Below are 121,896 nucleotides of genomic sequence, written 5' to 3'. Positions count from 1 at the left end.
ATGACTCCTTGCTGTCCCCAGTCCACCTGGTCGTGCTGCTGCTCCAGTTTCAACTGTTCTGTCTGCGGCTATAGAACCCTGACCTGTTCACCGGACATGCTACCTTGTCCCAGACCTGCTGTTTTCAACTCTCTAGAGACAGCAGGTGCAGTAGAAATACTCTGAATGATCGGCTGTGAAAAGCCAACAGACATTTACTCCTGAAGGTGCTGACCTGTTGCGCCCTCTACAACCACTGTGATTATTATTATCTGACCTTGCTGGTCATCTTTGAACATTTGAACAGGACTGGCCGCCCCTCATAGCCTGGTTCCTCTCTAGGTTTTTTCCTAGGTTCTGTTTTTTCTAGGGAGTTTTTCCTATCCACCGTGCTTCTACACCTGCATTGCTTGCTGTTTGGGGTTTTAGGCTGGGTTTCTGTACAGAACTTTGTGACATCGGCTGATGTAAGAAGGGCTTTATAAATACATTTGATTGATCACTTAAATAACCGAACTGACCTCAAAAACACTAATCACTCAGCACTAATAACTAAACACATGCCAGGCTGGGAGTAGCACAGGGTCAAGGGCACATTAGTAGGTGGCACCTGAGATATTGATGCCAACTACCCTGGCATACTTTGGGTAGCTAAAGTTGCTGTGTCCCATTCAGTTGTAAAGTAATCATCTGCCATAGCCTGTGTCTGCATATCACTACTCAGTCATGGTATACAATTTTAAGAACCATGGGAAAGAAATGGCAGCTGGGTTGATAATATATCAGGCATATACAGTATATTGACAGGTTTGACACTCACACAAACTCGGACTACTGACAAGAGCCCTGCTTACATTGTGTCCTTTAAACAAATTTAGCTCATAACCTTTCAGAGCCAAGGATGCACTGTAGGTCGACCAAGTATATGCAACTCAATCCCACATCTCGTGACATTTCTGCGCACGCACCCCCATCATTACGTAAAAACATACGTCAACAGTTTTAGTGTGTGACGGATATCTCATTTGACCAATGAAAACTCTTACTAATTAACTATTGTCCAATCATAGTGCCCGTTTACAGAAGGCGCATCGCCGAGAGAGGCTGGCAATTCTGGTGACGTAGCTTTCATGCCTTGCAGCTGAGAAGAGATCATCGCAGTGATTATGGCGAGAGGGAGCCGGGGACTGAGGAAAGCGGTAGAATGTATAAAACAATTGCCGGTTACAACCAGCCGAGAAACACCTACAAGGAATGGATTGAGGTAACTGTTGTTCAAGTTTAAAGTACAATTGTAAAACATGAACGTTTAAGCTTGCATTAGCATAGCTACACTTAGCTAATAGTTTTTCTCGATGCGTTCTAACTACTATAACTTGTTTGATTTTTCTCAGTTGCTTTGTCAATCCGCCGGTAAAACCTTTTTCTGTCTAGTTAGGTAACTTTAGCAGACTGCTAACTGCTAGACTGTCGCTAAAAGTACATGTTTATTTGGCTAACTGTTTTGGCAGCTAGGTAGGCCTGTTGGATTGCTTAACAAGCTAACGGCAGCTAGCTAACTAAAATGGCAATGACTCAATCATGTCTTTTCCCCACCTGAATGTGACCGACAGGTGTTCGTTCTTGAAGGCCGTGGAGGTTTACTACAGTTTGTACAAGTTGTAATGACTGTTATGGAATGTTGGCTTTTGAAAGGGTAGTTGGCTACTGTAGTGTGTTACTACTACCTCAGTTGTATCAGTCAATGGCTGTCTGGCTGAAATAGTTAACATGCCAAAGACATCTGTCAAGGCATTCATCCAGTTAGCAAACTGTAACTAAGTGACTGAAGTTATTAGAGAAGTCTGGACAACTTTTTCCACGTCTCTAACTACCTGTGTTACGCAATCAGTCTTTGCACATTTGTCTGGGTCTTAAAGGGCCACGGGGTTTCTTTGCTTGCTTGGCTCTCACTAACGTTAGCCGAATAAACTCAGATCTGGGGTGAAGGAAGTTTCGAATGAACTCCAACTGAGTTGAGCAGAGACCAGGCGTTGTGGAATTCAGCTCCAACTACATCGATTCGTCCAAGGTCAATACTTGAAAGTGATTCAACTTCTCGTACCTATGTTTGTCCTCTGTAGTTTGCGAAAATCTGTATTTAAACAAACCATTCATTTTTATTTATTTCAAATACACTGGTCGATACACTTCAAATGTCTGGTCAAAAAGAGTGACATTGTTGATGCCCGTAGCATTGAATGCCAAGGAAGCCAGCGAGCATTTGGCCTCCCTTAATAAACATGAAAGAGAAATCTGCACACTGCTCTTGCTAGTATCACTGTTCTTTAAGCTTTACGTATCGGCTACTCCAGCCACAAATTCATACATTGTGCACCTGGCCTGAGAGGATGGAAGTTCAACATGTATCTAGATGTAGTATGCTAATGTTAACTAGCTGGATTGGCGCATGTTGCCCATGAAAGGAAGTTAGGCTAGCAAGCAAGCATTTTAGCCAGGTAGCCAAGAACAACAAACTAAAAGCGTTTACTGTATGAACGTCAGACTGTTTAGGCAACATGAAAGAGGATGGCATCAACATTTCTCTACAAGTAGGGTGGGTCAATGTGTTTCTTCTACATTCGCGTGCACACAATCACTACCATGGACAGGAACATAATATTTTGATTGCATTGATTGGACTAAATCCTTTTTGCTATCTTTTAGTTGTCACTGTATTAGACTAAGCATAGGTGATTTAGATGTTGAAATGGTGCTGTAATAGTGGAGGCAGCTCCTGTTTTCTTTGCTACTTGCGGTAACTCTGGTTCTAAATCAATAGTTTAGTAGTCCGAAATGTCGGAAACATTACCTTGCTTGACAATGCTGTAGATCATGTGACTGTTTGTTACATCACTGGACCGATGTTGCTCTTTTTTTTAATGAAACAAACGTGTGGTAAATTGTCTTGGCCTTAGGCCTATAGATCTCCATTTATCACGGTGCATTCGGAAAGTATTCAGACCCCTTGACTTTTCCCACATTTACAGCTTTATTCTAAAATGTAAAAAAAAAAAGTTTAATCATCAATCTACGCACACTACCCCATAATGACAAAGCCAATCCACTTATCCTACCTCATTTGCACATGCTGTATATAGATTTTTCTACTGTATTATTGATTGTATGTTTGTTTATTCCATGTGTAACTCTGTGTTGTATGTGTCGAACTGCTTTGCTTTATCTTGGCCAGGTCGCAGTTGCAAATGAGAACTTGTTCTCAACTAGCTTACCTGGTTATATAAGTTAAGAGCAAAAATAAGGTTTTTATAAATTTAACTAAAACGATCACATTTACGTAAGTATTCAGACCCTTTACTTAGTACTTTGTTGAAGCACCATTCATCTTTCCCCCGATCCTGACTTGTCTCCCGGTCCTTGCCGCTGGAAAAACATCCCCCACCGCATGATGCTGCCACCACCATGCTTCACCGTAGGGATGGGGCCAGGTTTCCTCCAGATGTGACACATGGCATTCAGGCCAAATAGTTCAATCTTGGTTTCATCAGACCAGAGAATCTTGTTTCTCATGGTTAGAGTCCTTTAGGTGCCTTTAGGGAAACTCCAAGCGGGCTGTCATGTCCTTTTTACTGGGGTGCTTCCATCTGGCCACTCTACCATAAAGGCCTGATTGGTGGAGTGCTGCAAAGATGGTAGTCCTTCTGGAAGGTTCTCCCATCTCCACAGAGGAGCTCTGGAGTGCTGTCGGTGACCATCATGTTCTTGGTCACTTCTTTGACCAAGGCCCTTCTCCCCGATTTGCTCCATTTGGCTGGGCGGTCAGCTCTAGGGAGTGTCTTGGTGGTTCCAAACTTCTTCCATTTAAGAATGTAGCCCACTATATTTTTGGGGACCTACAATTCTGCAGACTTTTTTTTGTACCCTTCCCCAGATCTGTGCCTCGACACAATCCTGTCTCGTAGCTCTACGGACAATTCCTTCGACCTCATGGCTTGGCTTTTGCTCTGACATGCACTGTCAACTGTGGGACCTTTATGTAGACAGGTGGGTGCCATTCCAAATCATATCCAATCAATTGAATTTACTACAGGTGGACTCCATTCAAGTTGTAGAAACATGTCAAGGATGATCAATGGAAACAGGATACACCTGAGCTCAATTTCGAGTCTCATAGCAAAGAGTCTGAATACTAATGTAAATAAGGTATTTCTTTAAAAAAAAATACATAATACATTTGTAAAAATTTCTAAATCTGTTTTTGCTTTGTCATGGGATATTGTGTGTAGATTGAGGAAACATTTTAATTGCACCACTTTTAGAATAAGGCTGTAATGTAACAATTTGGAAGAAGTGAAGGGGTCTGAATTACTTTCCTAATGCGCTGTAGCTTAACTATATGGTGGTATTAAATCTGAGGTTTGTCAATAAATGCAAACGGATATTTAGCTAGGTAGCTAACTAGCCAACATAATGTAGGTACTGTTAGCTTGCTTGTACAAAGTCTGTCAGCTAGTCTCTGTAGCTAGTTAACACCAGTCTGCTGAAAGCCTAGCTAGCTAACAAACAGACCAAGGAAGCTTGGCCAGAAAATGTGGTTGTTTTGATTAGCGAGGTAGCTTGCTAGCTAACAAAATGTTATACCAGTTATATGAGCGCTAACGTTGGTTAGATAGCAAACCAACAAACAAGGAAAGCTAGCTAGCTATATTTTTCCAAGTAAGGTTTTTCACAAGGCTGAAGTCGTGTAAACTGCTGATCTAGATACTTGCGTGTAATCTGAGCACAAACAAATATGTACAAATAAACTAGTGAATGTCCTTGGCTGCTATGACAGCTAGCTAAAAGTTAATTGGCTAAGTAATCTTAGCTAAAATTACAGTTTTATGTTGGCTAACGTGTATTGCCAGTTCATACACCACAATAGCTCATACTTTCTTTCCCAAGGTTTGATGGTTATAAGCTTTAACTGCCACGCTACTCACATTAATTTGCATTGCACAGACCAAGCTACAGTAAAATTAGGGAGCCAGATTTGAGACAGGACGAAACTGCACTTAGTTACGCTACTTTTCCTCAAAGAACAACCAAGACCACACAAACCATAGCTGAGGGGGGGAAATTGTTTTGTTAAGAAGAGTAAGCTAGTTATGAACCACACAGGAAATGGTTGAACCGCAAATGCACATGTATACAGAACCTCAGTTGTGCATGCTGGCTAGCATCAATTTACCAGACTCAACTGACAGCATTGCTGTTTCAAACGTGTAGAATTAATTTCAGGTTGAGTGTTCTAATCTCATCATGGACTACTTTCACATGTTTAGCAAATTACCAACTTTGCAACTATGTGCTACTTTGCAACACTTAGCATGTTAGCTAACCTAAACCCTAACCTCTACCCTTTTAGCATAACTCTTAATTAACACTAACCTTAACTGTAAACCCTAGCCTAGTTAACTTTAGCAACAACAACAAAATAGAATTCATAACATATCATACATATTGGAAATGTGTAACCTATTGCTATGATTTGCAATGTATCTTATGAATTGCAAAATGGATTATGGACATCCACAAATGTAATGCATACCATAGAATAATACAATGCAATGATCAGGTTGCAGGCCCCGAGCAAGCAGCGTGCAGTCAAAAAAGGAAATGCTGGTTAACTACTTGATTTAAATGGGTCTGTTTTTCAGCAGTTTTAGACTTATATTTTCAGTAAGCAAGACATTTTAAATAGTCAATCTTTTTAAGAATAGGATTTGTAGTGTAATGGTTAGAGTTCCCGCCTGTGGATCAGAATATTGCTGTTTTACCTATTTGACGTAAAGTCCCCTGTTTGGTGGACCTGCGCGGTTCTGGTACAAGTTCCGACCAACATTTTCAATTCTAAATCAATCTGTGGATACCGTACTCTCCTTCTTGGCTTTTTAATCCACTTGTGCTGACCAATAGTGCCAACTAACAACTCTGCCATATGTTGGATATTTTTCTACTCTGCTGTGCACACCAGTTAGCCACAATAGTGGAATTTGGAAGCACCTCTAAGTATATGAATTTGGTTGTTTTTAAGGTTTGAATCCTAAACAACCTGCCTATACATAGTTTGAAGTACAATACCAAACATAGCTACTGTAGTAGGTCATAGCTGTGTTTTGGAAAACCTTGGTAGAGCATGGGTGGAATAGGCATTGTGGTGCTCATGAATTTACATTTTTTTGGCTTCAGACAAATGCTTATTCTCACTTAAAACAGTCTTCGTTTTTAATAGGTTCATATAATCGAGTTAGGGTAAACTCCTACTTGGCTATGCATTTAACCTATGATGGGAATTCTACATTTAATCCCACCCACATGTGAAAATGTATATCCAAAAATGATACATGTTATTTTTTTCAAAAACAAATGGATTCACAAACGAATAAACATGCCGTTTTCATGTTCCCAATAGCTCTATTTTAACTCGGGAAAACAAACGGTCAAAACGTACACAGACTGAAATGTTACCACAAATCTTGACATTATATTGTCTGTGACAGGCTAATTATCTTGACTGCTGTGACATGAACACACATGTTCTGTCAATTCTCCAGATCAACATTCATTCCTGGTGTGCAGTATCACACCAGCTCTTTATCACTTGACTGTCATTTTTTAAAACATTTAAAAAAAAGAAATGAAACCTTTTTAACTAGGCAAGTCAGTGAAGAACAAATTCTTATTTTCAGTGACGGCCTAGGAATGGTGGGTTAACTGCTTGTTCAGGGGCAGAATGACAGATTTGTACCTTGTCAGCTCGAGGATTTGAAATCGCGACCTTTCGGTTACTAGTCCAACACTCTAACCACTAGGCACATCAATTATTATGCATAATTATTGAAGAACCCTGGTAATGACAGTATCAATCTTTTTTTTTTTGTGGGGGCGGGGGGTTGAATCCTCTTGATAAGGTTACTCTGTTAGAAGCATTCGAATTAGCAATCCATGCATTACTTTGGATGCATGTGCCCATAAATTATTTTCACACGTAACATGAGATATTCCGAGCTCTCCATACAAAGTGTACAATATCCAGGCATGTTACAGGATCAAGTTCAATATGTACACTGCTCAAAAAAAGTAAGGGAACACTAAAATAACACATCCTAGATCTGAATTAATGAAATATTCTTATTAAATACTTTTTTCTTTACATAGTTGAATGTGCTGACAACAATCACACACAAATGATCAATGGAAATCAAATTTATCAACCCATGGAGGTCTGGATTTGGAGTCACATTCAAAATTAAAGTGGAAAACCACACTACAGGCTAATCCAACTTTGATGTAATGTCCTTAAAATAAGTCAAAATGAGGCTCAGTAGTGTGTGTGGCCTCCACGTGCCTGTATGACCTCCCTACAACAGCTGGGCATGCTCCTGATGAGGTGGCGGATGGTCTTCTGAGGGATCTCCTCCCAGACCTGGACTAAAGCATCTGCCAACTCCTGGACAGTCTGTGGTGCAACGTGGCGTTGGTGGATGGAGCGAGACATGATGTCCCAGATGTGCTCAATTGGATTCAGGTCTGGGACCGGGCGGGCCAGTCCATAGCATCAATGCCTTCCTCTTGCAGGAACTGCTGACACACTCCAGCCACATGAGGTCTAGCATTGTCTTGCATTAGGAGGAACCCAGGGCCAACCGCACCAGCATATGGTCTCACAAGGGGTCTGAGGATCTCATCTCGGTACCTAATGGCAGTCAGGCTACGTCTGGCGAGCACATGGATGATGCCATGCCACGCCACCCCACACCATGACTGACCCACCGCCAAACCGGTCATGCTGGAGGATGTTGTAGGCAGCAGAACGTTCTCCACGGCGTCTCCAGACTATCACGTCTGTCACGTGCTCAGTGTGAACCTGCTTTCATCTGTGAAGAGCACAGGGCGCCAGTGGCGAATTTGCCAATCTTGGTGTTCTCTGGCAAATGCCAAACGTCCTGCACGGTGTTGGGCTGTAAGCACAACCCCCACCTGTGGACGTCGGGCCGTCATACCACCCTCATGGAGTCTAAGACCGTTTGAGCAGACACATGCACATTTGTGGCCTGCTGGAGGTAATTTTGCAGGGCTCTGGCAGTGCTCCTCCTTGCACAAAGGCGGAGGTAGCGGTCCTGCTGCTGGGTTGTTGCCCTCCTACGGCCTCCTCCACGTCTCCTGATGTACTGGCCTGTCTCCTGGTAGCGCCTTCATGCTCTGGACACTACGCTGACAGACACAGCAAACCTTCTTGCCACAGCTCGCATTGATGTGCCATCCTGGATGAGCTGCACTACCTGAGCCACTTGTGTGGGTTATAGACTCCGTCTCATGCTACCACTAGAGTGAAAACACCTCCAGCATTCAAAAACGACAAACATCAGCCAGGAAGCATAGGAACTGAGAAGTGGTCTGTGGACACCACCTGCAGAACCACTCCTTTATTGGGGGTGTCTTGCTAATTGCCTATAATTTCCACCTGTTGTCTATTCCATTTGCACAACAGCATGTGAAATGTATTGTCAATCAGTGTTGCTTCCTAAGTGGACAGTTTGATTTCACAGAAGTGTGATTGACTTGGAGTTACAATGTGTTGTTTAAGTGTTCCCTTTATTTTTTTGAGCAGTGTATGTCATTTTCTTAGTATGTTATATAATGCGAAACAGCAGTGTCAGAAATGTAGTTTTGTCACAATTACATTTTTTTTCTACTTTAATACCCCTTTTTCTCCCCAATTTCGTGATATCCAATTGGTAGTTAATCTTTTCCCATTGCTGCAACTCCCGTACGGGCTCGGGAGAGGCGACGGTCGAGAGCCATGCGTCCTCTGAAACAACCCAGCCAAGCTGCACTGCTTCTTGACACACTACTCGCTTAACCCAGAAGCCAGCCGCACCAATGTGTCGGAGGGAACACCGTACAACTGGCAACCAAAATCAGCGTGCATGCGCCCGGACCGCCACAAGGAGTTGCTAGAGCGTGATGGGAGAAGGACGTCCCAGACGACGCTGGGCCAATTGTGCACTGGCTCATGGGTCTCCCGGCTGTGACACAGCCTGGGATCAAACACGGGTATGTAGTGACATCTCTAGCAGTGCCTTAGACCGCTGTGCCACTCTGGAGGCCTGTCACATGATTTTTTTCCTTTTTGCCAAATCTATAAAGACTTCAAGCATGAGAAAGGGTTTAAACAACATTAGGTTTTGATTCAACTCGTGAATTATATTGAATGTATCAATGTTCCCCAGTTATGTCTTAATGTATCATGTGGAGAAAAAAAGGCAAATTATGATTACTTTGTAACAGCTCCAAACAGAAAATGCTCACTGGTACCCTAGTTTATAGAAAGATCCATGTGTATTGGTGTCTCTGGAATTAAACCACTGTTTGAATAGTCCTAATTGTGCGTTGATAGGTTCCCTGTTGCACACCAGCTCTGACAGAGATTCCCTCGGTCAAAGATTTTTCAACCACATTAGTTTGGAGTGATCAAGCAAGCTATGTGTGTCATTGGGGCAGGTGTGCTCACCAACCATAATTCGTTATTCTCACTCACTGACCCAGAACTGAGAATGTGACAGACCTGGAGTACCCGGTCTGTCTTTCTGTTTCAAGCCCCTTTCATTAGGCTAGTCACATAGCATGCTTTCTAATGTCAGCAATGTTGTATTGGAAAAGTCCAAGGGCAAAGGATAGGGACTTGATGTTGTCATGAACAGAGTTTTCTAATTAAACAATGTGATGAAGCGCCAGACACGCTGCCAATTTCACTTGTCATAGCTACCCCATTGGAATGCCAGTTGTTGGAACTGCATGTGTAGGCTGCAGCTTCCCAGGCCAGAAGATTGTGTTCTAGTTTAACAGTGCAGAATTCCTCATGCATTGCCACGCAATGTAGTGGTTGACTTTGCATTAGTGTGTACTCATATATATATATATATATATATATGATATTTACTGTTTGGTGTATACGTCAGCAGTGTCAACATGAGCTTGGAGACCTTTTGAGGTTCTAATGAACCATTGGCCACTTACATTATTGACCACTTGCGTCGTACATTGATCTTGGCATTGATTCAGCTTTGATCTAACTTTTTTTGAAAGAGCACCCTGCAGGCTCTGACACCCAGCAGCAGTAAAGGGAGCAGCGCAGTGTAAAGTAGGGAATCCTGTACATGCGCAGAAGGTTCGGTCCTTCAGCTATCGGGAAGGGCGTCCAGAGAATTTGGCCACTCTAACTGGCAAATTTCAATGTACAAATGGATGTGACGATTTGTGGGTGGTAAATAATAGGCCCTTGTGTTTTGCTCTGACTCACACTTCTCGCTCCTTGTTTTGGAACAGATATCTCTCCTCATGTAGGATCCTAATGATGAGGATTCCTCCCCTTCTGGGGACCAGGCCCAGAGTCATCGTGGCCCCCACCCGCTCCTTCTTCAACCTAGCTGACGCCTTCAACAAGAGGAAGGAGTACTCTGAGAGACGCATCATGGGGTCAGTCACGGTGCCTCATTTGAAATCCGACCGGCCTGGGTTCAAATACTATTTTGAAGTCTTTCAAATCATTTGAGCATCTGCTGTAGCCTGACTGGAGTGCCAGGTGCTCATGGTTTGCACTTTTATATTTGTTCCATTGCAACAGGCAAGTTTTTAATGAAGCACAAAATATTTTAAATGATTTCAAATAGTATTTGAATCCTCCTAGAAATGTATAAATACTCTGGTTTCTCTATGTACGTCTGACCTGCTCCTGCCAATGACGCTGTTGTGTATCCAGTGAAGGTCATAATCACTAGGAAATTGTAACTTATTAATAGCGACACTGTGTCCCGGACATGTTGCCAGGCTGTTATGTAAATGCAGGGACAGCAGTGGTTGCAATGGTCTGACTCGCTGAGTTAGTCACCGGGCCAGTTAAGAAATGGGCACAGAGACTATTAGGTTATATGGGACTCTTTCAACCTCGCCTTCTCCTTGACAATCGGTCTGTTGACTGGTCACAGCTTGAGGAATAATCAGCAGGTAACTTGTGTGTTAATAAGTATTTCCAGTCACTTACTGAGACGGGTATTCAAATTCCAGTTTTAATCAGAGGTGAATCTCAAACGTCCTTGAGGAGGAACCTCCGCTCTTCTCTGTGCCTCGAAGGAGATACGGAGGAAATACTTATAAGATTCACCCATGAAATGAGATGTTGACCCGCGCCGCCTCTCTCTCAGGTACTCTATGTTGGAGATGTATGAAGTGGTAGCTGGGGTGGAGAACTACCTTCACTTCGTTCCCTGGTGTAAGAAGTCTGATGTGGTGTTCCGGCGCTCGGGGTTCTGCAAGGCCAAACTGACCGTTGGCTTCCCCCCCGTAGTGGAGAACTACACCTCGCTGGTCACCACAGTGCGCCCCCACCTGGTCAAGGTAAGGCACTGTAGCAGCCGCTGCTATCTCCCACCACTACTGTATCTGCAGTGAAGGTACCCGGCTAATATAAGATGAGCAGCTGTGATATAGATGGACACTGGGTGTGCTGCAGCTTGTCTTAGTTGTGGTTGTGTATGAAGTGTTTCAACATCTCCGGAACCACATAAATATTATATAGCAGTCCCATGAGATTCTTGGTATGCTTGTAATAAAGACAACCTGGAACTCAGCCACTGTGGTTATATCATCAGCGTCAGTCTGACTGGCTGTTTTGACCCCCAGGCTGCCTGTTCAGACGGTAAGCTCTTCAACCACCTGGAGACTGTGTGGCGCTTCAGCCCTGGCCTCCCTGGCTATCCTCGCACCTGCACCGTCGACTTCTCTGTAAGTACAGCGACACACTGTCAGTGTGTCCGTGTATGCGTCTGTCTGCGAACAAGGTAGCTAGCTTGCCATGTATCTCTCTAAGACAGACACAAAATGTGCCAGTTTGTCTGTGATGAGCTACCTATGCAAGAAAGGCATTTCACTGTACTTGTGCACGTGACATGAATAACTTTAAACAATATCTCTGGCACATTTTCAGTATTATCTCATCACTTTTTCACCTGAACTCTCTCTCTCCAGATCTCCTTTGAGTTCCGCTCTCTTCTGCACTCCCAGCTGGCCACGGTGTTCTTTGACGAGGTGGTGAAGCAGAACGTGTCTGCGTTTGAGAGGCGGGCCGGGAAACTGTACGGAGCGCAGACCATGATCCCCCAAGAGCTCATGTTTCACGAGGTCCACCACACGTAGCGCGCCCAGATGGGGCTTCTCTTTACACACATACACACGCGCACAGCCATGGCATGAAGAGGGAGGGGGATGAGAGAAGTTATGTGCCTGAACACTGCAGTGCCTTATCATAACATAACCAATGATTTTATTCCCAACGGCCTGCAGCTGGATTCTGTCTTGAACATTATCCCCTCCCTACCCCAAATAATCCCCCTCTGTCCCCTATCCCCCTCTCAAACATACATCACTCCTCCTCCTCCTATGCCACCATTGTCCCCTCCTGGCGCCCCTTCTCCCCAAAGAAACCATCAGCACCCCTGGCCAAGAGTAGGCACACCCCAGAGCTTTGTGCTGTCCCCATGGGGTGGGCCTAGGTCAGGACAGGGCTCATAATGCCCCTCTTATGATAACACTTCTGCTAAGGCTCAAATAAAAATCAGTTGATAGTACCTTACACACAGCCTTTTACTATGGTAGGGAGCTCAAGGGAAAGGGTGTGGGGGTTCTCATGTCCTGATCAGTCCAAGCTTGGATGGGCCTTCACAACCTCTATCTGGATTAGGTTTGTTACAATAACATATAACACAACATACAGTAACCTAATGCTAGGTCGTCATGTGGATAAGATGGCGTATCAAAGGATCAGGGTGAACGTTTAGAATTTTTAAAAATGGAAAAGCTGGTTTGTCACTGTCCTTGTGAATGAAGTGTGGGGACAGTGAGCACTTGAAGATGTTTCCTAAAAGAATGTAACACTGCAGAGCAGGGGTGTGTTCATTATGCTGATTCTGTTGCAAAATGTTTTGTGAACTGAACAAAACTGGGAGGGACCAACCTGAATTTGTTCAACCGCTTCAAAACCGTTCGGGCTAATGATTACACCCCAGATGTACATACACACTGCCATGCCTACCTACGTACATACACTTGTTCCAAGAGGTGCTGTGTTACAATAATATCGCTGGGGGCATTTCTGTGCCCCCCCCCCCATATTGCACCTTGCTCTCTAACCCCCATGGGAGCAATGTTTTATAGCAGAGTTTAGTTTTTAGAGTCTGCAATATCAAAATGCATTTGATTTTAAATGCAGCAAATTTTTCGCCAGCAATATTTAAAAATGGGACCAGATGGGTTAGGCTGGGGACAGGGTCATCCCCTGTGTCCTAGTTGGCACCCTATTCCCTACGTTGTGCACTACTTTTGAACAGAACCCTGTGGGGCCTGGTCAAAAATAGTGCTCTATATAATGGGGAATAGGGTGCAGTTTTGGATGCATGCTATCACAGTGAGGCATCTTAACACCCTAGAACTTTTTCACCCAGTGTCCTTTTGACCTGGTCCTATTGGCATCTTTTATTGTATATCATTATGCATTATACGAGTACAAATATATTTATTAAGATTCATGTGAGAACACATGTACATATTGTTTTAAGACCACAGATGAGAAGAGTGCACATTGAACTTGCTGGCATAACAGAACTGATTTGTTTTGGGGATTGGATTTTATAGTGCAAATGGAGGTGTTTCAATGTGTCAAATGGGTGAAGATGTATCGACTGCATGGTTAACTATTTTTGCATAAAAAAAATTACTCAAGCCAAGTCTGGGTGTTTTTTTTTTTTGTGTGTTTTGGCGTTCATTGTCTCGGTCCACAGGATTAAATCGGCTGCGTTGTGGGTCCATTGTGATTGACGGTTGATTTACAAATACTGTGAAGTTATTAATTATGTAAGGTGATTTGTAGTTGTCAGTCTTGATTCACCTGCAATGTCAAACAAGCCCATTCTTAGTCAACATCTTGTTGGTTTTGTGAAGTAACAATAGAATTGACATTTTATGGGAGTTATGACTCCTGCTGGACAAATACACAATATGAACCACTTGTCCTAAGCCAAGGGCAGAAATCCTATAACTAAATACTATAGACAGGTGTATTTTGAGTTACTGGACTAAAGCCAAATGGCCCTTGCCTTGCGCTAAGATACTATTACAATCCTAGTACATGTGTCAATTAGCCTTGCGGTTAACAATGTTGGGCCAGTGAACGAAAGGTTGCCGGTTCTAGCTGACTAAATAAGGTGACTAAATCGGTCTGCCCTAGAGGGGGCCAGAGGGCTGACCCTATAAGAAAAATGCTCTCTGTGACTTTAAAAAAATACACTGCTCAAAAAAAATAAAGGGAACACTTAAACAACGCAATGTAACTCGAAGTCAATCACACTTCTGTGAAATCAAACTGTCCACTTAGGAAGCAACACTGATTGACAAATTTCACATGCTGTTGTGCAAATGGAATAGACAACAGGTGGAAATTATAGGCAATTAGCAAGACACCCCCAATAAAGGAGTGGTTCTGCAGGTGGGGACCACAGACCACTTCTCAGTTCCTATGCTTCCTGGTTGATGTTTTGGTCACTTTTGAATGCTGGTGGTGCTTTCACTCTAGTGGTAGCATGAGATGGAGTCTACAACCCACACAAGTGGCTCAGGTAGTGCAGCTCATCCAGGATGGCACATCAATGCGAGCTGTGGCAAGAAGGTTTGCTGTGTCTGTCAGCGTAGTGTCCAGAGCATGGAGGCGCTATCAGGAGACAGGCCAGTACATCAGGAGACGTGGAGGAGGCCGTAGGAGGGCAACAACCCAGCAGCAGGACCGCTACCTCTGCCTTTGTGCAAGGAGGAGCAGGAGGAGCACTGCCAGAGCCCTGCAAAATTACCTCCAGCAGGCCACAAATGTGCATGTGTCTGCTCAAACGGTCAGACTCCATGAGGGTGGTATGAGGGCCCGATGTCCACAGGTGGGGGTTGTGCTTACAGCCCAACACCGTGCAGGACGTTTTTCATTTGCCAGAGAACACCAAGATTGGCAAATTCGCCACTGGCACCCTGTGCTCTTCACAGATGAAAGCAGGTTCACACTGAGCACATGTGACAGACGTGACAGTCTGGAGACGCCGTGGAGAACGTTCTGCTGCCTGCAACATCCTCCAGCATGACCGGTTTGGCGGTGGGTCAGTCATGGTGTGGCGTGGCATTTCTTTGGGGGGCCGCACAGCCCTCCATGTGCTCGCCAGAGGTAGCCTGACTGCCATTAGGTACCGAGATGAGATCCTCAGACCCCTTGTGAGACCATATGCTGGTGCGGTTGGCCCTGGGTTCCTCCTAATGCGAGACAATGCTAGACCTCATATGGCTGGAGTGTGTCAGCAGTTCCTGCAAGAGGAAGGCATTGATGCTATGGACTGGCCCGCCCGGTCCCCAGACCTGAATCCAATTGAGCACATCTGGGACACCATGTCTCGCTCCATCCACCAACGCCACGTTGCACCACAGACTGTCCAGGAGTTGGCGGATGCTTTAGTCCAGGTCTGGGAGGAGATCCCTCAGGAGACCACCCACCACCTCCTCAGGAGCATGCCCAGGCGTTGTAGGGAGGTCATACAGGCACGTGGAGGCCACACACACTACTGAGCCTCATTTAGGTGCAGGCCAAATAGGGTGCAGGCCAGGCAGCAGGCTGTTAGCCAGCCTGCCAGCATAGTGGAGTCTGCCACTAGCACAGTCAGTGTAGTCAGCTCAGCTATCACCATTGAGACCGTGTCTGTGCCTCGACCTAGGTTGGGCAAAACTAAACATGGCGGTATTCGCCTTAGCAATCTCACTAGGATAAAGACCACCTCCATTCCTGTCATTATTGAAAGAGATCATGATACCTCACATCTCAAAATAGGGCTACTTAATGTTAGATCCCTTACTTCAAAGGCAATTATAGTCAATGAATTAATCACTGATCATAATCTTGATGTGATTGGCCTGACTGAAACATGGCTTAAGCCTGATGAATTTACTGTGTTAAATGAGGCCTCACCTCCTGGCTACACTAGTGACCATATCCCCCGTGCATCCCGCAAAGGCGGAGGTGTTGCTAACATTTACGATAGCAAATTTCAATTTACAAAAAAAAAAATGATGACGTTTTCGTCTTTTGAGCTTCTAGTCATGAAATCTATGCAGCCTACTCAGTCACTTTTTATAGCTACTGTTTACAGGCCTCCTGGGCCATATACAGCGTTCCTCACTGAGTTCCCTGAATTCCTATCGGACCTTGTAGTCATAGCAGATAATATTCTAATCTTTGGTGACTTTAATATTCACATGGAAAAGTCCACAGACCCACTCCAAAAGGCTTTCGGAGCCATCATCGACTCAGTGGGTTTTGTCCAACATGTCTCTGGACCCACTCACTGTCACAGTCATACGCTGGACCTAGTTTTGTACCATGGAATAAATGTTGTGGATCTTAATGTTTTTCCTCATAATCCTGGACTATCGGACCACCATTTTATTACGTTTGCAATTGCAACAAATAATCTGCTCAGACCCCAACCAAGGATCATCAAAAGTCGTGCTATAAATTCACAGACTAACACAAAGATTCCTTGATGTCCTTCCAGATTCCCCCTGTCTACCCAAGGACGCCAGAGGACAAAAATCAGTTAACCACCTAACTGAGGAACTCAATTTAACCTTGCGCAATACCCTAGATGCAGTTGCACCCCTAAAAACTAAAAACATTTCTCATAAGAAACTAGCTCACTGGTACACAGAAAATATCCGAGCTCTGAAGCAAGCTTCCAGGAAATTGGAACGGAAATGGCGCCACACCAAACTGGAAGTCTTCCGACTAGCTTGGAAAGACAGTACTGTGCAGTACCGAAGAGCCCTTACTGCTGCTCGATCATCCTATTTTTCTAACTTAATTGAGGAAAATAAGAACAATCAGAAATTCCTTTTTGATACTGTCGCAAAGCTAACTAAAAAGCAGCATTCCCCAAGAGAGGATGACTTTCACTATAGCAGTGATAAATTCATGAACTTCTTTGAGGAAAAGATTATGATTATTAGCAAGCAAATTATGGACTCCTCCTTAAATCTGCGTATTCCTTCAAAGCTCAGTTGTCCTGAGTCTGCACAACTCTGCCAGGACCTAGGATCAAGAGAGACGCTCAAGTGTTTTAGTACTATATCTCTTGACACAATGATGAAAATAATCATGGCTTCTAAACCTTCGAGCTGCATACTGGACCCTATTCCAACTAAACTACTGAAAGAGCTGCTTCCTGTGCTTGGCCCTCCTATGTTGAACATAATAAACGGCTCTCTATCCACCGGATGTGTACCAAACTCACTAAAAGTGGCAGTAATAAAGCCTCTCTTGAAAAAGCCAAACCTTGACCCAGAAAATATAAAAAACTATCGGCCTATATCGAATCTTCCATTCCTCTCAAAAATGTTAGAAAAGGCTGTTGCGCAACAACTCACTGCCTTCCTGAAGACAAACAATGTATACGAAATGCTTCAGTCTGGTTTTAGACCCCATCATAGCACTGAGACGGCACTTGTGAAGGTGGTAAATTACATTTTAATGGCATCGGACCGAGGCTCTGCATCTGTCCTCGTGCTCCTAAACCTTAGTGCTGCCTTTGATACCATCGATCACCACATTCTTTTGGAGAGATTGGAAACCCAAATTGGTCTACATGGACAAGTTCTGGCCTGGTTTAGATCTTATCTGTCGGAAAGATATCAGTTTGTCTCTGTGAATGGTTTGTCCTCTGACAAATCAACTGTAAATTTCGGTGTTCCTCAAGGTTCCGTTTTGGGACCACTATTGTTTTCACTATATATTTTACCTCTTGGGGATGTTATTCGAAAACATAATGTTAACTTTCACTGCTATGCGGATGACACACAGCTGTACATTTCAATGAAACATGGTGAAGCCCCAAAATTGCCCTTGCTAGAAGCATGTGTTTCAGACATAAGGAAGTGGATGGCTGCAAACTTTCTACTTTTAAACTCAGACAAAAACAGAGATGCTTGTTCTAGGTCCCAAGAAACAAAGAGATCTTCTGTTGAATCTGACAATTAATCTTAATGGTTGTACAGTCGTCTCAAATAAAACTGTGAAGGACCTCGGCGTTACTCTGGACCCTGATCTCTCTTTTGAAGAACATATCAAGACCATTTCAAGGACAGCTTTTTTCCATCTACGTAACATTGCAAAAATCAGAAACTTTCTATCCAAAAATGATGCAGAAAAATTAATCCATGCTTTTGTCACTTCTAGGTTAGACTACTGCAATGCTCTACTTTCCAGCTACCCGGATAAAGCACTAAATAAACTTCAGTTAGTGCTAAATACGGCTGCTAGAATCCTGACTAGAACCAAAAAATTTGATCATATTACTCCAGTGCTAGCCTCTCTACACTGGCTTCCTGTCAAAGCAAGGGCTGATTTCAAGGTTTTACTGCTAACCTACAAAGCATTACATGGGCTTGCTCCTACCTATCTCTCTGATTTGGTCCTGCCGTACATACCTATACGTACGCTACGGTCACAAGACGCAGGCCTCCTAATTGTCCCTAGAATTTCTAAGCAAACAGCTGGAGGCAGGGCTTTCTCCTATAGAGCTCCATTTTTATGGAACGGTCTGCCTACCCATGTCAGAGACGCAAACTCGGTCTCAACCTTCAAGTCTCTACTGAAGACTCATCTCTTCAGTGGGTCATATGATTGAGTGTAGTCTGGCCCAGGAGTGGGAGGGTGAACGGAAAGGCTCTGGAGCAACGAACCACCCTTGCTGTCTCTGCCTGGCCGGTTCCCCTCTTTCCACTGGGATTCTCTGCCTCTAACCCTATTACAGGGGCTGAGTCACTGGCTTACTGGGGCTCTCTCATGCCGTCCCTGGAGGGGGTGCGTCACCTGAGTGGGTTGATTCACTGATGTGGTCATCCTGTCTGGGTTGCCCCCCCCCCCTTGGGTTGTGCCGTGGCTGAGGTCTTTGTGGGCTATACTCAGCCTTGTCTCAGGATGGTAAGTTGGTGGTTGAAGATATCCCTCTAGTGGTGTGGGGGCTGTGCTTTGGCAAAGTGGGTGGGGTTATATCCTTCCTGTTTGGCCCTGTCCGGGGGTGTCCTCGGATGGGGCCACAGTGTCTCCTGACCCATCCTGTCTCAGCCTCCAGTATTTATGCTGCAGTAGTTTATGTGTCGGGGGGCTAGGGTCAGTTTGTTATATCTGGAGTACTTCTCCTGTCCTATTCGGTGTCCTGTGTGAATCTAAGTGTGCGTTCTCTAATTCTCTCCTTCTCTCTTTCTCTCTCTCGGAGGACCTGAGCCCTAGGACCATGCCCCAGGAATACCTGACATGATGACTCCTTGCTGTCCCCAGTCCACTTGACTGTGCTGCTGCTCCAGTTTCAACTGTTCTGCCTTATTATTATTCGACCATGCTGGTCATTTATGAACATTTGAACATCTTGGCCATGTTCTGTTATAATCTCCACCTGGCACAGCCAGAAGAGGACTGGCCACCCCACATAGCCTGGTTCCTCTCTAGGTTTCTTCCTAGGTTTTGGCCTTTCTAGGGAGTTTTTCCTAGCCACCGTGCTTCTACACCTGCATTGCTTGCTGTTTGGGGTTTTAGGCTGGGTTTCTGTACAGCACGTTGAGATATCAGCTGATGTACGAAGGGCTATATAAATGAATTTGATTTGATTTGATTTTGACTTGTTTTAAGGACATTACATCAAAGTTGGATCAGCCTGTAGTGTGGTTTTCCACTTTAATTTTGAGTGTGACTCCAAATCCAGACCTCCATGGGTTGATAAATTTGATTTCCATTGATCATTTTTGTGTGATTTTGTTGTGAGCACATTCAACTATGTAAAGAAAAAAGTATTTAATAAGAATATTTCATTCATTCAGATCTAGGATGTGTTATTTTAGTGTTCCCTTTATTTTTTTGAGCAGTTTATATACACAGAACAATTAATTATACCAACAAGGAGACAGATATTTAACCAGATGTATAGATTTTGGATGACGTTCTAATTTTCTCATGGATGAAACATCTCGGTACAGTTTTCTTTTTCCAAAACTACAATCTGTTACGAACAGGGTGGACTGTGTTTTGTCTACTTTACCATTTAACAACGTTATTTAAAAAAAAAAAAATGTGTTTGGAGTTATTGCACACGTGCACTTCAGAGTAGGCGTTCCCTAACGGAAATATGCAAATACATGCTTGAACGCACCAATAGGCTTATCGCTAGCTCATGCTTAGCTCTGCCTACCTTTCTTGTCCTGCTCACTAGGATTTGTTTGCTCCCATTGGAAACAATAGGCTGTGGTATACATTGGGTTACTTGTAAAAATCTTTGCTACATACACTACATAGCCTAGTGGTTAGAGCGTTGGACTAGTAAAAAAAAGGTCCCCCCTTTGCGGCTATAACAGCCTCCACTCTTCTGGGAATGTTAGAAAATTGCTGTGTGGGCTTCCATTCAGCCACGAGCATTAGTGAGGTTGAGCGATTAGGCCTGGCTTGTAGTTGGCATTCCAATTCATCCCAAAAGTGTTAGATAAGGTTCTCAGGGCTCTGTGCAGGTCAGTCAAGTTCTTCCACACTGATCTCAACAAACCATTTCTGTACGGGGGATTGTCACGCTGAAACAGGAAAGGGGCTTCCCCAAACTGTTGCCTCAAAGTTGGAAGCACAGAATCATCTAGAATGTATGCTGTAGTGTTAAGATTTCCCTTCACTGGAATGAAGGGGCCTTCCATGACAATTATTCCTCCACCAAACTTGTTGGCACTATGCATTTGGGCAGGTAGCGTTCTGCCATGGAAACTCATTAAGAAGCTCCAGCCGAACAGTTATTGTGCTGGTGTTGCTTCCAGAGGCAGCTTGGACCTGAGTGATTGTTGCAACAGAGAAGACTATTTTTACTTGCTATATGCTGCAGCACTCAGCGGTTCCGTTCTGTGAGCTTGTGTGGCCTACCACTTTGTGGCTCAGCCATTGATGCTCCTAGACGTTTCCACGTTACAAAATCACTTGCAGTTGACCAGGACACGCTAGCAGGCAGGGCTTTGACAAACTGGGTGACATCCTATGATGGTGTCATGTCACTGAGCTCTTCAGTATGGGCCATTCTACTGCCGGTGTTTGCATGGTTGTGTACCCAATTTTATACACCTGTCAGCAATAGGTGTGGCTGAAATAGCATAATTTTGTCAATGTAGTGTAGATTCAGCGAAATGACACTGCCACGAGCAGCAACGCAGAAATTGAGATGACCGCGATGCAAGACTTCGCTCAGTCACAGTATATGCACGAGTTCGCTTCACGCGGTTACAGCGTGGTAGCCACAATACTAAAACAGCGGAGAAGTTGCGCCTTGGACTTCAATGCTCTTAGTGGTTGCGGGAATGTACTCACTACGCGGTTTAATTTAAGGTAGACTTAATATTTTTTTTTAATATCTTGTATTTTTTGTTAGAATTCTAGTTCAGTGTATCATACTTTGAAAGCAGCAGATATTCTGAAGTGGTATGTTTGGTCATAAAATAACATAAAAAAAAAAAAAAATCACAATGCACTTGTTCCTTCAGAACATTTGATTTTATTAAATACATAAAAAAAAAAAAAATCACAAAATGTCTACATTGTACAAAACACGTTGAATGATCAGTTGTTTGCAAAGAAATAACGTACGGGGAGGGGGGGGGATAGTAGAGTAGCAGTTTAACACATGCTTACACGCGCGCATGGTAGTTTGTGGCTCCTATTGAACACACATCAAATAAAATGTAGGCTAAATGTCATGAGCAGTAAGTACAAATCAGGTCATGAGGACACCAAATGGGTTTAACATTAAAACTTGTGGCTTAGACCGTCACTGGCCCAAACTGCTACACCTACCTACCCAATCAACCTCTGCAAACTGCGCCCTCCCTTTGCCAGATGTCCATTAAAATCAGCTAAATGCCTATTTAGCCTTCCCCTCCGCTAAATTACTAGTAAACGAGGCACTCTTAACCAATCATAAGGTCATGTTTCTTAGTAAAATGTATCGAATTATTCTTTCAGTTCTAAAGTTACAGAATATTTTAGTATTAAATCAGGTCAGAGATGAAGAAAAAAAACTCATGCTCAGCAATAATTGTTTAATTAACTTAACCCTTTCAGTTATGGTTCCTTCCAACATTGTTCATTTCAGTTTTCCTGGTTCACCCACAAAGTTACAAAAAAAACAAAAAAAACTCTGTAAATCAATATTGAGTTACATCTATACTGTGTTTGACCATTTTATGTCAGCCTTCTCGTTTGAACTTCTGTAGTGCACACAAACAGGCTTCATTACTTCCATTTGATATTAAATGACAATTTATCAAGAACAGCATTGGATTATTCTCACTGGTGAGTATCTTTCATAATTGACAGGGAATATTCTGCACGATATTCAAGACTATTCTGCATGTTGAGGATGGATGATGAGACTGCCATGTTTATGAGGTAAACTGTGTGGGCGGGGGGGGGGGGGATCATCGGTGCAGACTGGAGTCGGTCAGAGCCTCAGTCAGGTGTGGGTAGAGGGACGGAGTAAGGCTGGGGAGGCTGGTCCGTTCTTACCGGATGGTGGAGGGGAGACAATCAGCAGAAGTAGTTGGGTTCATCCATTTGCAGCACCAATAAACTTATGGCCAGTCTGTCTGGGGTTGGAGGGATAATTTGCCCCCTAGCCTCATTCTGCCATTAAGTCTAAACAGCACTTTGAGGTGAGCCTTAGAACATGCCACCTCCCATGCCCCCCATACCTCCCATACCACCCATGCCCCCTGGCATGCCAGCCTCCTTTTCATCCTTGGGCAGTTCTGTGACCACACACTCGGCGGTGGAGAGCAGAGAAGCAACACCTGCAGCGTCCATCAGTGCCGTTCTTACCACCTGTAGGGGGAGACACTCAAGTCATTGCTGTAATAGAGACACCGGCAAAGGGAGCAAAATCGTCAAGACAACCTGTGATACCACCATCAGTCAACTTTTGTCTGTGCTATGTCAGTCTAACCAAAGATTACATCATAACGGGAGTAGAAAAAAAACTAAGTTGATGGGTTTGTCTATGTGCTTCTACACCTACATTTCTTGCTGTTTGGGGTTTTAGGCTGGGTTTCTATACAGCACTTTGAGATATCAGCTGATGTAAGGGCTTTATAAATACATTTTATTATTTAGCAACTATGGGGCAAAACAGAAAGGGTTGGCTTAGATTTGACAACATGTAAACTATATATTTAGTCTCCAACTGTTTATTCAAAACACATACATTTGCACAATGAGCACTTGAATTAAAATCACTAGAAAAATTAACCTGTCTTTATATTTTTTATACGCTGGGTGAACGACAGTGTAGTGCCAAGCTGAAGCATCCATACCTTGGTTGGGTCGATGATGCCCTTCTCTACCATGTTGACGTACTCTCCCTCCATGGCATCGTATCCTATCTCCCCCGCGGCCTGAAGGATCTTCTCCACCACTAGAGAGCCCTCCACACCAGCGTTCTTCGCAATGGTCATGGCTGGCACACGCAGGGCTCGTCTGATGATGTCAATTCCTATGGAGACAGGAAGTGATACACCAAGTTAAGCTACAATACTTATCTGTCCAGAAGTTGGAAAGAAAAATCAACTTTACAGCCAAAATTAAAAACCTATTGGCATGTTAGGTTAAGATCCAGAGCAGGAACTCTACTTACCAATCTTCTGGTCAGTGTTAATGGGCACGAGGGCATCAAGGGCAGGGATGGAGCGCAGCAGGGCACAGCCACCTCCGGGCACAATGCCCTCCTCCACAGCGGCCCTGGTGGCATTCAGGGCGTCGGTCACACGGTCCTTCTTCTCGTTCACCTCCACATCACTCGTTCCTCCTACCTGGAACAGAACAGTCAGCGACACTTTTGCTTTCTCTGCCATGCAAGGCAGATACAGAAGCAACTCATTAACAATTGTAAATCTTGTGTCAGAGCAGGAATCTCCTAATTTTAACATCCTACCTAATAATATGACAATATTCAGGGACATTAAAAGGACAAAAAGTAATCAAATCCTACTGCTACCCATCTCTCTACACTCTTAAGACTTTCACTCTGCGATCGTATGTCCCCCTCCAAGTTTTATTTAACTAGGCAAGTCAGTTAAGAACACATTCTTATTTACAATGATGGCATACACCGGCCAAACCCGGACAGCGCTGGGCCAATTGTGCGCCATCCTATGGGACTCCCCAACACGGCTGGTTGTGATACAGCCTGGATTCAAACTAGGGTGTTTGTAGTGATGCCTCTAGCACTGAGATGCAGTGCCTTAGACCACTGCGCCATTCAGGAGCCCAGCTGACCCCTTCCCCTCTGACCCACTCCCCCTTAACCCCTGCCCTGTGACTGACCTTGAGCACAGCCACTCCGTCAGACAGCTTGGCCAGCCTCTCGTTGAGCTTCTCCTTCTCATAGTCGCTAGTGGTGTTCTCCAGCTGCTCAACGATTTCTGCCTGGCGCTTCTCGATGGCCGCAGTGTCTCCCTTCCCCTTCAGCAGCATGGTGTCGTCCTTGGTGACAGACACCTCGCCAACCTTACCAAAGTCATGGGCCTGGATGTCCTCCAGAGCAATGCCCACCGCCTCATCACCAAACACCTAAAGAGAAGGAAGAGGGAAAGGGATGGATGTCAGTAAAGGACAGGATTTGAACAGGTATACATTGGCCCTAATTGAACATCATTCTCAGAGAGGCATGGAGGGTGCACTTTCCATTATTAGAACAGGTCCAAGTTAAAGCCTCAGCCATGGGATAAGCATGACTACGCAAACTCTATACATTGATTGGCAAATCATACCAGTGCAGAAGTGTCAGACCAAGTGTCCCTGCCTGGCATGGGATGTAGTCAGACAAGGATAGTAGGAGACATGTTTCTGTGTGAAACGACAGAACAGCACTGCACAAGCCGCACTAACTTATCTTGCTTTACAATTTGATTTCTCAAATCAAAATGGACTGATGCAAGTATGTGGTGGTTGGTGTCAAAGTGTTCTTACAGTAATTATAGATCAATGTGACCATGGGGTGGTTGTATTGTAAAAGTGATCTTACAGTGCCCCCGGTGGCAACGGCCATGTCATGCAGCTGGGCCTTCCTGTTGTCTCCAAAGCCTGGGGCCTTGACTGCCACCACTTGCAGTCCCACCTTCAGCCTAAAGAAAGAAAGAGTAGAGGTTAATATAATACAGGCTCTCAAAGTGGGATCAGTTTAGAGTGTGTAATAAAATATTGTGAATCTATACCATTTCTTAACCCTGTGCAACATGGGACTGGGAGCCTTACAGGGATATTGGTATCCAGAATACTCCACCAATTATATATGTTTCAATACTTCTTGTATTCCCCCAAAATGTGTATACATAAATGCACTGTAATTTAAACTTTAAAACTGCAAAGTTCTCTGCCTCATGGCAAAATGTGTAGTATTGCAGAAAATTAGTTTAAACTGCAAAAATGTATCCAATGCCAAGAGGTGGGCCTTTAAAAATGTTCCTTCCCAGTGCCCGAGATTTGGTTTGTTTGGCCATGCACTGCTGAAGTCATAGTAAAACTCCTTGTATCATATTTTTATCTCACTCAAGTTGTGTTTGGATTAATAAGACGTTTTGTCCTGGAGACAGAACTGAGCGAGTTCCCCTTAAGCCAGCTGCAAAGTGAAAATTTACTATATTGTAAAAAATCATATAAACAAAATTTAAGGTCAGGCATTAGGGTTAGCAGTGTGGATAAGGTTAGGTTTAAAATCATATTTTATGACTCTGGGTGTGCCAGCTAGTGACCTCTCTGCAGAGTTCCCTCCAGAACAAGATGAATTACAAAAAACTAACCTGCAATGAATGCTATCACAAAAGGGATCCCTGACCCCCAAAAGTTTGAGAACCCCTGATAACACACCCAACACCCTCCAGCATCTAAGTCTACACAGACAGTCCAACACTGATATTTTTCCCAATTATTGGCCAAAGAGCTGATTGGTCAATAAAACAATTATTGGCCAAAGATCAGAAATGAGCTGCCTGTGTAAATGCAGCCATTATAGAGGTTAATATAACACACCCCCAAACTGACTGACCACCTACATCTACACACATTCCTCTACCCATAAAGAGAGGGCAGGAATTGTGAAAGGGTCGACAGCTTAATTGAAGTTGACTCTTCAGTCATAAATGAATACCTAGAGCGGAATGATGTTGGTGATATAGATAAGACCTTTATATTATTGTCTGTGAGCTGGTTGTGTCCCTTTGGCCCAAGCAGTCAGTCAGTGTTAATGTGAAGGCGAAAGCAAAAACAGGTCCTTAAGGGTGTTTACTGGTTAAATAAAGGACACCGACTGAGTACAAGGGCCTGTATTCACAAAGCATCTCATTTGGACTCTTTACCTAGGATCAGGTCCCCCGTGCTTATAATTATGATCTAAAAGCAAAAACTGATCCCAGATCAGAACTGCTTCTCTGAGACACAGGGTGCTAAATGGACAGGGAACTGACCTGTTGAGGACCAGGGTGCTGAGGGCCTCTCCGTCCACATCCTCGGCCACTATGACCAGAGGTTTGCGGTGCTGGTTGGCCAATTCCAGGGCAGGGACGATGCTCTGGACAGAAGAGATTTTCTTCTCACTCAGCAACACATAGGCATCCTGGAACTCACACTTCTGGCCTGAGGGGCAGAGATGAGGGTTGATGTAAAAGCTCAACAACAAAAAAATGGCCAAATGTGGAGCATGAAGATCATAAGAATCAATTAAATCTGTAGAGCATCAAGATCACCAGTGTGCTGGAGTTTCTCTTAATTGTAAAGCCCCAAAATAGCAGAAGATGGGCTTGGTGGTGGGGTCATGGCAGACAGGGGACCTTACCTTTGGCTGTGTTGATGAAGTAAGGGGAGATGTATCCGCGGTCGAACTTCAGCCCCTCAATGATCTCAAGCTCATCATAAAGGGTTTTGCCATCCTTGACAGTGATGACTCCCTTGCGGCCCACTTTCTTCATGGCGTTGGAGATGATGGTGCCGATCTCTACGTCTCCATTAGCAGAGATGGTGGCCACCTAGCAGACAGAACAGAAAGCATTGAAAACGTTAGTCACCATCAAAAGGTTATCTTAATATATAAATTAGAATATAGATATTGCATCTGTCGCAAATCAATAATTTGCATCAATTGAATAGATATGAAATGATAAGAATATTGACTTATTTGAGTTATCAATATTCTTAACACAATTGGTTACCTGGGCAATCTCCTCAGGGGTGGTGACTGGCTTGGACATCCTCTTCAGCTCATTGATGACGGTCTCCACAGCCAGCATGACGCCACGCCGGATCTCCACAGGGTTAGCTCCTTTACTGATGCTGTCAAAGCCCTCCTTGGCGATGGCTCTGGCCAGCACGGTGGCAGTGGTGGTGCCATCTCCCGCTTCCTCGTTCGTGTTGTTGGCCACGTCCTGGACAAGCTTGGCACCAATGTTCTGGTACTTGCACTTCAGGTCGATGGCCTTGGCTACAGTGACGCCATCCTTGGTCACCTTGGGGCTGCCCCAGCTCTGCTCGATAATGACTGTGCGACCCTGGAGGAAGGGAGGGGGAAAGGATATAGCTCAAAACACTTGTGTTCAGTTGTTCCTGCCAGAAACGGCACCTGGAACAAAACACTTTGGTGCACAGGGTTCTTTGGGTGGAAATGAGAGTCAAATGAAAAGTGGAACACTAATGGATTGGTTTTACATAGCAGTTTCGTACATTCCACGAAATCGGAGCGAAATGTAAAATCGTACAGATTTTTATATTTCATTTGGCACCACAATACTGGAACCCATGGTCATAGCAAGTCCCTCCTCTCCTACCTTGGGTCCCATGGTGACAGCGACAGCATCAGCCAGCAGATCCACTCCCTTCAGCATCATGGCCCGAGCATCGGCTCCAAACTTGACGTCCTTGGCGTAAGCCCGGGTGAGGTGGGGGGCCAGGGCCCTGCTGACTGGCCTCATCTGTCTCATCACTGTGGGTAGACGCAACATCTCTGAAGGGGGGAAAGGGAACTGTATTTACTCTGTCATAGTGTACTCAAAAAGCATGCGTTGTGTCAACAGCTGTTGGCTATCAGGACCTTCTTCATTTTAATATACACTTAAATGTGTTTGTAATAGCTAAAAGTAGCAAACTACTTGTTTGGCCTGTAACACATGAAGCTTCCAGATCATTCCCAAGACACCTTCTCCCCCAGTCCAGATGTCACATATGGACAATGTCTGGAGGTGACAATGGCAAGCTATACAGTGCACCCTAGTGACCGCTCCTGGTACAGAAAGAGTTGTAAGACAAGAATCAATGAATGAAGTGATACAGATGATGCAATACCCCGAAAATCTCAAGGACAAAAAGGACATCCATTTCCATAACACAGAGTAAACACATGCAAATGTGTGTTTGATGTCTTGCAGAAAGACCAAGACACAAATGCCAAACACAAATGCCAAACTTATTAAGCAGGCCATGATCTCAAAAGGAGGGAATCTTAATAAACTGTCACAGTAGGCTAACATGTGAATGATTTGGCAGAATTTCCTATTCCACAGAACCCAAACCAAGGGCAGAGGACAAGATAGCCATAGAATTAGGAATTATAATTAATTTAGCTAATTTAATAGGATCTCTATGTCGTTAGAATTCTGCATAATAATAAAGTAGCAGCCTAATTCCATGTAAGGCATATGAGGGCTATTGCACTTGGTTGTTAATCTCTGATTACAAATTAATGTTGTATCTGATGGGGAGTTTGTTGAGATTTGCTAAATTGTGACAGGAAAAGAGCGGTTCGAGACATTTCTGATTCTCAACACGTGTGTTCAGGTCATGTTGCGTAAGGTCAAATTGCACAGTAATGTTTAATGCCTTCCACAAATTAATGAACTAGCTACTGAATGAATTGAAAATGTAGTAAAGATGGCCAAAGACAAAGGAAAGCATTATTTGTGAACTGAAAATACAAAGATTTATATGCAGCCTATAGCAGCCCGAGTAGACACTACCCCAACTCGAGCTTGGACAACACCGGACTGGGTTGATTGCTCACGCCTCTAACTTCGGGTTTACAGAATTCAATATCTGAGAAATGCAGATTGTTAAATTTATCTAGATTTTTTTCACTCAATCTTTCGGGATTAATTGTGACGGCGATCAAATCTCTTGTAGGTACAGCATGTCATGACATGAGTAAATGTGACCAATTGGGCTCTGTCATTATTTAATCAAGATCAGAGGACATGACAATCAACATGAAAACAATTACGCGACTAACTACCTTCGAAATACCAATTAAAACGTAACTACCAAGACTATTGGGAAAGTATTGGAGAAAGACAGCCAAGTTAAGTTGCCATAATTACCAGTGTCTTGTAATTATGGCAACGTGGATGCAAGTTACATTCCTAATCCTACTTGGGCTAACTAGCTAACGTTAGCACAGATAGCTACTTATTTGAATGTCGTTGTTGGAGGCATGACAGGCTTGAAAATATGTTCTGCTAACGATACTAGCAAAAGCATGACGTTTCAGACAATATGTTGTTTAGATTGATGCGGATCAAGCTCTATAAAATGTTACGAAGACATAATAGTACTTACTTGTTGTTTAATGATGACACGATTTGCTCGTCTGAAGGAGACAGGATGGTATAATGTGGAAAAGAATGGTACAGCGGTTGTGCAACAGCGCTTCAGAGACAGGCAACAATGCACATGGCCTTTTGCATCCGGGCAATTTACCGGTCCACCCCTAAATATGCATAAAGTTTTTAAAAAATAGATACATATTTGCTGAAGTTGAAGGAACCTTTACATCAAAACCATATTATGTCAAATGGTTGTGATATTTATACACTTTGTTTTAGGAAAAGTATTTATTTTGTGTGTTTAACTTGTCAATAAAACTACATGTTTCACTGATATGCTCGTTCCAGGGCCCCATGTTCCAGAACTTTCTCATGCGCCATTGGAGAGAAAGGGGGTGTTCAAAGTTGACACCTTGTGCAACATTGCTGCAAACTGCAATCACATGAGAACACATGAAACATAAATTATAATTTCTTCACAACTGTCCTGGCGAGTTCCTTCTATATGTACACCTGACTTTTTGCATTCTGTGGGGGTAACGGAATATTTTGGAACTGAAACTGTCCAGGAACTGTAAAGTGAGGACATTTGAAGACACGCATGCGTGAACCATTTCTTGATATTTCCTCACGTGGGAACTCGTTCAGTGTGTCAAAATCCACGCTCAAAGAAGTCGGTGCTCAACATTACAAGGTCTCTTACATAAATGGTAAGACATTCTTTATCAAAAACACGTAGCTAGAATATAATTTAGGATGCCAAGTGTCATATTTGTCACTAGCAGAGTTAGCATTCCGAGTTTCCTATTGTATTAGCTAACCAATGCTTTGATTTCTCACCGGCAAGGTCAGGCATGACCAAGAATACAGGAGGACTTTATCAGATTAGCTAGCTACGGTTACTATGTAAAGGCGTGTCATATAGTGAGTGACCTATGCGATCTGCAATGCATTGTCCCACACTTCTGATTGTACGATAGCTAAATTAGCGAGCTCGAGATTACTTGCTATTTTGCGCCATCAATCTCAAAATCGTTGGCAAATATATATATATATTTAATTAATTAATCAATTATATATATATATATATATATATATATATATATATATATATATATATATATATATATATATATATATATATATATATATATATATATATATATATATATATATATAATTAATTAATTGCCAGCACGAGTTTCACAATTGGCACTGTAGTTGATGGGTACTAGTGAACTATGAAGAACGAATAAAGTGATGAGTAGAAGCATTTGCTGTTGCTATCTAAATTGATATGTGCACAAGTGTGGTATTTTTATTTGACCTATTGTATGTTCTAGTTGATTTCACTGTCTGCCCTTGCACAACGAAAAAGGGAATTACCGGCTATCAACCAGTTCCGGGTAACGCAGAAGCCGTGACCCCATGTTCAACAGCGTCACAGCATTTTATTTGTCCATACATTTTGCCGCACTAGATTGCACAATTCTGCTTGGGAATATTGCACAGTATTCTAAAGATGTTAGAATGGGATCTGAAACCCCGGTCACTGAAGAATAGACCTCGAATTATTTGTTTTTGTTCAATGTTATCTCTTGACGTCTGGATCCTTGAGCCTACTAAACCCCACAAAGCCTTGCCCAGGTTTCACTGTTTGTCTACACCTGTTTAGGAAGAATGTGACACAAATAAAGTTTGATAGATTTTTGGGCCCATGTGGGGGTGTGTGAGCACACTCCCTGACCTGTTCTGGAATTTTGTCTAACATCAAAGCCATGATTAGTATAGAAGTTTATCTGTGGGTCAGGGTTGGAGAGCCCTGCCCAGGAGTCAACAACCTAGAACCACAAACCCTCTGTCCCCTGTCTCACCGACAACCTTCATTCAAGGTCAAAGATGCATCTGTTACCAGACAGGCAGCTGGTGTTGCAAATCTTCAAAATGTTGACTCCTAAACTCCTTGCATTATGCAGGCCACAGAGAGAATCCATACCTTTTTTATTTTTTTGTAGTTTTAGCTTAAAGATTGTGCTACATCAGATATCTAACAATTGCTTGCTTTAAGCCAGGGTTTCCCAAACTCGGTCCTCGGAACCCCAAAGGGTGTACATTTTGGTTTTTGCCCTAGCACTACACAGCTGATTCAAATAATCATCTAGCTTTGATCATTTTAATTAGCTGTGTAGTGTTAGGGCAAAACCCCAAATGTGCACCCCTTTGGGAAATGCTGCTTTACATCTTTTCAATAGTGAATACTAACGGTGTCTTTGTTGCCTTTGGCAGGCTCTACTTGCAAATTGCCTGGACACTTCTAGTAGTCAAGGGCAGTAACAAACCCTCTACTCGTCAACTCTGGGGCTTGAGAAGGAAGAGCATCTTTGCACAGTATTCCTTGCAATGTTTCGGCCGTGAAGTCCTGGACACCCAATAATCTTTCAGCTGCAAATACAATTATGGCCAGTTCCTTGGACTCCTTGTTCATTTGGGCAGGACAATTAATCACATACAATAAAAGCCACAAAATCCACCTTCACGATCAGCATATCAGTTTCCCTAAAACTGTTGAACGACACGGAATCTCCACAGCCTGTGGGGCATCCACCATATTGTCAGCTTCACTGACTCCCAACTATTTTGCATAGAGTACCACTAACCTGTAGTAGGTTTATGTATACCTTTAGTGACTAGTTTCTTGTGTTCCGTGTGCAAGCTCATTTGGATACATTCAGCTAAAATATATGTTAATTTAGATCCCAAAGTGCCCTTTTTTTTCAGTATCGCTTAAATGGTAGTAGGCCTAACCTTAAATACAAGTCAAGGAGCCAAATGAAAGTATCTTTCACAGATGTGATTCATTTTGGACGTTCACAAAAATAGCCTTTCAAAAAGAGCAACTACAATTACCAAGCCAGGAACTCTTGGAATCCACCTTAAGGTTTTGAATGGTGTACACTGGGGCTCCAGAGTGGCACAGCAGTTTAAGGCACTGCATCTCAGTGCAAGAGGTGTCACTATAGTACCTGGTTCGAATCCAGGCTCTATCACATCTGACCATGATTGGGAGTCCCATAGGGCAGCGTTGGCCGGAGTAGGCCGTCATTGTAAATAAGAACAAATTCTTAACTGACTTGCCTAGTTAAATAAACAGTCCCCCACAAAATTATCCTTATTTTCAGCAGATGATGGCAGGTGGTTACAACACATCTCCTTTTGGCTATTGAAGGGGCCCCTCGTGCATTTGTATTACTTAAGCCTTTTTCAGTTCACACAATGGATCAAACTCTAGCTAGTGGCAATTTGAGGGTATAACAATTGGAATGTCAAGTACTCACTGAAGAAGAGTCCAACACTTCGCAACCTCAGATGAGCTATGTAGATTATATCTGTTTCAATGTTTTGTTGTACGTTGTCTCCGTCATAAAACCGTTCTCATACATCTTTTAGGCTTTCAGGAAATTCCTTCCCATGTTTGACCGGGTGCTAGTGGAGCGTCTGGCTGCGGAGACTATGTCAAAGGGGGGCATCATGTTGCCAGAGAAGGCCCAGGGCAAGGTTCTGCAGGCCACAGTGGTCGCAGTGGGACCAGGCTCCACAAACCAGGTAATTTACTTCGATCTTACTCTCTGGCTAAACAGTAGCTTATGTATGATTTGTGTAACTAACTGGAGTCTGTCTACAATTGTGGCTTACAGTCTGTCTGAGTTGTCTAACTGGCTTATCAGATTTCACAATGCCCAGATACAATACAGCAATCTTTTTTTTCTACTGTTCTCATTCAGAAAGGGAAGCTGACACCCATGAGTGTCAAAGTTGGAGAGACGGTCCTTCTGCCAGAGTATGGAGGAACTAAAGTCGACCTGGAAGACAAGGCATGTCTAGAACTGTTTTCTACTTTATTGTTATTAGATGTATGATAAGTGATCATTTGAAATTATGTCCTACTACTGTATTCATTAGTTTGTGTATTGATTGTCTATTTTAATTTATCTCCATTTGTCTTTCAGGAATACTTCCTGTTCCGTGATGCTGACATCCTTGGCAAATATGTAGAGTAAAATCTGTTTCACTGTAAAACATCCCTGTAACCCCCATCCATCCTGTTAGAGAAGATTGTTGCCTCGTTCATGTGTTGTTGTTTTTTTAATATGTTATTCAATTGTAAATAATTCTGATCATGTTTTGTTACAATAATAAAGTGGACTATTGAATCTGGATGTGTATCTCCTGAGCAGATATATGAAAAGAGGATTTGAGATGTATTTTATGTGCAAGTGGGGACTGTTCATGCTGAGGAGTGCGTTTCACAGGCCCCCACCTGCAACACTCTGAATAAGACAAGTTGAATATACATATACAGAATCAGATCTGCATAACATTTTGTTGAAGGAACTGGTTTTGGTAAAAGGTCCTTCCACCCCTGCATACACTTGTATTCTTCAAATACTATGATTCACACATACGTAAACAAGCAAATGTGCAGTGTCAGTGATCTCTCTGGAGGAATGACAACCATTTGGTAGCTCACTACTCCCAGTTCTTGTTATCCGTCACATAAACTTGTGCATCATTTGCATCCGGGCATTCTGTCGAGATGGTCATGGCGGAGGGTACTGCAGTTCTGAGGAGGAATAGGCCTGGAACCAAGGCGAAGGTATGTTTCTAGAAATCTCAATACGATTGCATTTGGTGAAGAGGCCATCGGTGATCATAGTGGCCTTACCTCAACCGTGAATTTAATTTCGGTGATGGCTTCTGAAAAACACAGGAAGGATCGGGGCTGCAAGCCAGTAACGTTAGTAGCTTGCTAACTTGGCTTGCTAAAAAGCAGACATTTCGACACTTGTCTAGCTAGATAGTTGGCAAACTAGACTAAAATCCCAATATGAATACTATCAGTGAACCACTTTTATTTTTGATAGCTAGCAAGTAACTAGTTGACGCTAGCTAACGTAGTTGCCAGAAGATGCCGACCCTACTGTTACACTTGTTTACGACTGAGCTGCACTGGGGTAGGAACGCAATCATGGGTATATTAACCTCTAACCACACCATGGAACTGGTGCAAGATATGGGTGAGGAAACGTACCTCAATGCAGGGATGGGATATTCCACTGTACTCCAAATTGTACATGTATCCACACTGATACATCGAGAAGAATACTGCTAGTTTTAATGGAAAACTGCCCTTTTTGTTCTCATGCTAGCTAGCAGTAACCACTGCAGACATTTTGGAATTTCAGTGCCAGACCATTAATCTCCATTGTTCAACACAAAGTGCTGTTATGGAAGTAACCATTCTGCTGGCTTGGCAGTTTTGAAAGGGAAGTTTAAAGGTAAAGTAATCAAGAGTAAGGCTAATCATTCTGGGAGATGGTTCATTTTAGTTATAGATGTGAATGGTCTTTTTATTTTGGGAAGCTACAAAAATAATTTATGCTACAAATAACAGTTCAAAAACAAAAACCTATTTCAAGATTTTTAGCAGGAAATCCATCTACTTTTTTTGTGGATGCCAGACTGAATTTTGGAGGGGATTGGAATTCTATTGTGGATCCTCAATGGGATTGCTTACCTCCTGAGCTACAAGAATGAATAATCCCTCCAAATTGAATTTATGTTTGAGATTTGATGGTTTTGAGATCTATCTATATATATAAAACAATATACATTGTGTTGCAAAGATATGTCCAAGCAATCAATAATCTATTTTTGTTTAATATCCAGAGTAGATGTCTCTATTGAAATCTCTGTTCTCACGGACCATAAAGCCATTTTTCATTCAATCAACCTCGCAGCATCTACAGATGGACAGAAAAATAACAATTACCAGAAATGTAACAAAACACTTCCGGCTGATGAACTGTTCAAGACTGCAGCTAAATCTATTAGAACTGAATGCTAGAATAAGGCAAACTTGTTGAAGTTATATGGTGCATACTGGGAAATCAGAAGGTTGACCATTCAAAGAGGAAAGGTGGTTGCTAAGACCAAAAGTCTATAATCAAAGATATTGTTACCATCTATGGACAAGAGGACTTGAGTCATCAAGACGAGCACATTATTAAAACAGAATATATGAGGACAAAGCTTAAGGATTCTGGACTTTCTGACGGGATGCCTCCAGGTGGTAAAGGGTAGGCAACAACACATCTGGCACGCTGATCCTCAACCCTGGGGCCCCTCGGGTGCGTACTTAGTCCCCTTCTATACTCCCTGTTCACCCATGACTGAGTGGTCAAGCACGACTCCAACACCGTCCTTAAGGTTGCTGACGACAAAACAGTGGTAGGCATGATAACTGACAACCATGAGACAGCCTATAGGGAGGAGATCAGAGACCTGGCAGTGTGATGCCAGGACAACAACCTCTCTCTCAGTGAGCAAGACAAAGGAGCTGATCGTGGACTACAGGAAAAGGAGGGTCGAACAGGCCCCCATTAACATCGACGGGACTGAAGTGGAGCGGGTCGAGAGTTTCAAGTTCCTTGGTGTCCACATCACCAACAAACTATCATGGTCCAAACAAACCAAGACAGTTGTGAAGAGGGCACGACAACTCCTTTTCCCCCTCAGGAGACTGAAAAGATTTGTCATGGGTCCCCAGATCCTCAAAAAGTTCTACAGCTGCACCATCGAGAGCATCCGGACCGTTTGCATTACCGCCTGGTATGACATCTGCTCGGCATCTGACCGTAAGGCGCTACAGAGGGTAGGTGGTGGTGTCAGAGGAAGGTCCAAGTCATAGACTGTTCTCTGCTAATGCACGGCAAGCCGTACCGGAGCGCCAAGTCTAGGACCAAAAGGTTCCTTAACAGCTTCTACCTCCAAGCCATAAGACTGCTGAGCAACTAAACTAATCAAATGGCCACCGGACTATTTACATTGTTTTTACACCGCTGCTACTCGCTGTTTATTATTTATGCATCGTCACTTTACAAATGACCTCGATTAACCTGTACTGTCGCTCATTGACTCTACCGGTACCCACGGTATATATCCTCATTGTTATGTACATTTCTTGTTACCTTTTTTAAAACTTTTGTTTATTTAGTAAATATTGTATTAACTCTATTTCTTGAACTGCGTTTTTGGTTAAGGGCGTGTAAGTAAGAATTTCACGGTAAGGTCTACTACACCTGTTGTATTCAGCGCATGTGACAAATACAATTTGATTTGAGATCAAGAACAAAGTGGATGGAAGAAGGTGAGAAAAACGCTAAATATATTTTTTACTTGGAAAAAATACATGCTGAACTCTCCTTGGTTAAACTGAACATTAATGGACATACATCAGAAATCCAAAGGAAATGTCTTGCTTTGTTACATAGTTCTATGGTGAATTATATACTAAAAGGGATAATGTTGGCGATATAACCTCTTTTCTGTCCTCCATGAAAGAGAATGCTTTGTGTATTGATGTGGAGTTCAATAGAATGTGTGACCAAAATATATCTTTGGAAGAGATTAAGAAAGACATCATATGGTAGTTAAGGTCAAACCAGTGAATTTTTTATAAAGTATTTCAAGATGACATTTGTGATTTTTTTTACATTTGTATTCATAGAAGCTATTGAAATGGGGAAGTTACTTTCTTTGATGTCTCAATGTTTAATCTCTTTATTTAAGTAACCTTTCAAATTAAGACCGGTTTTATTTGTCAATCCCCAAAAAATATATTAATATTTTTGTTGTAAAGCATTCGATACGGCAGAGTATAGTTTTATGTTTGAAACACTGGATTTCTTTAGATTTGGCAATTACTTTAAACAAGTCATTCAGACATGGATGCAATAGCTCAATTCAATTACCTAATGGGGGGGGGGGGGGGGGGGGGGGGGGGCTCTCAGATGACACTGTACATTTTTTTTACGGGATAGAACAGAGTCTATAAAAAGCTGTGTTTGAATGTATTTTCTTCTATCTTGTTTGACTTTTAAATAAAATTGATACTTTAATGCAAAATGTTCTATCTAATGATTTGGCTGACATTGCCTGTATTCCCATAAAATGTTATTACATACCTGGGCATCAAGATATGTAAAAACCAAACATAGGGCTAATTAAAATTGTACTCCCATCACTGAGAATGTTGAGGTTTGATGCTTGGTTGTTAAATGGTCACATATTGCTGTCAAAAACTGAAGAAGTATCGAGACTGCAATGGCTTCAATGGCATTGGATGTTCCCCACGCAACAAGTAAAGAAGTAGACTTGAAACTTTTACATTTTGTTTGGAGGAATAAACCACATTATTTAAAAGAGTGTATTGTGTAATACTCTAGATCTGGGCGGTTTAAATGTGCTTGATTTTGGTACATCAGATATTATCTTTAAGACTAGGTGGATCAAGAATTACATCCAATTTGCAGATAGGATTTGGAATATTATTCCAAATCTTGTTTTTGAAAAGGTTGGTGGCATTGAATTTTTCCAAAAATGTAACTGAGCTCATTAAAATTCCCCTTAAATGATCTGGTTAATTGTATATAAACGTAACTTCTCCCCTAATAGATGTTTGATTTGGAATAACAAAGACATAAAATATAATAATACATAATATTTCTATAGATGGTTTGAGAACGGTATTTTGTTACTGACACAATTATTTATTGAAATGGACAAATGTATAATTATGTTGAGTTTTTTAATAGATATGTCATTCCAGTGATGGTGAAGGACTATGCCATTGTTTTTAATGCAATAGATACAGGCCTTAAGACTTTTACAGGGAATTATGTTATTGAGAGGAATGTGGAATTCAGTTTCAGCGTCCTATTAGATGGCGCATGCATCAATGATAAAAAGTGGTAGAATTTCAATCTTCTTGATGGAGCAGGGTGGATAAATGTACAATTTGGAGTACAGCGGCACATCCCATTCCAGCGGTACATTTTCCGACCCATATCTCGCGCCAGCTCCATGGTGTCTTAATGTAACAATTATTGAGTTCCAATCCCAGTGCAGCTCAATGTAAACAAGCATAGCGGTAGGGTCGTTATCTTTTGGCAAGCTAATTGAGTAGCCAACCTAGTTTACATTTGGTATTGATAACGTTCATCTACACGGAACAAAAATATAAAAGCAACAAGTAAAGTGTTTTATGAGCTGAAATATAAAATCCCAGAAATGTTCCATACCCACAAAAAGCTTATTTCTCAAATATGTGTTTACATACCTGTTAGTAAGCATTCTCTTTTGCCAAGATAATCCACCCAGCTGACAGGTGTGGCATATCAAGAAGCTGATTTAAACAGCATGATAATTACACAGGGGCACCTGGTGCTGGGGAAAATAAAAGGTCACTTAAAATATGCAGTGTTGTCACACAACACAATGCCACAGATGTCTCAAGTTTTGAGGGAGCATGCAATTGGCATGATCCTGCAGGAATGTCTACCAGAGCTGTTGCCAGAGATGTAATGTTCGTTTCTCTACCATAAGCGTCATTTTAGAGAATTTGGCAGTGTCCAACTGGTCTCACAACCACAGACCACTTGTAACCACACCAGCCCAGGACCTCCATATCTCGCTTCTTCACCTGTGGGATCATCTGAGGGGGGGTGGGGGAGGGTACTGAGGAGTATTTCTGTATGTAATAAAGCCCTTTTGTGGGGAAAAATGAATTCTGATTGTCTGGGCCTGGCTCCCCAGTGGGTGGGCCTATGCCGTCCCAGGCCTACCCATGGCTGCACTCCTACCCGGTCATGTGAAGTCCATAGATTAGGGTTTAGGGACTGATTTCCTTAAATGAACAGGTACTCAGTCAAATCTTTGAAATTGTTGCATGTTGCGTCTTATAGTTTTGTTCAGTATAGCTAGGTAATTTGGGGCACTTTACAAGTATAAGGTCAACACAAGTAATGACTTTGTTTGATAGTTAGCTGATGCTAAATATTTTAGCTAGTTAATTACAGTGCTGAAGTCTACAGTTCATCAACAGTTAACTAGCTAGCAAGCTATGTCAAAATAGCTGACAGTTACCAGTTAGCTAGCATGTCAACCAATACAGTGTTTGCTAGCTAATGTAAACAATGCTGTCTATGGCTAGATGGTGTGAAGGCTGAGAGGTGACACGTTTGTCCATTGAGCACATACAGTGAATATGATTAACGTTATCCCTTTGTCCCTCTCTCACTGCAGGATTTCTACAATTGGCCGGATGAATCCTTTGAGGAGATGGACAGCACTCTGGCTGTACAACAGGTTTGGTTGAGTTAGTCAGTGGGGAATGACTGAGTCCATTTTGAGCGTCAAATTAGCTTCAAGTGTCATGATTGCAGAATGCTGTTTGTAGCTGTCAAGCCTGACATTGACGAGCTGTGCCTTATTTTAACATGGCTGCTGCCCTATAAACCTACAAAGCATCTTATCTAGTGTGATCATTGTCATCCATGTCAGAACCTTAGTCTGTTAACAAGGATGCTAGCAGAATCCGGATGTTTGACTAACCTCAGTGGTACCCTGTCCATGTTCAGTACATTCAGCAGAACATCCGGTCAGACTGCTCTAACATCGATAAGATCCTGGAGCCTCCAGAGGGACAGGACGAGGGAGTGTGGAAGTACGAGCACCTCAGGTACACTGCGTTCCTTCACTTGACTTACCAGACGTATTACTTTGACCCTATACCAACTCCACACTTGACTGATTAGACTCTCTACACTGAGTGTGTCTACCAAATCAATTACAGTAATTGATTTTTGGTGTTGTCTCATCTTTTTCCTTATCCCCATTCCCCCACCCACCCCTTCTTTCTCTCTTTTATAGGCAATTCTGTCTGGAGCTGAATGGACTAGCTGTGAAACTGCAGAGTGAGTGCCACCCAGACACCTGCACGCAGATGACTGCCACAGAGCAGTGGATCTTCCTATGTGCTGCACACAAAACCCCCAAAGAGGTGAGTGTTACTAAAATCAGAATGTAATTCACTCAGGATTTTATTTTTCAATTTAGCCTGCCATGGCACAGGATGCAATTGCCTGTGTGTTTGTGTCCAGTGTCCTGCCATTGACTACACCAGGCACACGCTGGATGGAGCTGCCTGCCTTCTCAACAGCAACAAGTATTTCCCCAGCCGGTGAGCACACACACACACACACTATGTAAAGGAATACTTTGGTTTCCTACTCATACACTTTCAATCTTCTCTCCCCAGTGTGAGCATCAAGGAGTCCTCTGTAGCCAAGCTGGGCTCTGTGTGTCGCCGTATCTATAGGATATTCTCTCATGCCTATTTCCACCATCGTCAGATATTCGACAAGTATGAGGTAAGTGGTAGTTGGAAGTTCCCACTTCCCAAATAGACCTGGATTTTGGCTCCTCGTTCTTATTGAAACTGATAGAATGGCGTCACAGGGACACAAACTGCTGTTTTCTGCTTGTTTAAATTAGAAAATGTAAAGCTCATATCCACAAGTGTACACCAGGTTGAAGAGGAAATTGAGAAGAATCAGTGCTTTTTTTCTGCCAGATGTTCCATTTTGTGGTTGTATCAAATTCAGTCAACAGGTGGCGCTTCAGACCAGGTTTCCCAAAAGCATCTTAAAGCTACATTTGTTAGAATTGGTCTTAAAATGCTTTGGGAAACCATGCCAAGGTCTGTAGGGAAATACTGATATGTGGTTATTACTAGAACTGGGCAGATGATTAGCTTCACTTCATGGTCCACTGATCCCGGCTCAGTAGTCAATGCAGACCAAAGCTATAACTAGTGAATCAGACACTGCTTTTCTTGAGTCACCTCTCTGTCTAGAGGGTACGTGCCATGGGTTGTTTCTGGACAGAGCCTAACTCAGCCTAATTCTCTTGTTTGTTTCCCTTCTATGTCCCTCCCTGCAGAATGAGACGTTCCTGTGCCATCGGTTCACACGCTTCGTGATGAAGTACAACCTGATGTCCAAGGACAACCTGATCGTTCCTATCCTGGAGGAGGAGGTCCAGAACGCTTCAGCCGGGGAGAGCGAGGCCTGAGAGGAGAGCTGCTCACAGGAGACCAGACGTGTATTCAAATACTGCTTGATTGAGCTTGCCTGTTGCAATGGAACCAAGAGAAGTCCCACATGTGCAAACCCCACCCATCTGGCACTCTAAAGCAAATGCTCAAAGTATTTGAAAGATTTCAGATAGTATTTGAACCACTGATTTTTATATACACTAGACTGACAGGGGGCGCTGTTTTGAAGCCACCGCGCCCCCCATCTTGGCACCATTGTAAAAAAATGTCTACAATTGTTTTTGCTACATTTACTCTATTACAGACAGCTACATGCATAATTTGTAATTGTGTGAGCTGAAAGTAAAAAAAATGTAATTTTAAACATCCTTAAAAGTACTAATGTTACTGGCCCCGCTACAACAATAATACTTAAATAAATGTAATTTTGTCCTTGAAACATTCAAGTGGAATTCCTTTAATTCCTATGGACTGCCAATATGGCCGACCGGTGGCTTCAAAGCCTCTCATTAGCCAATGCATCAGCAATCCAAAGTTTATATACATCATTGATTTGAACGCAGGTCTGAAACAGCTACACACTACAGACAGGCTCTCACTACTTGCTTTAACATTTTAAGCATCTGGATTTGCTCAACCTACATAAAAACAATGTGTTGATGACAAAGGCACACACTCATGGGCTCCCTGTATATAACCTCTGCTCTCCCATGTCCCCCTCCATCTTGTTTTCCTGGTGCTTTATATTCTCTCTGCCTTTGTTCTCTCTCGCTGAATTGTAAATGGAACCCTTGCCACTCCTGTAGATCTGAGAGGATTGGTGGAAAAATGCAGACATTTCCATGCAGCCCATTGGAAGGCAAGATGAAGCTATGACTATAATGCTTCTGTATCCAATCTGCTCAAATGTACAGGTGTGTGTAGGGTTTAGAGGCTATGGATCCATTTGTGGTTCAGAATCTCTGCTTTTGTTGCTCTGAGTACATACCTCCGTCACCATTTACCCTCCCCCCGTCATTAAGTTATTTTGTGAGAGGAGTCTTGTCTATCTGGCCCACTTTTTAATTTTCCTTTTTTAATGAACTGAATTTATTTTTTACATTTTCATGATGTCTGTTAATAAAAAAAGACTGTTACCCAATGTGCTTGTTGACTTTTTGAAATGTCCCTTTGTATAAATTGGCCCCATCTGTCGTTTGCCACTTCATTTCTAAGGTGTACGCCGCAACACCTTGATGAAGAAGGTTAAGGTGGTAGATGTGAATGTGGGGCCAAGCGCTTTAAAAGTAAATCGGTCAGTATTTCTTAAGCAGAGAATACAACTGCACGCAGAGGAACAAGAAAGGGAAATTCACTTTTTAATTAGATAAAACACCAATGACAACAAATGACAATTTCTCCAAAATGAAAACACTGCAACAGGTAGATAATACTGATTTGTTTCGCCATCCCCAAAAAAGGGAGCTAATTTAAAAACAGTCTGTGCATCTCTAGTAATACTTCCTGTTAACATTACGATGTACAGCAGCATGGTGATGTTTTCTTATACAACAAGCCCTTCACATGATCAAACATTTAAAAAGAGTCAACTGTCACTATCTCCTGAACAAACTAGGGCTTTTGTCTCAAGATCTGAGGAGAGGAATCTACATCAGCACTGAGCAGAATGAAACAATTGAGGCCTGAGAACCAGTGCCATGTGGCTATGATGAAACTACCAGCAATTTCCAATGACAGAATAGGTGCAGGAACAGAATATCTACTGATCCGATGCCAACTGGTAAAATTGTTATGAAATATACACGAATGATGACATCATGAACAGATTAGTGAACAATAGATGTTTAGCACCAATCAGACTGTCTGAATACAATGGCTCTAATGTACTGTATGTGTACATCTCAGAAATATTATCCAATCGTTCCTACTTACCCAGGCACCCCTGTGGCTTGGCAGTCCTCTATCTCTCTCTGTGTGTGTGTGTGTGTGTGTGTGTGTGTGTATATATATATATATATATAAAAACACATCTGAACTCAACCAAGAAATGAATGTACAAACAAGCTTCTCCAGGCCTGACCTCAAACACTCCGAGTTAAACACAACCATCACAGAAAGAGAGAGGGCTGTTTGTAATATGGCTGTACTCACCGCCAGGCCCATAGACAAGTCTGACCTGGATTTTGTCAGTACCGCCAACACAGCGAACGTGTCTATTTGTCCACCTGATAAATGTTTACATCCTGCTGGGTGTGTTTATGGGAAAGGAGAAGAGGGAGAGGAGCTGGTGGCAGGATGTAGATATGTTGTGTCTCTGAACCGTGTCACCTTGAGCCTGAGCAGACGTGATGTCACGTCAGAATGAGGAGAGTTGTATTGAATAGAGGTGTTGGCAGTTCTAAAGGGGAGGGTGGATGAGCGGGTGAGGAGGTTTCCCAAAACAGGAACATTGTCTGAAACGTGAGCAGTGACTGAAGAACAAAAACATTGGGACACATCTGTCCAACAGGTGTGTTGTGGGTCACAGGGAGATTAGTCCAGAGGTCTGCCTGTGCACACAGAGGTTCTTCCTGGTGTGTCCTGTGCTTCCTGATTTGTGCTGGTGACAGTTGTGTGAATGTGTGTGTCTGTGTTCTCATCACATGAAAAGGTGCAGCGTGAACAATGTGATCTTTTTGAATCAGGACTAATAAGTGTATGTGTGGAAGAATGTGGGTATGAGTAAACGTATCTCAATGTCAGTGAACACAGACTGCTTGGTTTTCCCAACAAAATGTTTAAAAAAGGAAATAACACCATCTCAAAATGGTGCATATGGCTTCATAATAAAATACCTTAAAAAGTGCCACGTTTTGCTTTCTAATCTATGATCTTCTTGGTTAGGGAAGAGATTAGAGGGATAGATGGGGGATAGATATTATCTATGTGTCAATCTCAGGGTTCACATGCATGTGACCTCTGCCGCCCCGTCTTCCTGCTCGAAGCCTCCCTCTTCCAGGTGGGACAGGGCGCTGGGGTACCCCCCTCCGAAGACGGGGAACCCCCCGATACCCCCCGCGGTGGGGGACAGCTCCTCAGTGGGGTGTGTTCGGGGGCTGCCCACACCACGACTCACAGAATGAGTGGCCACGTCCCTCTGCATGGACCCCGCCTGGGAGAGGACAAAGAGGTGAGGAAGAGTCTAGCATGCAGTGTTGACTTTGGCAGCTATTTTAGATTTAGTTTTAGTCTTAAAATACTTTTTAGTCTTTTTGTCATTTGTTAGCTTTAGTTATTATCAAACGACTGGACAATGTTGTCACATAATAGTCAGTGCATCTTTTTCTATTAAATAATGAATATTTAGGTTACCGCTAACTTCCATCATGTGCACATTCAGATAGCCATATCCAACTACTACTATCCCCTCATATACCTTAGCTGGCTTCATTGATATTGTGGCAGATTGTAACCAATGACAGCCATAATTAACATTATAGGCTATAAAGACTTGGCTACAGGTTAGACAATTTACAGCTCTGATTATTTACAGCTCTGATTTTCTCCACATCATAACAGTCAAGGGGGGTAAATAAATTGTAGCTTTCCAAAAATGGCAGAAGTATTACTGTACACCTAATATTCAACAAATACCATTTGTTTTTCCCCATTGGAAAAACAACTACCACAACCACCATTTGTAGACCACGGCGTGAGATCGGCAACACAGATAAATAAATAACAGTGCCCATGAGAAAATATAGAGCTTCTGATGTGATCAAAGCAACAACCACGAAAAGCCTACATTAAAGAGAGTAAACATGATTGTTTCTAGTTGATATCAGTTACAAGCCAAGTGTCCTGGCTTCGCAAGTTCAAAAGATTGATGTGTGTGACCGCCTGGGAGCTTTGTTACGAGAGCCAGGCAGATCAGCTCAATCAGACCGTGCAACTGAAAGATGTTAATTCTGCCAATGAGAGGATTGCATGAAATATTCTGCATGCATGCATGTTTAGGATTGGACAAAACTATGGAAGCCCATTCCCACCGATAATTAAAAGTAAATAAATAGGCCAATGCTATCTCAAAATATCTTGGGGCCCAGAGTTTTTCCTAATCTGGTTGACTAACCCAGTGATTCTCAAACCTGTCCTCGTGGACCCCCCAGCCGGTTCATGTATTTGATCTTTCCCAGAACCAGCACACCTGATTCAACTTGTCAACTAATCATCAAGCCCTTGATTCGGTGAATCAGGTGAACTCGTTCTGGAATGAAACAAAATTGTGAAAAGTCTGGGGATCCCCGAGGAGCGGTTTGAGGACCACTGGACCAACCTAATCAGGTCAAATTTCAGACCCTAGTTGGAGGGTATGACATAGCAATAAATCAGCTAGAAAACATGTTTATATGATGGAACCAGATATTTTATAAAATCAGGTCATGTGGTTAAAAATAGAACATTGGACAATAGAACTAACAGGGCTGAGTTTGCTTTATGCAGTGTTGCATCGTGTAGGCCATAGCATCTGTAATTAAAAGGTTACTCACACAGTATGTCATCACTATTGTGTCGATTGATTAATTCCAGTCAATCGTGGAATGATAAGGTCTAGGTAGCCTAGCCACCTGAAGTTTGAATATAAACCAAATTTGATCACAGTTGACGAAACGAATGAGGAAACGAATGACGAAACATATCCTATATGTATGTTCTATTACCTCAAAACTTGGAGTTAGTATCTCGAAACTGAGATAGTATCAACATTTTTGAGTGTCGGAAATGGGCTTTCTTACAAAATAGATGAAAATGAGTTTAATGTCAAATTAAATGTCCATTGGGCTCCCAAGTGGCACAGCGGTCTAAGGCACTGCACCCCAGTGCTAGAGGCGTCATTACAGACCCTGGTTCAATTCCAGGCTGTATCACAACCGGCCGTGATTGAGAGTCCCATTTGTAGTCAGGGAAAATAGGATTTAAAAAAAATTGTTGATGAAAATGTACACTGCTACCATGTACCTGTGATTATTTAAAATGTTCTATGCAATAACCAAATGTTTTGCAGATAGTCAGGGATGTCATCAAAATCTTGCCTGAATATCCAATTAAAACAACTAACATATCGAATGCAGCACAGATGTGTAATTGCTAGTGCTAATGTAATATAATTCATTGATTAGTGTGATAATGCCAAAATCTCACTCTGATTTCATCTTTATCTTATAACAAAAACCCACAAGGGGCAGTATTGTCCCAAAAATAGCAACATTCCTGGTGTAGTATTTTGTGCTAACTGAAGCCAAGCCCTCACCTGGTTCCTCTGTGGTACTGAAGACGTCTTGACTGGTCTCTGTAGGAACACCACCTGCTTGGTGGCCAGATTACCATCACTGGAGACACACAATCTATATATTAGAAAGAAAATCCTCATACAAGGCCTGATGACCCGGTCTACAAAATGGACCAGTTTGTTCCAGCAAAACATCAATTATGTGTGTTACCTGTCATGGCGGATGATAGGTGTGGGCAGGACACAGGTGAGCAGCCAGCCAAACTCAGCCAGTGTGTGAAGGAGTGGCCCGTAATCTGTCTTCACATCAGAACCCTATACAACACAGCAATGATGTCACACACTGGACACAGACAATTGTTGCATGTTTTCTACACTTTGTTTATCCATCTTGTAGTATTACGATTAGGGTTGTTGGCACACAAACACACTCCTGAGACACATTATGTTGCTCAGAAGTGAATGTCATTTACCACAACTAGTTGTTTGAGCTGTGTTTACTTGGACACACACAGAGACGTAACTGTAATGCTAACCTCTCTCTCTCCCCCAACAGGATCTTCCCCAGAGAATATCTACCTACTGCAACACATTCACCTGTCCTCACTGGCTGAACCACACACACACAGGTAATTGGTAACACACACACACGGCTCTCTGACCTCGATGACGGTCCACTGCTCCACTACGATGGTGTCGTTGGCAGGAGGGGCAGTGCTTCTCTCCTCATAGACAAACAACCCCTCTAGAGACCTGGGCACGGGCTCACCTGAGACAACACACACAGACAATCAATCAACATACAATGCATATCTACCAGAAAACACACACTCAAACGCTATGAGTTACACAAATGCAAAATCAGTAGACAGACGTGCATCAGCAGATACCTTTACTGTAGCGGCTGAAGTGCATTGTGAACAATGCTCTACACGTGGCAGTGAATTCCAGATAGTACAGAAAGGACACTACCGGTCAAATGTTTTAGAACACCTACTCATTCAAGGGTTTTTCTTTATTTTTACTATTTTCTACAATGTAGAATAATAGTGGAGACAAACTATGGAATCATGTTGTAACTTTTTTTTTAACAAATCAAAATATATTTGAGATGTGACATTCTTCAAATAGCCACACTTTGCCTTGACAGCTTTGCACACTTGGCATTCTCTCAACCAGCTTCGTGAGGTAGTCACCTGGAAAGCATTTCAATTAACAGTTGTACCTTCTTAAAAGTTCATTTGTGGAATTTCTTTCCTTCTTAATGCGTTTGAGCCAATCAGGTGTGTTGTGGTAAGGTAGGGGTGGTATACAGAAGATAGCCCTATTTAATTTAAATATTTTATTTAACAAGGCAAGTCAATTAAGCACAAAGTCTTATTTACAATGGCGGCCTAGGAACAGTGGGTTAACTGCCTTGTTCAGGGGCAGAATGACAGATTTTTACCTTGTCAGCTCGGGGATTCGATCAGCAACATTTCGGTTACTAGTCCAACGCTCTAACCACTAGGCTACCTGCTATGGTAAAAAAACAAAGTCCATATTATGGCAAGCACAGCTCAAATAAGCAAAGAGAAACAATAGTCCATCATTACTTTAAGACATGAAGGTCAGTCATTCCGGGAAATTTCAAGCACTTGAAAAAACTTTCAGTGCAGTTGTAAAAACCATCAAGCACTATGATGAAACTGGCTCTCATGAGGACCGCCACAGGAAAGGAAGACCCAGAGTTCTCTCTGCTGCAGAGGATAAATTCATTAGAGTTAACTGCACCTCAATAGCATCCCAAATAAATGCTTCAGAGTTCAAGTAATAGACACATCTCAACATCAACTGTTTCTCTCTACCATATCATCTGATTCCTGCCGCTCTGGATCATTACACCGGATCATCGCAACTAGCTAGCTGCATACGAGTGGCTACTGTTAGCTAACACCTCTGTCCCAAAGCAAGCACCAGCTAACCTCGAGCTAGGGCCATATACCAACTAATTTTTGTGCTACAATACCTCCTTTGCCAATTGGCCTGGACCCTTTATTGTCGACACGGAGCCCCGCCAATCCATCACGACTGGACTGCCGACGTGATCGCCCGATGTGGTCTCAACAGGCTATTATTCTGTTTCGATGTCACCGAAGAACCATCTACTAGCCCCGACCCGCTAGCTTTTCTGAATGCTGTGTCCCCTGCTCGCCTAGCGTAGTAGTGACTACCGAACGGCACCCTGACTCACCTATTGCTGCTCATACAGTGGGGCAAAAAAGTATTTAGTCAGCCACCAATTGTGCAAGTTCTCCCACTTAAAAAGATGAGAGAGGCCTGTACATTTCATCATAGGTACACTTCAACTATGACAGACAAAATGAGAAAAAAAATCCAGAAAATCAGATTGTTAATTAATCAATTAGCAAATTATGGTGGAAACAAGTATTTGGTCACCTACAAACAAGCAAGATTTCTGGCTCTCACAGACCTGTAACTTCTTCTTTAAGAGGCTCCTCTGTCCTCCACTCGTTACCTGTATTAATGGCACCTGTTTGAACTTGTTATCAGTATAAAAGACCTGTCCACAACCTCAAACAGTCACACTCCAAACTCCACTATGGCCAAGACCAAAGAGCTGTCAAAGGACACCAGAAACAAAATTGTAGACCTGCACCAGGCTGGGAAGACTGAATCTGCAATAGGTAAGCAGCTTGATTTGAAGAAATCAACTGTGGGAGCAATTATTAGGAAATGGAAGACATACAAGACCACTGATAATCTCCCTCGATCTGGGGCTCCACGCAAGATCTCACCCCGTGGGGTCAAAATGATCACAAGAACAGTGAGCAAAAATTCCAGAACCAAACGGGGGGACCTAGTGAATGACCTGCAGAGAGCTGGGACCAAAGTAACAAAGCCTACCATTAGTAACACACTACGCCGCCAGGGACTAAAATCCTGCAGTGCCAGACGTGTCCCGCTGCTTAAGCCAGTACATGTCCAGGTCCGTCTGAAGTTTGCTAGAGAGCATTTGGATGATCCAGAAGAAGATTGGGAGAATGTCATATGGTCAGATGAAACCAAAATATAACTTTTTGGTAACTCAACTCGTCTTGTTTGGAGGACAAAGAATGCTGAGTTGCATCCAAAGAACACCATACCTACTGTGAAGCATGGGGGTGGAAACATCATGCTTTGGGGCTGTTTTTCTGCAAAGGGACCAGGACGACTGATCCATGTAAAGGAAAGAATGAATGGGGCCATGTATTGTGAGATTTTGAGTGAAAACCTCCTTCCATCAGCAAGGGCATTGAATATGAAACGTGGCTGGGTCTTTCAGCATGACAATGATCCCAAACACACCACCCTGGGAACGAAGGAGTGGCTTCGTAAGAAGCATTTCAAGGTCCTGGAGTGGCCTAGCCAGTCTCCAGATCTCAACCCCATAGAAAATCTTTGGAGGGAGTTGAAAGTCCGTGTTGCCCAGCAACAGCCCCAAAACATCACTGCTCTAGAGGAGATCTGCATGGAGGAATGGGCCAAAATACCAGCAAGTGTGTGAAAACCTTGTGAAGACTTACAGAAAACATTTGACCTCTGTCATTGCCAACAAAGGGTATATAACAAAATATTGAGATAAACTTTGGTTATTGACCAAATACTTATTTTCCACCATAATTTGCAAATAAATGAATTAAAAATCCTACAATGTGATTTTCTGGATTTTTTTTCTTCTCATTTTGTCTGTCATAGTTGAAGTACCTATGATGAAAATGACAGGCCTCATCTTTTTAATTGGGAGAACTTGCACAATTGGTGGCTGACTAAATACTTTTTTTGCCCCACTGTATATAACCCCTAGTATTTGTCTATACACACACACACACACACACACACACACGGTAAGACCTGAGCGGACCACCCCCTGTATTTTGGTTAGCGCACCAGGTGATGCTAAATGATTAGGTAAGTAGTGGGTAGGCAGGTAAGGTAGGAGAGGGGGTTCTAACTTTTACTTTCTTTGGTTCCGTCCAGACCCTTTTCCCCAAATTACCATGTGAAGGAATAAATAAATTCCCAGTAAACAGTACATTTTCTGCCTTTGTCATCCTTACCCGCACCTTCAGTCCCATTCATCTTTCACTCCACGGGGAGTTGAGTTGTAGCAGGGTGTTGCGTTCCCTCTTCCTAGAGGCTTACGTTAAATTACCTTATGATCAATTGGCTAGACAGCCGATGCCCCCCCCCCAGACTATTTCAATAACACGGTACCTAATTTTGTTTACCTGTCGGCCCCAGCCTCAAACTCCGATCCTGTACGTACCTAACTGACCCGCTCTGCCCATTCATTGCCATTTACCCGTTGTCTCAGCTCTCCTGATCAACACCTGTAATTGTGTTATGCCTCTCTCTAATGTCAATATGCCTTGTCTACTGCTGTCTTGGCTAGTTCTTATTGTTTTATTTCACTATAGAGCCATCAGTCCCGCTCAAAATGCCTTAGATAGCTCTTTTGTCTAACACCACACACATGCAGAGACCACACCTGGCTTAACTGGTGCCTCCAGAGACGAAACCTCTCTCATCGTCACTCAATGCCTAGGTTTACCTTCACTGTACTCACATCCTACCATACCCTTGTATGTACATTATGCCTTGAATCTATTCTACCACGCCCAGAAATCTGCTCCTTTTATTCTTTGTCCCCGACGCACTAGACGACCAGTTCTTTTAGCCTTTAGCCGTATCCTTATCCTACTCCTCCTCTGGTGATGTAGAGGTTAACCCAGGCCCTGTTGCCCCCAGCACCACTCCTATTCCCAGAGTGCTCTCATTTGTTGACTTCTGTAACCTTAAAAGCCTTGGTTTCATGCATGTTAACATCAGAATCCTCCTCCCTAAGTTTGTTTTATTCACTGCTTTACCACACTCTGCCAACCCTGATGTCCTAGCTGTGCCTGAATCCTGGCTTAGGAAGGCCACCCAAAATTCTGAAATGTCCATCCCCAACTACAACATTTTCTGCCAAGATAGAACAGCCAAAGGGGGTGGAGGTGCCATCTACTAAAGATATAGCCTGCAGAGTTCTGTCATGTTATCCAGGTCTGTGCACAAACAGATCGAGCTTCTACTTTTAAAAATCCACCTTTCCAGAAATAAGTATCTCACTGTTGCCGCTTGTTACAGGCCCCCTCAGCCCCCAGCTGTGCACTGGACACCATATGTGAATTAATTTCTCCCCCATTTATCTTCAGGGTTTGTACTGTTAGATGACCCTAACTGGGATATGCTTAACACCCCGACCGTCCTACAATCTAAGCTAGATGCCCTCAATCTCACACAAAATATCAAGGAACCTACCAGGTACAACCCTAAATCTGTAAACATGGGCACCCTCATTATATATCATCCTGACCAGTTTCAGTGATTTTGCAATTCGTTCCAATCATTGGCAGCAGAGAACTGGAAGGAAAGGTGGCCAAACGAGGAGTTGGCTTTGGGGATGACCAGTGAAATATACCTGAAACTGGAGTCTTATATCTTCCCTCACTGTAATATAAGCAACAGCTGTCAGAACAGCTTACCAATCATTGCACCTGTACACAGCCTATCTGTTAATATCCCACCCAACTACCTCATCCACATATTATTTTTTGCTCCTTTGCACCCCAGTATCTCTACTTGCACATTGTCATCTGCACATCTGACTCCAGTGTTTAATTGCTAAATTGTAATTATTTTGCCACTGTGGCCTATTTATTGCCTTTACCTCCCTAATCTTAAGTGCCTTGCGAAAGTATTCGGCCCCCTTGAACTTTGCGACCTTTTGCCACATTTCAGGCTTCAAACATAAAGACAAAAAACTGTATTTTTTTGTGAAGAATCGACACAATCATGAAGTGGAACGACATTTATTGGATATTTCAAACTTTTTTAACAAATCAAAAACTGAAAAATTGGGCGTGCAAAATTATTCAGCCCCTTTAAGTTAATACTTTGTAGCGCCACCTTTTGCTGCGATTACAGCTGTAAGCCGCTTGGGGTATGTCTCTATCAGTTTTGCACATCGAGAGACTGACATTTTTTCCCATTCCTCCTTGCAAAACAGCTCGAGCTCAGTGAGGTTGGATGGAGAGCATTTGTGAACAGCAGTTTTCAGTTCTTTCCACAGATTCTCGATTGGATTCAGGTCTGGACTTTGACTTGGCCATTCTAACACCTGGATATGTTTATTTTTGAACCATTCCATTGTAGATTTTGCTTTATGTTTTGGATCATTGTCTTGTTGGAAGACAAATCTCCGTCCCAGTCTCAGGTCTTTTGCAGACTCCATCAGGTTTTCTTCCAGAATGGTCCTGTATTTGGCTCCATCCATCTTCCCATCAATTTTAACCATCTTCCCTGTCCCTGCTGAAGAAAAGCAGGCCCAAACCATGATGCTGCCACCACCATGTTTGACAGTGGGGATGGTGTGTTCAGCTGTGTTGCTTTTACGCCAAACATAACGTTTTGCATTGTTGCCAAAAAGTTCAATTTTGGTTTCATCTGACCAGAGCACCTTCTTCCACATGTTTGGTGTGTGTGGCAAACTTGTGGCAAACTTTAAACGACACTTTTTATGGATATCTTTAAGAAATGGCTTTCTTCTTGCCACTCTTCCATAAAGGCCAGATTTGTGCAATATACGACTGATTGTTGTCCTATGGACAGAGTCTCCCACCTCAGCTGTAGATCTCTGCAGTTCATCCAGAGTGATCATGGGCCTCTTGGCTGCATCTCTGATCAGTCTTCTCCTTGTATGAGCTGAAAGTTTAGAGGGACGGCCAGGTCTTGGTAGATTTGCAGTGGTCTGATACTCCTTCCATTTCAATATTATCGCTTGCACAGTGCTCCTTGGGATGTTTAAAGCTTGGGAAATCTTTTTGTATCCAAATCCGGCTTTGAACTTCTTCACAACAGTATCTCGGACCTGCCTGGTGTGTTCCTTGTTCTTCATGATGCTCTCTGCGCTTTTAACGGACCTCTGAGACTATCACAGTGCAGGTGCATTTATACGGACACTTGATTACACACAGGTGGATTGTATTTATCATCATTAGTCATTTAGGTCAACATTGGATCATTCAGAGATCCTCACTGAACTTCTGGAGAGAGTTTGCTGCACTGAAAGTAAAGGGGCTGAATAATTTTGCACGCCCAATTTTTCAGTTTTTGATTTGTTAAAAAAGTTTGAAATATCCAATAAATGTCGTTCCACTTCATGATTGTGTCCCACTTGTTGTTGATTCTTCACAAAAAAATACAGTTTTATGTCTTTATGTTTGAAGCCTGAAATGTGGCAAAAGGTCGCAAAGTTCAAGGGGGCCGAATACTTTCGCAAGGCACTCTATTTGCACACACTGTATATAGATTTTTCTATTGTGTTATTGACTGTATGTTTGTTTATCCCATGTGTAACTCTGTGGTGTTTGTCGCACTGCTTTGCTTTATCTTGGCCAGATCGCAGTTGTAAATGAGAACTTCTCAACTGGCCTACCTGGTTAAATAAAGGTGAAATAAAAAATAAAAAACTGTTCAGAGGAGACTGTGTGAATCAGGCCTTCATGGTCGAATTGCTGCAAAGAAACCACTACTAAAAGGACACCAATAATAAGAAGAGACTTTCTTGGGCCAAGTAACATAAGCAATGGACATTAAACCAGTGGAAATCTGTTCTTTAGTCTGATGTGTCCAAAGTTGAGATTTGTGGTTCCAACCGCCGTGTCTTTGTGAGACGCAGAGTAGGTGAATGGATGATCTCCGCATGTGTGGTTCTCACCGTGAAGCATGGAGGAGAAGGTGTGATGGTGCTTTGCTGGTGACACTGTCTGAATTATTTAGAATTCAAGGCACACTTAACCAGCATGGCTACCACAGCATTCTGCAGTGGTATGCCATCCCATCTGGTTTGGGCTTAGTGGGAATATAATTTGTTTTTCAATAGGACAATTACCCAACACACCTCCAGGCTGTGTAAGTGCTATTTTACCAAGAAGGAGAGTGATGAGTGCTGCATCAGATGACCTGGCCTCAACAATTACCCGACCTTAACCAAATTGAGATGGTTTGGGATGAGTTGGACCGCAGAGTGAAGGAAAAGCAGCCAACAAGTGCTCAGCATATGTGGGAACTCCTTCAAGACTGTTGGAAAAGCATTTCAGGTGAAGCTGGTTGAGAGAATGCCAAGAGTGTGCAAAGCTGTCATCAAGGCAAAGGGTGGCTACTTTGAAGAATCTCAAATATATTTTGATTTGTTTAACACGTTTTTGGTTACTACATGATTATTGGTTACCATGTTATTTCATAGTTGTGACGTCTATGTAGAAAATAGTAATCATAAAGAAAAACCCTTGAATGGGTAGGTGTTGTAAAACTTCTCATTAGAATGACAATAAACTAGTTACAGACATGGAGAAGTAGGCTGTGTGCATATGTGCACATGCGCGCACACAAGAATTTGCCTGTGTGTGTGAGAGAGCGACAGAGAGAGACTCCCGTGTGCTATATTCCCAGGCCCCAGATGTCTACAAATGATGTGGATTTTTGCGGCTGCTGCCAGTCTATGGCGTAACAGGAAGCCAGGTCGGGAGGTTGGGAATAGAGCTCCAAATATAGCCACAGTGGGAGAGATAAGGGAGGAGGCAGAGAGGGGTAGAAAGGAGGAGGAGCATATGAGAGAGGAGGAGGGGGAGGGGGAGAGAAGAGGAGGGACTAAGAGACAGGAAGTGACTCATCCGGGGGACATAGGGGGAGGGAAGACAAAAAAATGAAAGGAACTCATTTTTGAGGAGACGCAAAAAATAGATAAAGTAGCAGAATGAGAGAGGTGGATGAGGACAAAGTGTTCTTAATCTCTCTATACTCTCTGGTCCTCTGGAGCTCAGTTGGTAGAGCATGGCGCTTGCTTTGCCAGGATAGTTGGTTTGATTCCCTGGACCACCCACATGTTAAAAACATGCATGCATGACTAAGTCACTTTGGATAAAAGCGTCTGCTAAATGGCATATATTAATATATAATTATTATTAAATCCCATCCTCTCTTCCAGAGAAGTAAAGTGTCACAAGATGTTGACCTTTGCTCTTTGCTGGAGATCTTACAACTCCAAAGCAAGATGTCACAGCATATATGTTGTTATTGCTTTTTAAGCTTGGTGTGGCTGTTATACAGTATGAATCTTACATCCACCTTAAGAGTCTCTCTATATCTCAGCATTTGACAGTACCTTTGGGTGTGTCCCAGTACACAAACGAGTCCACCAATGACCAGCCTTTGCGGTAGTAGGCTGCTGTCAGCTCCAGCCAATCGGCCTCCAGCGCGCTGACCACCTGACCCTTCCTGGACACACGCATGGACAGTGCCCCCTGGTGGTACTGACAGGCCAGAGCTTCCAGCGGAGCACAACCTGGTGCCCATGAGTGGAAGAACACCAGCAACCTTAGGTCTGAGATGGGGGGGGGGGGGGGGGTGTAAGAGGTAGAGGGTCAGATCAAGAGAACAAGAAAGAAGGTGCAGAGACAACAGACATTGGCGGTCTATGTGAACTCTAACGTGAGCTCATCTCGCCCTACTTAGGACGAGGACGTCTCAGTCTGTATGGTTGTCTCTGTGGTGAGGGGTTGTGCCCAGCTTGGTGGGTGAGGGTTAGCTGACTGACATGCAGAGGCCTCTCCTACCCCAGGGCCATCAGTCAGTGTCTTCAACACAGAGTTCAACTGAACATCACTGACAGACCAGGGGAGAGGGCGATGAATAGTGTTGAAGGGAGAAACAAATCTAGGACTCCAGTGTGGCTGTGATGTGTTCAGCATTTTGAGGTTGTGTGACGTTAAGAGGAGATAGCAGATATAGCCCACATGTCAACATTGTTAAGGTGAGGGGACAGATGAGGAGAGAAGAGAAGTAGTCTCACGTTGCCATCCTTCCAAGTCGTGAGAAAGTGGAAGCCTGGGAGCTGAACAGAAGACGAGACACGGGAATAAAAGAGAAGAGAGAACTAGTATCTCACCAGGGCTGTAGGTAGGGCTGTGATCCTCCAGTTCTCCTTCTCCAGGAGGGGTACATGGAGGAGTGTGTGGGGGGGATTGATAGCCTCTCCTGGGGCTAGGCACCCTGCCGTTACTGCCCCCTCCTCCAGCCTGCTGGAGCACTGAGCCCACAAACCTCACTCCGCCCCTGGCACTACTGTTCACCCTGTCGATCAGTGCTCTAACAGTGTCGTCTGTCAGGGACTCCCCTGGGATAGGCCACTCCTCCACCCTCAGCACAGGAACACTGTGACACATGGACACCACCTGCTTACTAAGAGACAGAGGGAGGAGAGAACAGAAGAAAGGAGAACAGAACAGAGACACAGACGTTCAGTCATTGTACTGCAGGTTCAAACTGGTAATCACAAGCTGCATACAGGGCATTCATTCATCATTCATGTGTTTTGACTGTTAGCTACTCTGAGACTATAAAGCCATGTCTAATCTGTATGCATTGGCTTGGTAAATAGTCTCTTGCTACAGAGCCCTGTCCAGCTGGAGAGTTCATACTTGATTTGTTTTTGTCAGTGTTTGCAGACAGAATTCATTATTTATTAATTGGCCATGCATGAGATGGCTACTACTTTCTAAACATAAAGCATAAACAACCATACTAAATAGGTAGTGTATATACACACACACACACATTGTAGTATATGTATATTCAAATAAAATACACATTTTAATAATATGTAATATTACAGGTTTGATAATAACACAGAAGGTACCATGTGTGAGATTCTGAGGCCCTATTGGCCTTGAGAGAGCTGTTGTTGTCAGGGTACATTTCTACCCAATGGCAACCCCTGCAGCTCAGAGCCCCACAAAACATACTCTCCAGGAGTCTCCCCCTAACCCCTCCCCCTTAAACAGCAGTCTGACCTCCCACTGAAGTTGCATTAAATATGCAGCTACATCATCTATCATTCATCTACAGTATTTACCAGGTTGGATGGGTTAAGGCTGGGTAGCTTGTTCCAATGCTGAGCTCAGATTAAGGGATGGGTGGGAGGGTTATGGGTTGTGGCGGCCCCTGGCCTAGGCACAGATCTAAGGTAAGTTTTGTGCTTTACCTCCCAAATGGTTCAAACTGATTCTAGAACGGGGCAATTCTACCTGAAGCGGCTGTCTGTGTGTGTGTGTATGTGCCTCCAGGCATGCATGCTTGTGTGTCTGGTACCTGGGTCGTGGGCGGGCCAGGATGGCTCGGTAGAGCAGGCTGAAGGGCAGGGAACGTGTGCGTCCAACAGAGAGAATGATGGGATGCAGAGTGGTGAGGACATAGCCCTGGGTGTAGTAGGGCTGCAGGGCCTGGGACAGCTCGCACAGAGAGGACACATACTGCACCGTGGGGCGACTACCTGAAGGGGGAGGGGAGGAGAGGAGAAAGAAAAACAAAGGAAGTGGAGAGGAGGGGAGATGAGACATGGGGAGGATGAGGAGAAGAACAGAGGGGGAAAAGGGGCAAGGAGCAGTAAATAAGGAAGATAAAAGAGAAGGAGAAAGAGGAACACAGTGAGTCAATAAAATCACTAGAAACTCCTGCATTAAGAAAAAAGAGGAAGGAGGAGTTGAGGCTAGCAGCATGACATCTGTCTTCCTCTGTCTGTAGTCTAACCCCAGAGGTTAAGTCTGTCCTGAACTGAACATCAATCAGATCTTCTTGTCTGTCTGTCATATAATCTCTTTAGCAGGCGATAAGGAGATAAGAGGGGAAATGCTGAGGTATTCACACAGAGAGAAAGTGGAGAGTAGAAGGCCAGTCTGGAGACTCTGGACTGTCCCATAAGCAGACAGTTTACTGTAGCAGACAGACACTCTTATGCAGAGCGACTTAATCATTAAATAATGCTGCCAGTCTCACACTAGCAGCACATCACTTCACAAACTCTTCTCATGATGTACAGCTAACAGTTCCAAAATAAGACATCTCCTCTTGCTATGCTGATCAGACAGATGTCTGTTCATCCAGTGGTTTCTCTTACACCACCAGTAACCCTGACAACCCTAACCCAAGGCAGGCCCTGATGAGAGGACACCACCATAGAACCCCCAGTAACCCTGACAACCCTAACCCAGGGCAGGCCCTGATGAGAGGACACCACCATAGAACCACCAGTAACCCTGACAACCCTAACCCAGGGCAGGCCCTGATGAGAGGACACCACCATAGAACCACCAGTAACCCTGACAACCCTAACCCATGAGGACACCACCATAGAACCACCAGTAACCCTGACAACCCTAACCCAGGGCAGGCCCTGATGAGAGGACACCACCATAGAACCCCCAGTAACCCTGACAACCCTAACCCAGGGCAGGCCCTGATGAGAGGACACCACCATAGAACCACCAGTAACCCTGACAACCCTAACCCAGGGCAGGCCCTGATGAGAGGACACCACCATAGAACCACCAGTAACCCTGACAACCCTAACCCATGAGGACACCACCATAGAACCACCAGTAACCCTGACAACCCTAACCCAGGGCAGGCCCTGATGAGAGGACACCACCATAGAACCACCAGTAACCCTGACAACCCTAACCCAGGGCAGGCCCTGATGAGAGGACACCACCATAGAACCACCAGTAACCCTGACAACGCTAACCCAAGGCAGGCCCTGATGAGAGGACACCACCATAGAACCACCAGTAACCCTGACAACCCTAACCCAAGGCAGGCCCTGATGAGAGGACACCACCATCGAACCACCAGTAACCCTGACAACCCTAACCCAAGGCAGGCCCTGATGAGAGGACACCACCATAGAACCACCAGTAACCCTGACAACCCTAACCCAAGGCAGGCCCTGATGAGAGGACACCACCATAGAACCACCACCACCACATACTCTGCTATATATACACACACTGTAGCTTACCAGCTACCTCTCTAGCTGTGGTGATGTTAATGTGGTAGTGCCTCGCTAACATTGGTATTCTAGGGGTGTTGCATTAAGTTCGGACTGAAGTCATGTGTTACCGGGGTTCTTTTTTTGGTTTCGGTTGGTTTGCAGTGTTGTTGCAGGGCGGCAGGTAGCCTAGCGGGTTAGAGCGTTGGGCCTGTAACCGAAAGGTTGGCGGTTTGAATATCCACGCCGACAAGGTGAAAAATCCATTAGGGTTGCCATTGAGCAACCCTAATTAACTATAGTTGACCCTGTAAAACAACATTTCACTGCAGCTATCCGGTGTATGTGACAATAAAACATATGTTGGTGCTGCTGGATAGTTGTCTGTGTTGAGGGGGCATTGTGTTAAGGTTTGTTGATAACATGTGACTAGTCTGTCTGGTGGAGTTGTTTTCTATAGTTTTCTCACGACTCTGTCTGGAGACCTATAGCATCACCATACATCCTGTGTTCACAAAGAGGGTCTGTTCACAGGGCTGGCTCGGTGCCGGAGACATACACTCACACCCGAAAGTAAACAATCACAGTCAAGCACGCATGTAAGCACACAAAAACAAACACCAAATCCCATTTTTAGACATAAAAACATGCTCCACACATTCCAACTGACGGCAAACAAGCTCATCATATATTTACACACATTCACACACAAAACACACTCCCACTCAAATCTCATACACACCCTCTCTCCCACATAAACACCTCTGGAACGGAGATAATAACAGCTTGTTACTGGAATTTCTGCCATGTGAATTTGGCAGGGCCTGGCTGAATTTGGCTATGGTTTAAAACATCCTGGCAAGTCCAGGTCATAGTGAAATCTCTAGACGGGTGGGTGGCCAGGGAAGCAGTGGACGAGAAGCTTTTGAACTGGTGGTGTCTCTGTCATCTCAGCATTTGTGTCTGAGTGTGTGTGTCTGTTGGGTCCCACCTGAGCAACGAAAATGACATTTTCACCAAAAGCTCCCTAGAGGAGCTCAACGCCAGGCTATTAATCCAGTCTCTCTCTCTCTCACACACACACACACACACACACGTCTCTCTCGCCTGGGCTCTTTTGTCCCTCTCCATCTCCCTTCTTTCAGCCACCTCACACCCCCTCCCATCACCACGGCTCACCCTTGTCAACCCACACACTGAGCCCTCTGTTCTCTACTGTGTGTGAGAAAAAGAGAGGAGAGGGGGAGCACAGGAGGGGGAAGAGAGAGGGGCCGACTGTGGAAAGAATGAGGGAAATGGGGAGAAATTAGAGGAGGAAGGAGATACCAAGTGTGCCTCAAAAAAGGGGTTTACAAGAAAGATTTTATGAGCCAGAAAGCTTGTGTGTGAAAAGGAAGCTTGTATAAAAGTGAGGAAGAGGGAAAGAAAGCTGGCAAAAGAAGAAAGGTGAGTAAAGAAGAGAAAGAAGGAGGGTAGAAGGAGACTTAAGGAAATTGAGAGGAAAGAGAGAAAGGGATGCTGGATTCCAAATATAGGCATTTCCATTGAAAAGGACCCATGAGTACCAATATGTGAAGTTCATAGGAACATATCAAATTGGGTATCAAATGAAATCTAAGAGTCCATATTTTGGGGAATTTAAGGCATACAATTGTTTTTCACCAATTTTCCAAAATGTGCCATAAGTTAAGGCATTGATTTCTGGATAAATAGATGAAGAAATAAAATCTACCAGAAAAAGTCTTAAAATGTATCAGAAATACATCAAAACACAATGTTGATGTGAAGGACCCCTACTAGAATTACCCCCACCCCCAACAAAAATCAGTAACATAATTACTGCAACTGAATTGGCTATAATTACCTAAATCTTCAGGAAATGTTGGTAATTAACAGAAAATCAAACAGAATTTAGGTAATTTCTACTTTTTTTTCTCCACCTTTATCTAACCAGGTAGGCAAGTTGAGAACAAGTTCTCATTTACAATTGCTTCTTAAAGAAAAACGAACAGGTCTGTGAGAGCCGGAATTCTTACTCTTTGGTAGGTGATCAAATACTTATGGTCATGCAATAAAATGCAAATGAATTACTTAAAAATCATACAAATGTGATTTTCTGGATTTTTGTTTTAGATTCCGTCTCTCACAGTTGAAGTGTACCTATGATAAAAAAATACAGACCTCTACATGCTTTGTAAGTAGGAAAGCCTGCAAAATCGGCAGTGTATCAAATACTTGTTCTCCCAACTGTATTAATGTATTATACCTGTGTCCATACATGAGTTTCTAATAGATAGGCCATATGGTTCAAGAGAAAATAGCCTACTCAACAGCATCTAATCAACGATGGCATTATTTTCTATTAACTCTTCCAACTGTGTTCACAACGGACACCAGTTTGACGTTTAAACATTGACACCAAATACAATGCCTATAGAATATCTTCACATTTTATTGTGTTACGAAGTGGGATTAAAATGGATTTAATTGTCATTTTTTGTCAACAATCTGCACAAAATAATCTGTAATGTCAAAGTGGACTAATAAATCAACAAAAAATACTAATATACCTTGATTAGATAAGTATTCACCTCCCCCCGAGTCAATACATGTTAGAAACACCTTTGGCACCAATTACAGCTGTTAGAGTCTTTCTGGGTAAAGCTCATAAAAGCTTTGCACACCTGCATTGTGCACTATTTGCCCATTATTCTTTTTAAAATTCTTCAAGCTCTGTCAAGTTGTTGGGGATCATGGCAAGACAGCAATTTTCTAGTATTGCCATAGATTTTCAAGCATTGCCATAGATTTTCAAGCAGATTCAAGTCAAAAATGTAACTTGGCCAATCAGTAACATTCACTGCCTTCATGGTAAGCAACTCCAGTGTAGATTTGGCTTTGTGTTGCAGGTTATTATCCTGATGAAAGGTGAATTGCTCTTCCAGTGTCTGGCTTAAAGCAGACTGAAGCAGGTTTTCCTCAAGTATTCTTTTCATCATAGATCAATTTTTCATCATAAAAAACTCCCCAGTCTTTGCCGATTATCAATAAGTGCATCGATGACGTCGTCCCCACAGTGACCGTACCTACATATCCCAACCAGAAGCCATGGACTACAGGCAACATCTGCACCAAGCTAAAGGCTAGAGCTGCCACTTTCAAGGAGCGGGACACTAATCCGGACGCTTATAAGAAATCCCACTATGCCCTCAGACGAACCATCAAACACAGGACTAAGATTGTATCCTACTACACTGGCTCTGACATTTGTTGGATGTGGCAGGGTTTGCAGACTATTACGGACTACAAAAGGGAAACCCAGCCTTTAGCTGCCCAGTGATGGGAGCCAACCAGACGGGATAAATGCCTTTTATGCTCGCTTTGAGACCAGCAACACTGAAGCATGCAGGAGAGCACCAGCTGTTTTGGATGACAGTGTGATCATGCTCTCCGTAGCCAATGTGAGCAAAACCTTTAAACAGGTCAACATTCACAAGGCCGGATGGATTACCAGGACGTGTACTCTGAGCATGCATGGAGCAACTGGCAAGTGTCTTCAACTACATTTTCAACCTCTCCCTGACCGAGTCTGTAATACCTACATGTTTCAAGCAGACCACCATAATCCCTGTGCCCAAGAAAGTGAACGCAACCTGCGTGTGTTGCGTTCAACACCATAGTGCCTACAATGCTCATCACTAAGCTAAGGACCCTGGGACTAAATACCTCCCTCTGCAACTGGATCCTGGACTTCCTGACAGGCCGCCCCCAGGTGGTAAGGGTAGGCAATAACACATTTGCCACGCTGATCCTCAACGCAGGGGCCTCTCAGGGGTGCGTGCTTAGTCCCCTTCTGTACTCCCTGTTGACTGCATGGCCAAGTACGACTCCAACACCATCATCAAGTTCGCGGACAACAAATTCTACCGAATGTGGAAACCTTTCTTTATCTATTTCGAGAGTGAAATTTCCCTCTACTCCACAGTAAACTCCCTACCTAAGCTTTGTTTTTAATTGATCTACCTTTGTGAGTGTTTAACATTAGCCTGTCTTATTATTATATTTTTTCTATTCGTTTTGAAGACTAGCCATGTTTTTTTAGTGCACTTTGTTGTTTCTAATGTAAGTTTTGTTATGAAAGTATTACTTAAGTATTTAAGATTTTTTTTGAATAGGCATATACATTCCTACCTCATTCAAAAAGCATGTTCCCATGGTATATTGAATATATAAAATCCCATGTGCAATGTACTGTAATTCAAGCATTGTTTACTGTAATTGAAAAAAAAAAATAGAGTTTAAAAAAAATATTTAAAAGTTTGCTGACAACAACAGTGATAGGCCTGATCAGCAAAGATGAGACAGCCTATAGGGAGGAGGTCAGAGACCTGGCAATGTGGTGCCAGGACAACAATCTCTCCCTCAACGTGAGCAAGACAAAGGAGATGATTGTGGACTACAGGAAAAGGAGGGTCGAACACGCCCCCCTTCATATTTACGGGTTTGTAATGGAGCGGGTTGAGAGTTTCAAGTTCCTTGGTGTCCACATCAACAAACTATCATGGTCCAAACACACCGTGAAGACGCCTCACAAGTCCTCAACTGGCAGCTTCATTAAATAGTACCCACAAAACACCAGTCTCAACGTCAACAGTGAAGAGGCTACTCCGAGATGCTGGTCTTCTAGGCAGAGTTCCTCTGTCCAGTGTGTGATCTTTTGCCCATCTTAATATTTTATTTTTATTGGCCAGTCTGAGATGTCTTTTTCTTTGCAACTCTGCCTAGTAGGCCAGCATCCCGGAGTCGCATCTCCACTGTTGATGTTGAGACTGGTGTTTTGCGGGTACTATTTAATGAAGCTGCCAGTTGAGGACTTGTGAGCTGTCGGTTTCTCAAACTAGACACTAATGTCTAGACACTAGACACTAAAAAACTAGTACTAGACACTAAAAACTATAACTAGACACTAAAAAATCTGCCGTTTCCAGCTACAATAGTCATTAACATTGTCTACACTGTATTTCTGATCAATTTGATGTTATTTTAAAATGGACAAAAAGTGTTTTTCTTTTAAAAACAAGGACATTTCTAAGTGACCTCAAAGTTCTGAACGGTAGTGTACATGTACAAATTACCTCGACTAACCTGTACCTCACACATTGACTCGGTACTGGTACCCCCTGTATATAGCCTCACTATTGTTATTTTATTGTGTTACTTTAAATTATTTTTTACTTCAGTTTATTTAGTAAATATTTTCCAAACTCTATTTTCTTAACTGCATTATGGGTTAAGGGCTTGTAAGTAAGCATTTCATGGTAAGGTCTACTACACCAGTTGTATTCGGTGCATGTGACAAATAAACATATCATTTGATTTCATGCAGTCACCACCATGCTTGAAAATATGGAGGCAGTTACTCAGTGATGTGTTGTGTTGGATTTGCCCCTAACACAAGGCTTTGCATTTAGGCCAAAAAGTGTGTTGTCTTGCCATGTTTTTTGTAGTATTATTTCAGTGCCGTGTTGCATACATATGCATGTTTTGTAATATTTTTATTCCGTATATTTTTTATTCTTCTTTTCACTCTGTCATTTACGTCATTATTGTGGAGTTAATACAATGTTGTTGATCCATCCTCAGTTTTCTCCCATCACAGCCATTGAACTCTGTTTTAAAACTTCTCATGAGCTTAGTTCAACTGTTACACCCCATCAGAACCCAAAATAGATGCTTGTTTTACTCCAATGTTTGTTTTCAGACACAGTATAGCCTAAAAAAATGCTTAGAAGTATAATATTGATATCATGGCTGGTCAGTCCTTGGATCCATAGCTCTGGCTATGAATTTGAGAGTGGTTACATTTTTCCAACCTCATCCCTAACACTTTATTGTTTCAACTGCTGATTGCCACTTTAAAGATATATTCAATGTCTGATTTGTTATTGTTACCCATCTACCAATCATTGCTCTTCTTTATGAGGTTTTATGAAGCTCATTGGTCTTTGTAGTTGAATCTGTGCTTGAAATTCAATACTTGACTGAGGGACCGTACAGATGTACAGTATCTATGGGGGACAGAGGCGGGGGTAGTCATTCAAAAATCATGTCAACCCCTATTAATGTATAGAGTCCACAGATCTTATGTGATTTGTCACGCCAAATTGTACTTCTGAACTAATTTGGGCTTGCCTTAACAAAGGGGGAGAATACTTATGCAACAACTATATTTTAGTTATTTAGTTTATTACATTTGTAAAAAATTTAATATATAAAAAAATAATCTAAACAATATTCACTGTGACACCATGGAGTATTTTTTTTTACAACTAAATATTATATTTCCATTCCACTTTAAAATGCAACAAAATGCCCCCAAAAAGTGGGTGTAGACACTAATGTACAGTGCCCTATTGACCTAGTAAAAATAAATAGGTGTAGAAAAAGAAAAGGGGATTTCATGTTGAAACCCTTACATTAAACACCATTGGAATTCACTAAGTTGATGGTTTATCTTTAGGTTAAAGTTTTTAAGCTTTGTCATTCTATATTTTTGTATCTTTTTTAATGATTTCACATATGTTACATGTAATAAGTCCACACAGAGGACCAGAGTGTGTTACAGAACCCTGTGACAATCTGATGTGCCCAAAAGGGCCACTAGATGTATTGTGATAGATTACATCAAATCTTTGAAAGATGCCAAAATTCTGGTAGTTTACTGGTAAGCTTCAAAATGTTCCAATAATATACCATCCCATTGCAATCCTAGCTACAATGGGAAATCAAAATGCTCACAAACCACAGTTGGGTCACCTGCCTCTATCTCCAGTTAATGTCACCTCTCCCAGCTCCTACTGACACCTACCCATGAGCCCCCTCGCTTTCCATTTACTTTAACCAGCATCCTCACCCATTGAGCACCGACCAACACCGGATGTCCATGGATGTTAAAAAGTAGTTTGGTCAGTTCACCAGGGCCTTGATGTTAACATCCACAGACTGTACAGTGACTAGAGCACCGTAGAGTGCATTATAATAGTGAGTAGAGCACCGTAGAGTGCATTATAATAGTGAGTAGAGCACAGTACAGTAGTAACTAGAGCACCGTAGAGTACATTATAATAGTGAGTAGAGCACAGTACAGTAGTAACTAGAGCACCGTAGAGTACATTATAATAGTGAGTAGAGCACAGTACAGTAGTAACTAGAGCACCGTAGAGTACATTATAATAGTGACTATAGCACCGTAGAGTACATTATAATAGTGAGTAGAGCACAGTACAGTAGTAACTAGAGCACCGTAGAGTACATTATAATAGTGACTAGAGCACCGTAGAGTACATTATAATAGTGAGTAGAGCACCGTAGAGTACATTATAATAGTGAGTGATACATGAGGAGAATGCATTTTTCCTCATTATTATGAATTTCTGTGTAGTACAGACCAGGGACACATGATGTAATTCCGTTACTGTAATTCCGTTACCAGGTGTAAATCCACTTCACTTCAATAACCAAAAGAGATTTTTCAAAGTGAAGGTGTCATGTCATAGCTGACACCCCATTCTCTCTGCAGACATCTTTGAATCTTAAGTCGGAGCGGATATTTAACAGAGTTTTTGGAAAAACGTGGTCACCTGAGGGAGATTTCATCATAATTCCTTTAACAAAGTTTCCATCTGCAGTGGAAATTGTTAAAAGTAGTCCTTGTGCATATACACTGAACAAAAATACAAACACAACATGTAAAGTGTTGGTCCACATGAGCTGAAATAAAAGATCCAAGAAAAGTTCCATACGCACAAAAAGCTTATTTCTCTCAAATTTTTTGCACACATTTGTTTACATCCCCGCTAGTGAGCATTTCTCCTTTGCCAAGATAATCCACCCACCTGACAGGTGTGGCATATGAAGAAGCTGATTAAACAGAGGTGCACCTTGTGCTGGGGCCAATAAAATGTGCATTCTGTTCACATAACAAAGCCACAGATGTCTCAAGTTTTGAGGACTTGTGCAATTGGCATGCTGACTGCAGGAATGTCCACCAAAACTGTTGCGAGAATTTCTCTACCATAAGCCACCTCCGTCGTTTTAGAGAATTTGGTAGCGCGTCCAACCGGCCTCAAAACCGCAGACCACATGTACGGTGCCGTGTGGCTTGCTGATGTCAACGTTGTGAACAAAGTGTCCCATGGTGGCGGTGGGGTTATGGTGTGGGCAGGGATAAGCTATGGACAACAAACACAATTGCATTTTATCGATGGCAATTTGAATGCACAGAAATCCTGTAACGAGATCCTGAGGCTCATTGTGAAGCCCATTTTTTTTTAAGGTATCTGTGACCAACAGATGCATATCTGTATTCCCAGTCATGTGAAATCCATAGATTAGGGCCTAATGAATTCATTTCAATTGACTGATTTCCTTATATGAACTGTAACTCAGTAAAATCTTTGAAATTGTGGCATTTATATGTTTGTTCAATATAGTTGTATAGTTTTTTCAACTTTAAAATCAATGTTTTTAAATCAAGTGAACAAAAAAATTATTCAAAGTGTAATCCTGTTACTGTGGAATTCAGTGGCGGTTGGTGCCATTTTAGATTAGGGAGGACAATATATATATTTTTAGGATTATGGCTTTATTTCTATTACAGCATATTGGATGAATTATTCATATTCCATTAACCCAGCTCAATGTAATGTTGATAGATTTAGGCTACTACATTTTCCCTACACCCATCATGAGGTTGCTACAACGTAGCCTACGAATTAAAGTTTACAATGTAGGTGCACAGGTCGAGAGATTTTTTTTTAAATAATCAAAATGACAGACAGTGAGACATTCAATACCGCTTTACACATTCTTGCCTGCATCTAGCTGATCTAGGGTATAATCATTAGTCCAAATTGTTGCTCATTCAGGTATGTTTATCCCCATTTTGTTCCGTTTACTTCTGTTTAAGAAGCGTTTGTCAACACAATTAGCAAAACGAATACACCCTTGTTCATCCACAAACACGGTTCACGTTCAGCCACATACAAACAACATGATCACCTTGCTCCTTGTATAATTCCTTCTCAAATCTACGTGCTATCCTTCTCTCACCTTTCCCCTTCACTTGTGGACTTCAGTGCACAACAACAGCTGTCACTGACCAGACAAAAAAAAAACTTTCCAACCCAAACCTTCATACCATAACCGCTACACACAGCCTACATCGTTGTCACCACATTAGCTAACGTCATAGTCAACATAGTGACTAAAACTAACATGTTAGTAAACTCGCTACAATCATTCAGTAGTGTACAGCAAGCAGTTTAGCAGTTAAACCAGCAAGGCCCAGTTGACAATACATTACTATAACCAAAAGCTTACCTTGACTTGCAGTGTTGGATAGCCATAGCTAACATAGTATCCATCTCTGTTTGAGCTGGTGTTTGAGTAAGCTAAACCAGCTAGCTGCATTTGTTAGCTAAGTAAGTGAAAAAATTTTTTTTTTTAGCTAGCTCTCTCTCGCTTCTCCTTCATTTTTTAAGAAACTAATTTGTTAAAAACTGTTCAACTATTGTCTTTCTCTCTCTCTTTGAGTTAGCTACTCACCACATTTTATGCACTGACGTGCTAGCTACAGTGCCTTGCGAAAGTATTCGGGCCCCCTTGAACTTTGCGACCTTTTGCCACATTTCAGGCTTCAAACATAAAGATATAAAACTGTATTTTTTTGTGAAGAATCAACAAGTGGGACACAATCATGAAGTGGAACGACATTTATTGGATATTTCAAACTTTTTTAACAAATCAAAAACTGAAAAATTGGGCGTGCAAAATTATTCAGCCCCCTTAAGTTAATACTTTGTAGCGCCACCTTTTGCTGCGATTACAGCTGTAAGTCGCTTGGGGTATGTCTCTATCAGTTTTGCACATCGAGAGACTGACATTTTTTCCCATTCCTCCTTGCAAAACAGCTCGAGCTCAGTGAGGTTGGATGGAGAGCATTTGTGAACAGCAGTTTTCAGTTCTTTCCACAGATTCTCGATTGGATTCAGGTCTGGACTTTGACTTGGCCATTCTAACACCTGGATATGTTTATTTTTGAACCATTCCATTGTAGATTTTGCTTTATGTTTTGGATCATTGTCTTGTTGGAAGACAAATCTCCGTCCCAGTCTCAGGTCTTTTGCAGACTCCATCAGGTTTTCTTCCAGAATGGTCCTGTATTTGGCTCCATCCATCTTCCCATCAATTTTAACCATCTTCCCTGTCCCTGCTGAAGAAAAGCAGGCCCAAACCATGATGCTGCCACCACCATGTTTGACAGTGGGGATGGTGTGTTCAGCTGTGTTGCTTTTACGCCAAACATAACGTTTTGCATTGTTGCCAAAAAGTTCCATTTTGGTTTCATCTGACCAGAGCACCTTCTTCCACGTTTGGTGTGTCTCCCAGGTGGCTTGTGGCAAACTTTAAACGACACTTTTTATGGATATCTTTAAGAAATGGCTTTCTTCTTGCCACTCTTCCATAAAGGCCAGATTTGTGCAATATACGACTGATTGTTGTCCTATGGACAGTCTCCCACCTCAGCTGTAGATCTCTGCAGTTCATCCAGAGTGATCATGGGCCTCTTGGTTGCATCTCTGATCAGTCTTCTCCTTGTATGAGCTGAAAGTTTAGAGGGACGGCCAGGTCTTGGTAGATTTGCAGTGGTCTGATACTCCTTCCATTTCAATATTATCGCTTGCACAGTGCTCCTTGGGATGTTTAAAGCTTGGGAAATATTTTTGTATCCAAATCCGGCTTTAAACTTCTTCACAACAATATCTCGGTCCTGTCTGGTGTGTTCCTTGTTCTTCATGATGCTCTCTGCGCTTTTAACGGACCTCTGAGACTATCACAGTGCAGGTGCATTTATACGGAGACTTGATTACACACAGGTGGATTGTATTTATCATCATTAGTCATTTAGGTCAACATTGGATCATTCAGAGATCCTCACTGAACTTCTGGAGAGAGTTTGCTGCACTGAAAGTAAAGGGGCTGAATAATTTTGCACGCCCAATTTTTCAGTTTTTGATTTGTTAAAGTTTGAAATATCCAATAAATGTCGTTCCACTTCATGATTGTGTCCCACTTGTTGTTGATTCTTCACAAAAAAATACAGTTTTATATCTTTATGTTTGAAGCCTGAAATGTGGCAAAAGGTCGCAAAGTTCAAGGGGGCCGAATACTTTCGCAAGGCACTGTAGCTTATGCTTTCAGTTCTAGATTCATTCTCTGATCCTTTGATTGGGTGTACAACATGACCGTTCATGCTGCAAGAGCTCCAATAGATTGGAGGACGTCCTCTGGAAGTTGGAATAATTATTGTGTAAGTCTATGGAAGGGGGTGAGAACCATGAGCCTCCTAGGTTTTATATTGTACCCCAGAGGAGGACAGAAACTAGCTGTCCTCCAGCTACACCATGGTGTTGCCCCAGAGAGTGCTATTGAGGCTACTGTCGAACTTCACTGCAAAACAGTGTTTTAATAAATTATTTGGCGACGTGAATATATTTAATGGTTTTAATGTTTGTCCTCCCCTTCCTCTGCTGAGGAGCCACCACTGGTGAAAATGCCCGTACACTACAAGAATAAACATGAGAGGACAGAGTGTGTAGATCTCATGTAAAGTGGAAAGGATTATCCTAATATGATTACCAAGGCACCATCTCTGTTAACAAGTCATTACATTAGCTAAATACTATACTATACAATCTGGACCCTCTCTTTCTAAAATTATCTTCCGAAATTGTTGCAACCCCTATCTATACCCGGCTAGACAATCTGGACCCTCTCTTTCTAAAATGATCTGCCGAAATTGTTGCAACCCCTATTACTAGCATGTTCAACCTCTCTTTCGTATCGTCTAAGATCCCTAAAGATTGGAAAGCTGTCGCTGTCATCCCCCTCTTCAAAGGGGATGACACTCTAGGCCCAAACTGCTACAGACCTACAGTATATCTATCCTACCCTGCCTTTCTAAGGTCTTCGAAAGCCAAGTGAACAAACAGATTACCGACCATTTCGAATCCCACCGTACCTTCTCCGCTATGCAATCTGGTTTCAGAGCTGGTCTCAGAGCTGGTCATGGGTGCACCTCAGCCACACTCAAGGTCCTAAACGACATCATAACCGCCATCGATGAGACATTACTGTGTAGCCGTATTCATCGACCTGGCCAAGGCTTTCGACCCTGTCAATCACCACAATCTTATTGGCAGACTCGACAGCCTTTGTTTCTCAAATGATTGCCTCGCCTGGTTTACCAACTACTCTCTGATAGAGTTCAGTGTGTCAAATCGGAGGGCCTGTTGTCCGGACCTCTGGCAGTCTCTATGGGGGTGCCACAGGGTTCAATTCTCGGGCAGACTCTCTTCTCTGTATACATCAATGATGTCGCTCTTGCTGCTGGTGATTCTTCCTAAGTATACTTCTGGCCCCTCTTTGGACACTGTGTTAACTAACCTCCAGACGAGTTTCAATGCCATACAACTCTCCTTCTGTGGCCTCCAACTGCTCTTAAATGCAAGTAAAACTAAATGCATGCTATTCAATCGATCACTGCCGCACCTGCCCGCCCGTCCAGCATTACTACTCTGGACAGCTCGGACTTAGAATATGTGGACAACTACAAATACCTAGGTGTCTGGTTAGACTGTAAACTCTCCTTCCAGACTCACATTAAGCATCTCCAATCCAAAATTAAATCTAGAATCGGCTTCCTATATCGCAACAAAGCATCCTTCACTCATGCTGCCAAACATACCCTCGTAAAACTGACCATCCTACCGATCCTCAACTTCGGCGATGTCATCTATAAAATAGCCTCCAACACTCTGCTCAACAAATTGGATGCAGTCTATCACAGTGCCATTAGTTTCGTCATCAAAGCCCCATACACTACCCACCACTGCGACCTGTACGCTCTCGTTGGTTGACTCTCGTTTCATACCCTTCGCCAAACCCACTGGCTACAGGTTATCTACAAGTCTCTGCTAGGTAAAACCCCGCTCACTGGTCACCACAGCAGCACCCACTCGTAGCACGCGCTCCAGCAGGTATATCTCACTGGTCACCCCCAAAGCCAATTCCTCCTTTGGTCGCCTTTCCTTCCAGTTCTCTGCTGCCAATGACTGGAACGAACTGCAAAAATCACTGAGGCTGGAGACTCTTACCTCCCTCACTAGCTTTAAGCACCAGGTGTCAGAGCATCTCACAGATCACTGCACCTGTACATAGATCATCTGTAACCATTCCATCTACCTACCTCATCCCCATACTGTATTTATTTATCTTGCTCCTTTGCACCCCAGTATCTCTACTTGCACATTCATCTTCTGCACATCTACCATTCCAGTGTTTAATTGTTATATTGTAATTACTTCACCACCATGGCCTATTTATTGCCTTAACTCCCTTATTTTACCTCATTTGCACTCACTGTATGTAGACTTTTTGTTCTTTGTTTCTACTGTATTATTGACTGTATGTTTTGTTTATTCCAGGTGTAACCCTGTGGTGTTGTATGTGTCGAATTGCTATGCTTTATCTTGGCCAGGTCGCAGTTGCAAATGAGAACTTGTTCTCAACTAGCCTACCTGGTTAAATAAAGGTTAAATAAAATAAATATACCGTTCTGCCAATCAGGGCCCCGCGACTTCACTGGAAACTCCAGTTAGCCGAGCAGAGCAGAATTGATTCTTCACAGTGTGTTAAACCATATCACTACACCAGCCAGGTTTGAAATGTACCACTGCCCTTGTAGTCTCCTCCAAATGTAATATAAACTCTATAATCAGAGATAATCCAGCATTTTCTAGGGTCTGGTTCCAGTCAGATTAACACAGAGAGAGAAAGAGAAGAAGATTGTGGTTGCGTTGAATTTGTTCTGGAATTACATCCTCATATGGTCCAGGTGAGGCGGAATTTAATTTGCCACATACAGACAAATACCAACATCTAGCCTGGTTCCAGGTCTGTTTCTGCCGTCTTGCCAACTCCTACGGTCATTGGCGTAAGAATGACCGTATGAGTTGGCAAGACAGCACAAATAGATCTGGGTCCAGGCTACTAAGAACAGGAGGCTGATGAGAATCCAGGCCTAGCAGTCAATCGAGGTAAACAACCTTGGAAAGAGAAGAGTCATAATATTTTAGGATAGCTGGGTGGTTGGATACACTTATCCCTCATCCCTAAATCCTTTAATCTTTCAATCTATCCTCCTATCCAACTAATAGCCTCTAGGGCCGGGACGACACCAGTATCTCGATACTTGTTAGTATCATGGCAAGAAAACAACACACAAAGCGGATTTAACTTCTTTAGGAAAACACCAGTAATATTGCAAACATCATGTTGTCATCCAGAGTCACATGTATTTATTTTCCAAGCTATAGCACACAATATGCTACATACAGCAGGGTTTTAAAGGACCAAAGAGTTAGATCTGCTTAGTGTTTTCATTTTTGCCATGGAAAAAATATCATCACAGCCCAAATATCCTCCCATCCAGTTTGAATTATTAATCTCTCTAGCCACCTCTGTCCAACCACAAATCCAATCTCTCGACCTGTCACCCCTCTGCCCGTTAATTTATCCATCTAGCCATCCATCCAGCCATCCCCTTTACATCTCTCCATCCCCCACTCAGCCCAGTAGAGCCCCTGTGGATCAACAGTGTGAGGCCCACTCTGCCCCCCCCCCTCTTCACGGGCTGCCGTCCAGCCTCTGTCCTCGGTCCAGCTGAGCTCTCCAGCCCTCCCTTCCTCCCTCGATCCACACTGACTGTACTGCGGGGCTAAACTAATCAGCATGTGAGGCTTTAGCCATTAGACATTAGCCACTTTGATGTGATGCCCCTGGCCTCTGCTTCCGCCACAGGGAGGAGTAATGGTGCTTTAAAAGGAGGCCAAGCTACTGGGCTGGGCTGCTACTGGGCTGAGGGGTGGGGGTGTGCATGTGAGGGAAGATGCAGCCAGCAAATGGCTTAGGAGAGAGGTTGTGTGTGTGTCCCAGAAATGTTTATTTGTTTCAAGGAGAAGTGAGGGAGAGAAGAGGGAACATGTAGTGGGTTCTAACTAGTCCCCAATCTTCAGGCAGGTCCAGTGTTGATGCTAACACTAATGTCAATACTGAAGTTAAATCCCACTAGTTTGGCATAAAGCAGGGAACAGCAATGAAACTGATCCAAGATGGATGATTAAGGACGCTAGTTCTAATCTTTATTAATCTGTCCGTTTGGCTCTGCCTCACACTGAAACATCTGGCTCAAAGGCTCTGGAGGAGAGAACATGGTAGTAAGCAGTCAACCTAGCCACCTATCCAGTGAAATACCCAGGTACTGGAGGTCATGGGAGTCACACTTGACTTGGGAAGGTATAGTACCTATAGCAAGCATCAAATGTCAATCAAATGTGGCTAAGCTCTTCTCATAAAGAACTAAGACAAGTAATGCTTTGATAATGTGTAGCACAGACAGGCACACAATACAGCAGTACCTAGGCATTCAGAGGAGTAGGTACTGTCTGGCTGCACCTTTAAACCCTTGAGAGTCATGTCGAATTATAAGCATCATATTGTTTTCATTTCCAGCCTCTTGGAGTGCGCCTGCTACTCAACCGTCAGTGTGCGGGTCTCTATACACGCCTATAAAGCAGCTGACAGTGCAGTCAGAGGTATTCTATTACTTTTATTTGACCATGCTGGTCATCTATGCACATTTTAACATCTTGGCCATGTTCTGTTATAATCTCCACCCGGCACAGCCAGAAGAGGACTGGCCACGCCTCATAGCCTGGTTCCTCTCTACTTTTCTTCCTAGGGAGTTTTTCCTAGCCACCGTGCTTCTACACCTGCATTGCTTGCTGTTTGGGGTTTTAGGCTGGGTTTCTGTACAGCACTTTGTGACATCAGCTGATGTAAGAAGGGCTATATATATATATATACACACATTTGACTGATATTCTGGAGATGTGTCAGATGCCTTGAGGCAAAGCAGACGCAGGCCAGGCGCTCCTCACTAAGGAATGGAGCTGTCCCGTTTAGGAGTATGTATGCTCCTAAACATACCCTCAGGCTGTCTATACATCTACAGTATATACAGTATTTAGGGTTGAACTTGACAACATGCACCACAGTCCTAATATGTACACAGTAGTACATATCATTTGATATTTACATTAAGCAGTACTTCATTATTTCAATAATGTCTATGAGGCTGTTTTTTTTCTTGACAAGGATTTCTGTTAGTGTGGAAGTCACAACTACCAGCCTACACAGACAGGGACTCCTAAATCCAGGGGAACAGGATTTGGCTGGTGTGGAAGTCACAACTACCAGCCTACACCGACAGGGACTCCTACATCCAGGTGAACAGGATTTGGCTGGTGTGGAGGAAACCCAGGACTTTCTGCTTATTTCCAAAAGAAACTAAGGTCACTAAACTGTTGAGGCAGGTGAGGCAGTTTACGTACTCACGTACACACTTATTGAGAATATATACGAAAATGTATTTAGGCTTTGTCCAGATAAGGGCTGGGTTGTGCTGTAGAATAAGAGTGACTGTATCAACTGTATCAACTAGTGGGCTTTACTCCAAACCCCTGAACTGGGAGCCCAGCCACTTTCTACTGTGTCCATTATTCTGCAAGCCCAAACCCAATAACCCATGTAGACATAACCACATCCTCATATCTACAGCTCATAGGCCTAACCATAAGGACAGAGGCTGCACAGTGAGAGAGATAGTGGCGACTCACACTAGGGAGCCTCAGTCTACAGAGTGAAATACATTACAAGTATTTATTAGGGAATGGGGTTGAACACGGTTATATGGGTTCAACGCCCTTATTTGGGTTCTACCAGATACTAAACTAACAACACTCCATCTAAAGTGGCATACACCACTGTTTACATGGCTGGCTTCTAGCTAAACAAATGTTAGCATTATTTCCCTTCCAAATAGGTCATTGGTACATCAACCAGTCCCAAGCTCCTCATGTTGTAGAGATTACACTAAAAACACTGCATTCTGACAAAGGATGCGGTTGCACTTTCAGATGGTCAGAAATCATATAATAATGTGGTGGCAGGTGTCTGTGAGATTAGGACAGAAGGGAAGGTATTTTTCCTTTCACATAGATGCGCGAACGCACACACTGGAAGAGAGGGGTAAAGAGAAAACTTCGACCTATTTCTCTGGACGAGAAAATGATAGCACTGTTAGGAGAGAGGACCTGAGCCACTGCATAGGATACACACACGTGTAGTGTTCCAATTAAGATCAGCCACATGAAAGACCATTGCAGCCTATTTGAAAAACAAACCTGCCGTTTGTAAACCATTGTTCAAAAACCAAAATCCATACATAATCAAAATAGTGACAAGCTTGAAAAGCACCTAACCCAGGTTATTTCAGAGGAAAATAGTCATTCATGTTTTTCTTTCGTTCATAGCCTCGTCAATGTCTAAAGAAACATTGTTTATAATATATCCTAAGTATTATGCATAATGTATCAAGGTGAGACCCAAATGCATACCTTCCAAACTGAAATCCAGTAGCACATACTCGTAAACGGTGTCGGTTTTGATCTCTACTTGTGGTCTCTTCAGAGTGGAGTAGATCTTCCCGGGGCTGCTGTCCTCCGGGTCTTCCAGTTTCCTCAATCCGCAGCCCATAGTGCTGTGGTGGGATATCCAGCTCAAACTGCCCGTGCACGGTGACGGGAAGAGCCCGCTCCGCTATGCAAACAGTTTTGTTCTTGCTATGAAGTTAACGGGATTACTCCATCCCCGGAGACGCTATTAATCCGTTTGAGTGCCACCGGATAATCACTGTTATTTTTTATTTTGGGGGGCAGTGAGAATATTATTTTTCTGTAAAAACTTATTTTGAAACGAAACGTGCGTCTGGAGCGTGCAGCTCTCGTTCCCTCTTGAAAAAAACTCACGGAAAAAAGTTACATTTGACAACTCCTCTGCGCGAGCGGCTACTTTGTTGCAAACGTCGATGAATTGTCAACAAATCCACTTTTGGTTTTATTTTCACCGATAAAACGATATCACGTGTAGCTTATCACCAGCACCGAATCGTCTAAACGAGAGTGGTTTCAGTAAAGCCGAATAATACGTCTGTGTGATTTAGAAAAGCCAAAGCAGCTTGCAGGAGACAGAAAAAATGGGAGGACCGAAGGAGAGGAGGTGATTTGGGCAGCAACAACATCCACTGATGTCTAACTGAGGAAGCTGTAGCCTAGCTCTATTTTTATGATATTCTGTCACACTTCATGTAGTTTAGGTCATAGATAATATAACATTGTTCAACCTCTATAGTTTAGGTTTGTTCTGTTTAGTGCAAAGAAAATACACTGTAACCCTACTACTGCAGGGCAGGGTAACCTTTTCAGGTTATATGGAGTTCCTTATATAATTAGACCATACTTTTGTATGAATTTACAACCCCAGTAACGTTAGATCATATTGAGGGCATTGGTATAATTCAAAGCCACCGGAGCCACTATATTCTCGGTAAAGTTCAAATAGTTACTGTAAGTAATTGGAGTTACAAAGTGAATGACAGGATGTGTGACCAAGGTGTGTACCACTGCACCTGTTCAAAGGTTTATGGAGCAGATAGTTTCATTCACCTGTCATTTCCATTACCAACACTTTCTCTAAGTCAGTGACTGAAGTCCAAGGTCCATCTCTATAGTTATGGCCCATAACTCATATCTGCCTAATTATCTAAGACACAGGCATGTTGATGGGAAATGATGTAAATATATCACTAGCCACTTTAAACAATGCTACCTTATATAATGTTACTTACCCTACATTATTCATCTCATATGCATACGTATATACTGTACTCTATATCATCGACTGTATCCTTATGTAATACATGTATCACTAGCCACTTTAACTATGCCACTTTGTTTACATACTCATCTCATATGTATATACTGTACTCGATACCATCTACTGTATCTTGCCTATGCTGCTCTGTGCCATCACTCATTCATATATCCTTATGTACATATTCTTTATCCCCTTACACTGTGTACAAGACAGTAGTTTTGGAATTGTTAGTTAGATTACTTGTTATTACTGCATTGTCGGAACTAGAAGCACAAGCATTTCGCTACATTCGCATTAACATCTGCTAACCATGTGTATGTGACAAATAAAATTTGATTTGATTGATGTTGACATGTGCACAGTCAATCTATCGACCCCATCTTTTCACTACTGGAGGTCCATTATGACGTAATTGAAACGTTCTATGACAGAAAGGTTATTCAGAGTTGTGGGCATATTGTCCATCTCAATTGAAGCTGTTTTGCCAATAGACACAGATTTCTATTTGATTGTTCAATTTGACTATCCCCAGACAAGGGAATTGGTGACAATTAGCAATATACATTTGAACCAAATGAACTGAAATTAAGTCTGTTGTGTGTGTCTGTGTGTGTTATCGCTCTCTCTTTTTATTTTTTATAATGTTTATTATTTTACAATAAAAAATCAAATAAAAAAGACAGCAATACTAACAATGACATTCATTGTACTGTTGAATGGGATGGCCAATTTAGAGGACAAAACAAAACTTAACTCACACTTACACAGAATAAAATAAAATCCTATTAGGTGGTACATGTACAGTGCCTTGCGAAAGGATTCGGCCCCCTTGAACTTTGCGACCTTTTGCCACATTTCAGGCTTCAAACATAAAGATATAAAAAGATATATTTTTTTGTGAAGAATCAACAACAAGTGGGACACAATCATGAAGTGGAACGACATTTATTGGATATTTCAAACTTTTTTAACAAATCAAAAACTGAAAAATTGGGCGTGCAAAATTATTCAGCCCCCTTAAGTTAATACTTTGTAGTGCCACCTTTTGCTGCGATTACAGCTGTAAGTCGCTTGGGGTATGTCTCTATCAGTTTTGCACATCGAGAGACTGACATTTTTTCCCATTCCTCCTTGCAAAACAGCTCGAGCTCAGTGAGGTTGGATGGAGAGCATTTGTGAACAGCAGTTTTCAGTTCTTTCCACAGATTCTCGATTGGATTCAGGTCTGGACTTTGACTTGGCCATTCTAACACCTGGATATGTTTATTTTTGAACCATTCCATTGTAGATTTTGCTTTATGTTTTGGATCATTGTCTTGTTGGAAGACAAATCTCCGTCTCAGTCTCAGGTCTTTTGCAGACTCCATCAGGTTTTCTTCCAGAATGGTCCTGTATTTGGCTCCATCCATCTTCCCATCAATTTTAACCATCTTCCCTGTCCCTGCTGAAGAAAAGCAGGCCCAAACCATGATGCTGCCACCACCATGTTTGACAGTGGGGATGGTGTGTTCAGGGTGATGAGCTGTGTTGCTTTTATGCCAAACATAACATTTTGCATTGTTGCCAAAAAGTTCAATTTTGGTTTCATCTGACCAGAGCACCTTCTCCCACATGTTTGGTGTGTCTCCCAGGTGGCTTGTGGCAAACTTTAAACAACACTTTTTATGGATATCTTTAAGAAATTGCTTTCTTCTTGCCACTCTTCCATAAAGGCCAGATTTGTGCAATATACGACTGATTGTTGTCCTATGGACAGAGTCTCCCACCTCAGCTGTAGATCTCTGCAGTTCATCCAGAGTGATCATGGGCCTCTTGGCTGCATCTCTGATCAGTCTTCTCCTTGCTTGTATGAGCTGAAAGTTTAGATGGACGGCCAGGTCTTGGTAGATTTGCAGTGGTCTGATACTCCTTCCATTTCAATATTATCGCTTGCACAGTGCTCCTTGGGATGTTTAAAGCTTGGGAAATCTTTTGTATCCAAATCCGGCTTTAAACTTCTTCACAACAGTATCTCGGACCTGCCTGGTGTGTTCCTTGTTCTTCATGATGCTCTCTGCGCTTTTAACGGACCTCTGAGACTATCACAGTGCAGGTGCATTTATACGGAGACTTGATTACACACAGGTGGATTGTATTTATCATCATTAGCCATTTAGGTCAACATTGGATCATTCAGAGATCCTCACTGAACTTCTGGAGAGAGTTTGCTGCACTGAAAGTAAAGGGGCTGAATAATTTTGCACGCCCAATTTTTCAGTTTTTGATTTGTTAAAAAAGTTTGAAATATCCAATAAATGTCGTTCCACTTCATGATTGTGTCCCACTTGTTGTTGATTCTTCACAAAAAAATACAGTTTTATATCTTTATGTTTGAAGCCTGAAATGTGGCAAAAGGTCGCAAAGTTCAAGGGGGCCGAATACTTTCACAAGGCACTGTAAGTCCCAATTTCTGATCTTCTAATCGAAAAGACATAGTCCGGAAATCCAAACACATTCCTGGCCTGTATTTTGTCATTTAGCCGGCTGACACAGCCGTTCTGTATCCTCAGCCAGGGAGCTTGCTTGTCAAGAACAGTTCGGCCTCTTTTGGGTTGTCAAACGTACGTGTTGATCCTTCGACTGTCACCTTAAACTGGGCTGGGAAGAGGAATCCATATCGGATGTTGGCCGCCCTGCATTTGTTGCGTACCTCATCATATTCTTTCCGTTGGTTCCTCACCTCCAAGGTAAGGTCTGGGTAGAAAGCCACCCTGGCTCCGTTGAAGTTAAGGGGGAACTTTTGACTAGCCAGCTTGAGGATGAGATCCCTGGTCTGGGGATAGTGTAGCCGTACAATGAATGGCCTTGGTGGCCAGCCCTTGGCCGGCTTCGTTGCCTGAGATCTGTGTGCGCGGTTGATCAGGATGGCCGTTTTGAAGTGTTCACTCCCCAGCAATGCCTGTATCAGCTCCGAGACAAATTCAGTGGGGTTCCCTTTCTCAGTGTCCTCCTGGATCCCACGTATTCGGATGTTCTGGCGTCTTGAATGCGACTTGAGCATTTCCAGTCGGGCTTTCAGGGTTTTGTTGTCATTTTTGAACGTTGCACACTGTTTCTCTATGTCCTGTAGCCTGGCCTCATGATCGACTGTCGTCTGCTCAACCTCATGCACCCTTCTCTGAGTTGCCTTCACAGTTTCGGCCAAAGTCCTAATACTCTTTGAGATATCAGCCAGCCTTGTGTCCACCTTCTTACTTAGTGAGTTTATGGCAGCCAGTATGTGACTTTGCGTAGGCTCTGTGGGGAACTCTTGGAAGCTAGCCTCTTCAGCTAACTCCTCGTGGGTTGGCGACGTTGACATTGGTTCGTTGTCTATCTCATTCAAATGATCTTGTTTAGCGCTCCCTTTTCTGGTGCCTTTTCCCTTTGTCATATTTGTTTGAAGTTATAGGTCGTGAGAGGTTAAGATAAATACTAATTTGTTTCAAAATGGAGCGGAGCTCTAGCAAAGCACGTCTACTCCATAGCACGCTCTCTAGCGCCCCCCCTCTCTTTCTCTCTTACATACGCACGCACACACCGCCACAGAACCCATTTTGCAATCAACAAACTTCCAACTTTAATGTGATCACCAGCAGAATTAGACCCAAAACGCGATGTCTCCACAGGTTGTCCCTGAGGGGGGTTATGGATTGGCCAGGATGGCATTAGTCACCACGGCCCAATGGCCCACCCCCTGTCCCAGGCTACCAGTGGGGGCTAATGGAACCCAGGTGGTGGAGAGCCTCCAGGGTGTGTGTGTGGGTGGGTGTGTGTGTGTGTGTCATCTGACCCGCTCGACTGTGTTTGTCCACTCTTTGGATGGCAACTCCAAGGGGTGACTTCAGCAGCCCCCCTTTGCCCCTTGCTGTCCTGTACCTCTAACCCCTGTCACTCAGTGCCTGCCTATCCCAACAGCACCCATATACTCTGCCTAACCTACACCACCCATATCCTCTGCCTATCCCAACACCCCCCATATCCCTGCCTATCCCAACACCACCCATATCCCCTGCCTATCCCAACACCACCCATATCCCCTGCCTATCCCAACACCCCCCATATCCTCTGCCTATCCCAACACCACCCATATCCTCTGCCTATCCCAACACCACCCATGACCCCTGCCTATCCCAACACCACCCATATCCCCTGCCTATCCCAACACCACCCATATCCTCTGCCTATCCCAACACCACCCATATCCCCTGCCTATCCCAACACCACCCATATCCCCTGCCTATCCCAACACCCCCCATACCCTCTGCCTATCCCAACACCACCCATATCCTCTGCCTATCCCAACACCACCCATGACCCCTGCCTATCCCAACACCACCCATATCCTCTGCCTATCCCAACACCACCCAAATCCCCTGCCTATCCCAACACCACCCATATCCCTTGCCTATCCCAACACCACCCATATCCCATGCCTATCCTACACCCACCATATCCCCTGCCTCTCCCAACATCACCATATCCTCTGCCTCTCCCACCACCCCTATATCCTCTGCCTATCCCAACACCACCCATATCTCCTGCCTATCCCAACACCATCCATATCCCCTGCCTATCCCACACCCACCATATCCCCTGCCTCTCCCAACACCCCCATATCCTCTGCCTCTCCCACCCCCCCATATCCTCTGCCTCTCCCACCCCCCCATATATCCTCTGCCTCTCCCACCACCCCCATATCCTCTGCCTCTCCCACCCCTCCCCCATATCCTCTGCCTCTCCCACCCCCCCATATCCCCTGCCTATCCCAACACCTCCCATATCCTCTGCCTATCCCAACACCACCCATATCCTCTGCCTCTACCAAAACCCCCATATCCTCTGCCTCTCCCAACACCCCCATATCCCCTGCCTATCCCAACACCTCCCATATCCTCTGCCTATCCCAACACCACCCATATCCTCTGCCTCTACCAAAACCCCCATATCCTCTGCCTCTCCCAACACCCCCATATCCCCTGCCTATCCCAACACCACCCATATCTCCTGCCTCTCCCAACACCCCCATATCCCCTGCCTATCCCAACACCACCCATATCCTCTGCCTATCCCAACACCACCCATATCTCCTGCCTCTCCCAACACCCCCATATCCCCTGCCTATCCCAACACCTCCCATATCCTCTGCCTATCCAAACACCCCCCATATATCCTCTGCCTCTCCCAACACCCCCATATCCTCTGCCTATCCCAACACCCCCCATGTCCCCTGCCTGCCTCAACACCCCCATATCCTCTGCCTATCCCAACACCCCCATATCCTCTGCCTATCCCAACACCCCCATATCCTCTGCCTATCCCAACACCCCCATATCCTCTGCCTATCCCAACACCCCCCATGTCCCCTGCCTGCCTCAACACCCCCATATCCTCTGCCTATCCCAACACCCCCATATCCCCTGCCTGCCTCAACACCCCCCATGTCCCCTGCCTATCCCAACACCCCCCTGCCTATCCCAACACCCCCCATGTCCCTGCCTACCATAACACCCTCCATATCCCCTGCCTGTCCTCCTAGTCTGTTTCCGCTGTGGACCATTAAAAACACAGACCCAACACAGACACAGAGAGCAGGCCGCCTCTCAAACACTAACCATTAAACCTTTCATTGGTGATAAATAGACACACACCTCCACGCCCACACAGACACTGGAAATTAGGAACATAAAATACTGTTTGTCTCATTCTCAAATTTGACATTTTACTCATTCTCATCCACTCCTACAAACTCCCACAGAGACACAAATAAGAATACATCGTACATCCGTGATGAAGTTAAGCCTACCCTATATTCTAAGAATTAGTCAGACACGTGTTGACTCCATGTCTCACACACTCACACACGTGAGTGGACACTGTGTGTGTGTGTGTGTGTGTGTGTTGATTGAGGAATGCTAACTGGGATCATTGAAGCAGCTGAGGCCGAGCCAGTATGACAGCTGTAGGTCCTTATGGGGTAAACCACCAACACCAGGTGTTGACTGGTTCACACTGATCATACTTGGATCAACATCTATACACTTCTGATTGCTGCATCTGTCACGTTAGAAGGAGCCTCCAGGAAAATAATGACTTTTATCCTGTAATGTCTTGACCTGGTGATTCTGTAAGTCTTCTGATTTCATTGCAGTCACAGGCTAGAAAAAGGGAAACATTGATTAAGATGGTGCATATGGTTATTGTTTTGTAGCATATTTGGAGCTCTTGGTAAGACTTTGCTTTGACTTGACTATCAACACTGAAAACATGAAAGCATGTCACAGCTGAAGATTATTATCCTTGTACAGTCACTTTGTCACAATGAACAGAAGTGAGGAAAGAAAAGAAGGAAAGAAAGGAAGGAAGTCGCCAAATGGACGGAATAAGAGAAGGAAAGCTATGAAAAAACTGCAAAAATCCCTGAACACATGAGAGAATGTGGATGATGTATATTTATTCATTTCTGGGTAGAAACAGCCAGATAGAAATAATGCTTCTGTCAACCAAACACCTGCTGGGCTTGACTGACCAGCACAGAGAAGAAGAAGAGATAATAGTCTACACACCATACACAGCCACAAAGAATTAAACGACTCATGGATAAGTATAGAATACTATATAGAAATGCTAGCTATTTGTACTGGAAACAGTAGCCATTCCCTAGCCAGGGTGCCAGTATGATTTTGTTTAAGCCGATGATAGCATCAATACTTGGGCTAAAACAGTCCAGCCAGCACCCTGGCAGTAGTCGTTCAAATACGTCTCAGTCAAATTATTTCGACACCACATGCTATATGTGTTTGTGGTCTGGAGGAATGTTCAAAAATAACCTCTGTGTAAAAAGACTGAAAATGATCTGTGTCCAAAATAGCACCCTAATCCCTGTATAGTGCCCTACTTTTGACCAGAGCCCTGTGGCCCTGGTCAAAAGTAGTGCACTGCATAAGGAATAGGGTGCCATTTGGGATGAAGACTGGGACTCTCAGACAGGAAACCACTGTCATTCTAGAGCCCCACCCAGTCCAGAGCAGAGGACAGTGGGAAGGAAACCCTTCTTTAAACACTGGGAAGGAAGGACACTATATGACCTAAACCATACGTCTCTGTCAAGCTGAAGGGTTGGTCACTGGCATGCATCACATGTATAATGAACAAAAATATAAATGCAACATGTAAAGTGTTGGTCCCATGCATCATGAGCTGACATAAAAGATCCCAGAAATGTTCCATATGCACAAAAAGCTTATTTCTCTCAAACTTTGTGCACCATTTTTTTTACATCCCTGTTAGTGAGCATTTCTCTTTTGCCAAAAGAATTTATGGCGTCGTGTGGGCGAACGGTTTACTGATGTGAACAGAGTGCCCTATGCTGGCTGTGGGGTTATGGTATGGACAGGAATAAGCTACGGACAACGAACACAATTGCATTTTATCGATGGCAATTTGAATGCACAGAGATACTGTGATGAGATCCTGAGGCCTATTGTGATGCCATTCATTCGCCACCATCACTTCTTGTTTCAGCATGATAATAATGCACAGCCCCATGTTGCAAGGATCTGTACACAATTCCTGGAAGTTGAAAATGTCCAAGTTCTTCCATGGCCTGCATACTCACCAAATGTGTGTTTCAGTTCCCACCAATATCCAGCATGTTTCAGTTCCCGCCAATATCCAGCATGTTTCAGTTCCCGCCAATATCCAGCATGTTTCAGTTCCCGCCAATATCCAGCATGTTTCAGTTCCCGCCAATATCCAGCATGTTTCAGTTCCCGCCAATATCCAGCATGTTTCAGTTCCCGCCAATATCCAGCATGTTTCAGTTCCCGCCAATATCCAGCATGTTTCAGTTCCCGCCAATATCCAGCATGTTTCAGTTCCCGCCAATATCCAGCATGTTTCAGTTCCCGCAAATATCCAGCATGTTTCAGTTCCCGCCAATATCCAGCATGTTTCAGTTCCCGGCAATATCCAGCATGTTTCAGTTCCCACCAATATCCAGCATGTTTCAGTTCCCGACAATATCCAGCATGTTTCAGTTCCCGCCAATATCCAGCATGTTTCAGTTCCCACCAATATCCAGCATGTTTCAGTTCCCGCCAATATCCAGCATGTTTCAGTTCCCACCAATATCCAGCAACTTCGCACAGCCATTGAAGAAGAGTGGGACAACATTCCACAGGCCACAATCAACAGCCTGATCAACTCTATGTGAAGGAGATGTGTCGCGCTGCATGAGGCAAATGGTGGTCACACCAGATACTGACTGCTTTTCTGATCCACACCCCTACTTTTTTAAAGGTATTTGTGACCAACAGATACCATCTGTATTCCTAGTCATGTGAAATCTATAGATTAGGGCCTAATACATTTATTTAATTAGACTGATTTCCTTATATGAACTGTAATTCAGTAAAATCTTTGTGCGTTTATGTTGAGTGACAAGGAGCTCTGCACCAAATCCGTGTTCTCTTTCTTAACATCATATTTTGGTTAGGGCCAGGAATGTTTCATGAACACATGATCTAATCAGGAGATCTGTGGGCCATAGTTATAGGCTACGTTGGTTTTGTGGCCAGGGACAACTCTGGGCCCTAACCGTACCGTATGTAAAGCTGTGTCTGTGTGTTGATATGGTGTTTGATTGACATCTGGTGTTTGGCTGGTTACGCCCAGGGGTCCAGACCCATTGAGTGGTTATATCTGTGTCTGCATCTGCGTGGTTCAGTTGACCTGGTCATAATAAATACTGAATTTCTACTGCATGGAGTCAGAGAAGCTTTATCCAAGAGGGACAGATGGACAAGCAAGTGTGTCAGAGAGAGATCATGGTGTTTGATTAGTTGGGTAATGTTGCCACCTAGTGTCTAAAATGGTATTATTCCCAGTTTGAAGAAGTAGTTATGAATGCAATGGACTCAACAGTAGAGGCAGTCGATCACATGTCCATGTTCCAAATTCAACTTCCATGTGGTTCTATCAATAAAAATGTCAGAGCTTGTGGAACAAAAGATTAACCTTTCAGAATACAGACCACATTAGGTCTAAGTTTTAGGGCTTCAGATGCTACCGTTACATAAGAAGGAAGAAATAATGTATATCTGGTATTAAGAATGAATGGAAAACCTGTGCTCAGTGCAGACTACATTAGAATATAGTGAGTGGTTTGGAGAGCAGCTGTGAGTTTACTAGGGTCGTGTTGTTGTCATCCCCCAGGAGAGAGAGAGATCACATCTGCTGCTTTCCTCTACTGCCTATTACAGTAACAGAGTAGGAGGAAGACCCAATGACCTTAAACATCTCAACACCTGCTGTACTGTGTTGCTGTAAAGCCTGAACACAACTAACACCCCAAGATCCTGCACTACAGCCAGACACACAGATACACATAGTCCCTCAAACACCGGCCCTGTCTCACACACACACACACACACACACACACACACACACACACACACACACACACACACACACACACACACACACACACACGCACACGCACACACACAAATGTACATGAGCACATACAAGCATGCGCACACACACACACATAACACAGGAATGCAGTAGGGGAGAAGGAGAGGTCCATTTTTAGAGCAGTGAAAATAATTGTTTTTACAGAATACACTCTTAGAAGAAAAGTGCTATCTAGAACTTAAAAGGGTTCTTTGGCTATCCCCATTTAAGAACCTTTTGAAGAACCCCTTTTGGTTCCATGTAGAACCCTTTCCACATGGTTCTCCTATGGGGACAGTGGAAGAACCATTTTCAAACCCTTTTTTCTAAGAGTGCACTGTCCTCCTGACATTGAAAGATCCCATTTTGAACAAGCATCGGCTCTTTTGGCTTCTAAATAGAAACTTTGTGATTAATAACCTGGATAATCTGAACTGTAGGCTCCGTCTATCAATAGGTTTGGCATCTCAGTCTTCAGTCCATTTCATTTGAATTATGTATTTTTTTTATTTAACATTTATTTCAGCCGGGAGTCATTGTGAGACCACGAGCTCAGATTGCTCACAACATTGTCAAAGCGCCACTGAGGAGCTATCAAAGATACTCAAACTACAATAATATTTGTTTTCCTTTCATGTGGTTACTATACCCTATGGCTTTGCGTTGTAATACTAAAAACGGCCAAAAAAGCATCCTCAATCTCAATCTTGTTCAACGTTTATAAATATACTGTACTATAAAATTTGTTTGTTTAACATGTTTGTACAAGGCCATTAGAATTGGCACATGGATATTGAACTCAGGAATGTGTCAGAGCAGTGATAGTGATGGAAAACACCAGGACTGGACACCCAGAAGTGAGGATTTTTGTTGGTTATCTTTACCAAAACTCTAAGTTGAACTTTCTCAGTCCTGCAAAACGACTGATGGCAAACAAGACAATGTGAAATTAATCCTCCTAAAATGTGGCCAAAGCAGAATGATCTGATTAGAACTGGGCCCTGGTCAAAAGTAGTGAACTACATATGTTTATGCCACTGTAGTAGAGTTTGCATGTCTCTGTTTAAGTGAGAGGATCAGTGTCTATATTAGTGTGTGTGTGTGTGTGCAAGTGCACAAACAACTATTTTTCAAGGAGGGAGTCAGTAGACCCATTCATAGGCCCAATCTGTGCACATACACACATGCATGTGACACACACACACACAACTATGTCTTACTATACTTGTGAGGACTTTTTGGGGACCAACAATTGATTCTCATTCAAAATCCCCTTTTCCCTAACCCTAACCCTAACGCTTAAACTAACCTTTACCTAAACCCCTAACTCATAACCCATAAGCCTAAAATAGCCTTTACAAATGAGAACCAGCAAATTGTCCTCACTTCCCTGAATTTTAGTTGGTTTACTAATCTTGTGAGGACTTCTGGGACACAAACAAACACACAGAGAAAGAGAGAGAGAGAGCACTGAGCACAGAATGCACCCCCACATAATATGAAGGCACCAGTTTCACCATGTCTAGGCCTTCTCTCTTGGTGTCCTCTAAAGCAACTAAATCTCTATCTCTACCTTCATGGTGTCATTGGTGCCTTTTGGTCCTGTAATATCTGTTATTCTAGACAGTGTAAAACAAACTGGATCAAGATAACATATTATATAGGAATATACAGTCGTTTAAGTGATTTTTATGTGCAATACCTTGTAGGCCTATATTTGTTTGATCTTCAAAGAGAGATGATTAAATCTATGGAAATTTGGAACTTCCTTTTCCTCCAATGTATGGATGGACTCGAATCCAAAACCAAATAAATGACAAGAATGTCTATTTCCAAGAATGATCTCGTTCACCTGTCGTGTTTATAGATGGGTTGGTTGTTTACCAACAAAACCAACACATGCCCAGCTATGATGTAAAACAGACAGGTTGGCTTAGATTGTTGACAACATGAAAACTATATTTTTTCTCCAATATATATTGAAAACATAAATGCATGTTGATAAATACATATAAGCACTTGTTGTCTATCAAATACATCTTCACAGTTGTTGGCTAGCTAGCAAATTTTAGCCATAATAGCATAGCTAAAACAAGACATGATATCAAGAACATGATAAAACTAGCTGAAACGAGCCACCTACGATTCCCCACATGTCAGCTTCTTGTTACGTCCGTCATTAGAATGAGACCAAGGTGCAGGGTGGTAAGCGTACGTCTTTCTTTATTTAGAGGCTCCAGACTGGGGACTCCAGACTGGGGACCGTCGCTGCAGGCTCCGGACTGGGGACTGTCGCTGCAGGCTCCGGACCGGGGACCATCGCAGGCGGCTCTGGACCACAGACCGTTGCTGGAGACTCCGGACCGCAGACCGTCGCTGGAGACTCCGGACCGCAGACCGCCGCTGGAGACTCCGGACCGCAGACAGTCGCTGGAGACTCTGGACCGCAGACCGTCGCTGGAGACTCCGGACCGCAGACAGTCGCTGGAGACTCCGGAACGCAGACCGTCACTGGAGACTCCGGACCGCGGATCGTCGCTGCAGGCTTCGTGCCATGGATCATCACTGCAGGCTTCGTGCCATGGATCATCACTGCAGGCTCCGTGCCATGGATCATCACTGCAGGCTCCGGGCCATGGATCATCACTGCAGGCTCCGGGCCATGGATCATCACTGGAGGCTTCGGGCCATGGATCATCACTGGAGGCTTCGTGCCATGGATCATCACAGGAGGTCGGGTACGTAGAGCTGGCACAGGATGCACAGGGCTGGAGAGACGCACCGGAGGTCTGGAGCGCAGAGCTGGCGCAACCCGTCCTGGCTGGATTCTCACCCTAGCCCGGCAACTGCGTGGTGCTGGCAAAGGACGTACTGGGCTGTGAAGGTGCACTGGAGACAGCGCGCAGAGCTGGCGCAGGATATCCGGGACCGAAGAGACACACCGGAGACCAGGAGCGCTGAGCCGGCACAGTCCGTCCTGGCTGAATTCCCACTCTTGCACGGCAAATGTGGGGAGCTGGCACAGAGCCCACCGGGCTGTGGATGCATACCGGAGACACAGTACGTGTAACCGCAAAGCATGGTGCCTGAAGGGTCACACGCTCCTCAAAGCGACTCTCTTGCTCCAGACTCCAACCACTCCAAACTCTTTCGTCCCTCTCCCCTGCCAACCACTCCTCGCTCAAAAGGTCAAAGAATTCCTCCTCGGTCTCGGACTCACCCCTCCGCACTGACGCCCACGTCACCTGCTCTCCCCAATTCTTTTTTTTTGGGCTGCCTCTCGGGATTCCGTTGTGTCCTCTCCTCTTGACCACGCCGCTTGGTCCGTTTGTGGTGGGATCTTCTGTTACGTCCGTCGTTAGAACGAGACCAATGTGCGGCGTGGTAAGCATACATCTTTCTTTATTTAGATGAACACCAAAAAACAACAAAAGATAAACTAACATAACGTTCTGCAGGCTACACAGTAAAAGCAAGAAGTAAAAGCAAGTACAACAGCAAGATCCCACAACTGAAGGTAGGAAAAAGGGCTGCCTAAGTATGATCCCCAATCAGAGACAACGATAGACAGCTGCCTCTGATTGGGAACCATACTAGGCCAACAAAGAAATAGAACACATAGATTTGCCCATCCAAGTCAGACCCTGACCTAATCAAATAGAGAATAAAAAAGTCTCTCTACGGTCAGGGCGTGACACTTCTTGTCATTGCTGCTAGCAATTTGACCATCCAGAATCACAACAACACACAGACTTCTGCCTCAGTGAAACGTACACATCATATTTGTGACTGTAACAGTCCGTCTATGAGACGTGGATATCATTAGCAAGCTGTGAGGGGTACTGTAGGACTTGCACGCTAATTACCCGCACGGCCTATTTACGTTTCATAGTGCACCTACGTGCCACATCTCACCTGGCGCACTGCTCCCCGAGTGCAGGGTTGTTGCAAACACCTTTAATAAAGAATGTGAGCTTTTAAACGAACACACATTGTTTTAAAATGACTGGAACGAATTGCACAAATTGCTGAAGTTGGAGACTTATATCTCCCTCACTAACTTTAAACATCAGCTATCTGAGCAGCTTACAGATCGCTGCAGCTGTACACAGCCCATCTGTGAATAGCCCATCCAATCTACTTACCTCATCTCCATATTGCTTTACTGTACTTTTTTTCTCTTTTGCACACCAGTATATCTACTTCCACATCATCATCATCTGCACATCTATCACTCCAGTGTTGATTTGCTAAATTGTAATTATTTGGCTACTATGGCCTATTTATTGCCTTACCTCCTCACGCCATTTGCACACACTGTATATAGACTTTTTCTAGTGTGTTATTGACTGTACATTTGTTGTTGTTTGTGTTGCACTGCTTTGCTTTATCTTGACCAGGTCGCAGTTGTAAATGAGAATTTGTTCTCAACTGGCCTAACTGGATAAATAGAGGTGAAATGTAAAAATAATAATAAAATTTTTTAAAAAAAAAATATATATATATATATATATATATATATATACATATTGTACCAGTCAAAAGTTTGGACACACCTACTCATTCAAGGTTTTTTTTTTGGACTCTTTTCTACATTGTAGAATAATAGTCAAGACATCAAAACTGTGAAATAAAACATATAGGATCATGTAGTAACCAAAAAAGTGATAAAACAAATCAAAATACATGTTACATTTGAGATTCTTCAAAGTAGACACCCTTTGCATTGATGACTGCTTTGCACACTCTTGGCATTCTCTCAACCAGCTTCCCCTGGAATGCTTTTCTAACAGTCTTGAAGGAGTTCCCACATATGCTGAGGACTTGTTGGCTGCTTTTCCTTCACTCTGCGGACCAACTCATCCCAAACCATCTCAATTGGTTTTAGTCGGGTGATTGTGGAGGCCAGGTCATCTGATGAAGCACTCCATCTCTCCCCTTCTTGGTCAAATAGCCCTTACACAGCCTGGAGGTGTGTTGGGTCAATGTCTTGTTGAAAAACAAATGAGAGTCCCACTAAGCGCAAACCAAATGGGATGGTGTATCGCTGCAGAATGCTGCGGTAGCCATGCTGGTTAAGTGTGCCTTGAATTCTAAATAAATCACAGACAGTGTCACCAGCAAAGCACCCCTACACCATCACCCCTCCTCCATGCTTCACGGTGAGAACCACACATGCGGAGATCATCCATTCACCTACTCTGCGTCTCACAAAGACATGGCGGTTGGAACCAAAAATCTCAACTTCGGACTCATCAGACTAAAGGATAGATTTCCACTGGTTTAATGTCCATTGCTCATGTTTCTTGGACCAAGCAAGTCTCTTCTTATTATTGGTGTCCTTTAGTAGTGGTCTCTTTGCAGCAATTCAATCACGAAGGCCTGATTCACGAAGTCTGCTCTGAACAGTTGATTTTGAGATGTGTCTGTTACTTGAACTCTGAAGTATTTATTTGGAATGCAATCTGAGGCTGGTAACTCTAACGAACTTATCCTCTGCAGGTAACCCTGCGTCATCCTTTCCTGTGGCGGTCCTCATGAGAGACAGTTTCATCATAGCACTTGATGGTTTTTGCGACTGCACTTGAAGAAACTTTATAAGTGCTTGAAGTTTTACCGGATTGACTGACCTTCATGTCTTAAAGTAATGATGACATAATAAACTTTTAACAAGGCACACCTGTTATTTGAAATGCATTCCAGGTGACTACCTCATGAAGCTGGTTGAGAGAATACCAAGTATCTGCAAAGCTGTCATCAAGGCAAAGGGTGGTTACTTTGAAGAATCTCAAATATGAAGTATATTTTGATATGTTTAACACTTTTTTTGTTACTACATGATTCAATATGTGTTATTTCATAGTTTTGATGTCTTCACTATTATTCCACAATGTAGAAAATCTGGAGAGCTGGGAAAGTTGTATCTCCCACATACAGTGGGGAGAACAAGTATTTGATACACTGCCGATTTAGCAGGTTTTCCTACTTACAAAGCATGTAGAGGTCTGTAATTTTTATCATAGGTACACTTCAACTGTGAGAGATGGAATCTAAAACAAAAATCCAGACAATCACATTATATGATTTTTAAGTAATTAATTTGCATTTCATAGCATGACATAAGTATTTGATCACCTACCAACCAGCAAGAATTCCGGCTCTCACAGACCTGTTAGTTTTTCTTTAAGAAGACCTCCTGTTCTCCACTCCTTACCTGTATTAACTGCACGTGTTTGAACTCATTACCTGTATAAAAGACATCTGTCCACACACTCAAACAGACTCCAACCTCTCCACAATGGCCAAGACCAGAGAGCTGTGTAAGGACATCAGGGTAAAATTGTAGGCCTGCACAAGGCTGGGATGGGCTACAGGACAATAGGCAAGCAGCTTGGTGAGAAGGCAACAACTGTTGGCGCAATTATTAGAAAATGGAAGAAGTTCAAGATGACGGTCAATCACCCTCGGTCTGGGGCTCCATGCAAGATCTCACCTCGTGGGGCATCAATGATCATGAGGAAGGTGAGGGATCAGCCCAGAACTACACGGCAGGACCTGGACAATGACCTGAAGAGAGCTGGGACCACAGTCTCAAAGAAAACCATTAGTAACACACTACGCCATCATGGATTAAAATCCTGCAGCGCACGCAAGGTCCCCCTGCTCAAGCCAGCGCATGTCCAGGCCCGTCTGAAGTTTGCCAATGCCCATCTGGATGATCCAGAGGAGGAATGGGAGAAGGTCATGTGGTCTGATGAGACAAAAATAGAGCTTTTTGGTCTAAACTCCACTCGCCGTGTTTGGAGGAAGAAGAGGATGAGTACAACCCTAAGAACATCATCCCAACCGTGAAGCATGGAGGTGGAAACATCACTCTTTGGGGATGCTTTTCTGCAAAGGGGACAGGACGACTGCACCGTATTGAGGGGAGGATGGATGGGCCATGTATCGTGAGATCTTGGCCAACAACTTCCTTCCCTCAGTAAGAGCATTGAAGATGGGTCGTGGCTGGGTCTTCCAGCATGGCAACGACCCGAAACACACAGCCAGGGCAACTAAGGAGGGGCTCCATAAGAAGCATCTCAAGGTCCTGGAGTGGCCTAGCCAGTCTCCAGACCTGAACCCAATAGAACATCTTTGGAGGCAGCTGAAAGTCCGTATTGCCCAGCGACAGCCCCAAAGCCCTGAAGGATCTGGAGAAGGTCTGTATGGAGTAGTGGGCCAAAATCCCTGCTGCAGTGTGTGCAAACCTGGTCAAGAACTACAGGAAATGTATGATCTTTGTAATTGCAAACAAAGGTTTCTGTAACAAATATTAAGTTCTGCTTTTCTGATGTATCAAATACTTTTGTCATGCAATAAAATGCAAATTAATTACTTAAAAATCATACAATGTGATTTTCTGGATTTTTGTTTTATATTCCGTCTCTCACAGTTGAAGTGTACCTATGATAAAAATGACAGACTTACATGCTTTGTTAGTAGGAAAACCTGCAAAATCGGCAGTGTATCAAATACTTGTTCTCCCCACTGTATATAACATTCTATTGGGTGCAAGAATTTTGTATAATAATTAAAATTGAAAAATTGTACGTTTTGAATCAGGCGTCGTTATTCGTATCAGTTCATAAACCACGTTCCATGGAATCGGTAGGTGGAAAATCTCTTCCTAACTATTTTGCAATCTATATGGCAATTTTTTGGTCCTTAAATGAAACTGGTATACTTTTTTATTCATCACAATTTTCTTTAACCAATTATGGTTGTTAATGCAGTTTTCCTACTCTTTCCTGATTCCACTTTCCTCTTCCATTTTTGCGGTAATGCTGCAATTAGTTGGTTGTAATTTTGGGTAGAGCAGACATTTCCATATGTTTTTGTTAGCTGCATGTGTGACATACTGTAACTCCACCAGTCATATTTATGATATGATTTAGAAAGATTCTACCTTTTTTTTTCAAAAAGTATCAAAAGTTTGTTTTTATCTATTAGTATTTTTGAGTTTAAACAAAATATTTGCTGTATTATTTGTTCTGTTTTTTTTTCTGGTGGATTAAATTGAAATTGCAACCAACTTTCTATGGCTTGTTTAAAAATAGCGATATTTGGGAGATGATTTCCTTTTCAAATAACTGAAAGTGTGAGGTTGTAATCTGAATAAAGGGCAAAAGGGCTTTCTTGAACATTGGGTGAGACATTATTACTAATTTGATAGAGAACCAGTTCGGATTTAAGTATAACTTTTATATGACTGAAGCCTTTAGTGAAATGTCTAATGCCTTCATATTTAAGAATTTCTGCCCTCCGAATTTATATTCATTATAGAAATAGGCCCGTTTCATTTTGTCTGGCTTGCCGTTCCAAATAAAATTGAATATTTTTTTCTCATATAATTAAAAAAAAACAGGTTGCTAAGTGTAGGCAAGAGCATAAGTAAATAGGTAAACTGGGATATGACTAAAGAGTTAATCAGGGTGATTTTTCCACAAATAGAGGTATTTTCCTTTCCATGGTAGCAAGATCGCATCTATTTTTGCTAACTTTCTATTCAAATGTATTGGTTTGAGATCATTCATTTTTTTCTGGATATGTACAGTATACTGAGTATGTCCACATCACCATCAGACCATTTTATTGGTAAACTACACAGTAATGTAAAAGTTATCATTTTTAGTGATCCAATACTTAATATAGTACACTTATCGTAATTTGGTTGTAATCCAGAGGTTAGAGGCTGTGGATTTAAAAGAAAACATGAAAAGTCAGTGTACAATGCACCTTTGTTTTTAAGCCCTGGATTTCTAACCCCATGATATAATTGTTGCATCTGATTTTAATAGCTAACATTTCGATGGCCATAATAAATTGATATGTCAATAGTGGACAACCTTGTTTTACTCCTCTTGACAGTTTAAAACTTTCTGAGAAGTAGCCATTATTTACTATTTTACACCTAGAGTTACTATACATGACTTTAACCCATTTTATAAGACTCTCCAAAATTGAAATGTTCCAGACATTTACACTACCATTCAAAAGTTTGGTGTCACTTAGAAAATGTCCTTGTTTTTGAAAGAAAAGCACATTTTTTGTCCATTAAAATAACATGAAATTGATCAGAAATACAGTGTAGACATGGCTAATGGTGTAAATGACTATTGTAGCTGGAAATGGCAGATTTGTATGGAATATCTAAGTAGGCATACAGAGGCCCATTATCAGAAACCATCACTCCTGTGTTCCAATGGCACGTTGTGTTAGCTAATCCAAGTTTATAATTTTAAAAGGCTAATTGGTCATTAGAAAACCCTTTTGCAATTATGTTAGCACAGCTGGAAACTGTTGTCCTGGTTAAACAAGCAATAAAACTGGCCTTTAGACCCGTTAAGTTTCTGGAGCATCAGCATTTGTGGGTTCGATTACAGGCTCAAAATGGCCAGAAACAAAGAACTTTCTTCTGAAACTCATCAGTCTAGAAAATAACAGCACAAACTAGCTCTAACCAGAATAGAAAGAGGAGTGGGAGCCCCAGTGCACCACTGAGCAAGAGGACAAGTACATTAGAGTGTCTAGTTTGAGAAACAGACGCCTTACAAGTACTCAACTGGCAGCTTCATTAAATAGTACCCTCAAAACACCAGTCTCAACGTCAACAGTGAAGAGGCGACTCCAGGATGCGGGCCTTCTGTAAATTGACAACCAAATGTTCCGAGACACAAAGACTCCTCCAGCTCTCCTATTTAATTGACTGGTCGATTGTTTGGTCGATAGGCTGTTGGTCGACCGGGATTTTTTTAGTCGAGCAGTCGCAATTTATTTATGTTTTTTTCATGGTGCATAAGACACACCTGTCTGAATCCCGCCTGTCTCAGTGGACTAATCCATTGCGTAGACCAAGGGGATGGCACAGTCCATCACTCTAAGAAAATGTCATTTATATGATTATATTAGGTACAAATAATGGTGCAACACTAATACATCTAATATTATTTTATAACAAATGCGCTTTCTCCCATGTTGGATACGGTCACTGTCCTCGGTTCTGAAACATAATCTTCAGTGCGCCGTAGAATTGGCACCTTTCCCTATGTTGCTATGTGCACAATAGCAAAATTAACCAGCATATTGGGATTGAGAACAATGTAGCGAATGCTTCTGTTGCATGTTTGAGTTTTAGTTTAATGTCCTACTGATTCCGTGAGCACCAAGCCTCATGCAACAGCAACATATGGGATGAAACAATTTCACAGATTCAGCTGTTGTCACGTTCTGACCTTAGTTCTTTTGTTATGTCTTTGTTTTAGTATGCTCAGGGCGTGAGTGGGGTGGGTTGTCTATGTTATTTTTTCTATGATTTGTGATTTCTGTGTTTGGCCTGGCATGGTTCTCAATCAGAGGCAGCTGTCAATCGTTGTCCCTGATTGAGAACCATACTTAGGTAGCCTGGTTTCACCTTTGAGTTGTGGGTGATTATTTTCTGTTATGTGTATGTCACCTTTCAGAACTGTTTAGTTTACCACGCTGCGCTTTGGTCCTCACCTCATTCCAACAATGATCGTCACAGCTGTTTTTAATATATGTGACTGACTGGCTCAAATCGGTCTTATATAGCAAAATTAGCAATTGTGTTTTTTACATTGAATAAATGTAGAGAGATTCAGAGCTACAAAATGGTATATCATATACTGCATTTGAGGAACAATGGGAAAGTAATTCTGCTTTGAAAGTTGATAAACTTGTAAACTCACTTTTGAGTGGCCTTTGAATGTTTTGGTACCTACTGGAGAGCTCTCCTTTGTCTACACCCATTCAGCATTGTTCACATCCTCTTAAGCCAGCCCCACCCATCTCTTTAAGGATTCACATGTCATGTGCTAAACAGGTCATGTGCTAAACCGTGAATAGTGTAGTAAAGATTAAGACTAAAAGTGGTCAAAGTAGTAGCCTACAAAAAGGAACATTTCCAGGTAAACAGAAAGTGTCCAGATAAAAATATTTTATAAATATTAAATGACGCTTATCCAGACACACTTGTCTAAATTGATGGGTCATGTGAAAGAAATGTTATAACCCCCAGCCACATATTGCCAAGTGGCTGGGCCTCTACAGAAGGTGTAAACGGTTACTTGGATAGTAGCAAAACGGCCAAAATGGTTACTTGCATAGTAGCAATATCAGAAATAGATAATGTCAATATAAATAAAATAATATACAGTATGTACAAGAATAATATTAAAAACAATATCAGTGATAGATGAGGATAGATGTGTCACATCCTGATCTGTTTCACCTGTCCTTGTGCTTGTCTCCACCCCCTCCAGGTGTCGCCCATCTTCCCCATTATCCCCTGTGTATTTATACTTGTGTTTTCTGTCTGTCTGTTGCCAGTTCGTCTTGTTTGTTCAAGCCTACCAGCGTTTTGTCTCAGCTCCTGTTTGTCCTTAGTCTCTCTTTTTCACATCCTCCTGGTTTTTGACCTTTGCCTGTCCTGACCCTGTACCCTCCTGCCTGACCACTGCCTGTCCCTAACCCTGAGCCTGTCTGCCGTCCTGTACCTTGGCCTCTGCTGTGGATTATCGACCCCTGCCTGCTTTTACCTGTCGTTTGCCTGCCCCTGTGGTTACAATAAACATTGTTACTCCACACAGTCTGCACTTGGGTCTTACCTTGATTCCTGATAATATGCATACAATCAGGGGTAAAGTGGCTGAGCAGCAGGATAAAAAATAAATAAATAGTAGTAGCAGCGTATGGCGTGTGTGTTAGGAGAGAGTCATTTGAATAGAGGCAGTGCAGATAGTGCTGATGACTGAGTGTTTGAGTGTTATACATTTGCAAAAATGTCACTGTGTGTAAATTGATGAGGGGAAAAACGATTGAATGTAACGTAACAAAATGTGGAAAAAGTCAAGGGGTCTGAATACTTTCCGAATGCACTGTAATACTCACGCAACGCTTGCTCCTATACCCTCCTTTTTCTACATCTCCAGTAGTTTTCAAAACAAAGTCTTCCACAGATTTGACTTCCCTGTTCCCTCCTGAGAAAACAGTAAACATTTGTCCGTTTTGAGTTTATTTTTCACATCCTCTGCATGCATTTTTCAGTCATGTGTTTCTGTGTTTGGAGTTTGTTATAACCAATTTATTGATGTGATTTATGATAGGCTATAGGCCCTATTGGTCACATGCATGTGATGCTTACATTTTTCATGTTGAGGGAATAGGGAATGTTTTGCCTAAACAAACTACAGATTTCGGTAACAGAACTTTTCAGTCAGAAACAAGTAAGAAGCGAAATGGCTTAAATGATGTTGCAGCTTCAGCACGGACAGCACAAGAAACATTTACTGTGCTGTGGTGCCTAGGGAGGAGAGCGAGACAATGTGCACTAGTCACATAAGCACTCACTGTCATTTTTTTAAACACAGCCTGAGCATCAGGCTCTTTCTTAAGTCATTTGTGTGTCTTAATTATTTAATCAAACAGTGTGCTTAAAGCATCAGACAAGCTCAGTGCATATGTATTTTATTTTATTCAAACACATAGGGTGTGTCTGTCTATATATGGAAAAATACGTTTAAACTTTTCGACCAATCGATTGGTTGAAAGAACAGGGCCACTCTCGGTCGACCAAGATGTATTGTTATTTTTTTGACAGTTTTCCTCATTTTCATGATATCGAATTGGTAGTTATAGTCTTGTCCCATCGTTGCAACACCGTACAGACTCGGGAGAGGCTAAGGTCGAGAGCCGTGAGTCCTCCGAAACACTGCTTCTTGACACACTGCTCGCTTAACCCAGATGCCAGCAGCACCAATCTGTCGGAGGAAACACCGTACAACTGGCGACCAAAGTCAGCGTGCATGCGTCCGGCTCATGGTTTGTCACCGCTACAGACCGCTACAGACTTTTTTTCACGGGGACAGCCCTTCCACTCATATATGAGTAGCAAAGGCCCAGTGCACAACTTTTGTGAAAAACCTAAACAAATACAAATAATTTATCAGGGAGTGCTGCAGCACCCTCAGCACCCCTACTTCCCGCGGCTATGACACTATTTCTCAAGACTAATTTGGCACATGGGTGTCAATGAGAGACCAATAGGCGTAGGTCTGTAGCCTATTTCTTTAATCTATGATACTCAGTTCAATTATTGCTCTCCATTTAAAATACAAAGAATAGAAATATCCTAAATGACTGTAGTCTATAGGCCTATACATTAATTCATTGGATTTGTTTTTGCAGTGCATTGTATAAACTGTAGAGGGAAGCAAGAGGCCCATAATTGAGCATTGTGTCAGATAGGAACATACTATCCCCCTTGGCCATAAGTGAGCGGCTGGCTGGTGGACGATAAGCAAACCCTCTTAATCATTTTGGAGAAAAATTACATGAAACACAATTAACAATGTTTTAATTACATTACTAATTGCATAGTTAAGAGCAGGGTTATTTCACTTTTACTCTACGAGGTCCGGAGGCTGCTGGTTTTCTGTTCTACCTGATAATTAATTGCACCCACCTGGTGTCCCAGGTCTAAATCAGTTCCAGATTAGAGGGCAACAATGAAAGAAACACAGTGGAACTGGCTTTGAGGTACAGAGTTGAGTTTGAGAGGCTTAGAGGAAGGATATAGGATACATCTTTTTAATTCCAGTGATAAGGCTCCACTAAATTAGAGATTGCCAATCAAACTTTAAAATGCTCTTGGATTGCTTTTACACACTTGCTGTTATCATTAATAACTGGCATCATTTCAACAATAGGTCTACACAGCCTGCCAATTTTCAGGGGGTGATTGTTATTCGCTATCATAACAATACTTCTAAAAAGCTAAACATCTAAATGCACTGGTCCTGGCAATGAACTTCATACCAAAGGGAACTAAACTGGTTTCCCTGTGCCAAACTGTCACTTTATTCTGTTGCTGCACCTTGAGGTCATCTGTTCCAAGATTGGCAGGATGCTAGAAAGTTTGATGTGTCCATCTAGTGCAGGGATCGTCAATTAGATTCAGCCGCGGGATGATTTTTTTCTTGAGCAGATGGATGGTCAGGGGGCCGGAACATAATTACAAGTAGCCTAATTTGTAGACTGCAAATTGACAGCAAGAAGCACAAACAGAAATAACAATTGACTAAAACATAACAATTGGAAACATTAGGTCACCCCTTAAGGTCGGTGTCCGTGCCACTGTGGAAATCTAATTAGCATAATAAAAAAATCCCCACAAAAATCTGTCAGTTTAGGATCGAGATATCTGTTTTTTTTTGCATTGGATGCATCTCAAACCTTCTGCATCTGCGGTGAAAGGTGACAGAGCTAAAGCGATGTTTGTCAGACTGAGACAGCCCGAAAATCAGTCTTCATACAAAATTGTCTGTAGTGGCCGAACTATTATGACCCCTCTATGGAACAATGAGACTCTCACAAACACAATAGTGTTCTCCATTTTGCTCCACGATCCCCACAAGCGTCTAGGGACTAGTCTGAAGTTGGTACAGCCAATCTGCCAACTAATATGACCCCTTGGTGCAAAGGTGAGACTCACGAAATGTCTGTTTGCTCTAGGATGCTCACAGACCTCACAAGACTCATCTGAAGGTCCCCGGTACCAGTTGAAAAAGTGTATGGAAGTATATGTGGAGACTGTTTAGTGCCAAAAATAAGGGGTTAAATACATGTAAAAATAAATACATATGAACTCAGCAAAAAAAGAAACGTCCCTTTTTCAGGACCCTGTCTTTCAAATATAATTTGGAAAAATCCAAATAACTTCACAGATCTTCATTGTAAAGTGTTTTTAACACTGTTTCCCATGCTTGTTCAATGAACCAAAAACAATTGATGAACATGCACCCGTGGAACGGTCGTTAAGACACTAACAGCTTACAGACGGTAGGCAATTAAGGTCACAGTTATGAAAACTTAGGACACTAAAGAGGCCTTTTTACTGACTCTGACAAACAGCAAAAGAAAAATGCCCAGGGTCCCTGCTCTTCTGTGTGAACGTGCCTTAGGCATGCTGCAAGGAGGCATGAGGACTGCAAATGTGGCCAGGGCAATATATTGCAATGTCCGTACTGTGAGACGCCTAAGACAGCGCTACAGGGAGACAGGACGGACAGCTGATCATCCTCACAGTGGCAGACCACGTGTAACAACACCTGCACAGGATCGGTACATCCAAACAGCACACCTGCGGGACAGGTACTGAGTTACACCAGGAACGCACAATCCTTCCATCAGTGCTCAGACTGTCTGCAGTAGGCTGAGAGAGGCTTGACTGAGGGCTTGTAGGCTAGTTGTAAGGCAGGTCTTCCCCAGACATCACCGGCAACAACGTTGCCTATGGGCACAAATCCACCGTCGCTGGACCAGACAGGACTGGCAAAAAGTGCTCTTCAATGACAAGTCGCGGTTTTGTCTCACCAGGGGTGATGGTCGGATTCGCGTTTATCGTCGAAGGAATTAGCATTACACCGAGGCCTGTACTCTGGAGCGGGATCAATTTGGAGGTAGAGGGTCCGTCATGGTCTGGGGCAGTGTGTCACAGCATCATCGGACTGAGCTTGTTGTCATTGCAGGCAATCTCAATGCTGTACGTTACAGGGAAGACAGAATGCCAAGAATGTGCAAAACTGTCATCAAGGCAAAGGGTGGCTATTTGAAGAATCTAAAATATCAAATATATTTAGATTTGTTTAACACTTTTTTGGTTACTACATGATTCCATATATGTTATTTCATAATTTTGATGTCTTCACTATTATTCTACAATGTAGAAAATAGAACAAATAAAGAAAAACCCATGAATGAGTAGTTGTGTCCAAACTTTTAACTGATACTGTATAAAACCAAATGTCTAGGAGCAACAACAGCTCAGACACGAAGTGGTAGGCCACACAGAACGAGACCGCCAATTGCTAAAGCGTCTGTCCTCGGTTGTAACATTCACTACCGAGTTCCAAACTGCCTCTGGAAGCAACATCAGCACAATAACTGTTCGTCGGGAGCTTCATGAAACGGGTTTCCATGGCCGAGCAGCCCCACACAAGCCTAAGATCACCATGTGCAATGCCAAGCGTCTGCTGGAGTGGTGTTAAGTTTGCCACCATTGGACACTGGAGCAGTGGAAAAGCGTTCTCTGAAGTGATGAGTCATGCTCCACATACTTTTGGTCATGTAGTGTAGCTTAGTAGACCCCCTCTTAGACAGGGCTTAGTCTCTTATGGGTTACATTTGTATATGCCTATATCTCTATTATATGTGGGAATACTTTGAAAATATTTCCAAAACGAAAATCACTTGAAGCTGATTTGCGGGTGTTTTTACAGTCATTTATGTCCAACAATAAATAAATAGAATCACCGTGGGCCAAATTCAGCCTGCAGGCCGCCAGTTGAGGAATCCTGCTCGAGTGAGACCCTCCTTGCTGTTCCTGTGTTCTGCTGTTCCAAGCCCTCTCCTCGCCACAAGAACATCTGGAACGTTTCCAACACGTGAGGCATTCCAGAGCCCGCGAATTCTGACTCCACCCATCCACGAGTTTGGGTACGTTAACTGCGTGCCCTTTTTCGCTACGAGTGCCAAATACCTGTGTGTATTGGTCGCATGACACGTCAATCATGATTTCTAGGATAGGAGGGAGGGCAGGGGCAGAGAGGTGGGGAGGAGTAGAGGCGTTGTAACTGTCAGTTGTGTTCCTCATTCTCGTCAACATCGGCTGTTGCAGACTGACTATAAGCGATTAGCAGTTTACGGTACTTTGAGATCTCAGTCAATGTACGGAACTATGTAATGTAAATAAGTATTGTTCTCCCTAACAGAACACCATATATCACAGCGTAAAGTTCACTGCCTTGCACTTTGGTAACTGTGTCGGTGATGGTAAGGCAGACTGAGTAAGCTACTTTGGGTAACCTACACCTAAATAGGTTAGTTGTTTTTAACGATTTTTATTGCGAAGTTTCCTCTTCCCAATGTTCACCTATCATTGTGTGTGAAAAAGCTTTGTTGTTGGAAGCATCCAGGACAGCGCTTTCTTTCATGGAGAGGTAGGGCTGATGCTGCCAATCTGTGAAACTGATCGGACTTGTTGCGCGAAAAACACGTCCCTCAGGAATGCATAGTATTTTGGGTAAACTCGTTATCAAAACCAATTTACATTTAAGTCTGCGCGTGTCAGTGGTGTTTTGATTTCCCAACAGGGCACATTTCCGATTGTCTATAGTGGGTGTTCCCCACCCAATCCTTTGATTCTATACCAGATAGTAGGATATACAAGTCAAGTCGACTTCGTGGACACTGGAGAGCGAACATGAGATTGGATGTGATGGACTTTCGGCATAATTAAGGACATTTAAGTAATTAACCTACCCGACTGCCGGACCGGGGACGCTCTAACGGACTAACGGAATAGCCCGAGGCCAGATGAGCTGGAGTCCGGTTCCGTGATTTAATGTTTTTGGAAAGGCGCAGCAGACCCCTCAATACCCGGGCACTTCTGTAAATAAATGGCACCCATAAAAAAACAACGACCAACGCAGACTTACTCCGAGGCAATACGTACAATTTTGTGATTTCCTAACCTGAAACTTGAACTTGGGCTTCTGTTGAGAAGATGTCGGAGCAAGAGCATTATGGGGACGGTCTGTGCGATGATGGAGCTCCTGAGATCATCCCGCCGAGAGCGTCCAGGACGGGGAGGCGGAGCGGAGTCATCCTCCCCGGCCAGGACAATGATACCATCGTCCTGGAGGCAGTGAGGGCGGCCCCCCGCAGGAGCAGCATCATCAAGGTAAGAGATTCGTGCATTGAGGTGATTGTTGAGGCTACATGTAATGACACTGGCACATCTATCTGACCGATTTCGGTTTAACAGACCGGACAAACACAAGCGCCTGCCTTTCCCTTAGCCAATTGTTTACCATAGTTCACCCAAAGGAAACCAAATACCCAGGCTGTATATTGAAAACCCATAGGCTAGGCCTAATAGACGCACTGGAGCCTCCCATTGCAATATTCATAATGTCTATTCATCTACTTCTAATATCTCTGCAACAGACACTCGACATGGAGCCGCCGGATAATGGACTGTCAATATTTAATAGAAGTAGGATAAGCTACAGAGGGTTGTGATTACATTATCGTGCGAACAAGCATCAGACAAATGCCATGTATGCTACTCTTCAGAGGTGGTCTCAATTTGGTTCTCAGACGTAGTACCTCACACTGGATGACAATTGTTGTTGAGGACTTCTAAGAAAGTTATCTATTTTTCAAGGAGAGAAATGTGCAGGGTGCGATGGGCTACAATAGTGTTGTGAAACTGAAATTACGTAGCCTAGGTCTATTGGTCTCTTTGGATATACAATGTAGGCAACAGCAGGTGTCACTCACTTCAGTCATGCACAGCATAATTTACTCACTCAGTACGCACTCAAAATAACTACTACTACTACCATATGGTATCGTTGTGATTTTAACTGTGTTTATGCACCACTATCCTACTATGCGCCAAATAATATAGGCTACACATTGTTCATTCAATCTGTGACGCCGCCCGCACCTACTCTGAACAACACCTACTCCAAACAACACCGGGCATACCATGCCATACGCCTGATAATCTCAGTTCAGGTCCACACAGCGCATCACACATTCGTATTCACATGGCAAACCTGTGCCTAATCCGTGCCATTACGCACACTTTATCCATAGTGGAATTATAGTGGAGTAACCTTGCTACATTTTTGAATTTATGTTATGTTAGTGTGTCTTCCTTATAGGGAGGCTCCATACTCCAGTTTGTCTGTGTGTGTGTACCTCCCAGCTGAGAGGCACTGATGTGTTGATTGTGCCAACAGAGACCTCTCTCTGTCCTATTGACAGGAAGTGTCACGAGTGATGGACAGATGGAGAGAGGAGAGGAGAGGATGAGAGAGATGTCAGTGACAGGCGTGGAGGGAAGGGAACAGAGGGAGGGAGGGTGGGAGGGAGGGAAGGGAACAGAGGGAGGGAGGGTGGGAGGGAGGGAAGGAAGGAAGGATGGGGAATTCTGATAGGAACCTGGCTAATTAACTGGACATGGTTGTTTAGGGAAACCAGGTTACTCAAGGTGTCACCCCCAAAACATGCACCCCCCTCCCCAACATTTCAAATATTTTCACATGACCCTCTCCTTGTAAAATAAATTGCACATAGAATTAACTCAAAATAATGTTTACGACCACAAATAACAATTTGTTTCAAATGTTTCTTTACACATAGTAATTTTCATAAAGTCTGCTGCCTCAGTTTGTATGATGGCAATTTGCATATACTCCAGAATGTTATGAAGAGTGATCAGATGAATTGCAAAGTTCCTCTTTGCCATTGCCATGCAAATGAACTGAATCCCCCAAAAACATTTCCACTGCATTTCAGCCCTGCCACAAAAGGACCAGCTGACATCATGTCAGTGATTCTCTTGTTAACACAGGTGTGAGTGTTGACAAGGACAAGGCTGGAGATCACTCTGTCATGTTGTTTGAGTTTGAACAGACTGGAAGCTTCAATAGGAGGGTGGTGCTTGGAATCACGTGCCGTCATCATTGCTTGGCACAAAAAGGGCTTCACAGACAAGGATATTTCTGCCAGTAAGATTACACCTAAATCAACCATTTATCGGATCATCAAGAACTTTAAGAAGGCGCTCTGAAGAAGGCTTCAGAGCGCCCAAGAAAGTCCAGCAAGCGCCAGGACTGTCTCCTAAAGTTGATTCAGCTGCGGGATCGGGGCACCACCAATACAGAGCTTGCTCAGGAATGGCAGCAGGCAGGTGTGAGTGCATCTGCACGCACAGTGAGGCGAAGACTTTTGGAGGATGGCTTGGTGTCAAGAAGGGCAGCAAAGAAGCCGCTTCTCTCCAGGAAAAACATCAGGGACAGACTCATATTCTGCAAAAGGTACAGGGATTAGACTGCTGAGGACTGGGGTAGAGTCATTTTCTCTGATGAATCCCCTTTCCGATTGTTTGGGGCATCCGGAAAAAAGCTTGTCCGGAGAAGACAAGGTGAGCGCTACCATCAGACCTGTGTCATGCCAACAGTAAAGCATCCTGAGACCATTCATGTGTGGGGTTGCTTCTCAGCCAATGGAGTGGGCTCACTCATCATTTTGCCTAAGAATACAGCCATGAATAAAGAATGGTACCAACACATCCTCCGAGAGCAACTTCTCCCAACCATCCAGGAACAGTTTGTTGACGACCAATGTCTTTTCCAGCATGATGGAGCACCTTGCCATAAGGCAAAAGTGATAACTAATTTGCTGGGGGGAACAAAACATTGATATTTTGGGTCCATGGCCAGGAAACTCCCCAGACCTTAATCCTATTGAGAACTTGTGGTCAATCCTCAAGAGGCGGGTGGACAAACAAAACCCCACAAATTCTGACAAACTCCAAGAATTGATTATGCAAGAATGGGCTGCCATCAGTAAGGATGTGGCCCAGAAGTTAATTGACAGCATGCCAGGGCGGATTGCAGAGGTCTTGAAAAAGAAGGGTCAACACTGCAAATATTGACTCTTTGCATCAACTTCATGTAATTGTCAATAAAAGCCATTGACACTTATGAAATGCTTGTAATTCTACTTCAGTATTCCATAGTAACATCTGACAAACATATCTAAAGACACTGAAGCAGCAAACTTTGTGGAAATTATTATTTGTGTCATTCTCAAAACTTTTGGCAACGACTGTAGGATCAGAGCCGTCTGCAGACAATGATAGCTAGGGGGACATGTGGTTTTCAACATTTTGATGACATATGTATAATTATATCAAATATATGCAACACATTTTCCACCAACAGGTTTTTGTTCCAATGTACCTCACAACCAATAAACAAAGCATACCGACTTTGGGGACTTCAATATCATGGTTTGCATTTTCAACACCACAATACACAGATTATGTCAATCTCGACAAACAGAAAATACATCCTTCCTTACCTTGTGGGTTTACCCAGTATTGAAGGCCTGGCTTGACAATCTCCGAATGTCATTGGATTTTTTGTGTGTTTTGTAATAGATGTCTCATTCCATTCATCAAATGGCCGCTGCACAGTTTGGATTGATTGATTGGTTTTATTTGTCAGTAAAAAAAACAAAATATTTATGTATATACACACAGTACAAAGATTTTTTAAAGTTACCCGGTTCACATCCAGGCTCTGTCTTAACCGGCCACGACCGGGAGGTCCGTGGGGCGACGCACAATTGGCCTAGCGTCGTCCGGGTTAGGGAGGGCTTGGCCGGTAGGGATGTCCTTGTCTCATCGCGCACCAGCGACTCCTGTGGCGGGCCGGGCGAAGTGCACGCTAACCAAGGTTGCCAGGTGCACGGTGTTTCCTCCGACACATTGGTGCGGCTGGCTTGCGGGTTGGATGCTGTGTTAAGAAGCAGTGCGGCTTGGTTGGGTTGTGTATCGGAGGACGCATGACTTTCAACTTTCGTCTCTCCCGAGCCCGTATGGGAGTTGTAGCGATGAGACAAGATAGTAGCTACTAAAACAATTGGATACCACGAAATTGGGGAGAAAAGGGGTAAAATTTAAAAAAACAAACAAACAAAACAACAAAAAATGTTACCCGGGATTGCACAATAAAGTCTGGTATTTACTTCCATTGTGGTCCCTATTTTTACATAAATACATATACAATGACAGACACATTAGACAAAAAAATGCTAGGCAAAAAAACAGACAAAAAAATGCTCAACCTCCAGATGAGTATGAGAGGGGAGTTTACAATTCTTGTTTTGGCTGGTCTGTAGGTTATTCTTTAGATGTTTAGGGCTGCTGGTGAACCACGATGTGCAGGACTAATCAAAGTGACACTGGACTAGAACACTTGCCATTGTCTTTAGGGTGTCTATAGTTTTCCATCCAATTGGCGCCAGATTTCCATGCGAATATTCTAAAATCTGCATAAAAACAATACGCGCATTTTCCCATCAGTTGTTTCCATCCAATTGACTTGTTGCGGATACAACTCTATGAGTAAATACGTAGTGCATAATTTTTTTAATTTTATAGTTAAATTCCCATTTTCCGAATAAAAAATACAAATTAAATGGGTTTCCATCGCATTTTAAACTGCAGGCCTAAGTATAGCGAATGTGACCTCTCTGGTATTGTCACGTGCGCGCTAGCCAACAGCTGGCAGATACAGTGCAGGTATAGCCTACTATATAATGTGATTATTATGGATAAACGTGCAAGATCATTTTATTTGTCAATCGGCAGCTAAGCACCGATCATCATGTCACCAGAATAATACCCTCAATATTTATTGGAAAGGAGCATCTAGCTCATCACCATGCACTTTCACCACCCTGTGAAGTTCATCATAATATATTTCATGTGTTTCTTAATAAACTGCATGCTTTCCCAAGATGTCGTTACATTTTTTATCCGAAGTACTTTACTCGCATAAAAAGGTTGGATGGAAACCTGGTTAATGTCAGGCCATGTTGATGATGCTGGAATTATATTTTTGGACAAACGTGCACATGATTACAGGAGGCTTTTGAAGTAGCCTAATCAGATTAAAACATTGTGACTGGTTGTGTTTACACCACATATAAAAGGTAAAACATTTGAAAAGTTAGGCTATATTGAAGCATTAGGTTCTAGGTGTGTGGAAAAGCTGCTTGGATTGGAGAGGAGGCAGAGCGCACCTTAAGCTTTCCTGAAAAACGGGGCCTTCCAGGTTATTATAGGACGACTTGGGAGAATGATGATCTGCAACAGACAGAGCATCTTAGTATCAGAAGTAAAAATACAGCCAGACTGGCCTGGTACTGTACCTTTCTAGACCTATAAACTGTCGAGAGTAGACCCACAACTGATACAAATGAAACATTCAGTTAACATGGCTTTTGTGCTGTTATTCAAATGCCATTTTCACTGCAGCCTAGAGTACTCACTTGAGAACAATAATACAGCATTGTGGTGTTGTAGACTAGTCTAGGTAGGCTAATTGTATTGCCCCTAACAAGATAATTATGGGAGCTTTTTGTCTTCACTGTTCTTTCATGCGCAATGCTGCACCTGGCCTCTCTGCTGCCTATATCAGCTATTCCTATTTGTTCTTGTGGATTCATATTTACCTGTGACATAGTAAAAGTCAGCGGGCGGGAAGAACCAAAACATATAGGGGAGGTGCATGCAAGCAGATGAGGACATTTGGCTAGGATGGAAGACATTCTGTAGTAAAACCTGCAAAATAACAAAATCACACAACCCTGCCCCCTAAACATTTTGACAAACCTCCCCTATTTTGCAGTAAGTAATGTTCCCAAATTGTTCCTGAGAATGTTAAGAAACAAAAAATGTCTGTGTGAATTTCAGTACTAGGGCATAACTTCTCCTACAGGTTTCGTCGTGGTTCTGTTTAAAGTAATATTCTGAGAACGTTCAGAGAACGTTAAGAAGCGACATTCTTCTGCAGGAATTTCAGTACTTCAGCATAATGTTTTCTGCAGGGATTCCTCATGGTACCTCGTGGTAGGAGATAAGAAAGCTCAGGAAATATGTTTTATGGACACATATTCAACCCATTTGTTTGTTTGCACAAAACCACCTCCATACTTTTTAAAACCGGAACCGGCTTACCTTCAGACTAGTTCCTTGACACTTGTGGAGGTTGTAGAGAAAAACGGAGAACACCGTTGTGTTTGTGAGAATCTCATCTTTCCATAGGGAACCATTTCAGGGAAACATAGTAAGGTGTTCCCAGAACCTCCCTGCAACCTAAAGATGAATGTTCCCAGAACAGGAGAAATGATCACTTCCGTTCTCAGAACGTTTAAAAATGTTTCTGTTTTACCGGTCAGGTTTCATTCCTAGAACCAATGGGAAACCAAAAATGTACGTTCCCACAACTTCCAAGGAACCAAATGTGCTATCTGGTATAGTGAAGAGCCATGTGGTTTCCATTCACTCACCATTTACTCCAAAAGCCGCCCACCCAGTTGATCTAATGCTAGAGTCTTAGCCTCTACACGAATACATAAAGCAGTATGTAGATCTTCCTTTTCCACCAAGTTAAAATGTTTTTATTTGCAATTTTGAAATTGAGTGGTCATATTAGTTTGTAGGCCAAACCGTTCGGATGCTACATACGTTTTCTTGAGAACACTGATTTTCGGGATGTCTCATGGTCTGACAAACTCCGTGGTAGCTCAGCCACCTTCTACCGTCAATGCAGAAGGCTGACATAGGCAGATGCGGTGGATTGAGACACAGCCCATGCAAAAAACAGAAATCTCTAGCTTAAACTGACGGATTTTGATGGGGATGCGCCAATTGACTCTTAATTAAAACCTACAGTACATTCTGTTCTCAGCATCAACAAAACTCTATCTTCTATCTTGTTCAGGTGTGTTGGCCGTGCTCACTAATTGGCTACCCTTTTGAAATCGGGTCTGTTTGAAATCCCACTGATGCCATGCCACAAATCTCACTCATGCCATGCCACTGATGCCATGCATAAATTAATTCAATTCATTTTCATGTGTCCTATCTGTGCTTGGAGTTCAACATAGTTAACCCAAAATAAGCTACCATTGTTATTAAAAGTGTCATTGAAACCTTTACATTTTGCTCAAAACATTCACAACATTTAGAGAATGTTCTCGAAACATTATTTAATTACCTTCAAATAACCCATCATTTCTGTTCTCAGAACATTAATTAAACCTCCCTGGAAAACGTTCAGTGAACCCTAGTCAAACGTTCTCAGAACCTCCCTGCAACATAAAAATGAACGTGGCCAGGACAGGTGAAATGTTCACTTCTGTTCTCAGAATGTTTAACAAACGTTTACGTTTTACCGGTCAGGAAATGATGGCTTTGTTCCAATGGAAAAACAAAAAATGTACATTCCCACAACTTCCAAAGAACCAAATGTGCTAGCTGAGGTCTGTGCAAAGGTAGTGTTATGTTCAGAGGTACTACACCTTAACCTTCCAGTCACTCTCTCACTGTAGAAGGAAAAATAGAACAAAAGTCAGTCATTCACATGATCAGGCTCTAGATGACCAGAAAGTGACACTAGCTGGCTACACTGGTCACACTGTGTCTCTGTCTGCCATTTCACTAGTAACCATAGTACCAGGTGCCTAGAAACATCCACAACAGAAGAAGATAAATATGCAACATGTCCAAAATTGTGACCTTACCAATTGGACTGACTGGGCTGTCTGAAATACACTATGATCCACTACACACACTGCCCTTGGGAAAGCCACTCACACTAAAATGCTTCAGCAAACAGACAGATGTATCTATTAAGGGAGGATTTCAACTTGTTGCCCTGGGAAAGCATATAGATATGCTCTCACCCTGTGTGTGTGTGTATGTGTGTGTGTGTGTGTGTGTGTGTGTGTGTGTGTGTGTGTGTGTGTGTGTGTGTGTGTGTGTGTGTGTGTGTGTGTGTGGACTGGGACAACGAAAGGATATTAAGGAATAATCGATTCCTTCATGTTCTCTGTGTCTTCCGCTGCCTGGCCTGCGAGTCAGTCTTGGATCATAGTAATCTGGATTATTATAATGCCTCTTGTTTCTGCCTTGCCCTTCCAAACTCTGTGTAGACGTCCCAGCTAGCACATAATGTTCTGAGAACCAAATGTTTCTTAGAGTTGGTGATAGAGTGGTTGTCCAAGGATTATTTTTCATACCTTCCCACAACTTTCTGGGAATGGTGCAGGAAAGTTGCTTGGCTTTGGAACATTCTCAGCATATTTAAGGAACATTATTTTCTTGGTATTTCATTACTTTAACAACGTTTCCTAAAAGTTCAAACATGGTTACATTTAAAAAAAATTTGACAAATGCTCTAGGAACATCATCCAACTGGTTTGACATTGGGAATGTTCTCAAATAGTTCAGAGAATGTTAAGAAATAACGTTCTTCTGTAGGAATTTCAGTACATCAGCATAATGTTTCCTCGTGGTTCTATTTAAAGTCATGTTCTCAGAACATACTTTTTTTTTCTTAGTAAAAACCACAAGAAAACATTAGTAACATTCAAAGAACATTCTAAGAATGTTATTTAAAAACATATACATTCCATTCTCAGCATCAACAGACTCTCTATATCCTCAATCTTGTTAAGTGTGTTCAGGTGTGTTGGCCGCACCCACTAATTGGCCACACCTCATCCGGCAAACATAGTTTTTGTTTGACATCGGCTGCTGAACTTGCTGGGCATCGATTCAGGCACAGGAGTATCCCACCTTTAACTCTTTTGCTGTTTCTCTCTCTCTGTGTCTCTCTGTCCCACTGTTTCTCTCTCTCTATCTCTCTTTGTCTCTCAATTTCAATTGAATGGGTTTTATTGGCATGGGAAACATATGTTTACATTGCCAAAGAAAGTGAAATAGATAATAAACAAAAACAATAAACAATAAAAGATTAACAGTAAACATTACACTTACAAAAGTTCCAAAATTATTAATAAAGACATTTCAAATGTCATATTATGTCTATATACAGGCTTGTGCAAATAGTTAAATTACAAAAGGGAAAATAAATAAACATAAATATAGATTTACAATGGTGTTTGTTCTTCACTGGTTACCCTTTTCTTGTGGCAACAGGTCACAAATCTTGCTGCTGTGATTGCACACTGTAATATTGGGAGCTTATCAAAATTCGGTTGGATTTCGAATTCTTTGTGGGTCTGGGTAACCTGAGGGAAATATGTGTCTCTAATATGGTCATACATTTGGCAGGAGGTTAGGAAGTGCAGCTCAGTTTCAACCTCATTTTGTGGGCAGTGTGTACATAGCCTGTCTTCTCTTGAGAGCCAAGACTGCCTTCGCCTGGCATTCTCAATAGCAAGGCTATGTTCACTACGTCTGTACATAGTCAAAGATTTCCTTAATTTTGGGTCAGTCACTGTGGTCAGGTATTCTGCCACTGTGTACTCTCTGTTTAGGACCAAATAGCATTCTAGTTTGTTCTGTTTTTTTTGTTATTATCACTTTTTGTTTTCTCATGATTTGTTTGGTTCCAAGGGTGTAAAGTCCTTAAGTAAAAATACTTTAAAGTACTACTTAAGTAGTTTTTTGGAGTATCTGTACTTTACTTTACTATTTATATTTGAAAACTTTTACTTCACTACATTCCTAAAGAAAATATTGTACTTATTTTTCCTGACAACACAAAGTACTCGTTATATTTTGAATGCTTAGCAGGACAGGAAAATTGTGAAATTCACACTTCTCAAGTGAACACATGGTTATCCCTACTGCCTGTGGTCTGGCGGACTCACTAAACACAAATATCTATACTTTTACTCAAGTATGACAATTGGGTACTTTTTCCACCACTGGTTAGGTCTAATTGTGTTGCTGTCCTGGGGCTTCTATATCTCCCTATCCCCCTCTCTCCCCTGCTGTGCAGCCGTGCACTAGACAATGATTTGTTTACAAAGTACACTTGGCTCCGGGTCAAACATAATGGGTGTGTGTGTATGTGTTAGCGTGTGTTTATCGGAGTGTATGTGTGTAGCTATTCTCTACAGGAGGGGACTGCCGTATGTTTGTGTGTGTGTGTGTGTAGGGGAGATACTGGAGCCTCTGTCCTTCAGTGTCATCCTCCTACTGGTAGCACAGCACCCCTGGAACTGCTCATCATGAGGCTGTGTGTCAGTGTGTGTGCGTATGTATTTGCCTTGAGGAGTTGGCCTGAATCAAATAGAAACTAAGACTTATTGCCCTGTGACAGCTGCTTTAGCCACCTATGAAAGACACTTTATCCCTGACACTTTTAGCATACAGTATCACACGGTACTGGAGTCAGTTCTGCCACCAAACTATTTCCGTACTAATTGGCTTTATACCTTCGCCAGTATACCGTGATCTGCATTTCTCCCTTTCAGTTGAGCTTTTGGGTGTTTGTGTTGACATGAGTAGCCAGGATAAGCAGAGAGAGAGAGAGAGAGAGAGAGAGAGAGAGAGAGGTGGAGACGGGGAGAGACAGAGGAAGGAGAGAGAAAGAGAGGAGGGGAAGAGAGATAAGGGGGAGGAGGGCGAGCCCTATCTGCACGCTGCTTCCTGTTTAGTAATACCCTCTCTGCAGATGATGTTGTTGAGTTCCAACCTTTCTCTCTGTTACATAGTTTACTCTTCTGAATAGCTGTTATTGTGAGTGTTTTGTCAGGGTCATGACAGAAAATGAACTTCAACCAACCAGACAGAGACAGACAGACAGACAGACAGGCAGACAGACAGACAGACAGACAGACAGACAGACAGACAGACAGACAGACAGACAGACAGACAGACAGACAGACAGACAGACAGACAGACAGACAGACAGACAGACAGACAGACAGACAGACAGACAGACAGAGAGAGAGAGAGAGAGAGAGAGAGAGAGAGAGAGACTAAGTGTGTTTAGACATGTACAAAATAAAGTGCAAAGGTAGAAAATGTGACTGAAATGTCGAAAGGGGAGGAAAGAGGAAAAGTAGAGACGGATGTGCAGAGAGGACGTAGAGAGAGATAAACAGAGTGTGAAAAAGCGATTAACTGAGAGAGAGATTTACACAGTAAAGGAAGGGCTGTGAATGGTGCAGTCTATATGTGTGTGCGAGCTTGTGGGCGTGTGTGTGCATGTGTGTTTGCTCACTAGTGCATGGTGTTTTACCTCAGGGTGGAGCAGACGGGAGAAGGGCTCTGGAGAGTTAGAAATAAGGCTGATTTGGGCCTGCTTCAACACCTTTAGGTTAATACAGCAGAGCCTACAGGAAACTGGCCCCGTTAAGGGTGAACAGGGTGGACTCACACACGCACACACGAACACCAGTGTTGGGGGTAATGCTTTACAAAAGTAACATGTTACGTAATCAGAATACTTTTATGAGTACCATAGTAAAGTAACGTGTTACTTTTTCAAATTGGATACATTTATTTTGGTCACTTTGTCAAACAATGTGTGCGTTACTTTCAGAATCATATCTCTACCAGGCACGTGTGTCCATGATTTTTAAAACAATTTCCCCGCAATTCTACCCTGTTTCTTAACAGGGAGAATCGACTCTGGGAAGAAAGGGTGCCATTCTTCTCTTCTCACTCCAAAATGTTCTTTGGCACACACACACATGCATTCAACTATTTTTCTTAGATTTTGCCAAAATAAATTCTATTAAAAAAGTGTTTTAATGACTAGATTACTATCTACTCCCTGAAAATCCCACCCCCAATAATTAATTGACAGGTCTTAAACCCTACCCAACCCTAAGACTCACAAACATCCCGCCTTCTTCCCTGACAATCCCACCCACTGTGATCGATTGACAGGCCACGCTGTTTAGAATGTGTCCAGGATAACTCATGACAATGAGGAAATAAAATCAGAAATGGGAGGAATAATATTGTTTTACCCAATAATAATTAGTATTTTGTACTTGCTAGTTTAAGAAAAAGCCAAGCTGTTTTGTCACATATAATGCGATCACAATAATGTAGTAACAATTTTCTTTCTCAATATGGCAGTGCTGTCTTGTAGGGCATTGAACAAGTACTGTCAACTTGAAAATACAAACTGGAGTTTTGCATTTAAATTAGCTATATATATCTATAAATTGCAGCGCAGAATCTGCAATAAAAAGAATAAACTGTAGCTCCGGTAATATGGGTCATATTTGAAAGGTTTGGCGAGAGCAGGTGTCCCTAACATTTTCTTTCATAAGATCTACTTTATACCAAAGAAATCTGCAAGTAGGCTACAGCCTGCATATTTTGTTATTGTGTAGAAACAAAGAACATTACTGTCTGCATACATAATGTTATTGTATTTTGGTTCTTAAAACCACATTTCTAGTCTACCACATTTCAAAAAAAAATCTTTCTACTGTAGCCTACCTTGAGAATCTTGCCATTTTAAGATGAGAGAGAATACATTTGAACAAATCTGTAGCCTGCAGATACAGGACTAGGCTGCTATAAATTATGTTTAATAGTGGCCTTTTAAACAACACACCACAGTGAGTGGACTAGATATTTTACAACAAATCGTCAAGAAACAGAATAATCATGAAAAGTATGAGGAATAACAAAAGTGTAGTCTCAGCTGGAAGTACCCATGCTGATGTTTATTCAACGCTGGTCTGACCAATCGGAAACCATGCTTCAAGACTGCTTTGATCACGCGGACTGGGATATGTTCTGGGTAGCCTCGGATAATAACATTGATATATACACGGACACGGTGACTGAGTTCATCATGAAGTGTACAAGGGATGTTGTTCCCACTGTGACTATTAAAACTTACCCAAACCAGAAACCGTGGATAGATGGCAGCATTCGAGCTTAACTGAAAGCGTGAACCACCGCATTTAACTATGTCAAGGTGACTGGGAATATAGTTGAATACAAACAGTGAAGTTATTCCTTCCGTAAGTCAATCAAACAGGCAAAACGTCAGTATAGAGACAAAGTGGAGTCGCAATTCAACTGCTCAGACACGAGTCTTATGTGGCAGGGTCTACAGTCAATCACAGACTACAAAGGGAAAACCAGCCACGTCACGGACACTGACGTCTTGCTCTCAGACAAGCTAAACACCTTCTTTGCCCGCTTTGAGGATAACACAGTGCCACCGACGCGGCCCACTACCAAGAACTGTGGGCTCTCCTTCTCCGTGGCCAACGTGAGTAAGATATTTAAGCGTGTTAACCCTCCCAAGGTTGTCGGCCCAGACGGCGTCCCTAGCCGCGTCTTCAGAGCATGCGCAGACCAGCTGGCTGGAGTGTTTACGGACATCTTCAATCTCTCCCTATCCCAGTCTGCTGTCCCCACTAGCTGTCCCCACTTGCTTGTCCACCATTGTTCCTGTACCCAAGAAAGCAAAGGTAACTGAACTAAATGACTATCGCCCCGTAGCGCTAACTTCTGTCATCATGAAGTGCTTTGAGAGACTAGTTAATTAAGGATCATATCACCTCTACCTGTCAAGCCCTGATCTGTTTCACCTGTTCCTGTGATTGACTCCACCCCCTCCAGGTGTTGCTTATTTTCCCCAGTGTATTTATCCCTGTGTTTCCTGTCTCTCTGTGCCAGTTCGTCTTGTGTGTTAGTCAAGTCAACCAGCGTGTTTTTCCCGTACTCCTTTTACTATTCTCTTTTTGATAGTCTTCCTGGTTTTGACCCCTGCCTGACTCTGGACTACTTTCCTGCCTGCCTACCCATCCTGCCTGCCCTGACCTTGATTCTGCCTGCCCTTCGGTACCTTTTGGACTCTGAACTGGTTTTGACCCTTTTGCCTGTCCACGACCATTCTCTTGTCTTACCCTATTGGATTAATAAATATTGTAAGACTCCAACCATCTGCCTCCTGTGTCTGCATCTGGGTCTCGCCTTGTGTCATGATACTACTTTACCTTACACCCTAGACCCACTTCAATTTGCTTACCGCCCCAATAGATCCACAGAAACTGCAATTACACTGCCCTATCCCATCTGGACAAGAGGAATAACTATGTAAGAATTCTGCTCATTCACTATAGCTCAGCCTTCAACACCATTGTACCCTCCAAGCTCATCATCAAGCTCAGGGCCCTGGGTCTGAACTGCGCCCTGTGCAACTGGGTCCTGGACTTCCTGATGGGCCGCCGCCAGGTGGTGAAGGTAGGAAACATCACCTCCACTTCACTTATCCTCAACACTGGGGGCCCCACAAGGGTGTGTACTCAGCCCCCTTATGTACTCCCTGTTCACCCATGACTCCCTGTTCACCCGTCAACAAAATGAAGGAGCTGATCGTGGACTTCAGGAAACAGCAGAGGCAGCACGCCCCTATACACATAAGCTGGACCGCAGTGGAGAAGGTGGAAAGCTTCAAGTTCCTCGGCGTGCACATCACTGACGATCTGAAATGATCCACCCACACGGACCGTGTAGTGAAAAAGGTGCAACAGCACCTCTTCAACCTCAGGAGGCTGAGGAAATTTGGCTTGTCACCTAAGACCCTCTCAAACCTTTATAGGTAGACAATTGAGAGCTTCCTGTCGGGCTGCATCACCGCCTGGTACAGCAACCACAGGGCTCTCCAGAGGGTGTTGCGGTCTGCCCAACGCATCACCTGGGGCACACTGCCTGCCCTCCAGGACACCTACAGCACCCGATGTCACAGGAAGGCCAAAAAGATCATCAAGGACATCGACCACCTGAGCTACAGCCTGTTCACACCGCTATCATCCAGAAGGTGAGGTCAGTACAGGTGCATCAAAGTTGGGACCGAGAGACTGAAAAACAGCTTCTATTTTAAGGCCATCAGAATGTTAAATAGCCATCACTACCTGGCTACCACCTGGTTACTCAAACCTGCACCTTAGAGACTGCTGCCCTATATACATAGACATGGAATCACTGGTCACTTTAATAATGTTTACATACTGCTTTACTCATTTCATATGTATATATTGTATTCTATTCTACTGTATTTTAGTCAATGCCACTCAGACATTGCTTGTCCTAATATTTACACTACTAATGGAAATTGTCTGGGTAGCCATTTGACTAGATGTTCAGGAGTCTTATAATCCAAGTTTACCATTTTAAAAGTCTAATTGATCATTAGAAAACCCTTTTGCAATTATGATAGCACAGCTGTAAACTGTTGAATTGATTAAAGAAGCAATAAAACTGACTTTCTTTAGACTAGTTGAGTATCTGGAGCATCAGCATTTGTGGGTTCGATTACAGGCTCAAAATGGCCAGAAACAAAGAACTTTCTTCTGAAACTCGCCAGTCTATTCTTGTTGTGAGAAAGGAAGGCTATTCCATGCGAGAAATTGCCAAGAAACTGAAGATCTCGTACAACGCTGTGTCCTACTCCCTTCACAGAGCAGCGTAACCTGGCTCCAACCAGAATAGAAAGAGGAGTGGGAGGTCCCAGTGCACAACTGAGCAAGAGTACAAGTACATTAGAGTGTCTAGTTTGAGAAACAGATGCTTCACAAGTCCTCAACTGGCAGCTTCATTAAATAATACCCGCAAAACATCAGTCTCAACGTCAACAGTGAAGAGGCGACTCCGGGATGCTGGCCTTCTAGGCAGAGTTGCAAAGAAAAATCCATATCTCAGACTGGCCAATAAAAATAAAATATTAAGATGGGCAAAAGAACACCGACACTGGACAGAGGAAGATTGGAAAAAAGTGTTATGGACAGACTAATCTAAGTTTGAGGTGTTTCGGATCACAAAGAAGAACATTCGTGAGATGCAGAAAAAATGAAAAGATGCTGGAGGAGTGGTTGACACCATCTGTCAAGCATGGTGGAGTTAATGTGATGGTCTGGGGCTGCTTTGGTGGTGGTAACGTGGGAGATTTGTACAGGGTAAAAGGGATCTTGAAGAAGGATGACTATCACTTCATTTTGCAATGCCATGCCATACCCTGTGGACGACGCTTTATTAGAGACAATTTCCTCCTACAACAGGACGATGACCCAAAGCACAGCTCCAAACTATGCAAGAACTATTTAGGGAAGAAGCAGTCAGCTGGTATTCTGTCTATAATGGAGTGGCCAGCACAGTCACCGGATCTCAACCCTATTGAGCTGTTGTGGGAGCAGCTT

At 43.0% G+C, this 121,896-nt stretch overlaps 6 protein-coding genes across 7 annotated transcripts in view; 4 read left to right on the top strand and 2 right to left on the bottom strand.

Moving 5' to 3' along the window:
• Positions 1–1,125: 1,125 nt before the first annotated feature.
• Positions 1,126–13,797, top strand: LOC149984659 (coenzyme Q-binding protein COQ10 homolog B, mitochondrial-like). The gene is made up of 5 exons (XM_090229979.1): positions 1,126–1,243; positions 10,351–10,500; positions 11,226–11,418; positions 11,704–11,805; positions 12,049–13,797. Exons 1-5 carry the CDS (start codon positions 1,146–1,148, stop codon positions 12,214–12,216), a joined length of 711 nt encoding a protein of 236 aa, XP_090086105.1. The 5' UTR covers positions 1,126–1,145; the 3' UTR covers positions 12,217–13,797.
• Positions 13,798–21,651: 7,854 nt separating this feature from the next.
• LOC110520236 (60 kDa heat shock protein, mitochondrial) lies at positions 21,652–29,916 on the bottom strand. The gene is made up of 10 exons (XM_021597402.3): positions 29,765–29,916; positions 27,985–28,160; positions 27,373–27,708; positions 27,000–27,189; positions 26,632–26,800; positions 25,194–25,293; positions 24,494–24,739; positions 23,805–23,979; positions 23,485–23,663; positions 21,652–22,996 (listed from the first exon to the last, which is right to left on the bottom strand). Exons 2-10 carry the CDS (start codon positions 28,156–28,158, stop codon positions 22,835–22,837), a joined length of 1,731 nt encoding a protein of 576 aa, XP_021453077.3. The 5' UTR covers positions 28,159–28,160; positions 29,765–29,916; the 3' UTR covers positions 21,652–22,834.
• A 196-nt stretch (positions 29,917–30,112) lies between these two features.
• Positions 30,113–33,966, top strand: LOC149984658 (10 kDa heat shock protein, mitochondrial). Its single transcript, XM_021597406.3, has 4 exons — positions 30,113–30,461; positions 33,199–33,354; positions 33,534–33,623; positions 33,759–33,966. Exons 1-4 carry the CDS (start codon positions 30,459–30,461, stop codon positions 33,807–33,809), a joined length of 300 nt encoding a protein of 99 aa, XP_021453081.1. The 5' UTR covers positions 30,113–30,458; the 3' UTR covers positions 33,810–33,966.
• A 262-nt stretch (positions 33,967–34,228) lies between these two features.
• Positions 34,229–42,848, top strand: LOC110520238 (MOB-like protein phocein). Its single transcript, XM_021597405.3, has 7 exons — positions 34,229–34,405; positions 39,895–39,957; positions 40,230–40,330; positions 40,522–40,651; positions 40,752–40,831; positions 40,910–41,021; positions 41,593–42,848. The coding sequence occupies exons 1-7, from the start codon at positions 34,346–34,348 to the stop codon at positions 41,722–41,724; spliced, it is 678 nt and encodes a 225-aa protein (XP_021453080.1). The 5' UTR covers positions 34,229–34,345; the 3' UTR covers positions 41,725–42,848.
• A 200-nt stretch (positions 42,849–43,048) lies between these two features.
• On the bottom strand, positions 43,049–78,186 carry rftn2 (raftlin family member 2). Of its 2 annotated transcripts, none has more exons than XM_021597404.3 (8): positions 77,466–78,186; positions 58,212–58,392; positions 57,010–57,302; positions 56,227–56,445; positions 47,639–47,745; positions 47,188–47,291; positions 46,998–47,076; positions 43,049–44,858 (listed from the first exon to the last, which is right to left on the bottom strand). In XM_021597404.3, exons 1-8 carry the CDS (start codon positions 77,602–77,604, stop codon positions 44,649–44,651), a joined length of 1,332 nt encoding a protein of 443 aa, XP_021453079.3. In that variant the 5' UTR covers positions 77,605–78,186; the 3' UTR covers positions 43,049–44,648. The 2 variants fall into 2 exon arrangements, with proteins under 2 accessions (XP_021453079.3, XP_021453078.3); XM_021597403.3 differs by having other exon boundaries at positions 46,998–47,091; positions 77,466–78,114.
• Positions 78,187–104,533: 26,347 nt separating this feature from the next.
• The window catches only part of LOC110504309 (inactive phospholipase C-like protein 1), a 122,679-nt gene continuing 105,316 nt past the window's right edge, over positions 104,534–121,896 (top strand). The window contains exon 1 of the mRNA XM_036974642.2: positions 104,534–106,057. Within this exon, the coding sequence (XP_036830537.2) occupies positions 105,881–106,057 (177 nt within the window). The 5' untranslated portion in view covers positions 104,534–105,880. The remainder of the gene's footprint in view (positions 106,058–121,896) is intronic.

The sequence above is a fragment of the Oncorhynchus mykiss genome, chromosome 3 (assembly GCF_057628025.1).
Source record: "Oncorhynchus mykiss isolate SJ-2025 chromosome 3, ASM5762802v1, whole genome shotgun sequence".
In the NCBI taxonomy this organism is placed as follows: domain Eukaryota; kingdom Metazoa; phylum Chordata; class Actinopteri; order Salmoniformes; family Salmonidae; genus Oncorhynchus; species Oncorhynchus mykiss.
This window is presented reverse-complemented; position numbering and strand designations above follow the sequence as displayed.

Bases quoted from the DNA above. Each gene is read 5' to 3' on its own strand.
- LOC149984659 (XM_090229979.1), top strand. From the start codon at position 1,146: ATGGCGAGAGGGAGCCGGGGACTGAGGAAAGCGGTAGAATGTATAAAA. The intron at 10,501-11,225 runs GTCAGTCACGGT...CCTCTCTCTCAG, and splicing joins TCTGAGAGACGCATCATGGG to GTACTCTATGTTGGAGATGT. The intron at 11,806-12,048 runs GTAAGTACAGCG...CTCTCTCTCCAG, and splicing joins CCTGCACCGTCGACTTCTCT to ATCTCCTTTGAGTTCCGCTC.
- LOC110520236 (XM_021597402.3), bottom strand. From the start codon at position 28,158: ATGTTGCGTCTACCCACAGTGATGAGACAGATGAGGCCAGTCAGCAGG. The intron at 27,709-27,984 runs GTAGGAGAGGAG...CCCTTCCTCCAG, and splicing joins CTGTCACCATGGGACCCAAG to GGTCGCACAGTCATTATCGA. The intron at 24,740-25,193 runs GTAAGATCACTT...CCTTCTCTTTAG, and splicing joins CCGTTGCCACCGGGGGCACT to GTGTTTGGTGATGAGGCGGT.
- LOC149984658 (XM_021597406.3), top strand. The intron at 33,355-33,533 runs GTAATTTACTTC...GTTCTCATTCAG, and splicing joins GACCAGGCTCCACAAACCAG to AAAGGGAAGCTGACACCCAT. The intron at 33,624-33,758 runs GCATGTCTAGAA...TTTGTCTTTCAG, and splicing joins AAGTCGACCTGGAAGACAAG to GAATACTTCCTGTTCCGTGA.
- LOC110520238 (XM_021597405.3), top strand. From the start codon at position 34,346: ATGGTCATGGCGGAGGGTACTGCAGTTCTGAGGAGGAATAGGCCTGGA. The intron at 40,331-40,521 runs GTACACTGCGTT...TCTCTTTTATAG, and splicing joins TGGAAGTACGAGCACCTCAG to GCAATTCTGTCTGGAGCTGA. The intron at 40,832-40,909 runs GTGAGCACACAC...TTCTCTCCCCAG, and splicing joins AACAAGTATTTCCCCAGCCG to TGTGAGCATCAAGGAGTCCT.
- rftn2 (XM_021597403.3), bottom strand. From the start codon at position 77,604: ATGGGCTGCGGATTGAGGAAACTGGAAGACCCGGAGGACAGCAGCCCC. The intron at 47,746-56,226 runs GTACTGTCAAAT...GTGTTGTCTCAG, and splicing joins GTACTGGGACACACCCAAAG to GTGAGCCCGTGCCCAGGTCT. The intron at 47,092-47,187 runs GTAACACACATA...TCTAATATATAG, and splicing joins CCTATCATCCGCCATGACAG to ATTGTGTGTCTCCAGTGATG.